Source organism: Aulonocara sp. 'chitande type north' Nkhata Bay, linkage group LG15 (genome assembly GCF_057382095.1).
Source record: "Aulonocara sp. 'chitande type north' Nkhata Bay isolate Kocher_YH1m ecotype deep benthic linkage group LG15, A_spYH_male_GT1.1, whole genome shotgun sequence".
NCBI lineage: Eukaryota > Metazoa > Chordata > Actinopteri > Cichliformes > Cichlidae > Aulonocara > Aulonocara sp. 'chitande type north' Nkhata Bay.
Genome location: NC_141358.1, coordinates 35556625 through 35659371, shown reverse-complemented (window position 1 = coordinate 35659371; position 102747 = coordinate 35556625). Strand labels below are relative to the sequence as shown.

The 102747-nt window shown below is 41.6% G+C and overlaps 6 protein-coding genes across 10 annotated transcripts; 4 read left to right on the top strand and 2 right to left on the bottom strand.

Annotated features, from left to right (window-relative positions):
- Positions 1-430: 430 nt before the first annotated feature.
- Positions 431-48019, top strand: arid3a (AT-rich interactive domain 3A). 3 transcript variants are annotated; one of them, XM_086263171.1, is made up of 9 exons: positions 431-451; positions 13444-14177; positions 14279-14570; positions 34259-34331; positions 36451-36634; positions 37392-37639; positions 39177-39467; positions 40548-40637; positions 41892-48019. In XM_086263171.1, the coding sequence occupies exons 2-9, from the start codon at positions 13843-13845 to the stop codon at positions 42056-42058; spliced, it is 1680 nt and encodes a 559-aa protein (XP_086119297.1). In that variant the 5' UTR covers positions 431-451; positions 13444-13842; the 3' UTR covers positions 42059-48019. The 3 variants fall into 3 exon arrangements, with proteins under 3 accessions (XP_086119297.1, XP_086119296.1, XP_086119298.1); XM_086263170.1 differs by lacking the exon at positions 431-451 and adding an exon at positions 476-772; XM_086263172.1 differs by lacking the exon at positions 431-451 and adding an exon at positions 477-772 and having other exon boundaries at positions 39180-39467.
- A 3659-nt stretch (positions 48020-51678) lies between these two features.
- On the top strand, positions 51679-70276 carry ctdspl3 (CTD (carboxy-terminal domain, RNA polymerase II, polypeptide A) small phosphatase like 3). Of its 3 annotated transcripts, none has more exons than XM_086263168.1 (11): positions 51679-51785; positions 51874-51965; positions 54185-54299; positions 54412-54555; positions 54784-54898; positions 55121-55232; positions 65408-65494; positions 67264-67326; positions 67473-67552; positions 67742-67868; positions 68296-69796. In XM_086263168.1, the coding sequence occupies exons 3-11, from the start codon at positions 54230-54232 to the stop codon at positions 68608-68610; spliced, it is 1113 nt and encodes a 370-aa protein (XP_086119294.1). In that variant the 5' UTR covers positions 51679-51785; positions 51874-51965; positions 54185-54229; the 3' UTR covers positions 68611-69796. The 3 variants fall into 3 exon arrangements, with proteins under 3 accessions (XP_086119294.1, XP_086119292.1, XP_086119293.1); XM_086263167.1 differs by adding an exon at positions 69821-70276 and having other exon boundaries at positions 51683-51965; positions 68296-68391; XM_086263166.1 differs by having other exon boundaries at positions 51681-51965; positions 68296-69783.
- LOC147313531 (homeodomain-interacting protein kinase 2-like) lies at positions 58516-60336 on the bottom strand. The gene has a single exon (XM_086263169.1). It carries the CDS (start codon positions 60247-60249, stop codon positions 58993-58995), a length of 1257 nt encoding a protein of 418 aa, XP_086119295.1. The 5' UTR covers positions 60250-60336; the 3' UTR covers positions 58516-58992.
- Positions 70277-71568: 1292 nt separating the features above from the next.
- LOC147313529 (uncharacterized) lies at positions 71569-81687 on the top strand. Its single transcript, XM_086263165.1, has 5 exons — positions 71569-71753; positions 74056-74401; positions 76393-76953; positions 77496-77709; positions 79439-81687. Exons 2-5 carry the CDS (start codon positions 74128-74130, stop codon positions 79668-79670), a joined length of 1281 nt encoding a protein of 426 aa, XP_086119291.1. The 5' UTR covers positions 71569-71753; positions 74056-74127; the 3' UTR covers positions 79671-81687.
- A 1447-nt stretch (positions 81688-83134) lies between these two features.
- Positions 83135-90476, top strand: ndufs7 (NADH:ubiquinone oxidoreductase core subunit S7). The gene is made up of 8 exons (XM_086263164.1): positions 83135-83233; positions 84091-84127; positions 86361-86432; positions 86531-86651; positions 87669-87848; positions 88159-88205; positions 88540-88628; positions 89302-90476. Exons 1-8 carry the CDS (start codon positions 83218-83220, stop codon positions 89397-89399), a joined length of 660 nt encoding a protein of 219 aa, XP_086119290.1. The 5' UTR covers positions 83135-83217; the 3' UTR covers positions 89400-90476.
- A 4379-nt stretch (positions 90477-94855) lies between these two features.
- Positions 94856-97899, bottom strand: gamt (guanidinoacetate N-methyltransferase). The gene is made up of 6 exons (XM_086263163.1): positions 97601-97899; positions 96179-96324; positions 95995-96058; positions 95804-95871; positions 95478-95588; positions 94856-95011 (listed from the first exon to the last, which is right to left on the bottom strand). Exons 1-6 carry the CDS (start codon positions 97776-97778, stop codon positions 94871-94873), a joined length of 708 nt encoding a protein of 235 aa, XP_086119289.1. The 5' UTR covers positions 97779-97899; the 3' UTR covers positions 94856-94870.
- Between the last annotated feature and the right edge of the window lie 4848 nt (positions 97900-102747).

The following is a 102747-nucleotide window of genomic DNA, read 5'->3' as shown; positions in this document are numbered from 1 at the left end:
TGTGTCCTTACGCAAGTGGCTGTTTCTGCTCTACGCTACGTTTTATTTTTATTTATTCACATTTTAAACCCCTGTAATAGGCCCACGAAATGCCGCACATTAAACCACACCTTTTCCCCCTTCTCTTTCTGCGCCGCTACTTCTGACGTCTGTTGACACTGCTACGTTTACTTTAATTCACCTGCTACTGTCCATCTGTTAAATACCGCAGGGACACCAAATGCAAAGTGTGCCTGAAGTTTGCATCATCTGCTCTAACGTCCCCAGCTTTCTGCCCCACTCCAACTTTATAGCCCTGCACTTACCCTGCCGCGGGGGTTGGGGGCGTCCGGGAGGAAGAGGAGGGGAGGTTGGGGGGAGGTAGGGGAGGTTGGGGGGAGGTGGGAGGGCTGGCCCCTGCTGATTCAGAGGTTAGGAATTTGCATCTGATTGCTGTTTGTCAACCAATGATGTGAGTGTGCAAACCGGAGAGTCTCTCCACGCCTCTCTCTCCCTCTCTCTCTCTCTGTCTCCGTGTCTGTCTAGCGCCACGCAAATTCTAAAAAACACAATTACATGCGCAAGCCGATCGAGTGGGTGTCATGCAGTCACATGAAGCCACTTCATTTCTAGTCGATATACATGCTAATCACCTCTCTTCGACCTCGTTCCGGGGCTTTTTCCTCTGCGCGTAACCGGTGAGAGCGAGAGCACTCGGGATTCAGAGTCGGAGAAAACAAGGAATGTTTCTTCCGGTTCTGAGGAGTGAGAATACCGAACGGAAGCCGATGTGGTAAGTTTATTTTCTCTCTGTGTCTCGCTCGCTTTATTTGTGCTCGAGCTACCCTTTAAACTCCGTTCACTTTTCCGTGGCTTCCTCCTTGTGTTTGTCTCGTCATTTATTAGAAAGGACGCAGTTTTTTTTATCGATACGCTTTCAAATGTCTGATTAATTGCCTATTGCAAAGGTAGCGGATGGACTCAAGGACCGTGAATCACTCACAACGGTTAGATATTAACCATACGCTGATTGAAAGGGCACTTTTTTGTAAACTATTCCCCCAACACCCCTCAAATATTTATTTATATATATATGTATATATATATATATGTATATATGTGTGTGTGTGTGTGTGTGTGTGTGTGTGTGTATATATTTATTAATACTATGAAGGGTAAAAATAGAAAAGGTTGTCATTTTAATAACTAGCAGAGTTAGTCTCTGGTGTTACCTGGTAACCGTGTCACCGTAGTAATAAGGGCTATCAGTCGATTTCTGACCGTTACGTTGTCACTTCAACCACGTCCCAAACGTAAAGCCGTAAGTTCACACTGCAGGAGGATTAGTCACACTACACACCGGCTTCGTTACGTGCCAATAACAGACAAAGCGCTTTTTTCTTGCTGTTAAATCTTCGCGGCTAAAAGTGCAAATTAAAGTATGTGTGTGGGGGTTTTAAATAAACGTATATAAATATATGCATATATACATTTTGAACGACGTCTGACGCCGCGTCCCGTAGAGCTCGAACCCACACCGCCATTACACATCCACTGTATGATTGTGTAACATAAGTACATCCCATTGCCCTTTAAGTTAGATATAAAAGCCAGCGCATGTAACTGCAAGTACAGCTGGGGCCTTCACTGGAGGTCTGGCTGCCATGTTCTGCATTAGCTGGGAGGGGACGAGAAGAGAGGTGGTGGTGGTGTTTTTGCAGGGGGGAGTCACCGGAGACCAAAAGGTGGCTTTATGGACTACTTTGAAGCAGGTTTTTAAGACTGCTTCATGCCACTCACTTTAGTAAGAGCAGGCAGCCCCAAAGGCCTGTGCTAAGAAGCAAGGTTAACATATGTAGCTCCATAAGACTCTAAACCACAGTCACGCGACAGTGGACGTAAAACCAGGTTTTCCTAATCTAGCTCTGTCCTTTCACATAAAAGAGGCGGAGCTGGAACCAGATGACCAATAGCAGACATGGACAGGGTCAGTGCTGCATTTTTCCTCCGAAGAAGGAAACCAAACCAACGTAATTTTAGCTCTAGCACAGAGCAAAAAGCATTAGTTTTACATATTAGAGCGGAAAAGAAGAGATGAATGTTGACTGTGTGAATTCCTGCGTTAATAAGCCTTTCAGTATCAATGCCAGCTTTTTTTCTTAAATTATCTGACTACCTGTAATCACAATGCTTCAGGCTAAAGAAGTCTTGGTAGTATAGGGAGCAAATAGATGAACAAATAAAGACCTATCAAAAAGTAAGTAGACTTTGCAAATCTTATCAACAAGTAAGTACATGGCATAAGTGCTCCCTCTCTCTGGATTATGTTTATATAAAGGCCTCTAGGACAATTTGATGGCTGTGAAATTGCCTACAGCCTGCACTAAAAAAAGGAAGAATGAATGAATGAATGAAGCCTCTCATCAAGGAAGTTCTATTCGTTCAGGGGTGACATGCTTTTCAAAGGCTTACACACATCTGTCAGTCAAAGCACAGACTGTCAGGTTTCCAGGTTAAGAATTGTACCTAGGAAAGAAGTTAAATACTTACACTGAAAATAAAACTGTTAAACCTGAAATTACTTCTGAAAACCTCAAATCTTTCTTGGGAGTATGGACTACTCTGATGTAAAAAAAACAAACCAACCAAAAACATAAAAATGTAAGAAAATAGATGTACTTAAAGATGTGAAAATAACCCTACACGAGATGTCTGAATGAGATGATCTTCACTAGAGTTCAAGGGTTTTTTCAGTTTCTTACACGTAAAAAAAAATAAAAATCCCGTAAGTTGCTGACATTTCTGTGTAAGTGCAACTCTGACGCAGCTAGATAAAATCAAGTCCAGTCAAAAATATTCCAAAGAAAAGTCGCGTCACAGTGGTGGCTTGGACACAATGTGCCATCTTGAGTGCTACAGCATGGTAGTGGGAAAGTCCACAGTATGAGCCCTGCAGACTGTTTTCATGTGACGTCCGCAGTTGTGAAAAAGGGGGACGGCTAACGTTTCATCCAAAAGAGTCGAGAGGCCCTCAAACTGTATTTCTCTCATAATAGCCTGTTTTGTCTCACGAGGAACCTCGCAGCCACAACCAAAACTGACTAACATTTGGTTTGTGGTTACTGTTAAAGTTTCTCCCCAAGTAAAGGGGACAGTGGAGTACAGGCACAGGAAATGCCCCGTAGAGTACATTTGTCTGGATGACATTAAACATTTATGACACGAAAAAACAGTCAAGTCTGGTTTCACTGTCTTATTTAAAGGTGGTTTTAGATGCTTTTCCCTTCCATCAGGATGAGTGATTCTTTGTAAAAGTTTTTTTTAAAAAAAGGCTAATATCTTTGTGCTATTAATCAAAGGATTAGATTCAGATTCATGATTCTCTGTTGCAAAAATGCAACAAAGTGGTCCATTGTGTGGTTTGAGGTCACAGGCACGGTTTTGAAATGTTCTTTGTGTGGTCATCAATTTTGCAAAAGTTTTCAGCACGCACACAAATTGATGGGAGGACGGGTGTTTTTGAAACCCAAAAAGGTGAACCAGGAGAAGACGCCGCCAGGAAGGTTGAGAGCCGTCCCGCATCTGAGTGGGCATAATTACTTCTTAAGTTGTTGCTGACAGACACAAAGAAAGTGTGAGCTGCTGAGTCGCAGAACTTGGCATCATCTTAACAGAGATTTCCAGGTCCTGATCATGGCACCCACGCCCCACCATTCCTCAATCACCTTAGAAAAACTGCACCGCTAATCTGTTTGGTCCCCTCTCCATATGGTATCCTTTGACAGCGGCATAGGGAAAGGCAGCTGAACCAAGCCAGGCTTTTATTTTACATTGTGATTGGCTCATTGTAGATTAGAAATGAAATGACTGGCATTCAAAGCAAAATGTAATGTGTTTCTCACTCATTGCTTGGTTTTTTTTGGGTTTTTTTTGTTCCATTTATTATCGTAGGCGATTGAGCCTGCTATCATCTAGATATCAGTCCTGCTGACACATGTATTGTGGGTTGGCCGATGGCCACGTCTGTCTTCTCATTGCATTGGCTTCTACTGATATGCCTGCTTTCTGTTGCTGGTTCCCGGAGTGTGTTTTCTGTTTTCTTTCTCCTGCTGTTTAACATAGTCCCTTCTGGCCTCTTCTTTAATCTGCTGTTTGGGATTCTCTGTATTGAAACCATCTCAGGTTCATGTAACACCTTATATATTAGTCATGTGTGTTCCATGTAGAGCCAGACTTCTGCTTTTCTTTTAATTCACGTTTTCTTCTTCTTTTTGTCTTAAGGAGTTTGTGCCGCTGGTAGGTTCACACCTCACTGTTTCTCACCTTGCCAAATGCACATATCAGCATGAGGCAGTGTCACGTTGTCATTTACAAGCAAAAATCCACATAGCTTCCTGTCGTCAGCGGTGCCTGATCTCAGCCCAAGTGTATTTGAAGATCATTTGGAAGTAGTAAGTGTCACATGCAAATAGCTTGTTCAGTTTGCCTCCGAGCATCACGGCTGAGTGAACGGCAGACACTGGCAGTTGGCCACTAAACTGGTTAGTGGCTGCGAGTTAATGACAGGAAGACATGCTCAGACAGGCCAGACAAGTCTACTTGTTTTCTTATCAAACTATAAACCTTTTACTGTGTTCAGGGCTATTTTCTTGCTTTAATTTGTCACCCTTCCTGCAACTCCCAAGGGGTGTGGGCTTTGGCTCAAGGACTGCATTGACTACTTGAACGCTTCTGTATCAGCAGAGACTGTATTACTGTGAATGTTGAGTGCTGTCTGCACACCACAAGCCTTCCTGCTATTAAAGTAGTGGGAGGCAGCGCGGCTTGGCTGCCTTTCAGCTGTTCTTGTGCCAAAAGCTGCTTTTCTGAAGGCACTGTTCAGCACGTGGACCTTTAACTGTAGCCAAAAAATGCAGGGGAAAAAAACCCATACAGTTACTTCATTACGTGGGCTCGAGTCATGAGGGAATCCCAGCAGGCCTGACAGTGATGTAGGCAAAAGGAAAGGACTAAGGCTTTGGGATGGCCCGCAGGTCCTGAACCAACCTGCTCAGACAGATGTAAGCTTTGTGAACGCAGTGGGTTCGGCGCCAGACAGGTGCCCCGTGCTCATCTGCCCGGATACCAGGCCACAGCTGCAACATGTTGACGTGTCCATCAGACCTGAAGCATTTCTGTTACATTTAGCATTACGTTTGTGTCAGCTGGCACTAACAACCCACCCGAGTAATCAAAAACTAATTTAATCAAATATAAATCCTTTGCTGGCAGATCAAGCTGCTGGTATTTATTAGGCAGAGATGTTTAATCCACATCTAATACAGAACTGACCACCAGCAGTGGTTTTTTTCCTTTTCACTGTGTGCAAAGAAGTCTTTATCTTAGGTTTCCAATCATCCATCAACCATGTACACACAAAAGGATGGATTGTAAAAGATCACAATGTAGTGACGTGACCATGTAGTCTCTATATAAACCGACAAGTTAATCCAGTTTTCATGCCATTCAATGAAAAATACCCCCCCTCCACCTTTCCCATGCTAGACGAAGCGGCGTCATATCATCACTCTGGAGCCACAATGGCAGTGCACTGAAACCTGCGAGCTGCAACACGCAGCCTGTCTCCTGAGCTTCTGTTTTTCATGGCAAAGTTCTGACCTGGTAACTGCCTTTATAGTAATCACTGGAGGTACTAAAGTAGTTAATATTAATATTAGCAGTACAGGTGGCTTGATTAAATGCACTAATTGTATTTAAAAAAGTAGTGGGGTTATTTTTGTTTTGTTTTTTTAAACCATAAAGGGAATAGACACTTAGTAAAGTACTGAAAGCTTAAGCAGAAATGAACATGGATCAGTGGACACAAAACAGCTGCCTAAAATGAAAGCACTGATCTGTTGATGTGACTTGTTTGTTCACTTTCTCTGGAAGTTGTTTCAGAAAACTGTTTCTTTTTTGTGTTTTTTTGTTTTGTTTTGTTTTGTTTTTTTCAGGATGCGGTTTAGCTGCACAAAAGAAAAATGAAAAAAAAAAGCAAAACAGAACAACAAAGAACTGGTACCAGCCGGTACAAATGAAACTGTCGAGCCATGAGAGAGTTAACCATAAAAATACTGATGTCATCTGTTGTTTTCACTGCAGCACAGACTGCGTTAGCCTCCTTAAGAATGGTCTGCGTCTCCCCACCAGAGCTGTCGTCACATGAGATTTATGTCTGCTCCTGTAATAATACAGTGTCTGCTCGAAGCTCTCGTAGGGTTGTAACATGGCAAAGTCAATATCCACCAGCGAGGCATTATCAGCAGCAAACGTTTCAGCTGAATCAGCAGAGACCTCTCTTTTTTTAATTTGAATGTTCAGCTGATAACTTTTCAGGCAGTTAGGGACGGTCTTCTGTCTAACAGAGAAACATTTTCCTTGTCAGTTGTTTGGCCTTGAAGTTACATGTGTCTGACGTGCAGAAATGCAAACCTTTCCACACACATGGTAACATGTTGTTCCTGTGGTTATTCTATGACCTCTTTTAAGCAGCTCGTATTGTTTTTTTTTTGTTTACCTGACTTACATATATCAGTATCCAGCCTTATAATTGAATCTTTTTATGATTTTTAGGATTTCCTTCCATTTTCCTAGAAGTATTGAACCTCAGCAGTTTTCCTTTCGCACTGCTTACAGTTGCTTATTAATAATAATACTACTCATATTGTTTCAGAGTGTTTCAGACATGTGAGCAAGGAGCAGTGACTTTCCTCTGTTTCCAATTGACATGCAGAGGCTTTTTACATTTCCTTCGAGTGAAATCAGAACACTGTAGATCATACGGTGGTTTTAGCATGCAAAACACTATTAGCCTCGCTTGCGTCCACAGCTTAATCCTGTTGCTTGATGGCCACAGATTTCACTGCTGAGAAGTGGATCGCTGGATTATTGCTGCTATATGCCCACTTAATTTATAGCATAGCTGGCGCTAATCAGATTTGGCCTAGACTTGCTGGTAGGGTTCAGTGGAAAATACGTGACCGGCCTGTGCGACACTTCCTCAATGATCTTGTTGTTGCTCCACTGGGGTTCAATGGAGCCTGTGTTATTGCCTTACGAGGTAATACTGCGAGGAATGCAAGAGTGAGGCATAATCAAGACCAGCACCACTAACCGACTTTTTGCTGTTATCCCCACCCCGTTCCTTTTTTTCCCTTTTTGTCTAGATTCAGAAGTAATCGGGAATCCTTTGCTGCAAACATCTGTCATTTTAAATTCTATCCTCAGTTAATATCCAAGCAGCATGTTAACTATTTGAATGCACACAGTGGACATAAATAAAGACTGAAAAGTACACTTTATTGTGACTAACTCAGTTGATTCTCTTTCTTTATTGCAATAGTTGTTGTGTTCCAACTAAAATATTTGCTTACCTGAAATTATAGGCGTGTTGTTCATTTCAGTTTCAGGTTAACAGCCTTTCCGGTTAATGTTTTGCCTCAGGAGGAGAACGCAACTTGTTAATTAAAGTAACGATTTCTGCCTATTTCTTAGTTGCTGCAAGTAATTGTGTGCGAGTATTTTGGCTGTTCAAGTATATGTTTATTTTATTTAAAAGGATCCTATGTAAATTAGTGTACACAGAAAGCAGCTTGTATACATAAACAGTTTGAAGTAGAATGGGTGTGGTTGCATTTTTTTCTTCTTCTTCTGTGACCTCCAGTGTGTAGTATTTAAATAATTTGTGTTACTTTATTTGTTGAGAAAAGTGTGTAAACTTTGCTGCAGAGAGCACCGTGGTGTAATAATCTGATAAATTCAGGTGTGATGATTGAGTCGACGAAGCGTTGATATTAAAAGTAAAGACAGACAGAAATATTCAGGAGGGGCAGGCAGACGTATGTTTGCCCGGGAATGTTGTTGATAATATCAGTACAAAGCCTGTTTCTCTACTAACGTAACAGTATGGTACAAACTATCAATGCATGACAGCACGCTGAATGATATAACAACTTGCAGGATTTCAGTTAACCCGCATCGCGTTAAAACATCGATGCCATTTAAGTCTGTCTAACGTCCATTTGGATTGAGCTTGTTTTTTTCTCTTTTGTTTTTTTTATTTAAACTAGATGTAAAGAAAGAACGTACACCACGAACCATCTACGGAAACTAAACCGAAACAACTTTTACAATGTCTCCCACCCACTCACGTCAGCGAGCAATACGCCGAGACGAGGCACAAAAAGCAGATTACAGCTTTAAAAAAATCGAATTCTCAGATTTTTAGTCAAGCAGAACAGACAGACATTCATTTTAATATCTAGTTTCAGGACCTGCAGAGACCTCACACGGCTCATCTCAAACCGCAGATGTTTTATCAGGAACAAGGTGGTTTGTTGTTTCAGTACATGAAAGGAAATTAACACTTTTATTCCAAATGTGAAATGCAAGATAAACAATCTGCAATCTTGCTGGCACATGAACGTACCCGCTGAGGAAAAACCCTTGGGTTTTAATACTCCTCTTTCTCTCTGAGAATTTCTTTCTTTCTTTCTTTCATTGCTCATTGTGGCACGCATGCCATCTTGGAAGAGAGTTCTCACATCAGCATAGAAATGTTTCATCTCAAGTTAAAGATGATCAATTGAACAGCTTTGTATGTATTTGCTGTGACACCCTCACCTTCCACGCTCCCCAAGAGGACAGATGTGGCCAAAACCTGGCAGGAAAATAGCCAGCATGGCATAACAGAGCCACCAGATCCTTCCTCTGTGTATGGGGTTAAGGGTTCAGGGTTTTCCTTTCATTTATCAAGAGTCTGTATGTGCTTGTATGTTGAGCCAGCCTGGGTCACTTTATCTTGTTGGAATTAGACCCTTAGCTCCCATTCTTATCACTCTGTCCTGTTTGCTCAGACCTTGCAGTCTTCCACTTCCCAAATGTGGGTTTAAAAAAACAGGGTTAACCCATTAGCTGCTAGTGTTCTTTTTTTTATACCCCATTCATCCAGCTGCTTACGTTTCTGTGCCAGTGGTTCCTCAATTTCTCTCACCCACTCATGGTTTCCTGCTATCTATCCCAGCAGGTAGTGTCTACTTAGACTTAGCTGTTAAATGAACCCAAGGAATATATCCACACAAATGCCAGAGTCTTTTTTTTTTTTTTAAATAAGTGGACTTTCTTCCAGAGGTTTTATCGGTGGTCCCTGTGAGATCTATTCTTCATAATTTGGTTGTACATATAAAGTGCTGTTCTATATAATTGATCCATTTGTTGTAAATACAGACTTGGAGGCAGACTGTTGCAGTTTAGTCCAAATGGAAGACTAAACCTGAGGGGTTAGCGGTGTGTAGCTCGTATGCCTTATAAATAAATATTGGAGCCATGTTTCTGGTTTTGAAGCACTGTGGGAGGCAGGTGACAGAGGTTGCTGGATGCGATAAATACTCATGACTACTTACACAGGAATGAATGGCCATTGTGCCTGTTCCCACCGGCTACAAAAGCCAGATGTTGGTGGGGTTGTTGTCCAGTAAGCCCTCGTAAAGGTGGCAGTAAAACTGCAGAGGAAGTTGTCTGCTGTTGTCAAGTTCTCAGAAACTCCTGAGTTAACCCCTTTTCCCGACATACTGAGATATGGAAATGTTTCCCAGAGAAGGAGCAACACCATGGTATAATTTGTTTGGTGTAAATGAGTTTGTAAAGCATTTTGACTGTCAAAAAAGGAAGACAGACAGGGCGTGAAACCTGTTTGTTTTCTTGCCACAGGATCTTGTACACACAGAATTTCTTAGTGGAGCAGCAGCTTCTAAATATTCTAAAAATTACTCATAACTAGTCGAAGACTGTGTGGAGACATTTCCCCCATGAACGCTGATTTCTCACGTGTAGTACAGTACAAAGAAGACCCAGAAGGGGGTTTTAAGGGAAATCACCCATTGCCACTCAGACAGCTTCACTGCAAATTTCACAGCAAGCTGTGGTCTAGATACTAAATGCTTTATCACTCACTCAAGAGTCAACCTCTGGCCATTTTGCTGCAGTTAAAAAGGAGTAGTGGCAGTGCATCAGTTCTTTTAAGCGCTCTTAACTCCCCGAATCCTGTTGTTAATAAGTACCCAGCTTTATGATTCCAATATAAACCAGAAGGTCCCCCCCCCACCCCTTCTGACCAGGATTTAAAAACTAGTCATCTAGCTACTCTTCACAAGTCAGAGCTCCAAAACAAATAAAGGTGTTCTTGAAATAATAGCATCTGAAATGATCCATGGAAGCATGAAAATGTTGTTGTTTTTTGCTGACAGACAGCAAAGACGATTTAAAAAAACATTTGGCGCACAGGCAAAAATATGTGATGCTCATGCAAAAAGTGAGAAACTTATATAGTTCTACTGCACAGATGTATAAGTGTTAACATCTTACTCGCTTATTACTTGGTTTTTTTTTTTAAGGTTTCCCACACATCTTTTTTTTTTTTTTTTTTTGAGCTTATGTGGTAATCAACAGCAAATATTTGAGGTTTTGGCAGATAGCAGGGAAACCAAGGAAAACTGAAGCTGATTTGTTGTTTCACATTAAAAAGAAACATCTTATCTCATAACTGAAAACCTAAAATCTGAAAAGCTGAATCTCTGGTTAGGACCAGACATAAAATGAGAAAAATTCGACAATATTCAGATTTTCTTTTAGTTCAGGCAGTATACAACAACAGCAATGTAGTCGTTTGCAATGCATATAGAAAGTCTTTAGAAGTAAGCGAACCTCCTCATTTGGGGAAGTGGAGAGAACATATGTAGTGGTGCAATATAATTTGCACCATCTAGTATGAAGGAAATCATGTTACTGATCATCAGTGGCATGAAACAAAGAGACCACTTCTGCTTCCCCCTGCACAGGAAGAGTCAACAGACGAGCTTTGTTGTAATCACTTCTGTCTTTGAAATTACATATATGACAAGATGACAGGGAGAGAGAGAGAGAGGGGCGCAGTATCCGGAGCTGTAATGCTCATGGCACAAACATGAAGTGAACACCAGAAATTGCGTGACTGTGATGTGTGACTTCTTAAAAAAAACACTTTAAGCAAAATGCGCTATCAAGATAACGTGTGCGAGTGCGTTGTTGAATTTGTTTGTCATTTAGTGCTTTATTGCTACTGGATAGTCGAGAGTTTGCTTCCTGTCATTCTCGGCGTCTTTCCCCTTGGATCCCTCTGTAAATACAACGTGCACAAGTTGTTTCAGTCGAACCAGATCCAGCTCATTGAGGCGCCGTAATCCTGCTTTATTTTCCATCTGACAACTGCAGGCGTTCAGTTGCGTCTCGATTGCCCCTAAAGAATGCACTGAATCAATATTGAATATCTGTCAGCTGCCTTACTACATCTGCTCCGTCAGTTGTCACTTCCTTCGCCCTATGTGGAAACAAAGTTTCACAGCTCTTGTTTCCTTGCGCAACATTTCTCTTAACACCATGGTATAGAGTGGCTGAAATATTTCTATTGTGGTTTTTATTGGTGCATGATAATGTCGGGGTGAGGGGATGTAACTTGCACTATATCAAACACCTCTGAAGCTTTTCGAGTCTTAGTAGTGGAAGAAGTTTGTGCTTCTGAAGTGCATTTTCTCAGAATGAGCTGCAAGGTTTCAGCTCTGCTGCTGAATTTGACTTCTTGCTGCATCTAACTCCAGACTGTGACTCTGTAATACTCGGTGTATAAGAAGTGTATACTTATTTTGGAGGTACAGGAACATAAACGGCACCTAAATTTATAGTGTCATGTGCAAATTTTCATTCATCGGTCTGGTGTGTCATTTGTGTCGTGCACAATTAATTCTCTGTAGATTACTAATGTTGTGCAAATGTAAGTTGATCTTTCGCATGAGTCACACAGGTATAATGTTGCAGAAGCTGTTGTTTTCCATTTGAATGTCTTGTTGAGAAACTGGCTGATTGGAAAAACACATCTCTTGGCAATTGCCAGGATTCTTGTATTCCTTTCAAGTATTCACAGCTATGTAAACACAAGATATGGAAAAAGGTTAATTTTCCTGTGAGTGGCACCATGGCTTTCAGTTGGAAGCCTCAAGAAACTGCGGGCCTGAAAAGTGGATACGCTGTTTACCCTCTTGTGCCTACATGTAATTATACTACCAAACCCGTGAAACTCTGGTGAGATTTCCTGTGTAATTCCAGTTAGCCGCACGCTGGAGAAAAACAACCTCTGTGCTCAAGAAAATACCTGTAATGATGAGGTATGCTGTGCCCAGGTTTGCTGTGCTGGTCACATTTTCAAAGGGGATTCATAGATGTTGTCATCTGTAAGAAAAGCAAATGCAAGCCTGAGATATCAGCTGAAAAAACAATTATAGAACTGTGTTTGTGTGCCGCTGCGTTGCATGTAGTTGTGATACAGATTGAGCTAACCTCGAAAAGACGATCATTCATGCTTTCATTTAAAGGATACTCAATGAGTAGACGCAACACAAAATCTGAAGTTTGTGAAAGACAAAGATCGTGCCAGATGGTGGTTATCGAGATCAGTTTCTTTCATATATTAGTCAGCATAGCCGAATGAGTACTGGCGTACAGTCACTGCTGCTTCTTGTCATGACTGGAGCTTGGCATGTCCAGCACCTGCACTTGAATTTCATTTCCCCTCGTGCTGTCGACTCTGCTCTTATCTGTATGTGACTGATCTAAACACAGCCTCCCCAAACCCACGCCTCTTAGCATTTTGACCAGATTCTAGGTTAGCGGGGTTTAGCAGGGGATCTTTGCGACGTCGTTACTGTCGATAGGTTGAAGGTCACTGCTTATAGTACAGCCTGCTTTGCATACCTGGGCACTTATGGAGCAGGTGTGTAGGAGAACAACGGCAACCTACGTGACTTTCAGAAAACTCCCCACTGTGTGTCTCACTCTTAAAGGGGAAAACACAGCAGTGAAGCCTCAGTGATGTGACACTTGTGTGAATATTAATTCAACCTGAGAGAGCGTTGTCTAAAATCTTTTGCCAGTAGGCTGAAATTCATCTTGACTCCTAGCCAATCAGGTAAAAAACGTGATGGTTCTTCCTGTGATTTCACTTCCTCTTGTTGTTGAGGTTGAAACAGTTTGTCCTGTTCCTCGCGTGTTTTGTTTTGTTTGACTAATCCTTCACAATGTACGTTGCCTTTAAAGACTGTGTATTTTGTGTTTCACAGGAATCTCGAATTACAATTTGCATTTTTGTTAGTAATATTAAACATTTTGTTCTCCTTTGTGTTTTCCTTTTTTGAGTAGACAGGGTAGCGCTGAGATTTTACAGAACTTTTGTTTATTCATAAATAGTGATAGTGAATAGTTTTCTTGCAGGATTATTGAAACCAGAAAATCAAAAATGGAGAAACTACTAGATGAGTATCACGGGTGATCTGAACAGGTAATGATCTTTACAGAGAGTGGGAAGTGGCAATCTGACGCTCTGTTCTTTCTCTTCCTCAGGTCTTTGTAGGCTGTCAGCAAAGACTTGTACTCCCTCCTTTACTTCCACGTCTTGTGCCTCTCTGAACCAGCCACCTCTGCTACCGGCTTCGGTTTCTCCCCAACTGTAGGAAAAACCACTGAGACAAGAGAGAGGCCTCTGTCTTCAGAACTGCAGCCAACCTCTGACTGCATGTCAGCGAGCTCCTCTTTTTTTCACCTTTCACTCCCCCTCAGAAACCCACATTTCATCATAACCGTAACCTCCAGACCTACAGCGAGCTGCTAGCTGCCTCCTCGCAGGTTCAGTTGGCTATTGCTCCCCTATTGTTGACCCCTGACTGGCCTTCGACTGGTGCTCCTTCAGCAGGGGAGGGAGGGGAAAGAAGGCCTCTGAACGCTTTGCCACTTTCCCTGGAGATGAAGTTGCAGGCCGTCATGGAAAATCTGCACAGGCAGCAGAGGGCCAAGCTACTGATGGAGCAGCAGCTACAGCAGCAAGCCGCCTCCCAACAGACTCAGGTCCGTATGGCCGGAGGGAATGAGCTGATAGGGAGCCCGGCACCTGAGACAGAGCAAACTCAGATAGCGGCTCTTGCAGCCATGCGTGCCGCGGCGGCCGGGCTACAGAGGGTGTCAGACAGCCCCATGTCGGAGCGCAGCAGTGGTGGTGACGAGGAAGGCGATAATGAGGACAACGATGAAGGAGAGGAGCAATACAAGGACATGATGGGGTCAGATGAAGAGGAACAGATGTAAGTGAATTTCTTTGCTGGACCTTTCTGAAAATTTTAGTGATTAGTTTCTGTGTGTAATGTAGTTTTTCAATATATAAATGTATTTGTGATGCACACAGCAAACAGAAATGGGACGAGGAGGACTTTGAAGGTGAGATGGAAGAAGACTTTGAGGATGACCTTGAAGAGGAAGGTCTGCCTACGGGTCATGATGCAGTGGCCCCTGGCAAGGGCATCCTCCTGCTGCCTCACCGTCAGCTTAACCCCCATTCCCAGCTCCTGAAGGTCCGTCCCAGTGTTGAGCAGGAGTCCCGCTCAGCAGTGGGAGCACATCTGCATTCACATACCACGCATAGCCATTTGAGTGGGCAGGACCACGGAGACTGGACCTACGAGGAGCAGTTCAGACAGGTACCATCACTTTCTGGTCCATTACTGTGTGGAGGTCTGCACCGACAATTAGAGGTTAAAGTGGGATTTGGCAGGTGGGGGAACCCTAAGGTCAGATGTGTGTGTGTGGGGAGGAACAGCTACGTTGTGCATTATATAATGCCGTGTTACATTTGCCATTGTGGCTTGCATTTTTCTCCAGCTTGGGGAGCAAAATGATCACACACTAACATATGTTTTTTTTCTGTCTTATTAATCGAGCTATTTGAATCACTCAGTCCACTTCTGTACCTCGAACACACCTTTATATCTACACCATGAACAAATCACAGAAATGAGACAAAAAAAGGAAGCGTGCAGGCAGGATCTTGGAGTGACCTCACTGACTCTGTGACACTGGCTAAAATGAGCCATTGCAGTTTGTGAAAATGGAAATGTGCCAATCAGATTTAATTGCTCATTAACCGAAAGTGTCTGAGCACCATTCTGGATCATTCTGGCCCACTTTAACCCCCCTGCTGACAACAATCTCCCAGATACCAGGCGATTATGTGAATGCAACTGGATGTATGTATTTCAGATTCAGTCCGAGCTGGGTAAAATGGTTAAACAAACTGGTGCGATATGATAAAAGTGAATCAGAGTAGAGGTTGTCTTACTATTAAGATGTGACCAATTCAGTAATAGCATTGTAAATTATAATACTCTGCCGTGCATAAACACTTATTTCTTATATCTTTGCCCCAGCTGTAGTTGCCATTTAAGTCTTTTGAAGGTCCGCAGCTTTAACTGTTGCTGTCATTACTGCTGATTGATGGTATTAAGGGCTGTAGACTGGAGGGACTCTGGCCAAAGAAGCAGATTAGTCTAAAATATTTGCTGTTTACCAGTGGGCCACATCTGGCCCTCAAGCCATTCACATTAAAACTCTGTTGCACTTTCTCAGCGGCATGTGATGTAATCTGACCAGGGTGGGAAATTAGCACTAGCCACCGGGCAAAATGTTGATAAAGGCTAAGGTGAGGGTTTTCAGTTTGCCTTTGCCACTTCACGGTCTGGTCAAGGCAGATGATTGAAGAGACAATTTCTTCTGGTGGCAGCTTGGTGCCTGGTGAGATTTTTGATTTTACAACTAATATGGACTAAGAATGAAAGAAAGTTGTTCCTTGGAACAATCTTGAAGGACTGGAAGCTGAGGAAGAGGAGCTCAGAGGGATCAGGAAGGGCTGTGGGTGGGTTAGAGTGCATGTTAACAGCTTTGCCATGCTGCCGTTTACTGTAAACATGCTAGTGGGCTGGATATTATGAGGGAGGCCCTGGTGGAATAAAGACGGGCTGTTTACGTGAAGAGATTTAAGACTGTCAACAGCTAAGTTTGGATAGAGGGCAGCTGTCGATAAAAGGGGAACGCAAGCGGGAAGACGGTTGGTTAAAAGTTTATTTCAGGTGATATAAAACTGAATTCTTTACTGTATTTACGGTATTTTTAAATTTGACACAAACAGGACACACAGATAATGCGGTTTTCCTACAAGAAAAGCAAAATACAAACCCTAATACTTAGATTAGTAGCAAAATAAGCTTTATTATTTCTAAAATGTGCAATTATGCAAATTGCAAAACTGCTCACAGAGAAGTATTTTTAGCCTCCTTAAATAAAAAAAAACAACAAAACTACTTCTGCATGGTGTGACAACTAAATGTTGTTTTGCCAGTTTAAAAATGTAATATACACTAAGCCGCCATCACATTCAGCAGTTTATTACATAATGAAAGCCACCATTAAAGTGCAACCTCACGTCCTGTCGCACAATTCTAACCATAAAACATATTTTATCAGGACAGATAACAGACAAGCTGCTAAACTGCTTCAGAGGAAAAGAGAAAAAGCTTTTAATACAATTAACTTTAGTTTTTATTTGTTTTTAAGTCAAACGTCTTTGCCACGTTGCTCCTAGCTGACATGTGCTCCAGTTTTAAACCAAACTATAGATTATGTCATTTAAGGCGCATTTCTTGTAATTACAGAGCATGTGGACTCAAACTCTCTAAAACCTATAGTCTGCTTCTCTAAATAGTCCACCCCTCCCTCTGTAAATGTTGTGTGAACGACTTGAATGGATACTTTTGGGTTTTTATTATTATTATTTTATTTTTATCATGGCACCTCAGTCAGCCGAGGATCAGACAGGGCTGTGTTAGTGCAGCAGACCGTTATATAATCAAGACAGTCAGCACCGTGACTGGTCAGATACCCAATAGATTGGGTAACACTGCGTCACGCCTACACAACTTAAAGCCTGAGAAGAGGGAACTCAGCATTGTGGCATGATATAGGGAATTGGGTAACAACAGTAAAATCTGTGCCGAGCTCACGGTGTTCCTCGACAGTCTTTAACGTTGTAAAACCAGGTTTTTCCAGTCTTGAACATCCACTTATTTTGCCCTCAGATGATTACAGTCGATGGAAATAATTGCAGCCGTGGCCTGGCACGACGAAGACAGTCTGTCCCCTGATAATTCTAACCTCAAGCAAATCAAAATTGTCTTCAAGCCTTAATTTGTATGTGGCGTGCACCAATTTTATTTTGCTTCTTCTTTTTTTGTTCGGAACCTAATGTTTGTGGTTTCTCCCCGTCATGTGGAAAACGGTAAAATCTGCAAACGGCTTCAGCGCAAACTTGACTTGACGCGCTCTGAGCGCATAGACATGCGCATAGCACAGTCATAGATGCCCCTGTGCAAAAAAAAAAACCCATTAAAACCTGCTTATTAAGGGCTTCATGGGATTATATGTACCGTTGAGTATTTGTGCAATCATCTGAAACATATAAAAATACTGTATGATGCAGCTATCAAGGCCAGGAAAGCTACACCCACAAAAAAATCCCTGTCACCACCTGTCCATACCACCAAGCCCTCGTGGCAATTAAAAGACACGTGAGGCTGTAATTTATGTTGGTTAAAATATTGCACTTGTCATCACTGCGCAAAACGGGCAACTAGTGCTGCATCAGAGCAACCCTGAGCTGATGGTCCGTTTTTATCAAGATATCATGAAAAGTTTTCGGTGTAGACTTAATATCTCTATCACAGAAGGGGGCGAAAAGAGGGTCTGATGGGTAGCACTAACCTCCTAGCTTACAATTACACGTGTTCAGACATGTCATATGCTGGTAGGGTGCTTTGGAGGGCACTGGGTGGCGAGGAAGGGGTTAAGAGTGTACAGTTTATTTTGGGCAGGTGGGTGGAGGCTGTTGGAATGTGCCTGATGGAGGGTGATAATGTGGCCACAAGGAAGCTCAGATCCTCAGCAGAAACTTTGCGTGCCTCTATCAGTGCAGAGCAGTTGGAGCACTTCCAAACTGAAAACTGCCCTTTTTTCTTCTTTATGTTTGTACAGCACAAATAATGTCTCAGTGTGGCACCACAGGTCCATAGTAGTGGTTACAAACACAGGGGACAGGAGAGAATGTATAAGAACATTGTACAGAAACAGTTACAAAAAAAATGCATCCTTAATCACTTTACAAGACAACAACAGGATCATAAAAGCTCTAGTGCACAATATAAATCCAATAAACGCAAGATGTGGATTCAGCGAACTAAAACCAGCCCACACCCAGCTTTTAGTCAAGGTTTGCCCCAGGCTGTGGTGGAAAGATATATCAGCAAACCTGCATTCCTGGTGGATCACCCAGCCACCTTCCCTCTATCTCGCCTCTTTCGCCTGAAAGGTCAGACTAAATGAAGCCGAGAGGTCTGCCCTGGTCGGATGTCTGATTACGCTGTGGTTTTAAATTAATTAATCAGACTATTCAAGGCATTTTGCCAGCTGCCTCATATCTGGCCGAGGCAGCGCGGTGCCAAATGAAATAAAAGAGCGAGGATTTACACAGATATCAAATAATGCCAGGGTTGTTGGATTATTTGATTTGTATGTCTGGTGAAGCTATTTCAGTGATACCACTGCAAACGGAACACATGTATGAGCGTCCCTGATATGTCTGACTCTTGGAATTATCTGTATCAGTATCACACTCCATTTTTATTCCCAGCAAGTTATTAAATTAAGCCTATAGCTAGGAGACCTGCATGCATTTGTTTCCATCAATCTCCACTGAAATACTGGGCGATTTGAGTGGAGGCTTTTTATGGCATAATTATTGATAAAAACTTGGAAAGCTTTGAGAGAGAGTTAAAAATCCAAATCAAATTAGGAATCGAAATTCTTACATAAAATGAAGGATAACTATTTATAGCAGCTTCATTTATTATTTCATGCATTCTGGTGTTGACCTGATCACCTTTTAGAAATACTGAGCTTTTCAAAACAAAGTTGATGTACAATAACAATCAGGTTTCAGTTATTATGTTGTCTCTTTGTGGTGCACATGCCAGCATAAAAGGCTACCTTTTTTATGAACACTATCCTCCTCGGGCCAGAGGCCATGCAAAGCCTTTGAAGTATCCCGTCCTGTGTCTCTGTCTGCTTTAAACACCAGCAGCTGGGCAGATGGAGCCCAGATGGACAGTAAAGAAGGGATGTCTTTAAAAATTCATGGCACTCACAGTGATCAGGGCAAATGGAGAGAGGGGGAAGGGGGACTGGCATTAAACATTAAATTGCTAACACACACATATATATTAGGAGGTATGGGGGCGAGGGGCTGTCTGTTAGTGACTACAGGAAGCGTAGCTCCAAAGAGAGCCAATTGGGAGCGACACTTATTGGGATTGCCCATCAGGTTTCTGCTGATACAGCTGCTGAAAGGTGCTCAGTGGGTTTATGTTCTACTTTAGCAAAGCCGTTTGTTCTGATTTGATGTAAGTGAGTTTCATTTATTTATCACAATTCTGTTTATTCCTTCTGCTTCTGTATAGCCCACAAGCTCCTGTTGAAGGGTTTGTAATAAAATGCAATGAAATGGAACTTAAACCACATCTTACTGCCCTTCTTGGATTCCATAATCAGCTGACCCTTTTACTGTTAATGACTGACTAATGTCAGACTATGCGTCTGTGTTTGATCAATATTTCACATGCTATTGAGCTTTTATCCGATCCATCTGCTTGGTTTTATTATTAAGAAGCACAGCGAGCGATTACTTTTATCAAGCGCATCGTTTGGATTTTCAGACCTAAGCCAGATATTCTGCAGACTCATTCCTACTCTAGTCTGCAGGGTTCAAAATGAATCAGCTCAGGCATGTTTCACTATGCTGTGAGACGCCTCTGTTTGCCATCTGTGTTTAACAAAGTGACAACACAGGGTTAATGGGCTCTGCTTATGTCATGAAAACAAAAGGCAAAGGAATAAGGCCACAGCAGCACGGGAAGACCTCTCAGTCTTCCTGTTGAAGGGAGGAGGTGGAGCAGCAAAGGGGGAAAAAGACCGTCAGTTGGCGCTGGTCTTTGAACCGCTGCCAAGTAGAGCATGTAGTAAATGCTCGTTTTGACTGCGAAGCCCTGCGGAGCATTTGAATTGTGTCCAACTCCTAGTGTGCTTCATGGAGCTGATGTCAGAAAGTGTACAGCCATGGGGATTCTGGAAATTGGCAGGAACTCAATATGGGGGAGGAGAGGTGGGGGCTGCAGCAGGAATGTAAACAAAGATCGTGTAAAGGCTGAGGCTAGCTCTTTCATCCCTTCTTTTTTCTCTGGTTGCTAAACGTTACTATTTTTGTGTAGGCAGCTTCCCTCACGACATGTATTGTCTTTCTCAAATGTATCAAACATGTAAGCCTTTGTCAAGAATGAGGAAATTGCTTTTCTAAGCTGGGAAGACCCAAGATGCTCCACATTCTTCATATTTGTAACTTTTTAGACCCTGTTTTTCCTTTAGAAAGGATTATATGGATGCTGCTTCATTCTTTCTTTCTTTGCTCTTTGTCCCTCCATTAGAAACTGTTTTTTTCCTGCATTCATACAGAAATAGATATGTGCTGAATATTTTGTGTCCTCGATAAGCACTCAACAAAACCAAAGTGGCTTCTTTACCTACAAGGACACTGATAGGCATTCATGTGAGAAAAAGCACTATGTGGATATTGAAAGCTTTCATTTGTAGAATACTCAATTAAGAAATAGGTCAAAGAGAAATAAGATGTGCGCAGCTGTACATTTTCAAGGTCTGAGATTGCTCTTTGTCTCAGTGTGAAATGAAACTGTACAGGAACGCACTGGAACAGAGATCTGCGTGCTTTGAAATGTGGCTTAAATGGTCTATGCAATCAATAGGCCAGGCATGCTGCAAAGCAGAACCCCCATCTCAGACATAGTTTCATAAAAGACTCTGTTAGTTCCTTGATCCGTCATCATCACATTAGGCTCAAGCAAGAGCACTCAAGCTGCCCTGTCTTGTCAGTATGATAATAGCTGACCTTTAATCATTATATGTGTATGAAAAGAAGCCGGGGTTGCCTGTTCATACCACAGATATAAATGGTCATTCACGATGTGTATTTTACACCACTACGACGTGATAATAAACCCTTTTCCACTGCGGATACTTTGACATGTCAAGGCAAGAAAATAAGTCATTTTCACACATGAACTTTGGACCGTTTTGGAAGAATGAGGTTTCTCCGGCTCACATGTAGCAGGAAATGGTCAGATTCATATTTAGATCACCTCTCAAATCAAGAAGGTCAAAGAGCAAATCTCAAGTTTTAGGCGATTGTGGTGCACATACACAGAACACTACACAGTTGTATTCATATTTAGTAATAAGGGGGAGGATGGATTTTCTCACTTGCCACTATTTGCAAGTGCTTGCTGAAAGGGGGCCGTCTGATCCTTGGGATTTCTCTTTAATATTGTATAATATACAATATAAAGCACAGCTATTGTGAATTGGCTCTTTATAGTTAAAATTGACTTTTTTTTTAAATCAGCAAAGACCAGCTGAGAGCTCATGAGCGCCTGTTATGCTTCACGGTCACCTTAGTCAGCAATCTTGGGCAGTAATTACAAGGCAGTGATGCTTTAGGTAGGCCATGTGACATAAATCTTACACGGTTTGGCCTTGTATTTAAGGCAGTCGTGATGCCACGTCAAATAAAAAAATATGATTTTTACCGTGGTGATAGAAGTGCCATTGAGGCTGTTAGTCTTTGTGTTTAACTTGCCATGACAAGATTTTTTTCTTTTTTTCATGTGATGATATCTTCACATGAAAACATGGATGCTTCAGATTTTTCCAAAAGTGACATCAGTCAGTGCCTAAAGAGAAAGAAAGAGAGGCTTGCTCCTGTTCAGGCCACAGCCCAGCCCCATGTTGACTGGAGTGGGTTTACTCCATCTCTTAAGAGCCACACGCACAGCTATCTGCTCTCCATGTGGGCACAGTGGCCCATATTAGTTTTTAAGGCCACTGTTGTTAACCATTAAACCCTTTGCCTTGCCTATCAATCATACTGATTGACAGCCCAAGCACCCAGCCAAGTGTCCATCCCCCCCCACAGCAAGGTGCTCCACACTGAGCTATTTTTAGTCCAGTTCTGTTTCCTGATGATGTCTTTATGTCTTTGTCTCAGTGTGTTGGAACAAAGGTATAAACCCTCCTCTGAGACATCCTGCTTACCATCTTTGTCCTTATCTTACTGCCTTCAGACGCGAGCATTATCATGGCATCTGCTCTGGCGCTGAATAAATACCTTCATCTTTCGTAAGGCACTCATTAGAAGACTATCTAGGTCACGCTTTTGCTATTTTTTTCTTTTCTTTTTTTTAAGGCAAGGCTGGTTTGCGTGTTCACTTATGGAGACTTAATAGGAAAATAATAGTTTGAGCCAAATTGAAAAGACCGAATGCTCTGTGTCAGTTACTTAGCTACTGTTTGCTAAGAAGTCAATTTATGAGCTTAAATTGCTGCTACACCCACTTCCCCTGCTTTTCCGCCCATGCAGCTTTGCCTTCCTCAGTTTCGAGCATCCATCAACGTAATGCTACTCATTAGCAGTGTGGTTACAAAGGATTGCTTACAGCTACCTACTACACATCAGGCTCTGGGGGGCCACCTGGCTGCTATTTCTGATTCTTATCCAAATCCCTAAGCCACGGCAGCTGACCCGATAGTAGCAGGAAGGAATTTAGTTTGTGTAATCGCGGGAGGGTGCTCATTCTGGTTTAATGTCTTGTCTTCATCAACTGCCTTTCACCTTTTTCTCATGTCAGCAGGGGATAGTGTGTCTCCAATAACGACCAACAGAAGCTGAGCATTAAATCCTTTGGCAAAGCCCTGAAGATGTGGTCTCGCTTACAGCCTTTCACACCATAAAGAAACTATGCCCTCACTGTTTGCTGAATTTCTACAGGTGTTTCCCAGCAAAAGGAAAGCTTGTGGTGGTTTCATGGAAATGAAGTGGAATCATTTTTATTTTGTAGTAAAACACCTTTACCTAGTTTTGCTTTTCAAGTATTTATTTAGTTGTTTACTGCATTTCCAAACTGATATAGTTCAGCCATGGAAAGCTTTGAAATATGCCCTTAATCTTAAATCATTCCCATGTATTAAGGGTCCAGAAGAAATAGGAGTTAAATATTAGTGGTGTTGTACCACAGTTGGCACATTCAAAAAAACATGGGTTTTATTCAGTAGCTATGCAAACTACTCATGTCCCATTCTTGGTTTCTTTTTCTAACTCTCTTATCGCTGTCTGCCATTTTTTGGGCCACATATGACTGTTGCAGATAAAGCAACAACAGTTACAGTCAGCCACAGCGCTGGTGTTTTCACGCAGGCTGTCAGCTCCTTGTCCTCAATCGATGGAGTTGAATTTATGAGGTCAGTTCGGATTATGATCTCCTTTGATCCAGTCTGTCAATAAAACAGCGTTGCGAGCATCAGCAGGGCGACAGCTCTATTGTTGCTGTAAATTGTGTGCTTGTGGGGGGGATGGCGAAAGGCAGGGCGGAGGGCAGAGCAGGCAAAGATGGATTCGTTTAAGATGTCAGTCCATGGGGGCATGTCAGTGCATACAGCACACTGTCTGTACGACTGTCACCTCAGTCGATTAAGTCATTTTTCAGATGAGGAGGCAATTGGATGTCAGACTGAGGAACAGTGTGGGGGGAAATAAGGAGTGGTGGTTAGAGCCCCCAAAGTAAGAGTCGCGACGGTGTCGTACTCAACTGAATATCTTAAAAGTGTAGGGCTGGAGCAAAGGACCAAGATCACTTTGATTATAGTTGTGCCATGGGGCATTGGCTTTGGCCTCTGCTGCACAAAATAATTGAACACTTCTAAAAGCAGTTTTATTTGCATCCATGTATTTGAGGAAACTACCCACTGATGGGCAGACAGCCAGTCTAAATAGGTTCCTGGAATTACTATGCAAAGAAGTTTTATACATTTACCTTGTTTTAAGCACATGTCGTCATCTGTTTTGCAATTTTGCTAGAATAGGTTGTGAAAGCCTTTTGAAAAAGGAATATCACATGTGTTCATTTTTGATAAAAGAAAGGTGTGTATGTATTACAGCAGTTGGTTTACTTTGTTTACCTGTTGTACGTTTTCAGCCACTGCAAAAGTATAAATATCTTTGCCTCTCTAGTATTGTTGAAAGGTCTTGAGCCACACCCCATTTCTTCATATCAACCTGGGAAAATGGAAAATAGGTGCAGCAATTTATCGAAACGTGCAAACACACATGGAAATATACTATATTGGTTTGTACAATTCTAATGGGTTTGAAAGTCAATATTTGGTATGATTACATTTATCCTTCAGCGCAGCCAGAAGCCAGTTGACTTGTAGTTTTTACATTTTCAGGACTAGTTTTCAAGCTACTCTTCTTTGGATGTTGGCTGCCTTTAGTCTTGTTCTCTGTCAAGATGATCCCACACTGCTTCAATAAAGGTATTCCTGTATGCTTTGTATGTAATGGTATGCCATATGGCATATCCCAGCCTTTTCTCCTTGTTTCCTATCCTTATGAATGGCTTCTCGAGCCCTCCACAGAGACCATTTCTGACGAGGCTCTGGTGCACAGTATATATAGTCCAACTAAAGGGTCAGTATTATTAAAGCCATGATTTTCAGATACTGCTGTATAGTTTTAGTCTCCGTATTCCTTTATCCTACACTTGTCCAGTTTCCTCTCTTTCTTAAGTACACAATGCACACCATGCTAAGATATGTTCAGTTTTCTGATAATAGCTCATTGGGAGTCACCTTGTTGGTGCCAAAATACCATTTTACATCTGTCAAACTGTGCTATCTTTGCCATTTTTGATTTAGATTCAACTAAAGAAACCAAAAAAAGGGGGGAGGCGGGGTTATATTTTCTGACAGGCTGCTAGTATCAAAGGGCCTAAAAATAATATACAGGGAGTGCAGAAGTATTAGGCAAATGAGTATTTTGTCCACATCATCCTCTTCATGCATGTTGTCTTACTCCAAGCTGTATAGGCTCGAAAGCCTACTACCAATTAAGCATATTAGGTGATGTGCATCTCTGTAATGAGAAGGGGTGTGGTCTAATGACATCAACACCCTATATCAGATGTGCATAATTATTAGGCAACGTCCTTTCCTTTGGCAAAATGGGTCAAAAGAAGGACTTGACAGGCTCAGAAAAGTCAAAAATAGTGAGATATCTTGCAGAGGGATGCAGCAGTCTCAAAATTGCAAAGCTTCTGAAGCGTGATCATCGAACAATCAAGCGTTTCATTCAAAATAGTCAACAGGGTCGCAAGAAGCGTGTGGAAAAACCAAGGCGCAAAATAACTGCCCATGAACTGAGAAAAGTCAAGCGTGTAGCTGCCAAGATGCCACTTGCCACCAGTTTGGCCATATTTCAGAGCTGCAACATCACTGGAGTGCCCAAAAGCACAAGGTGTGCAATACTCAGAGACATGGCCAAGGTAAGAAAGGCTGAAAGACGACCACCACTGAACAAGACACACAAGCTGAAACGTCAAGACTGGGCCAAGAAATATCTCAAGACTGGTTTTTCTAAGGTTTTATGGACTGATGAAATGAGAGTGAGTCTTGATGGGCCAGATGGATGGGCCCGTGGCTGGATTGGTAAAGGGCAGAGAGCTCCAGTCCGACTCAGACGCCAGCAAGGTGGAGTACTGGTTTGGGCTGGTATCATCAAAGATGAGCTTGTGGGGCCTTTTCGGGTTGAGGATGGAGTCAAGCTCAACTCCCAGTCCTACTGCCAGTTTCTGGAAGACACCTTCTTCAAGCAGTGGTACAGGAAGAAGTCTGCATCCTTCAAGAAAAACATGATTTTCATGCAGGACAATGCTCCATCACACGCGTCCAAGTACTCCACAGCGTGGCTGGCAAGAAAGGGTATAAAAGAAGAAAAACTAATGACATGGCCACCTTGTTCAGCTGATCTGAACCCCATTGAGAACCTGTGGTCCATCATCAAATGTGAGATTTACAAGGAGGGAAAACAGTACACCTCTCTGAACAGTGTCTGGGAGGCTGTGGTTGGTGCTGCACGCAATGTTGATGGTGAACAGATCAAAACACTGACAGAATCCATGGATGGCAGGCTTTTGAGTGTCCTTGCAAAGAAAGGTGGCTATATTGGTCGCTGATTTGTTTTTGTTTTGTTTTTGAATGTCAGAAATGTATATTTGTGAATGTGGAGATGTTATATTGGTTTCACTGGTAAAAATAAATAATTGAAATGGGTATATATTTGTTTTTTGTTAAGTTGCCTAATAATTATGCACAGTAATAGTCACCTGCACACACAGATATCCCCCTAAAATAGCTAAAACTAAAAACAAACTAAAAACTACTTCCAAAAACATTCAGCTTTGATATTAATGAGTTTTTTGGGTTCATTGAGAACATGGTTGTTGTTCAATAATAAAATTATTCCTCAAAAATACAACTTGCCTAATAATTCTGCACTCCCTGTAATTTAATAATAATATAATTTAATAATAATATAATTTAAGTACAAAAATTCCAAGATGGCATGAAATATGAAGTCAAAGTCAAATTATGAAGACACAAGGGGTGGCTCCCTCTATCCTAGACTAGGTCTGGGTGCTTTATGTCAAAATATATTAGATTTGCTAAATGCAGAGCACATACATTGCTTTTTTTTAATATTTGGAGTCAAGGTTTAAAGCAATAGTGTGAATGCACTTAAGTTTATTTATTTTTTTTAATCCTCCCTCTTCAAAAGTATTATATCATGATAAGCACTGACGGCCCACGTCTGTGAACTCTGCACACGGAAACTATAATTTCAGTTGTGCTGACATTGTTTGATTAGCAGATGAATGCTGGATGTGTCATCGTAAACAAGAACACGAATGGAATCTGATTCCTTTTCTTTCAAATGTCACACAGTAAAAACAGAGTTCCTTTCTTTTGTTTTGTGTTTTTTAACCAGCGTCAGTGAATATTAACATTACCGTAAAGGTGTTAGTGCTGATCAAATGCAATGCAGGGTATTGTGTTTTGTAGCAGTATTGTGCTTATTAAGTTGGACGATGCCTCAGTCTTCCAGCCTTGCTCTATAAGGAAATGAAGGCTGACTGTACATAGTGTTCTGACTTCTGCTCTAACACGTTTCAGCCTATAAAAATAGTGATCCACCTCCACCTCCATACCCCACTGAAACCTGTAAGCTGGCCATCTTAAAATAAAATTCCTGTCCAAGCTGAACACAGTGATACAGAAAATAACAAAGAGTATAATCCAAACGTAAGTAAATTATGTTGTGTTTTCTGAATTAGGCGTTAGGTGTTACTGCGTGTGCTTCTTTTGTTATGGGTGGTAGGGGGGAGGCATTTGGTCGCCTGTAATGGTGATGAAGACTCAGCAGTATCCTGAATGTGTGAATGTCTCAGGCCGCTCTTTTTTTTTTTTTAATGATCTTGCTGTGATGACAACTTTAGTACTCACGCATTGTCATCTTTGCAAGTGACAAACCAAAAACCAAGAGGAAACACTTCATCTCGTCTAAAGCCTTGTCAAATAACTGAAAACAGTTATTTTCAGTTCTAGTCATCTTGTTAAAAAATATCATCTGGTATAGCAAAGTAATTAAAGCAAAAACAGTGTATAGTTAATGTTGAACTCAGTTTTTCTGCCTTTCTCATTTAAGCATATTGTAAACTAGCTGCCGGGAACATCCCTAATTTGAGTATAGCACATCCTTTATTTTTGTTTTCTCTGTCAACCCAACTGCCAATTTTAGATACCAGCACCTAATGTTGTATAGGTCTTCCCTGTGCTGTCAAAACAGGACTTTTTAAGTGCTGTCCTGTGGTATCTGACACTGGGAGTCTGCAGTGGGTCCTTGGATTATTGTTGATTGCCGACAGGCTTATTCAGGGGCATCTTGCACACACTCATTAGATTTGGATTTAAGGAGTTTGAAGGCCAGGTTAGTGCCTTGTGCTCTAAATGCCTTATTCCGTTTCATGAGATTCTGTTGAACTTTTGGGCTTTTAGAGATGATAACCAGAGGTTGTGCTTCACAGAGGCAGTTTATCAATATAAAGGGAGCTAAATAAAGCAAACCAGTGTTAACACATGCATGCTGACTGAGCACTTCAACCAGGGTTACATATACAGTATACTCCTTTTAACACAGCCTTCTAGAAATTACGCCATACTAGACCTTCCATTCAGATTAGGTGGGGCAATGCAAAGACAAAGATTAATATGATGTTGTGAAACTGCTCCTTTGACACTGGCTGAAGGGGTTAGTACTGCCATCCATAGAAAAACAAAGATTGCTGTTGAATGAAATGCATACAAAGGGAACGTTATAACACACACAACGAGGTTATCACTGTGCATTTCAAGTGAATTATGAGCTGCTATAATGTCGTGCTGCACAAAACCAAACAAGCTCATTCACTTTATTAAGCTCCTTTGCATAATATAATGAGAACAATGCATTCAACCCTCAGCTGTCATGAAGTATACAATATATTTGTTAGTTTAAACAATATAATAGGTTATATCATGGCCTAAAGTTCAACCCTCACGTCGTCTCTGACCTATTGCACATGAAGTTAAGTTAAAGAAGGAAAATAAAATGTTTTATTGTGAGACTTAGTCAACACAGTAACGTTTGCATTTTTAACATGGAATGTTTTTTGTTTGGAAAGCTGAAGAATTTGATGATAACCTGTCTGTTATTTCTATCTTAAGTCAAATTTATGACTTTTATAGAGGCTCTTTGTTTTGGACCAATTAGCCTTTTACCTCTTTAATAACATTGTGATGCATTCAGCTAGGTTCAGACATTCACCCGCTGCCAATTTATTCCCTTCAACACTCAGCGCTCTCCTGCTGACACCTTTGGGAACATTTCCCAGACATTAGCTGAGAAGTGGGGTACACCCTGGACAGCATAGACCACTGCCTTCACACTAACAGCTACTTTAGAATTACCCCATGTAACTAATCTCACTGGGTATGAAAATTGTTACTTTTTTTCCATCCAAGTGTTCTACCTTTTTCTAGATCGTGTTTTTAATCTTACCTAGCACTTAAAGCATGTTTAGCACTCCAGTCTGCATCCGGAGACACACTTTAACATCGTCTCACACAGACTGATGGTAGGATTTATAGTGCCCAAGGACATTTCAGATATGTAAAGACAAGAACTGACAACAACCTTCTGAATAGTAAAGTGCTTTAACATATGCAACAAGTTTCTTGGTGGCTATACGTGATAACTGGGTAACCAGTGAGGACTGTATTGGGACCATACAGAAGATGTGACTGAAACAAATGGCCTTATGTACTACCACACCCCACCTTGTCCATTTCAAACATCAACATTTATCTTGTATGATTTGACAGTAGGATCATTCAAAAAAGGAAGATCAAATGGCTATTGGGCTTTATTTTTAAAAAAAGTGTATGTGCCCATTTTTGAATTATTTCAAAAATTATGTGAATTATTTCCTTGTATAGTTAAGTTACCTGCTGCACCCCTGGAAAAAAAATACTGTCAAAGTGATGCAATTTAGGTTAGATGAGAAGAATAGAAAGCCACCACGAGCACGAAACGTTACTACTTTTTTCTTCTGTCTTGCTCTGACCTACTGTGTGTTACAGGTGTGTAGGTTAGCGTGCATGTGTTTGTGTGTCAGCCTCACCCCAAGGTGATGAGCAGGTGTAAGGAAGCATGTAGGTGATACCCTTGACTTCTCTCAGTTTTTGGTTTTCAGTTGCAAGCCTCTATTATCTGCTATGTGACACTTGTGTGCCAGCACACCTGCCATTTGCATTAACAGTGGTGCGGCCAGCCCCTCTAAAAACACACACACATGCACTCCGACTGCACTGTTATTGTCACTTCAGCGAGGGCTGCAAAGGCTGCTCTTTGGTTACTGATTATTTGTAGTATAAAACCACTTTGTTTTTGTTCCGACCCTAGTTTCAATTCATATGTAGCCGGCTGTCACTGACCTACATACACAGGGTGTCAGGGTGGGAAACTATCAAGACAGCAGTAAAACAATAAATCACTGACAGAGTAGAGTACATTTGCTGACCTTTCTACTGTCGCAATTTACCCCCATAACACTCCTGTCTTTAGCTGTAATTATGAGTTTACTGCTATAAGTACAGTTATATGAATTCCCACTTAAAAGAGCTTCAAAGAGCTAGTGCAAGTTTCAAAACACAATAGTCATCTCTGCAATCCCAGTTGTCTTTTTTTGTTTTTTCTAGAGGATTGGAACAAGGGGCATGAACCCTGTGCTACCAGTTGGCCCAGTTTCTAGTCGTTTATCTAGTTTCTAGTAACAGCGCTTTAATCCAGGAGAGGCCCCTGCCCCGGTGTGCATACTATAGACATGAAAGTCTATACAAGCCTAAAACATCCACACCCAGCTCAGCCTGATAGATACTCTACATATGTAAGTAGGTAGGGTGGTAAATCTACACAAGGGTTATATATACATAAAACCGTGAGATGGCCAGAAACAGAAGAGTGTTAAGGAAGTAAGACACAGGCCAGCAAAAATGGAAAATTATACAGAAGCTGAATCAAAGTGGGAAAAAGCCAACAGAAAGAGTTAATGAGTTGCTTTGCAACCACATGTTTCACAGTAACTTCAGTGCAGCACAGAGTTGTTTTTTCAAGTCTGTGCAACTTTACTGCCGTTCTTTCATTTGGTGTTTAGATGTAGCACGGTGGAGCAAACCCTCCCATAGGTTTACTGTCAATCGCATTGTTTCCATACTCACTCATACCAAGTCAGTAGATAGAGTACAGCAAAACTACAATCATGATTTATGATGTGAGTGAACTAGAACTAAAAAATAACTCATATCTTAAAATGTGGATTGTTGCCTCTATTAGATTAAGAGTATTGCAGTCCAAGTAGACATTTATGCAGTTTTATACTAACTGGATTGGTTATTTGGCTTTAAAACAATATTGTTAAAGTATAGTTAAATTGTTCGTTGTTGCTAAGCAGGACAGACTACCTCACCCACATCTATCATCAGTGAAACCTGGATGAAACCTGAACCTGGATATGCACAAGCATACTTTGTTAACACGTTTCAGACTTCACTAAAGATTACTCACTTGATTAGTTTGCAGAAAGACCGCCAAAAATAAGCACGCCACGGTCTTTGAGTGCTGTAACACTAACACATGAAAATGTTACCTTTAACTATTACATCAGGTGAGACCTTTCAGTTTTTTCATTTATCATGTGTGGCGTATTTAAATCTACAGTAGCGATTTCCATTGTCCTGCTTTGTTACCACATCGTGAGCATTAAATGGGGAATGGAATCTGAATGCTTCCCTCTAGAGAAATATTTATTGGTGTGATTAGGCAGGAGAGAGCAAATAAAGCAACATGGGGAGGGGGTGGTAGCTGGGGAGAGGGTAATTTCTAAGATTTATGGCGCGGCACTTCACAAAATGCATGCATCCTGTAATTAAAACTCCCCCTTTGCCTCCAGCAGGCGTCTACATTAGTTGGCATCCCCCACAGCCCTCTCCGGCCCTCTGTTAACCCTTACCCACTAGATAATAAGATCTCACGACTGCTTGGCGTCACTAATTAGAGCTGAATGCCACAGAGAGGGGCAAATTTGGTAGCAAGATACAGGAACATTGTGCGATAAAGGCTTTCCTTTTATCCTTTCTTCTTCATGTAGCAAGCACAGGTTACAGGACAATATGGAGGATTATTTTACATCTTTTTACTAACTCGTTTGATAAATTCTTTGTTGCATATTACTCTTTGACCCGGAGCAGGAAGGTCATGAGAATTTCCTAAGTCAATCATGCGTTGCTTTCATTTTGTCTAATGGCACGTATCCTATTGTACACACCCTAGATGCTTTGTGTTGCATTCCTATGGGAATGCTGCTTTCATGACTTGTTACTTTTCTGCAATGGTGGGTTTTTTTGTTTTGTGTTTTTTTTGTTTTGCGTATTAACTATGTGGAGGCGTCTGCCGGCTGCTTGTTTTGTCCACCAACACACCAAAATCCAAAGAGCTGCAATTTGCTATCAGACAAAATGTTCACAATGGTTATTTGCGTCAGCTTTGTGCTGAGCCGAGTGATTTCCTGACGTGATATCAAACGCGCTTCACGGGCGTCTGCAACATCAGGGTTCGTGGCTTGGCTGCTATTTTGGTGGCTGTGTAGTAACAATACGCCTTGGTGCTATTTTCTGTGGTTTTGTTTGGTGGTGCTCAGTTGTACATTGTGTTTCACAACCTTCTATTTTCAATAACACATTATGAAACTCCGTGACCTCACTTATGCACGGTGTGATGTACAGTTGTCGATACTCTCGCGCTTTATCGAGCCTTGTAAATATAACTGCGGACGCCGCTGAAGTTTGAAGATGGCGAATGTGTGCCTGCTGCTTTCTCGCTTTCGAATAAATGCGAGCGTGTAGTAAACAGAACTCTAAGAGGATGTTTCACAGTCACGTTGAAGAAACTAGGCAGGAAAAAAAACATCCACAGGCTCGGTGGCCTCATTGTCACCCCCTCGAGTAACCCCCTTCACTTTTACTGCCAACTTTCACTGACGTTTCCGAGGCCCCAGGCCCCGCTAACAGCTGTACCTAATCAAGTCCTCATCAGGCCACAAGGTCTACTGTGTCTCTCAGATCTTCTTATTATCAGACGGAGACCCCCACCTCCCGTCTTGTTGTTGCATATTACAGCACTGACTAATCATTCTCCATATTTTAAAAATACTTTTATTGTAGTCTCAGAATTTAAAAACACCATTAGGGCTGAACGATTATGGAAAATAATCTAATTGCGATTTTTTTGCCCCAATATTGCGATTGCGATGCGATATGCGATTATTTTTTAAGGTCTTTGTCTTCTGTATTATTAAACAAAGACAAGCAATACAGTATGGCCAATACTATATTACATTAATTTTAAACTGTTCTTTCCTGGAAGACAGACCTCTGTTATGATAACATGAGGTGATGCATGAATTGATGACTGACATTTTTATTTAACTTCTTCAATCACAACAGTATATTTGAACATACACAATAGTTTATTTTTAGCTTACAAACATCTGAGCATAAAGTGCTGACAAGGAACCCTGGTGTAAACATTAAAATGAAAGTCAGTACAATGTGCAGATTGCAGAAATATACATAAAAAAAATCAGTGGCTTTACCACACAGTTTTTCGACATCTGTGAACTACTAGACAGTCATTCAATTAAAAAATAATATTAAATAAATAAAACTAATAAATAAAAAATACACACATCTTACTGATCTCTGCAGTCAGTAACATTACACATAAAGTGCAAACATAATAGCAATTGTATAAACACACACACAAACACGCCTTTAAAATTTAAAGGCGTGAAATTGGGACGGTCTAGCCTTCTGATTAGCGTCACCGCTGTCTCGGTGGAGTTTAATAAACTCGGCCGTCTGCTTCTTGCTATCTAAAATATAACCAGACACTGGCGTAAATTCTCGACTGTCTCATACTTCTGTTTAATAAGTTTTCTGTTTGACGTTTAGTCAGCTGTGTGAAAACCAAGGAGGAACCCACCCGGGGGATTAATAAAGTTTTATTTTATCTAATCTAATAACTTTAATCTCAGCCAAACCGATTTACTCACGAACAAACAAAACACTGAAAAAAGCCCAACAATAACATTTTTAGGTTGTCTAAGTGACTTATATATTACGTTTAACGCGAGCAGCGAAACTCCGCGGTGATCTGAAAATGATGTGCCGGGAGTTGTGCTGTTCTCGGCCGCATCAGTAACCCTCGAGCTCCCGGCTAGCTGTCGAGCTGGTGGGTAGCAGACGCCTCTGAAAACGTCGAAGCACTTTTGCAAATATGGGATATCTTGATAAACCGAGCAGATATTTGATGTTTACACAACTACTTTCTCGCCTGAAAATATGTTAAAAGTTTATTTTGTGACCCAGAAAGATTAGTATGAGTAATTTTAAAACTTAGTAGCGGCCGCCATTGCTGGAAACTGGAGTTTGGCTGGGCCGCGCTATGAATTCTGGGATATGGTAGTAATTTGGACAGCCTTCGGCACGTCGCTGTGACGTAATCGGTCTACAAATGCGGCCTCAGGAGGATGCAGCCCATGAATTTGGACATGTCCAGAGTATAATCGCAGCCTTTGCGGTTAGAAAATTGCACTTGATCATGTCGCGATATTATCGCAAATGCGATATATCGTTCAGCCCTAAACACCATCTATCCACTGTCTCTTCACAGCTCTATGAACTGGATGGAGACCCAAAGAGGAAAGAGTTTCTGGATGACCTCTTCAGCTTCATGCAAAAACGAGGTATGTTTTCATATCCTTGTCCCCCTGTGTCAAATTTGATTTCACTAACTATAGGACGTCCTATTTATTCCATTTCTTATCTTGCTGTATCACATATCCCCGCCTTATCTCCGGCCGCTGTCGTTGGCAGCTTCTTAATGTGATGAGGAGAGAGGATGATCACCCACCCCCTTCTTTCTCTGATATATGACACAGCACTGTCTACTCATCTTTCACTGGCATGGGTGGGGTCTTTATTCATTTCAGCGATGATTGCTTTATGGTCACACAGCAAGTCGGCGTTCCCAGGCTATAACTAGAAGGGACACACTGTATCGATGCTTGAGGATGGATTAGTTTACCTTCCCATCCTGCAGGCTGTCCGCATAGCTCGACCCCCACTTCTAACACTACACGCATAACCACTTTTCACTCTTCTTATCTAAACACCTAACAAGAAAAGTGAATAGTTTGTATTTTCTTGTGTTCAGTGTGCTAACGCCAGACTGCCAACTTGAGATAATTATTTTCTTGAAGCCGTGTTGATTTCACAGGATGCCAATGGCTGATATGATCAGATCAGTGGGCGGACGACTGACATGGGAGAAAAGAAAAGTTTGCTCATGACTGAAAAAACAAAAAGCCAAGCAGTAGTAGATGTTCACACAGCCTCTGGTAGTGTGCTCCTAGATTCTGAAAGCGCCATCTCTAGGCCATTATAAGAAATATGACGTGAGAATTATAATCACTGAGAAGACAAATTGATTAAAAAAATGCTTTGATTGGTTTGGTTTTTCAGCCAATATAATAATAGCAATTATACAGCATATTAGTAATGTAAATGAAAGCGTTTTATTCCGTACTTTGACCTTGAGCAATAACTAAATTCTAATAATCTTCTCAAATAAAATCAAAATAGCTGTCACAATTACTCTGCCTTTTTTTCCAGACATTTTTAGAGCAACTTCTTTCTCATCACAGTTTGTCTTAGGTTGTTTCCAATTATCTTTATTAGCCGTAAATGAGTCACACGTCTAAGTTTTGATAAACTGCCCTTTGGGTATAAAAACCTGTTTCTTTGGACATCCCCTGAACCCCCTTAACCCCGCCCTCTGGTTTAAAAGAAAAGTTATTTTAAAGAAGATTTCCAAGTAGTATTTTAAATGTGGATTTGGAAAAGACAAAGTTTATTGTGCAGTAGTAGAGTTTCTAATTCCCCTAATTAGATAAAGATCCCCTTTTCAGTTCTGAGAGGAACCACAAATCTCTCTGGGGTTGTGTCAGGGAGGGCAGAAAGTGTAAAAGCTAAACACGTGGAGTTGCCCACAGTGGCGTGCCCTTGTGAATAAGCTGAAAAGTATCTAATGATAATAACGTGTTGTTGTAATTGAAATATTAGATATTTAAGGTAAATACTTGTAAAAATGACAGTTTTCAGTGGAAAAATAGTTCCAGGTTTTGAAATATAAGAATTCAAAGTTAAAAAGTGAGGGCTGACCTCTGAACCCCATCAGGAGTGGACTGGAAAAAAGCGTGGTCATACAAGGACACAAACCACTGACGCTCACAGGAGTTTGATATATTTGATGCTTGTTCGTTTCTATGTAAAGCCGTTAATGTCATAAGTGGTCTTACTCTGCCCATTGTTTTGTATTTTAACATCTAGCCAAAAGACAGTAAATTGTTCTGAATCTGGTTGATTATTTGTGGGGTTGCCTGGATGCCAAGTTCGTTGGTTCAGCTCAAGGGTAAAAGCAAACCTAGTGTAGTTTCCTAGCACGGGCGAAGCATCTATTAGATCTGCGCGTTGGTGAGCTCCGCCACTCGACCGCAGCACCGTCACTCTGAGCACTTAAACAACACCTTGCACTGGCAAATTACTGTTTGCTAATACTGAATGGTAAAAGTGTGGTCTTTTAATCGTGACAAAAGAGCCAAAGAAGGTTTTGCTACAATTAAGTTGTGAGCTACAGCACTGTCTTAAACATGTAAAATGAATGGGTGTGACCGCGCACCACCTTTATTGGCTAAAGGGAGACAACTGTTATTTCAGGTACTGTTGTTTGTCTTTGATGTTATTTCATATGTATTTTATTGGTGGAGCATGACTGTATTTTTTTCCTGTTTCCTGTTGCTGCAGGAACCCCAGTGAATCGTATTCCCATCATGGCCAAACAGGTCCTGGATCTGTACATGCTGTACAAGCTGGTAACAGAGAAGGGTGGCCTGGTGGAGGTTATTAACAAGAAACTGTGGAGGGAGATCACCAAAGGACTCAACCTGCCTACCTCAATCACCAGTGCAGCCTTCACTCTTCGCACACAGTCAGTATAAAAACACTCGTTTAACTGGTGCTTAAAGGTTACTCAGGGCGTTTTCACACCTGTAGTTTGTTTACTCTGGCCCGACTTTGGTCATGAGTTTGTAAACTTGTAGTTTTTCCTTTGGTTTGGTTTGACTTCACATGCAGAAGTCCAAAATGCATCCGTTACTACAAAACATGTAAGAATGTTCAGTCCACTCATTTGCCGGATGTGTCTGAGGCGGGAGCAAGAAAAATAAATACAGGAAGAAGGTGCCGTGTTCTGGTCTACTGGAGAACATGGAGAATTTCTTTTCATTTCACGGTTAGTTGTTAGCACATCCATAGTACCTTTCCGCATTAAGAATACAAAGCATACATGGCTACGGGACTTTTTTTTTTAACCTGAAACGTTTAACGTACACCTGATAGTTGGTTCGCATCATTTTCACACCTTCTCCAAAGGGTCTCGGTGCTGTTGTTTTGGTCCACACCCAAGTGTGATTACTGTGTTCACAACCAGACACACCAAATGGGGAAACAGAACCAGTGTCCGATTTAAACTGACAAAATACCGTGTGAAAATACCCTTAATAGCACCCTTTTTCTTAATTAAGCAATTAAGCAAGAGTTAGCTAAAGTTAAATCGTTCCATACTTGTTGCTGTAGAAATTAATCCCTGTATTAAGACCGATCAGTCCTAGTTAGCTGAAGTTGGGCCAAACTTTGTCTTCGAAAACTCAGAAGGGCACACCTGTTGTCCACTTTGTTGATTTCAGATACATGAAGTACCTGTACCCATATGAATGTGAAAAGAGGGCACTGAGCAACCCCAACGAGCTTCAAGCAGCCATCGACAGCAATCGACGGGAGGGCCGGCGACAGAGCTTTGGCAGCTCTCTCTTCACCTACTCTCCCAATGGGACTCCCACCATGCTGTCCTCGCCGAAGCTCCCCACGCCCAGCATGGGCTTAACAGTGGGCACCAACGGGACCTCGCTGGGTCACATCCACAAGATCAAGAAAGGTGAGATTTGCTTATTGCGCTGCATGCACATCGAAGAAAATTTACTGTTTGAGGGACATGTTCTTTGATGTTGATTGTTTTGAACAGTGTTGGTCAAGTTACTTGAAAAACGTAATCAGTAACTAATTACTGATTACTTCCCCAAAAAAGTAATCCCGTTACTTTACTGATTACTTATTTTCAAAAGTAATTAATTACTTAGTTACTTAGCTACTTAGTTACTTTTTAAAAACATGATTTACAACCTGAAGAGGTGATAAAGCGATAGATCTGTCAACCCAATTCTACTTTTTCTGCATAATCCATCATACAAAATGTAATCAAATGGAAAAGTATCTTTTTTTTAACTTGTTTTATCAGTTTTAATCTTTTAACTTCATGCATATGCAAAAATAAAATTATATGCACCGTTCTCTGACTTGAATAAATTAGTTTAACATTTAAACCTATTTTCTACACATTCCAGCACATAAAAGAAAATATTTTTTGTGTTTACACTCAGTCTTTCAAATAGATGCAAGTGAAACACAGCAGAAAATAAATAAAGTCAAAGACTCAGCGGTCCTTTTGCTCTATTTTCACCTGTAAAGCAGGAGTAGGGTAGGCGGAGGTTTACCCTGGTGCAGGTGTGCCGAGGCGGTCAGTGGAAGAATCCGTGAGTTTCTCTGTGAATTACCCATTACGTCGTTGCGCACTCGGTGCTTGTTTAGGGGGGGGTTTTTCGCTGTAAAAAGAAGTTTTCTTCCCACGCACAACGGACACTAATGTTTTTGTAACTTTTTATGGAATCAAACTCAAAGTAAGGTCAGTACTTCCACGCTTTAAACGCTGCACGCTCATACTCTCTCCCACAATCGATATGTGATCCACTGTTGATCTGCACACAGCTGTTGTCACAAACGTTGCACTTGCTTACGTCACTGTCATGAGACATTCTCGCAAAAAAATCACGGTTTTAGTAACGCAGTAACGCAGTGTTCCTACGGGAAAGTAACGGTAATCTAATTACCGTTTTTGCAATAGTAATCCCTTACTTTACTCGTTACTTGAAAAAAGTAATCAGATTACTGGTTTTGAATCAGGTTAAAATACATGGATATGGCAGTAACTTTGTCTACTCGCAGGTCAAAATGACAAATTCAAGTCAAGTATACGGTTTGTCAGTATAACGTGACAGTATAACGATTTACTCTTGACTGTGTTGGATCAAAGTTTTGAAAATTTAAGTTAAAATGAGGATCCACTGTGAAATCTTGAGAATTTTACTGATAGCACATTTATGATCAGAGATCATTTCTGCCAAATTTATCTCTTAAACGGAAACTCCGATCTTCAAATAAAGAAATAGCATCAAATCTGATTTGCTGTCATCTCTCTCTTTAAAAGAGCTTAACCCTGGGACCTTCCCCTAACACACTGCATCTTATTTATTATCTGTTTTCTGTGGTCACGCTGAAATTTATGTCTGGGGACTATAATGCATCATATGAGTTTGCTTGACTTTGAGTTCCCCTTTCTCTTTGTGCTGCTGGGCCAGAAGAAGAGGGAGGCCAGCCTCTGGCAGGCGTCAGCATGGCTCGTTTGCCAGCGGGGGGCTTGGCAGGTCACTCAGTGGCTGCTGTGCAGGCAGCAGCAGCCCATGCCGCCATGGCTGCTCAGGTGGCCGCTCTGGAGCAGCTGAGGGACAAACTGGAAGCAGGCGAGCCGCCAGAGAAGAAGATGGCGCTGTCTGCCGAGGAACACCAGCGACTGCTGCAGAGAGCGCTGCAGCAGAACCTGCTAGCCATGACTGCTCAGATACCTATGAACATTCGCATCAACAACCAAGGTACTGAACAGTGGAGCTCTGACATATTCGGGTAGAGAGAGAGGAACAAAACAACCAGTCAGACATGACTTTCATGTTTTGCACAGTAGCTGCAGGCTGTTCTACACTCTCGTTTGAGGAAATTCCTCCTTTATCTAATCAACATGAGATAAAAGAGTACACCACCTTTTTTACATCTCCCTGGTTTCAAAAGCTCAAAGATGCAAGAACACTGATTTTGCTGATGTGAAATGAAACTGTAATTTCTCACTTATTCTCGATTGTCAAGAAAAAGCAAATGGCCAAGTCCAGATAAAAAAGCAATATTAAGGTTGCTGGGAAATATTAAGTCGATAATGTCAGCGTGAGCGCTAGCAGCAGTGATCTGTGTATGAAAACACCCACGTGAAAATGAAAATGTCACCTCTGGTAGTGGTTAACATGTAAATGAACAGTAAAAGAAGAAGATGAATTAATGTATTTCAAATGGTAACGGTCGGTTATTAGAGTGCATTTTTAGGGACATTCGTTTGTTTGTTTTTAACTATTCCAGAGTTGAAGTTTATTTTTGTCTTTACTGCAAATCAAAATGAACTAAAAATAAAAATCTGGAGTTATTACGACATCACAGTTACTCTTGGCATCACAGGTTTTTACATTTCATTGTTGCCAGTGCGAGCTAGGTTTGACACATTTCCCTTTTCATGACAGTTAGTATCTCAATGCATTCTTGTAATCTCACCACAAACCACAGCACCCAACTGCGAGAAAGTAACACCTAGCAGGGCTATAGGTTGACCTGCTTAGCTTATAGAAGCAGCGTGCGTGCATACATACATGCATGATTATCTGTGTGGGGATTCCCTTCTGTAAGCATGCACCTTGATCTTATAGAAGGATTTGTCTCGGTTACTGTCTATCTGATCGTGCACATGAACCATTTCTCGGTAAGTGACTTATGAGAAATGTTCATTGGGACATTTTTGAAAAATTCAGTTTTGCTCCTACTGTGGGACGGTTTTGTTTCTCCATTTGGTTTGAGTATTCTTAAGTCAAATCTGGATCCAAAAATGAATAAGGATGAAAACTGCTTTCTTCCAGATGGCAGACAAGACTCAGCTCTGAACCTCACCACCAACGGCACAGGGAGCATCAGCATGTCCGTGGAGCTCAATGGAGTGGTATACACTGGTGAGCAGCTCCTCTGTAACTTAAGGTGACACAACAAAATGTCAGATATGAGCTCGCTGCTTCGCAGTTAGTCATGAAACGTTAAGTATTTCCAGTAAGACTCTTGGCTGACTTACAGATCTGGAGAAGCATCAGATTGGTATAGAGACCAGCCCCCTTTCTTCCTCCGAATGTTCCTATCAGCACCTTTTTTGTTTCTGTTTCATATGTTGTTTCGTTGCTTATTTGATTTGTGAAGAAATGGAGAAATGATTATAGCTGTAAGAGATGTTACACAGAGCAGATTATTCCTGTTTTGTGGCAAAGCAGAGTTGTGCAGTAACATCGTAGAGTGTTGTTGTTGGGGGAAGATTACCAAGTTTGGTAAGACCTCAGTCTCGTGGGCCTAGACCCCTTGGATAATCTGGCTGTTGGAGATTGCTTAATGTCGTTAGGTGAAATTGGTCAGAAATAGGTGTACAGTTGTGCACCAAAGAGCTCTTTGGGACTGCTTTAGTCACTAGCAGAACGCTGCTGTCTCCTGTAGTTTAAATGGCAGGTGCCGGCTTGTCTGCACATTCTCACTGACTATTTGCAGAGCTGCAGTGAAACGTCAGTGTGACTCAAATGGGAAACTGAGCACGTTTACCTTGAAACTAAAAACTAAACTAAAAATTTGTACCTGAAGCTGTGTTCACACATGAAGTGATTCTCAGTAACCAGAGGCATTGAATTGCGTTAAGAGAATAAAAACGGGGCGAAGACAAAGTTGGCAATGTGATTGAAGTATCTATCAAGCGTTGCTAGCCAAACAATCCGGTAGTAAATAGAATAGAGGGTTACCTAGGTAACTAGAGCCTGAATGTTGTTAGTGACCAGCTGTCAGCTTCAGATTGATGCGTGAAGAGCAAGTCTCTTCTGGTGCAGCTTAAACAATGCGTTTCAAATGGCACAACTTTTTCTTTGAAAGTGAATGTTCGCTTTTCACCGTTTGACTACTAACAGGTGAGCAGTTGGCACCTGTGTCTGCAGACAAGTCAGCTTCTTCCACACAAACTACATGCGACTATAGCAGTTGCAAGGAGGTTTTTGTTGAAGCACCTTCCCCCTCGAGCAACCACTCGCCAGTTGGTCAGGAAAGGCAGTTTTTTTCCTAGCAAAAAGTGGTCGCCAAGCGGTTGCAGATCAGTATATACAGACTGTAATTCAAAGCATTTGACAGATGTTTTGTACTCTGACTCCTTTTTGTTTTCCCTCTTGTCGTTTTCTATCCAGGCGTTCTTTTTGCTCAGGCAGCACCAGGGTCAGCCTCGTCTGGTGCATCTGCATCGTCCGTCACCAACAAGGCTCCCAGCAGTCGCGTCGCTCCGCAGCAGCAGCAGCAGCAGCAGCAGCAGCTGCAGAACACACCTACCTCAAACTCCAGCAACTCATTGTCTTAACAAACTCCCAGCCTTTCCTTCATTCATTTTTTTATTTTATTTACCACGCTAAGTGAAGCCAAAAAGCAACCTCATTTTCTATCTCACCAATGCCAAAAATAGAAAAGAAAAGAAAAGAGAAGAACCATAAACCATACAGAAAGACACAAACTGGAACTCTTTTCACTTGAAGTACACTATCTCAGGTTTCCTCTCACAAACTCTTTTGTTCTTCATCGCCAAAATGATCTTGAAAAAGCAAAATCTCCCAACTGAGAGCCAGTATATGCTAAACAAAGACATATGCACAGCCTGTGAATTATTTATTTCTGCATCAATGTACAGATTATTTGGAGAACAAAAGAGAAGATAAAAACTAGGAAAGCATTGTTTACACACACAAACACAGCTACTGACTGACAATGATGTTTTATCCTTCAGGGGAGAGATTTTATTTTAAGTTTTCATTGTCATTATTGTCATTATTTTATTCTCTTTATTGTTTTTTTTTTTATCATTTAAATCTTTAACAATCTTTTCACTGCAGGAAAAAAAATCTATATTAAGAATTCTATACCAAAAAAAAGAATATCATCTATTTTTAATCAGAATAACTTTAAGGATAAGTGTTGTTTCTTCAGGGCATATATAAATATATATAAATATATATAAATTGTACCATTGTGACCTCATTTTGGGTAAAACCTTATACACACGGCAGCCGTTTTGAGTGTCTGTGTGAGATAACAACGCAGGTCTGTGCTCCTGTCGTGTGGGGACGTATGCATTACATCACAGATTCTCCTGTGAATAGACAGAGTGACGTCGGCGTCCCGACTCAGACTAATGCAAAGGAGCACGCATTGGAGGCGGGCATAGTTGTTCTTCCTGTGACGCTCGGCTAATTTAGCTAGAAAATCCACTCCTGTTTGTTGACACGAGGCTTGTTAAATACACCTTTTACCTTTTTTTTTTTTCTCTCTCTCCATTATGCTGGTAGAGTTTTCAAAATGGCTGTTTTTGTAAGAGTAAGGTCAGTTTGTACAGGCGGTAAAATTAAGTTGTTTCTTTTTGTTTTGTTTTTTTTCCCACCTGCCTGCACCTCATCACAGGATGGACTTTCTCAATGCTGTCCACACCAAGTGTTCCTTTTCCTGTTTAGGGTTCAGATTTATGTGGGAAAACACAGGTTTTAGGTGAATGTTCTCACGTGTTTCTCGCTCTTAAACAAATATCCCACTTGACAGAGCACTGCTTTTCCACGTGTTGAAATCTGCTTTATCTTCTTTCTAACTTGGCCTTTAGTGGAGTGATTGTCTTTCAAAAAAAGAAAAGATGCATGCATGTATTTGTAGATAAAAAGCCCCCTTAATGAGATATGAAGTGATTTCCCATCTTAGGTTCGCAGGAGTCGAGCATATACTGAATCTTTATTATTGCAGAGCTGCTCAAATGGACAATCAGGTGTCAGGAGATGCTTATCTGGGCTTCGGACGAGTGCTTTTTTCAGCTCGTATGTGACATTGTGTTGTGTTTTCTTTTTTGGCTTTGTATTATAGATTTCAGATGCTTTTTATTTTTATTTTAGCGTTTTCAGCTTTGTTTTTGATGAATTTGTGTGTCTTCTGATCCAAGTGCTTCTTATCCCGCGCCTTGAGACGAACAGGGTCTCATTAAGGTTAGCTTGCAACCTGTCCGGGATCCTGCGATGGCTGAGAGGTGATCGCAGCTGCGGCGTTTGCTTGTGGCCTCGCGTCTTTGTACAAACTCTGTTAGCTTTACAAAACACAGAGGAGAATCTGTGTCATTTGTGTCCGTGCTTTTTGAAGTCAGTCAATCAATTCAGCTTTTTGAACTTTAACCTGTTACCTCTCTGAACTGTTAACCGTTAAAGATTGTTCCCCACAGCCCCGACACACGCGCACACACACACACACACACACAGTCACCCCACTTCACAAAGCAGCTTCATTCCTACTGATGTTGGAAGTAAATCAGGCTTTGTACGTGGGTTCTGTTCAGAGACCTTAACACAGCATGAGCTGACCAGAGAGCGCGCGGTACCTCAGTTTAATCAGTTTTTACCGTTCAAGTCAAATATCACCAGATGGCTGTCGTGGCTTTGATTCTGGACTCACTTCTCAGTGGGAAATTACCACCAGCTGCTACAGAGCAACTGGTCATTACTTTTATGTTTTTTGTAACGGACCTCACAGTCATCACAGTGGCGTTCTTGAATTTCAGTGCAATGTCCACAAAGGATTGAACTGTCCATCCTCAGGCACAGGAAAGCAAAGGCGGACTTCAGGTTTATGTAAAACCCTGCTCGAGACTTCAGAAACCATTTGATTTGCAAATCGAATAACTAAATTCGTTTCTCTCCGCAAAACACTTAAGCGCCTTTTAGATGCGGAATACAAAACATTGTTTTATCTGTTTACCGTAAAGTTCCTCCTCCTTCTCAAAGATGAGCCCATGGCTGAGGCAGCGACAGCCACACTAACCTTGCAATAATTGCCAGACACATGCAAGAAGTGTTGCATTTGTGGCATCGATTGCCAATGTCAACTATGATGAGGTTAAACCACACTTTTGAACATTTAGAGTTGCGAGTGTGTGTCTGCGTTTGGTGCATGGTGCAACATCAAGCAGTAGCTGCTTCTGGTTCTCAGACGGGGGCTCGAGGAGGCCGTTCCACACAGACGCCGTAAACCGAACACACGGTTGCTGAGACACGATGATAAAACATTCAGCTGTTTGGCGAATTCTCCAGTGAACCCATGAGCACGTGCAGGACACCTTTCTGAAAAAAGTGACTGAAATTACGTAGTCAGACATGAGGCTGATGTGTTAGGACGCCGTCAGGCTCAGAGAGTGTCTACGTGTAGAATGTGTTGCTCTTCATTAACTCAGGCGTACAGCTGATTTAAATGTTTGATAAGTGCATCTCTTAGAAACACAGTAAACACTTTGTGAATGTGAGATTCAAAGGCTCAGCTCCATGAATGTCATCTGTCTTTTTTTCATGCCCTTACAGTAATGGGTTGGTATGTTGGAGTACTGCGTAGGCCCTAACCAAAACAAAACAAAAGGGGAAAATGACAGCCCTCACGTATTCCTGCTTCCTTGTATCTGCAGTATGAGTGGATACGAGGGCTGTTTTTCTTTGTATCAGGAGTAGCAGGTGTCACAGTTGCCAGTAATGGCTGACAATCAAATAGAGACGTACTGCGGCTGGAAGCATGTTGGGGGAGGATGGCTGGAGAGAAGCTAAATTCAATCAATCCCAATCTAAAGGATCAACACTGCTTTTTCACATTTGACCCTGTGACCTTTTGGCCCCCAAGGCAGCTTTTAAAGCACCCTCCCCCCCTTCGGTGAATCCATATTTATCGTATAACTATCGACTGCTTGTGTGTGATATTTGCACATGAACAACAAAGGTACCGCCACTCGACTGTACTCGCTCTCTCTGTGGACGGCAGCATTTTCAAGGAACATGTTCTTAACATGCGCGGTAGCAACAATCATGAGACGTAAAGACAATGCCGTATACCTCCAAACACTCTCGACATCCCTTCAACCACAATCAAACCCCGTTTCTACCTCAAGGACTAAAAGCTTTGGCAGATTTCTCCTGCAGGGCCACACCTGGGAGAATCCTGCTGGAGGCTGCGCTCAGGCCAAAAAACCCCACTCAAGTGATGGTGGTGCCGGTTCATAAGGATTTTAAAAGAGATTGTAGTGACCACAGACAATCAGCTGAAAATGCAATTCTCACCTTTAATGATGACCATTTTAGAGGCAGCTCTTTGGCAAGAGCTCCCCTCAGTGGAAGGTTTTTGTTACAGCGCACAATCAGTCAAAGTTTCCTGTATGGGGGGGAAAAAAACATGGAAGGATATGAAGGCTTCAACTATTCCATTTACTTTCTTTTCCTTTCTTTACTTCCTTGTGGTGTTTCCAGAGTTTAATGTTTGTGGGGGATGTAAAAGCTTCAGAATCAGCATTCAGATCACGGAACACTAAAACCAAACTTCACAGGCTTTTAGAATCAGTAGCTCTGCAAGGCACTCAAACAGGGAAGTGGTTCAGACAGGGAAAATGCAGTCTGGCCTGTATCAGTGCAATCATGTAGGATCCTCTGGTCAGAGGTAGTTCATCTCTGATATTTTAAGGCACAGTGTAGCTAAGAAAACTGCATCAGTCTTAACTCTGTAGCCTGTAGAGTTGTGAAAAACAGATTTTTGTTCAGGCTGGAGCTTTCGTTTTTTATTGTATGGTAGGAAGTTTGACTCCTATAGCTTACAGATGTTTTCCATCATTAGATTAGACAATGCCTGCGCAACATGTTTGGCTTTTTTATTATTTTATTCGTCTTTAATGGCCCTGGACTGTTTTCAGAAGCCTGCTTCGTTTGACACTGTTGTACAGACTTGAACAGCAACATAACTCATCTATTTTGCCTGTCTTGGAGTCCAATTTTGATAACAGTATGTTAATATCAGCACAAACCCTCAGAGTCTATGGCGATCGGCTCACTTGCTCTCTGTCTCATTCGTAACTTTTAAGTGTCTGAATCTCAGCTGTTTTTGATCCCAACCAGAGCTGTAGATAAAATAACTGCTTGAAAAACATGGTTCTGAGGGTCTTGCTTGGAGCGTGACTCCTGCTCCCACCTGCTGCCGACATGGACACTTTGCTAGAACATTTACGGGTTAAGGCGCATGTGGGGCTCGAGGACTTTTGACTGGACTTCACCACTCACCTTACCTCAATCAGGGGGACTGTGGATAGGGAAGATGATGATGATGATGATGATGATGATGATAAAATAACAAGATGCCTTCTGCTGTGACAATTGTATGAATTAACATGTATTACTAAGACTCATTAAGTAGATTATTTCTGAAAATGGCTTTTAGGGCTATGGATATATAAAAATTTTTTTTATTGTTTTTTGTTTTTTTGGCTATTTCCCTGCTTCTTTTTCCCTTGTTTTAGACATGCTGTAGCAACGGAGACACAGAGATTACTTATAGAGCAGATTTTTGAATACAGTGATGATACTTATAATGGTAATGTGATTATTATAGGGAAGCGTGTGTGTGTGTCTGTGTGTGTGTGTGTGTGTGTGTGTGTGTGTGTGTGTGTGTGTGTGTGTGTGTGTGTGTGTGTGTGTGTGTGTGTGTGTGTGCGTGAGCAAGTGAGAGCGTGTGTGTGTGAGAGAGAGCTTCACGTGTATCCTCAGAACAGAAACAGGACTCTGTCTCTTGTCTCTTACAACCTCTCAGGAAAATCTACCTCTACCTCCAGTTTGATGCATTTAACCCGGTGAGGGCTCAAGTTACAGTTTGGCAGGAAGAGGACACGAGAACGGGCGCCGGCGTTTGAAGTGAACTTCAGCCGACCTCGATTGATATGAACGCCGTGCTTGTGTTAGATACAAACAAGACATTCTTGGTTGAGAGGTTCATTTCTGACGCCGGGGCGTCCGCCGCCCTCTTGTTTGTCGTTACACTTTCGTAACACTTCTGCTGTTTAGCTTATTTGAGTACCAACAACAGGGAACCTCCAGCTCAACAGCTAACTACTACCAGTACTCTGACAAGTACTGCTTCTCGCACCACTGTCAGTTCAGAGTTTTGCAGTCTGCTCTATTAATGTGTGCTTATTCCTTCTTTTTTTTTTTTTCTATCAATGATCACATTTTTTCACAAGTGGGATGTTTCCCCAATGGCCACCACATCAGTGATGTGGCAGCGGGGCAATGCAACTGTTTATTTTGAAGGGTGAAGATCTGTTCTTGCCTATTTACTCAATATATGTTAGTGTGAATACTTTTATTTTGAATCTGAAATTAATAAAATATCACCTTTGTTAAATGTCAGACGTGTTTTGGATGTTATTTTAAGTATTTGGGACTAAGATTTAACAGCCAGTTATCCTGAATTATACAGCCTCAGGGGAAATATTAGACTATGTCAGTATTTATTTAACAAAAATTAGACCACTAAGTACTAATGGTTTCACAGGAATTAAGAGATAGCAGAGCCAGTTGCTGCCAACCAGATTAATTGATCATCTTCAGGTGTGAGGAGCTCAGTAAAAGCAGAAGTTTAGACCCAGGCATCTTGCAATCACTTAGTCAACCATGAACTACTCAGTAGTAGATTTGAGCCCTATGGGAGTGTCCACCAAGAGGGACATGGACCCCCTATTGATCCTCTACTTAATCATACGAGCCAAGGTGTGGAAACGGGTGTGGGTCACAAACAGCTGAGGTTCTGGGCAAACCCACCGTGTACTCTGTAGACCAATGGATTCTAGAGTTAAAGATGAGGCCATCTGTCCAGCAAATGCTTGGCTGAAATGAAACAGGACAATGATCGCAAGCACTGCAGCAAAATCTGCAACAAAAAGGCAAAAAAAACAGGAAGCATCAAGGTGATGCAATGGCCCAGTCAGAGTCCAGACCTCAACCAGAGTGAAATGCTGTGGTCAGACCTTAAGATATCTGTGCATAAACGAAATCCCACAAACCTCTGTGGACTGAAGCAATGTTGCAAAGAAGAGTGAGACAAAATTCCTCCACAATGATGTGAAATACTGAAATCTATGGTAAATGATTACTTCAGGTTATTGCTGCTAAAGGTGGTTTTACAAGCTAAAGAGTTGTGGGGTGTACTTTAGTTTTCCACACACCGCTTCTGCATTTAGTCTAATTTCACGTTAACTAAATAATGACAGAGTGTAATATGTGTTAGAAATCAGCCAAGGTGCCATTGTGTAGCCTGTAGGCCGTTTGTCTGTCCGTCTATGGATATGCCTCACCAGACCATCACTGACACACCACCAAACGGTTCATGCTAAACAATGTTACAGGATGCATAATGTTCTCCACAGCTTCTTCAAACCCTTTCACGTCTGTCACATGTACTCAGGGTGAACCTGCTCTCATCTGTGAAAAGCACAGGGTGCCTGTAGTGGACCTGCCAATTCTGGTATTCTTGGGCTCTGTGGTGCCAGTCAGTGAGGGCAGAGCCCACTAAAGGACATGGAGCCCTCAGGCCACCGTCATGAAAGTCTGTTTCTGATTGGGTATTCACACCAGTGGCCTGTTAGAGGTCATTTTGTAGCTCTGGCAGTGCCCATCCTGTTCTTTGCACAAAAGAGCAGATTCTGGTCCTGCTCGTGGATTAGGGTCCTTCTGCAGCCCTGCCCAGCTCTCCTGGACTAACTGCATGTCTGCTGGAATTGCCCCATGCTCTTGAGACTGGGTTGGCAGACACCTGAAGGAGTTGGAAAGAATGTCAGTGGCCTCCACCTGTAAAGCCTTTTCTGTTTTGTGTTTTCATTGTTGTCTAGTGTACTTGTTGTTAATTTCATTAACACCAAAACAGCTGGAACTGATTAACAACCCCCTCTGCTGTCCCAGATGTTTAACTGATGATGTTATCCTCTAATTAGAAAAGGTTAAAAGGTTTTCCTTTATTTTTTAGATTAATTTTACTCAAGAAACTGTTGCAAACTATCTAACAGAATATAAAGACTGTAAAAGCAACACCAGGGTTATTACTTGAAATCTTAAGATACTGCTTAAAATGAGTAGATCAATAATAATGTTCCTCTTGTACCTTTCCCATTGTAGTGTACATTTCAGTGTTTTTTCTGTAATGCAACCGTACTCTGACTTGTATCCCCATGTGATGTCTGTGTTGTATGTGTAAGGTCGGGGGCGGGTTCATTCCACTGCAGGGCAACCTGCCACTGCATGTGTCAAATAAACTTTGAACTTGAACTTGATTGTCTCATTCTGAGTTGTCTTTGTACATTTACGCTGCTGCAGCACTTGTGTCTTTGACCTTGACTGCATCGAGTTGTTAAAATCCATTTACTGAAGCTTCTCATTTTACACATCTTATGGAAACTTGCAACCTAAAATAAACAAATACTAATGGTTATGAGCCTACCACCTGTTCACAGTATAGTCTTTGGAAATTATTTCTACATTAGTGAAAACAATTTAGCATAAAAAAAAGTTTTTTTATTTTTTCATTTAATTGTTATATTTTTTTATTATTTGAAATATCTTGATAAGCAACAAGATTTGTATTAACAAAGGTGGTTGTGGGAGTATTTTAAAGTGCCATGCTGACGGCCAGATCCACAAGAATTTGAAAAGCTTTTTCTCCTCTGTACACAAATTCAGTGGATCTTTAAAAAAAAAAAAGCTAAGAGGTTTTTCTGCAAGAATGATGGATAGGTATGTAAAAAGGATTCAAATATCCTCTCCCAGAGATGCTGGACATGGAATGGCTTTACCATGTGCTATTTCTTGTGACTGAAGATGCAGCAGAATGAATTACAACTACAGTATGCTTAAACTGCATTGGATGCAGCCAAACCGATAGGATGATGTCTTGCAGTACTGATAGGCAAATGCTTTGTCTCCTGAAGTCAGCTGGTCTGAGGGTGTGAGGAGAAAAGTCCTACAAACAAGCAGCAACTGAAGGCAGCTGTAGGAAAAGCCTGGCCAAGCATCCCAAGGGAGGAAAGTCAGAATGGTCTGATGTGCATGGATGCACAAGATTTGCATCCAAATTTAAAATAATCATTGCAGTTACTTATCAAAAGTAACAGACTCAAGCACATAGGAAATGAAGGGGAGAGTGCAGGCAGGGTGGAGACGGGTGTAAGGGGTGATTTCTGACAGAAGAGCAGTAAAAGTGAAAGGGGAGGTACAAGGTTTGGAGATGATGGCACTGTCAAAAAGCACAGACAGCAGAGATGGAGATGTTCAGATTTTCATGTGGAGTGTCAGATTGGACACAGTTAGAAATGAGTAGCTCAGGAAGACAGATTGAACAAGCAGTTTGGAAATAAAGTTAGAGAGGCTGAGATGGTTTGGATATGTCCAGAGGAGGGATAGTGGATATACTGTACAATGGATGTTGAAGATGGCACAGCAAGGAAGAAAAGAGGAAGAACATAGAGAAGATTAATGGATGTAGTGAAGGAGGAGATGTTGATGTGGCATAGAATAGGTGGCAGAGAATCTTGCAATAGGACTTAAAGGTACTGTGCTGCAGGGGTTGTAACAGACTCCACTTTGTTTGTGTGAATGGAGAGTCTGCCTAACACTAAGTTTCATCATGGAGTTCCACAGGGTTCTGTGCTAGAACCATTTATATTCACATTACACATGCTTCCCATTGACTGTATCATTGTGGCCTTTAATTTCTTACTGGGCCCTAAGAGTCTTAGAAACATGGGGTATGGTTGTTGGGGTTTTCTTTTGTAGGGTCTTTGCCCTAAAGCATCTTGAGGCCACTGTTGTTGCCATTTATGTAAATAAAATTGAATTAAAGTCTGAATTCTACACCTTAAATGCCTCATTTTAAGTTCACCGTGTATATTAAATTATGCAGTTTTTTAAAAAAGTAAGGTATGCTGTTGCAGAAATTGCCTCTTTGCTCTTTAATAATCGTGCTCACCCAGAGGTTCTTTGCATATAAAATTCAAAGGGGGGTGGGAGTGAGGGCAACGTGACGGGCGTATCACGTTGACGCTGGCTTTTTTACAAAGCACCGCCCAATAAGCGTCTCCGCGGTGCTAAACCTATCGGAGCCCGGTAGATTCAAACGAACGCGCTGATTCAGCGAGTGGGGGCGGAGCTACTTCTAGGTTCTGTTTGGTGCTTGAACAGCGAAGCGTCGGATTGAGAGCGATTATCTTCGTTACGGTGGCAAGTGTTACGTTTAGATGATAACAAACCCCCACGTAAAGAAAAAAAATGAGACTTAGGTCTCAGAAAACTGTTGCTGTTTGTCCAGAGACACCGAGGCGCTCCCGTCGACGGTCTAACGGAAAAAGGAGTCGATCGCGCCTGTCGGGGTCGGAGATTGAAAGTCCGCTTCAAAGCAAGGTAATTTATTGTTTGTCGGGTTATTTCTCTATGGTGATAGTGCTGTTATTAATGTTGGTGGAACAGGTAAACATTATGGTAGCATACAGAGCTGGATGTTGAATATCGTCCCTTTGTTAGGATGCTAGGCTAGTTAGCTAGCTACTAGCGTTCTCATAACAAAACAGCTAACAGAGTTGCTAACATTAGCACCTTCTCGATGGTAGGTGGCATTTGCCACAGTTCTCTAGTTCTATCTGGATCTGTCTGGACCTATTTAAGTAATTTTTTTTGGTTAATTTTAATTGGTAGGTTAAATACAGCAAGGAGGGTTGGTAGGGATATAGTTTCCAATTTAGACCTGAAAATAAACCGTCGTGGTTGTAAATATAAGCTACTGTTAAAACCTCGAGCTACTGATTAAGCTTTATGACTTCAAGTTTAGATTTTAAAACGTGTTGGATTGGCAGACATGACTGTGACTAACCACTGTTTGCATTGTAGATTTAAACTGTAGATCATTCACTGGGTGTCGAAAAGAACAAAGGAAAACAATGTTGTTCATACAGATCCAATTCATTCTTAGTAGCTGCTGTCTTTAAGTAAATCAATCAATCAATGAAACTATCATTAGTATTATTTTTTTGTATTCTTTTCTTTTAACCTCTACACCGAGTCGTATTGTTGTGTGTTGCTTTAAATTACTAAAATGAAACAGTGAGTTAACTTTGGTTTCAAGTTTAATCCTTTACCTTAAAATTGAGGGTCTTTTCACCCATAAGAGAAACTTGAGAACATCTCAAAGAAGAAGCATACATACTAGGCAGCGTTAATCACATCACAACACTGGATTCCAAGAGGATTGATGCCAACAAGGATTAAAGATCCCAGTTGCATGTGGAAGAGGGTCGCAGTAAAGTAGGTCACCAGGACACGTCTTCCTGTTTAGACCCATTAGACTAGTGTGGATAGAGGCCATGCAGAACAGAATCCTATTCAGGGCAACATATGTGGTGACTTTGGTTGTTGGTTAAATCAACTTGATACTCAGGTTGAAATATGGGGCAAACTGCTGCTTGAAGAAAGGTTTATAACCATATTACAATTGTACTGTAAATAGCTGTGAAACTGTGTGGTCACCAAAATACAAGCTGACTTACCTTTAATGACGGCGTTTGAATGACGGCGTATTCACTACGTGAAGGCTTAAAAATAGCCAAATCTTGTATCCATCCTAGGTGAATTGGGTGTGTGCCTCCAGAGATTTATAATTGCGAAATTGGTTCGCCCTATATGTGCTGACTCCTCAGACAAGGTACGAGAATAAATAGCGGTTGGTCTTCAGGGTTTCTACTCCACTGCCGTATTTCATACGGGTCCACATTTCCAATGCGCGCAATTGTTTGCAAGTACCGTCTCTTTGCATCTGGACACAATCTGTCTCTATAACGTCCTCTTTCTTTTGAGCTGCTTTTAAGTATGGTTCATAGCAATCTTCCTTCCAACACAGTGTGTTTGTTTTGATTCGTGGCCTACTAAAATGGTGCCGCGCTCCCACAATGCATTGCGGCGTGAACTCCAAAGCCCCATTGTCCTTGGTGATGTAAGACTTGGATGCAGCTGCTGGCCATGGAAACCCATTCTATGGAGCTCTCTACACGCTGTTTTTGAACTAATGTAAATTCCACAGTTTGGAGGTCTGTAATAATTGACACACACACACACACACACACACACACACACACACACACACACAAGCTAGAGGCATGTCAGCAAAACAAGAGAAGGGGACACATTGAAGAACAAAGTGCTTGGAAGCAGTGCAAAGGGGTTGGTCTGAGTATATCCGTATGTGAGGCCTGAGTGATGGGGATTACTCAGACCGTGGCACAGATTGGTGGGGGGATGGTGTTTGTGAGGTGTAGGACCTGATTGACCTGAAGTGCTGACCAGAGGTCAGCAGGCCTTCCTGTTCTCAGTCGTGGCCCCTGCGTACCAAACACCCAGGCAGTAGGAAAGCTTGCTCTCCATCGAGGAGCGGTAGAAGGTCAGGAGCATCTTCTGGTCCAGGTTATTCTGGAAGTGCAGCTGCTTTTGGGTCTTCTCTAACAGAATTTTTTTATAAACGTGGAATACTGATTGAGACATTCTGAAGTAATGCACTATTACGCTGTTTTAAATGGACCTTAGGGGTAATAATGAAGGTGGGTTTTTTTCTTCTTCTTGTTTTTATTGTGTAGGATGAAGAGACTGTGAATAAAGACTCAGAGGATGAAGTTCCCACTATGGTGAGGCGACCGCTGCCTCGTGGCCGGGCGAGAAAGAGGGCTATTGCTGTGAATGACCAAGAATCAGGTATTTTAGCGCCATCGGCTGATTCTGCTTTAAAGCACAGTTACACTACCTGTTAGTTGAAAAGCTCATCGTTTTCTGTTGTGTTTTCTGAATGACTCATTTTACTGTCTAGATTTGACCTTCAAGACTCCAGTCCGTCCCATCATGCACCACGAGCGCATACTGTCAGAGATCGACCCTGTGACTCCGCGTAACGCGACAACAGCTAGAAACATCTACTCACCCATTGTGCGTTTCCTCACACCCAGCAAAGAAAGTGAGTACCAGTCATCCATTTGAAACTTGTTTACATGTAACAAAAGTCTCTCATTGAGAGACATCACCATACAACTGAATGCAGATTTGTGATCCATGTGATAAACTCCACCTTGAACAAGCTGACCTGCTTAAACTACTTGGTCGGGAGTCAACTATATAAGTCTTATGTGATGTCATAAAGTCAGACTTGGTACTTACAGTCTGTGTGTGTGTGTTTTCTATTCAGATTTGAAGTACGCAGGAACGGGGACCAGTGTACTGATGAGCCCAGAACACGGTGTGTTCGGTTGTGGCTCCATTGACCTTCTGGGTGGAGACGAGGACGATGACATCTTTGATCCGTAAGTTGTTTTTCTACATACAGTCACAGGAGAAGACCATGATGTAACTTCATCTCATAGATTATTTTAAAGGAAGTATTCAAAATCAGTTTACAAAATCCAAAAATATCTTTTTCTAGTTCTTCAGTAACATGGATATGGGTTTGGTAACTTAGCTATTTGAGAAACGACACAAAGTTTTGTTTGAAAGTTTCTGTTGCTGAGCATCATTTTCATCTGCAGCTTTACGTTCATCAAGAACATGCCGTCGCGGTCCCAGCATTCTAGACCTGCTCTTCTAGATATTCCCCCGAAGACCAGAAGCACCCCAGAGGGAACGCTGGTGGTCGATCTGGTGAGTTTTATCCTCCCTGGCCTCCTGCTCGCTGCACACATATGTAGGGATGGGTACCGGTTCTGACATAAACGGTAGTAACCAGACCGAAAAGCAGCGCACATTTCGGTGCTTTATTTCGGTGCTTTTTTTCCCTGAGCTGTGATACACTTTAGATTCTAGCCAATCATTTTACGTTTCCGAGGATAGTAGGCGGGTCCAGGTACGTACGTTCTTTTAGAGCAGAGCTACAGATTAAAAATGCCCAGGGCGAAGCGGTCAAAAGTCTGGCTGTACTTCACAGCAAAATATGCAAACTCAGCAGCAACAAGTGCTTTAAGGTGATACTGTGCAAAGGATGTAATACCTCAAATCCGATGAAACACCTGGCGACGCATAGCGTTTTTTTAAAAGCCGAAAAATGCGCCGTATTTGATAGCTTGCTGCGAGACCTCACACCGAGCACATCTACTGCGGGTGTGGCGCCTGTTATCGGACCCGGAGTTAGCAATATCCCCCAAAAACCCGAAGAGGAGAGTCCTGGCCCCTAGCCCTGCCAGTGTAGCAGAAATGATGAGGATGATGATGCAGCAGCAGCCGTTCTTCTCTGCGTGAGTAGCTTAATGTTGTTCGTGTGTAATTTACGTTGAGTAGGCTAACCACGTTATTACATTAATGCATGTAAGGTGAACTAGCAAACATCATCATAGCTACATCCGGCTGTCTTCTTGTTTGATGGCAGATACTCCCTTCACCCTGGCCAAAAAGGCTAAAATGACCAAAGAAAAAGTGGAAAACAGTTAAACATGAGAGGTTTTGGACAAAGTTTGTGTTTGTTCCATTGATTAAGCACTGCTTCCAGCCAAGAGTGATACCATATATGCCCTGTAGCTGCAGAAAAGGCTAACATTGTTATCTTTTTACAAAAAAACAGCTGAACATGAGAAGTTTTTGGACCAATTTTGTGTTCTCCATTCTTTAAGCACCGGTTCGAGCACCGTTTAAGCACCGGCACTGTTTCAAAAGTACCGGTTTGGCACCGGTATCGGATAAAACCTAAACGATACCCATCCCTACACATATGCAGCTCGGACACATGGGCTGTATCCCAATTCAGGGTCTGCAGCCTTAAAGGCCGCATTTTAATGTCGATTATGTCACAGCGACGAAGGCTGTCCAAATTCAAAGGCTGCTTGAAATGCGGCCGTCAAATGTGTCCTTCATTTCCCTGAATTTTAAGGATGTGGCGGTGTAGACTTTGTGGCCCAAAATATCCCAGAATGCATAGCGAGGCGGTGGGTGTGGATAATTTTGCCGAAAAAAGACGGTGGAAGAGGGGGGGCCGAAGAGTAAACTTTTAAAAGTACTGAATATTATGTCACTTATTTATGTGCAAACGTTTAATGACGAAGAACATTAAAACATTACTGTTGGCCACATGTCGGCAAAGTTATGTGACATTACTGATGTTTGTACTAACGTGGTTTTAAAGACTTTACTTTAAAATATACGCTGTTCAATAGTTGACGTTAATCTTACAGAGAATGTGATAATTTCATGGATATTTAAAGTAAGCACTGAGACAAATTTAGTAATGCCAACATATTGAAAGAACATATATTTGTCTCTTATATATAATACATTTATATGTACAGTGTCAAAGGAACCTGTCTTTAAATGAAGATTTAAGGTGACAGGAAATATAAATAAATGCAGCTTGAATCTCAGTATTTGAAACAGAGTTCATTCACTGCTATAATAACTAATAATGATTGAAATAATAACTTTAATATTGGCCATATTATATTTACATTACCAACATGAGATGACTTTAGTCTCATGAACAACATTAGCTAATTGTTATTTACTAGCTAATCTTAAAATGACTGTTCAGTACAGAAATGAAGCCCAACAGTCATGTTTTACAGTCCTGTGGTCTCAGCCTCAGATACTTATCAAATCAAAGCTCATGTAGAAAAAAACAAACAAATGAACAAAAGATTTTCTCCTTCATTTCTGTCAAACAATCCTGTATGAAACGTTTCCAGTATCATGGTTGCTAGGCAACCTGGGCAGCGCGACGGAGGCTAGACCGTCCCATTTCACAAGCCTCGCACTTAAGGCCTTAGCAGTCTTTGAGTACGCGACCGTTGTGGACCGTCAAAACTGCGTACTTTAAGGCTGCAGACCCTGAATTGGGATACAGCCATGGATGTCAACTGTGGAACACGAACTGAGGACATCTTAAAGAAAAATCACAAACAATATTTACTGAGTTTTTTTGTGTGTTAATTATATTTTCAAGGTCAGGAATAGTTTGCTTATTTTGCTTATTAGTGTGAATGCTGGTAAGCATATATATATATATATGTGTGTGTGTGTGTGTGTGTGTGTGTGTGTGTGTGTGTGTATATATATATATATATATATATATATATATATATATATATATATATATATATATATATATATATATACACACATATATATATACACACACACATATATATATATATATGTAATTAAGCATTGCATGGCACATCCAACATACTGTTTTACTTTAGTCCATGACTCGCTTACCTTCAGGGTCATACGTCACATGAAAACCAAAATAATTCCAAACGCCAGATCTGAATGAGGGTGGGGGAGGTCCATCTTGCAAGGAGAGCTTAACTTCTGTCTCGCTAGCTTGCCCTGCGCTCTTCCTCCTGACTATGCTGTCTGTGTTGAGCGCTCAGTGGATCTGCGCTCGACAGTGCAGCCTAGGCGGAGTAGTCGAACGCAGATTCACTTAGCGCTCAACACAGACAGCATCGTCAGAAGGAAAGTTGATAAAATAAATTACAAATGTTGTATTGTTCGATACATATGCTTACCGAACCGAAAGCACTGTATCGAACGGTTCAATATTGATACGAATATCGTTGCACCCCTAGTATATATATATGTATGTAATATATATTTATTTTATTTATTCGCTTTTTTTCACTACATTAGACAACATCAAAATAGCGTTGTCAAAAATGACAATAGCGTTGGCATTTTTTGTTATTTGTATGTTGTAATCTTTACAAAAAACCTTAAAAAAAACCACCTCTTAATCTTTGGTATATGGCGAGGCGCTGTGGACACCCAAGTTTGTGATTGTGTCGAATTTTCAAATCAATACCATGGTTGCATCTGCTGAAAATCTCTGTGAAGCTCAAATCTCAGTGACCTTGACTTCAAGGTCAGAGGCCAACTTTTTTGAAAATCAGAGGAGTTTCACATTTATAACACAGGTATGTCTACTAGGAGGCTGAAGGGTAGCACTATATATTTATAAACAATCAAAAACAACAATTATTAGGCAATTTATTTATTTCCAATTTTTATTGAATTTATTTCTGTTAACATGGTGTTTTTGGTCTGATTGAAGGACTGATGTGATGGTAAGGTGTCCGCTGCTCTGCTTTGAATATTGGTAGGCTTTTCTTTTCTTTTTTTTAAATTTTCACAAGAATTGCTAGTTCCCCTAGAGTTTTGGCCACCCCAACAATCAGACGATTCCCTATGAGCAAGCATTTAGCAACAGTGGGAAGGAAAAACTCCCCTCTAAAAGGAAGAAACCTTCGACAGAACCAGGCTCAGGAAGGGACAGCCATCTGCCGCGACTGGTTGGGGTGGGGGGAGTGAAAATTAAAAAAAAAAAAAAAAAAACCAAAGTGATCATTATTGGAGCAGCTTAATGAATTTTTCCAGTGCTGTTAATATCCTTTTCCAACCCCAGTTTGTGTTTTTGTCACTTTTGTCCAAGGTGGAGGAAGCCATGCTGTAGATTGATTCTGTATGGTCTTTCAATGTCAATACATGGGAACCTCTTAGAGAGGCCAGGGTTGAAAAAGGGATGCCGGAGAACCTCCGAGGGTGTTATCCGCTGGTGTGCATCCAAGGCCAACATTCCTTTAATTAAGCTGACAAATAAACGTTGGCCATTTTCAGGTCCTCGTCCAAACACCATTACTTGTTCAAGGTCATCAAGACGCGCAAGTTTTATGTATCGAGTCTCCAGGGACTCATATCCTGTCTCGCACTGAAATTGTTTGTCAGTCTTAAATGTCCAGCGCTGTTGGTTATAGTTGTCTTCAATGAAATAGTCTTCAGTGTACACGCCAGAGTCCAGAACATGATCTGGTGGCTGTCCCTGGGTCTGTATGATGAATTTCAAAACATCATATTCTCCATTTCCAGGGTAGAGTGGCACCCCTGTACCAAGCTCCACAGCTACCAGCCCCAAAGACCACATGTCAGCTGCTTCATTATAAGGAATGCCAAGCATAACCTCAGGTGCACTATAACCAACCGTCCCCACACAATCACTAGGATTCACTGCAGACACAGGACATGCGAGGCCAAAGTCTATAAGTCTGACTTTGACTGGAGACTCATGGCGGTTAACAACCATGATGTTTCCAGGTTTGAGGTCAGCGTGCACTATTCCCACAGAACCTAGGTGTGACAGGGCATTTGTGAGTTGATGTAAAATTGGCCTGACTTCGCTTATGGGGAGACCCTGGTTTTTCCGGTCCCGTATGTAGTCCCACAGGCATTGATCAAGGAGTTCAAAGTTTAAGCAGACCCGCTCTCCGTCATGGAAAAAGCCGTTCCATTTAACTATGTTGGCGGCATCTGGATCCAACCTTCTCAGCTGCTCCAGGATGAAAATTTCCAGTTTTGCCTGTTGCAGAATATCAGGCCGGTTCCTGTTGACTTTAATAGCCACAGCACGGTTGGTTTTGGTATCGCGACATTTGGCTACAATACCAAAGCCCCCTTCTCCGAGGAAAGCCTCTACCTTGTAGCGGTTTCCCAAAATGCTCCCTTCAACTATTTCAAGCTCACCTGAGTTGAAGGATGAGCTGGCTGATGTGTGGACGCATACTTGCTGAGAAAATTCAACCGAGTTTCGGAAACTGCAGTTGATTTTCTGTGATCTCTTGCTTTCCAAGTTTGAAGGGTGCTGAAAGACCACAGGGTTTTGTGGTCGTTCAACACTCATGTTAGTGCAAGGGGAACTCTTACGGTTGAAAAAGGGATGCCGGAGAACCTCCAAGGGTGTTATCCGTTGGTTTGCATCCAAGGCCAACATCCCTTTAATTAAGCTGACAAATAAACGTTGGCCATTTTCAGGTCCTCGTCCAAACACCATTACTTGTTCGAGGTCATCAAGACGCGTAAGTTTCATGTATCGAGTCTCCAGGGACTCATATCCTGTCTCGCACTGAAATTGTTTGTCAGTCTTAAATGTCCAGCGCTGTTGGTTGTAGTTGTCTTCAATGAAATAGTCTTCAGTGTACACGCCAGAGTCCAGAACATGATCTGGTGGCTGTCCCTGGGTCTGTATGATGAATTTCAAAACATCATAATAATTTCTCCCAGGGTAGAGTGGCACCCCTGTACCAAGCTCCACAGCTACCAGCCCCAAAGACCACATGTCAGCTGCTTCATTATAAGGAATGCCAAGCATAACCTCAGGTGCACTATAACCAACCGTCCCCACACGGTCACCAGGCATTACTGCAGACGCAGGACATGCGAGGCCAAAGTCTATAAGTTTGACTTTGATGGGAGACTCATGGCGGTTAACAACCATGATGTTTCTAGATTTGAGGTCAGCGTGCACTATTCCCACAGAGCCCAGGTGTGACAGGGCATTTGTGAGTTGATGTAAAATTGGCCTGACTTCGCTTATGGGGAGACCCTGGTTTTTCCGGTCCCGTATGTAGTCCCACAGGCATTGATCAAGGATTTCAAAGTTTAAGCAGACCCGCTCTCCGTCATGGAAAAAGCCATTCCATTTAACTATGTTGGCGGCATCTGGATCCAACCTTCTCAGCTGCTCCAGGATGAAAATTTCCAGTTTTGCCTGTTGCAGAGTATCAGGGTGGTTCCTGTTGACTTTAATAGCCACAGCTCTGTTGGTTTTGGTATCGCGGCATTTGGCTACAATACCAAAGCCCCCTTCTCCGAGGAAACCCTCTACCTTGTAGTGGTTTCCCAAAATGCTCCCTTTAACTATTTCAAGCTCATCTGAGCTGAAGGATGGGTTAGCTGACATGGTGGAATGTGTCGGCTTGATCGGTGAATTGCTGAGAAACGTGAAATTCTCTCAAAACTTTCCAAAAGGTTTTTGGTTGCTGTCAGGTCTACGTCCGTTAAGCACTGAAGTTTAACAGAGCAAAGCCCCTATTTGTAGGCTTTGCCTCTCAGCAAGATTATGACATAACAAAGGATCAACGGCATTCTATTTTGGATCAAAGGCATTCTATTTTTTTCAGTTGAAACACTGAAAAAAAAATAGTGTTTCAACAGGGCAGGCTGGCGCCCTATGGGACACAGAGGTGATAGGGTAAGGATGCAGAGGATAAGATCCAGGATAAGATTTACTTATCGGTCAGCTCATCATCAGTGAGCAGCCGCAGAATCACAGGTGCAGCTTGGCAGGAGATGGACTCAGGGTGAAGACACAAAATCAACAATGACAACACTGTTATTCTTTATTAGTGTGAATGCTGGTAAGCGTGTGTGTGTGTATGTGTTTCGACTGCTGCTGTGTGCACAGTGTTTGCTCTACAGCCATCATTTTATCCTCACGTAGCCATCGTTGTTGTCTTTCCAACAGCATGTCTTTCAAAGCTCACAGATGTAAACGTTTTTAAACTGTGTGGATCCAAGTGGAGGGATAATCCTCTAACCGATACATTATATTTTCAGACAGGAGTTTGTCTCAACAGCAGGAAAGACCCCACTTTTTAAATTGCTCCTGCGGCCAAAGTTTTGACAGCAGGAACATGAAGAACACACTGTTGTATAGAACAGGTCCTCGGGATCGTCACCATTTGAAAATGATTTTGATGGGAGTTAGGGTCTTGGATTTAGAAGCAGTTGTTCAACAGGTGCACCGAGGCAGATTTGACAGGGTTTTGCCACAGAGTAATAGTGTGTCAGTAGTTAGTCCTGGACAACTAGATCAAGCATTCCGATTGGCCCATGAAATTCAGGATTCTGTTTGATTGGTGCATTTGTTTTCAGCAGACAGGTGGTTCAGATCTGGGCTTTTGGAGTCAGTTGATGACTTTTAGAATCATCTTTTCTGACTGGATCATTAAAACTTAAAGCATTGATCTTTCTGCAGTGGATTCTCCCACATTTCAGTGATATGGTGAATAAATGAATATTGTAAAGTCAAAATACACAACGTCGTAGTCTCACTTCAAGCACTTTATTCCTTACGTCTTGTTTTTCCGCTCACCCACAATAAGAACAACCCACCGCAGGCAACAGTACTCTCGCGATATAACAGAAAATGACAAGTTAACAATCTCCCTCTTTCTTTTTTAAAAATAAAAGTATAAATATCCCTTTTAAACATTTGTATACATATATATGTAAACAAAACAAAAAAACATTGTCAACATTATAGAACATTCAGGAAACATTTCAATGTGCTTTGCTTTACTCAAAGCGTACTATCACTGCACACAATAAACAAGAGTGCATTTTAATGCAAAGAAAACTTCGTAAACAAAGGATCACAGTATCCAGAGTCCTTCATCTAGTGCTTTTAGAAGGGTTCTGGATAAAACTCCCTTTTTTTTTTTTTTCAGACAATCAGCAAGTTGGGATTTGAAATCTGACCAACCAATCTGTCTGATTTTAATGGATTGTATGAGCTCTTTAATGCTGCTCATTTCCAGCCCCAGTCTCTTCTCTGTAACCTGCTTAGTGGACTTGAGTGCATCAAACAAGGAATGATTGTCAGGCACACAGATCAACAGAAGAGCATTCAGACCAGTGTTACCAGTTTTAAGCTCAGAAAAAGGTGTTGCCAGGAAGACAGCACTGTCTATTCCAGGGGTGTCAAACTCAAATACACAGTGGGCCAAAATTCAAAACTGGAACAAAGTCGCGGGCTAACGTTAATATTTACTGAAATACATTTATTCCTCCAGATATAAGAATGAATCTTTTCTTATGGACTCAAACACATTTTGCTGAAAAACTGAATATGGAACAAGCAAAGCTTAATACTAAACAATATATATATTAGCTGTATAATACCAGTAGGCCAGCTCTAATAGTAATTTGGTATGGCTTCGGGCCAGAGTTTGACACCTATGGTCTATTCCATCTGACATGGCAAGAGTTTCTCCTGCCAGTGTACTTCTGACCACACGTCTGATATTTTTTTTATTTTTTAGACTGCCAAAAGAGAGGACAAAACTTTCCTCCTTTACCCATAAGGATGATTAATGCCCCTCCTTGAGTACCGCCAGCGGGAAGGTTGCCAAATGAAGCGTCACTGAAAACAACCAATGCCAAATCCTCACTGTTACCCAAGTGTTGAAACTTAAGAGTCACTTTCTCTACTTTAAGTTTATGGATAACTTTGTTCACTTCATGAATGGACTGCAAAATTGCACCTTTGATATTAGATCCCAGGCTGCATGTGTCAAACGTAACATCTGGTCTCGTTTGTTTGGCAACCCACAAAATCTGTCCTATTTTTGACCCGAGTTGCTCCCGTTCTGTTTCACTTAAGGAAGCATCCCTCTGTACAGCCCGTGCTGCTTGTAACTGAACCGGTTGTAGGTTGTCAATGCAAAGTTATTGATGCACCTCTATTACATCATTAACTGTACAAATGTCCATACCAACATAAAAAAACTGTCATGTTCTTCACGGCCCACAATTAAGGTAGATTTCAGTACAGGAATGATGAGTTGCAAAGTGACTTGAACCAGCCCAAAGGAAATCATCAACGTGACATGCAAGCACTCCTGTAATCTCAGATTGTTCATTCTGCCAATAGAACACTGTGGGATCAACCTGTGATATTTTACCACCAGTTTTGAGCATAATGTCTTTGACCTTATTGTACCAATAAAGTGAAGCAATTATTTCATTTCAGCTCAAAACATTCAGCTATCAGCATTCACACAGCAATTTCTTCAGAAAATGCATTTTCTAGTTGATTTTTAAGTATCTGCAATTCCTTTTGGATGTTGTATTTAGCAAGAATAGAGTATGGTCTACATTTTATTGTTAAAGATTCACTTTCTGTGGCTTTAACATGGTTAAAATCATAAACTGGACACTTTCACCTTGCTCCCTTGTGAAAGCAGTCAGTTATATATTTAAAATATTACAGTTTTTTCTGATTGCTTAAGCACATTTTTTGTAACTATTGGCTAATTTTGCAAAACTCTTCACACAAATAAGAAAACCTGTCACCCAATAATCAAAACATTGTAGTTCTCTTGCAAAAGCGAACACAGCTAGATTAACTCTTCACACCTTCGTAAAAATGGTGTTTCCGTATCAAACAGTACACACAAGCCATCATCTACTAAGCACACAATGCGCCAACTGCACACTGATGGTATGAATGCAAAACACATCTGGCTTTTGCTTTCTCTGTGCACAAGGTAGGCTATGTCAGTTTGAGCTCGTACTTTTGGCATAGGTCCATAAACATAGACAGATGCAAACTTCAAGTACTGGTGTTTATTCAAACACATCAAAACAAACACAAGTGTTTATTTCCAAGTCAAAACGAAATAGTAATTTCACTGAGGAAAAAAAAGAAATCAGTCTACATCGCGTCGTCTCTCTGGATCTGGCCACAAAATTTTGTCTACATCACATGCAATGTGCAATCCTCCTTGTCCTTGTCGTCCTCTTCGTCCTACTTCTTCACCTCCACGTCCTCTTCCTCGGCCTCCTCTACTTCTCACTCTTTCTGCTCCCTCCATTGTACTCCGCACACACAGCTTACCTGTATTATAGTGCTTAGGCTGATTGCAAAGTGAACTAATTATCTAAAAAAGTTTTCACATGTGAAAGTGTGCCAGACAGTTGGCAAATTAGTGTTAATGATAGCCATACATGTGTATACTTTTGCTAGGAGTGTGTTGGAAATTTGGTAATTGAGTGTTGTGCAGTGAATTGTGCCTAAAGTTTTGCAAAGTGTGTGTTACAAAATTGCAAACTGAGTGCAAAGCAGTTTTTGTGCTTCTAGTTTTGCAAACTCAGTGAGTGGTTTTGCTATAAGTCTGAATAGTTTTAGAGATTGTGCTACAGGAATCACAGTTAGGGTTTAAGCATTCAGAAAAAACTGTAAGTAATCTGAGGCATGTGGTCGTGTTTATTTCCAGGAGGAGACCCTGATGTTGAGCTCTCTGAATGTGATCGAAGACGCAGAGTACACCTTCCATGCAGCTTTCCAGGACCATCAGTACAAGGTGACCACTCACTGAAAGCCACTCTTCACAACCCTCTGTACTCTCTTCTGCAGACCAGATGTTTACCACAGCAACTTATTTAACAACAAACAAGATCTTTCATTTTGATTCACTGTTGAGAACTTAACATGTGCCTCACATGTTGGTGCATTATATCACAGAGCTGGTGATGATGTTACTGATATATCAGCAGGTTTATTTTTCTTTCAGAGACATGAAACAGAAGCTTCCCTAATATTTGTTACCCCTGCTTATTGGAGTCCTTATTAACATGATGTGGCAATAATAAAAAAAATATTGATCTTTTTTTTTTAACTGCATTGTCACAAGTCATGGATAATTTCTCGTGTCTTTACTCTTTAATCTGCTTTTATAAATGCTGATACCAGCAGATCGTCAAACAGCCAATATTTTCAGGGGACCTCTACATTATGTTATCTTTCCTAACGTCGTTAAAAACAAAAGGAAATGTATATTTCAGTTGAAAGTCACATAACCTATTGGATTTTGTTTTTAATAACTTGATGCGGTTGGGTTTCTGTATTTGGAAATTGTGCACTTCTCTATTTCATACTTCCTTCGTGGTTCATTTACGTACAAGATACATGAATTAGGAAACTAGTAGAAAGTGTGGCATGCAAGCATCTGTGAAACCATTTTTCACTCACTCTAAAAATTAAAAACTGCAGTTGATGAAGTGCAAAAACCCATTTTGGAAAACTGAAAAGACACACACACACACACACACACACACACACACACACACACACACACACACACACACACACACACACACACACACACACACACACACACACACACATATTTTTATGAATTTTGAAATATGCATTTGATTTCTTTGACCTCTCTTCTGTTTTGTGAGCAACTGGGGAGCTTCCATCGAGGGCTAAAATGGTCTAAATTCTTTCTGTTCCCACAAAGAAATTATTCTGCAAAGTGTTGTAATCGAGTGCAGCATCAAGGCATCTTTGTGGATAAAAGGATTCACGAGGTTGAGCAGACTTAAAAATTGTCTGTAAGCTTGTTATCTAGCTGGGATCTGAAGATGATATGCTGCGGAGGGTCAGTGAAGTCACCCTAGTTATAAATAATGATATGTCATTCCAAGGCAGGCTACACAGCTGTCATTACACGAACATAACACTGGCAGAGGTTTAAAGGTGAGGGTGAAATGGGTTTTAATAAGCACCCAGTGGGGCGCAGATAACGTAGGAGCCAAGAGCGTCTGAGACAACACATTTCACAACGCTGTGCAGTTAGTTGAAATGTTTGGTGGTTTTGAGTTAATTGCCAAAAGTTATGATCCTAACCTTAATCATCTGACTAGACCAGGCAGTTGGATCTTTACTGAAACTACAAATTTTGGTATCTGGGACGCTGTGAGTCCAGGAGCTGACTCTACAACTGCACTTGACTCTTTACCCCTTAAAGCCTACTACGTGTAACCTTCAAAGCTCTTTTATGAACTGAGTGGCTTCTGTCATTTCTCAGGCTTATAGAACAAAATGACTGAGTGTGCATCAGCAGTTGGTGAGGGTGGCCTCTGTTGATGCAGACAAACCATTCTAGAGGTGGTCAAACCGTTTTTATTGGTGTGTATATACCAAGGTGTCAAAGCTCGTCATAAAGGGTACCTGGAAGGTTGTCAGATGTCTTGATGGGGAACAGAGTTAAAAGATGAGCTTCAGTCAGCAGAGCAGATCTGAGGTTACTGACTTGACCACTTATTCTTCCCCTGTTCTCAACAGGTATACATGGTGCTGCGACCACATGTGAAGGAGTTCCTGCAGGCCATGGCAAAAATCTACGAGGTGTGTGTCAGTGTGTAGATTAGCAAATAGTTTGGTTATTTTGAGCCTCATTCACACGTTAAACAAATTATTTTTCTGTCACTGCTTTAACGTGGAGCAGTTAAAAGTGTGGAATTGTACCAACTGCTGTGCGTGCTCTGTTCCAGCTGTTCGTTTACACGTGTGCGAAGAAGGAATATGCCGAGAAGATCCTGGACATCCTGGACCCGCAGAGAAAGCTGTTTCGGTATGAGCTGCTTCCACTTGTGTTTTGTAAACTCGGTGCTTGAGTGCAGAGACGTGCGGATTCGCACTGCTGCTGTGTTGCGTGCTCAGAAATTCGACATGGCCTGCTTCAAACGTTCCCTTTAACATTCTGCCCGTGCCATACAATGAGGACGGTAAATGTGAGTTTCACTTGTGATTTCTCTGGTAGACACCGGCTGTATCAGGACGACTGTGCCTGTGTTCTTGGCCACTACATCAAAGATCTCAGCATCCTCGGGAGGGATCTGAAGAAGACGGTGGTTCTGGATAATGCACCCCACACATATCCATATAATGTAAGTTTAAAGGCTGTGTTCTTTGATTTTCTCTGAGCCCCACTTGAATGACTGAACTTCTCACCCTGTGCTAACCCGTCCACCCTTCGGAGAAAGCTCATTGCACCGATTGTATCCACTATCTCATTCTTCGAGCTAACAGTAACAGTATAAAGAATGAGACCAGGCTTAGATACTGGGACTTTAGCTCCATCTGGTGGAAGATGGCTGCATAACATTTATGGCACAACAACTTATGGTAACTGGGCATCAATTAAAATGTTAATAATTAGACTAAACGACTACGTCTGGCATCGACTGACAGTAGTGGCGATTATTCATCTTGTTGACTATTCGCACACATCCTTAATTAATTACTTTGTTTTGCTCTGTCAGCACTTTGTTGCTGTTACTAACTTTTAATAACATGTTTGTTTGTTTTTTGTAGTTGTTGAACACGATTCCCATCAAGAGCTGGTCTGGGGAGTCTGATGACAGAGAGTTGCAGAAGCTCATCCCCTACATGGAGAAACTGTCTGCAGCTGTAAGTCTGCTTACATCTTCTGTGTTTACTGTGCGCTTGTTTAAAATGGATTCAGAGGCAACAACATGTGCTTCCTCCTTCACTGCACCAGCATCATTGTTTTTGGTCCCGGCAGGCGGCTGTTTTCAGAGAAAAACCCCGCTGCTCTGCAGGTGCTGCTCTGCACCAGACAGCAAACCCATACAGATGGCATTTATCAGTGCCTCACGTTTACTTTAGAGATTATGAGAGAACGAGAGCAGATCTTTGAGAGTAAAAGTGTGAGTTACAGTAGTCAGCTGGACACAAGCGCCAACCAAATTAAAGGATTGAGCTTTAAGGTCCGCATCAAGTCGAACTGTATGCTAGCGTTGTTTCGGCTGCCGCCAAGTGGCCACTCACCTTGTTACGTGAGTTACAGTTAACAAAAAAGATTTTAAAATGAATATAAAATTCAGATAAGTAGCTTTGATCGTCAGCTTTAGTGAATGCCTCTCGTCCGTGAGCCTGCTTCCTGCGATCTATACAGACGTTTAGATGTGTGGCAGGTGGACACTTAATCGACTCAGAGCTCATTTGCATCGGTTTTGTTAAACAAATGTTTAATCGTGTCTATGTGTGATGGTGCCTGTGATAAGATGCAAGCGTTTGTCTGTCTTTAATCTCACGAGATTCAAACATGCTAGTGTGTTTTTTCTGTCTGTTATGTAGCTGCAGTTAATAATGGTCATAAACTATTAATCTATCATGTACAACAAAGAGTTCTCACATGCTCGCATTCGATAAACTAGAAAATCTTCACCATTTAATACAATGATTGATTTATATTAATAGTTGAGGCTGTAAGAATGCACGGTAACTGGTGTGGTTCTCTTACAGCACATTTCTACTTAGCCCTAGTACAAGTCTCATTTATGCTTCGCATTCATTTGTGCCTCACAGACTGGACACGTGAATATGGTGGGATACATGTTGTAATATTGGGCGGATCCATTCTGGGTTTAGTTTTTTTTATTGTCAACGTTATAATTTGGCCCCTTGTTTGAAAACTTTGCTGCATAAACCTGTCCGTGTTTGGGATGAGTCGCATGCTGCGCTCGCGTCCTGTTTTATGTGAACATGCTGATGGCTGGAGCGGGGAGGCCCGGGCTGGCTCGCTGAGTTGATAACCTTGTCGTGTAGCTGCTCAGCGTCACCGTGCTTGTGGTTTGGTGAGGACAGATAGTGAAAAGATATTCTGGGCATGCCGGGCAGGCTAAGTGCTACAGACTCAGATTGTCATAGAGAAAATGGATTTTCCTTTTCTTTTAGGGTTGTTGCTGATTCCCCGGTCAGTGAGCTGTGAGTGAAACAGCTGGTTATCTGCAGAAGCATCTGCCTGATGTCTTTCCTCTCCCGGTTTCATGATTGACTCTGAATATCTGAATATCTCTCGCTGGTGTTTTTTCAGGAGGATTTTCGGGAGGTGCTGAAGAAGAGGAAGGATCACGTCCACAGGCTGCTGTCAGAGGACTGACAAACCCCCCACTTTGACTGCTTAATGTGACTTTCACAGCCCATGTTTGCTTTGGCGAAAAGGCAGAAGCCAGTTGGACCTAGGTAACCTGCAGACTGTTGGTTCGTGGTGGACCTGTGCGCCCTCCCCCGTCCTCCCGTTGGCTTGAAATGACAGCAGAGCGGTGTTTCAGACATGCTGCTGGTCGCTCAACAGATTACACAAGCAATAAACTCATATCTGTGTATATATATATATTTACAGCTCAGAATCCAAAATATGTTGTTTATAGTCCTGATTTTTTTTTGTATTTATTAACTATATTGCAAATCTACAGCTGTTATCTGTATATTTTAAAATGTTTTCTTATACAATAAAATATCCCTGATAATAACTGGGGAAAATAAAGCATTCGTGCCTAGGTGTCATTTGATTTTCATATTTAGATTATGTTATTTTATATGATCACCTTATCTTCAGTTGTTGAAATTTTTCATTGAGCATACAGACGACTGTGAGGAAGAGGAGGAAGCTACATGTTTGGAGAACACATGGGCTCAAGGAGGCTGAACTAAAAGAGAGTCAGACAAAAAGAAATATTAATAAAGTTGAGGTGATTGAATGGAAATTGAATTCCAATCATTCCACGTTCAGGTTTCCCTATTTTTCAAGGGTGAAAGTCTTATGTTTCCAGGAAACGCTCCTCAACATAGCGAAAAGCAGCGATGTGAGAATTTCCTCTAAGGAAACATCCTGTAATAGGATTTTCAAAAGATTTGTTTCTCAGGCATGAAATAAATAGATTTTCAAAAATCTCAGCTGCTCTCTGCACTGCCTCTGCAGGTATCTGTAACCCTTTGAACATCTGCACCGCTGCAGCAGAGCTTTAAACTTGTTTCTATTCACAATAACTTAATGCGCAAACCCTGCTCATCACTTCCTGTTAAGGAGGAAATGGAAGTATCACAAGGGCAAGTGGAAAGATGGTAACGCATGCGCACACCTTTCCTAGATCACTCCTTTATTACCATTGGTAATCTGATATTCACTGACAGCACATTAAGCATCCCAGGATCCATGTGTGAGTCACAGACTTCATTCACCAGTGGCTTTTATGTATTGTTTGTGGGCAAAGATGTTAAACGCTTTTCTTTATCTATTTGGTGAGAAATTCCAGGAATCAGATGTTTAGAGAAAATGGGGCATGCGCAGTAAAGTTACACACAATCCGAAAATGTTTGGCGTCTGTTCGTCGCGCCCGAGGCCACCGAGGAGTTATCAGTGGACTGTTGGAAGTTGGAGTGACTGATAATGAAAAGCCCAACAAAATCAGCAAAAACACAATGACGTCTCTATAACCTTAATTTTGAAAAGTTCATCACTTATTATTGAGTGAAAAGACTTTCTATAAACGGGTTGTCTGTAGTAGCTGATGCTGTCTGAGTGAGCATTAATATACTTGGAGTTCACGCGCTCATCCTGTATATGAATATCAGAGGCGCGCCGAGGTTTGGTTTCATTGTAAATATTTACTGCCCTGTTTAGATGCACTCGTGTTCGTGATGGATGTGATTGTTCATGTTGAATTTGAAGGTAAACTAAAAGTAAGTGCCTCCTCCTCCTCCTCCTCCTGCTGCTGCCGCTCCTCTGCCTTTATTTGCTCCATATGGTGTTTGACATGGTACCCAGGAAGGAAAAAAAAAACTTGTGTGGGCGGAGGAAAAAGCCTAGTATTTTGTCCGTCCTGAAATTTGATTCAGAAGTTCGGGATCCTGGAAGACAAAAAGCAAACGGAGGGGGAGGGAAGAAAGGCAGACGAGGACGGAGGGTTTTTTTTAAACTGCGAGGAGAGTAAACTCACCCAAATACTCCGCAACCTCCGACTAAAGTAAGTTCATTTATAAGAGTAACGCTTCTTGTTCCGCTCATCAGCACATTTGGGCATTTCGTTTCGCCAAAGTGAGGCAGGTTTGTCTGTGAAATGAAATGAATCGCTTTAATTGCTGCTGGATGCCACAAAATACACGATTCGTGATTTGTGAATGACCCGTCCTTTACGCGTAGCTTTCACGCGTGCGTTTTCCCCTCATTTGATTTATTTATCTATCAATAAATGAGGTGTTTCCTGCAGCTGCTACACTGAGCCCGAGAAGCTTCGTGGAGGAGGCATCGTATAAAGTTTTTGTTTTCAGAGAGTGGCTCAACACTGAAGGGAAAGTTATTTTTCAGCGGGTTTTAAAGCCACATACCCCTCTCCGCCCCCTACGCGCCACATCCAGGCCAGCTCCGATAACCGCCACCGACATTTATTCCTCCAGACCTTCAAGCCCCGTGGCTCCTAATTGATCTCTATACATGGTAAGGTCCTCGCTTGTTTGGAGAAACGTCGCCGTGCGCGCCCGCTCTGCGCCACAGTTGGTTGTGCGCCAAGAAAACCCAGAGAAAAATGCTCCAGATTCAATCTGCAGATGTTAATGAAGCCTTTGAAGACAAAGGCGCGTGACTGGTGTTATTTTACGCACACCTGGCAGACGCTTTTGTCCAGTAAGTGCATTTTATGTGCTTTAGAGTTCATAAGTGCTGGAAACATTCGTCCGTGTGTATGCATATGTGTAGAAAACAGTCATAAATGAATATGTATTTATAGATTGTATTTACTGTTGTAATACAGGAAAAGGTACAGTGTTACAATAACTGCTTAGGATTATTTGTGATATCAATAGTGGAGTTGAAGTAGTCCATGAAGAGCCATAAAGGAAATGTTCCAGTAAGCTGCTTCTGTGCTTTTTTAGACCTTTTTAACTAACTTGAACACCTCTGGTTCAGTTTCACATCATGAGATGGGAACAGGTGAAACGTTGCCCTGTTTCATCCTCCAGAGTTCTCTTAGAAGAAAGCTAAAGTCTGACCTCACAGTAGCAATGTAACACAAGATTTTCCATGAATCCACGAGTTTCTGAATTGAAATCTCATCAGTGTTATAATCCTGTGTTTTTTGGATTTGAAATATGTGTTTTTAAAATTTGTAGCTTCTAAAACTTTGGTCAAAGCTGCCAGGACAGGAAATACTTTTCACAAGATGCCGAGAACTGATTATCAGTACTGAAGGGACGTGTAGTGACATCCACACTTCAAAATATAACTTTAGAGATCCCTGATGGTGACACACTGAGCAGTCGGAGCACTTTGCTCAAGAAAGATTAGAAACAGGGGGGACGTTATGTGAATACTTCCAGTGCCTTTAAATCTTGTTAATAAACACATTATGTCTCATTTGTTTAATCAGTATGTGAGTAAATACACATTTAACATTTCTCCCTGTTTCAGTTTTGCTCGGCAGGTCAGCTGTTTGCTGTAGCTTCATGGTTTTGGACTTCTTATCTCCCAAAATATCGATTTGCTCCTTTTAGGTGAAAACGGTCAAAGCATATTTATTACACCTCTGCAGTGCTTTCCATTTTACTACATAGATATTTGAGTCATCCTGCTGCGAAATACGAGCCAAAAGGAAGATTTTAACTAACAATAAGCTTCCTCCAAAGTGTTGAAACCTGCAGATTCACACAGTCTCATGTGTGATACGTTTAAAGGATGCAGGGCAACAGCACGGTGCACGCCAGCCACCTTCTGGACTTCCCGCTGTAGATCATAAAGCTGGAGTCTGTGATTATTGTGACGTGCTTCGGTGTGCACGAGAGTGTGACGCATTCGTGTGCTGATTTGCTGAGTTTCTCTACTGACAGGGATTCAAAACTGATGAGAAAGTGTTCCCAACAGAAACAGGGGAAGATAAACTTTGACATCCTGTCAGTGATGATTATTGTATAACCATGTGCATAAACCCATAATTTCCTCTATCCTCCCCCCCAAAAAAGCCCGCATAAAGCCCCAGTGAAGTTTTTGAGTGTTAGCGTCTCCCTGAGCGCTGACCTTTCCCCTGAGGTCAGGGCTGTTCTGGTCAAGACAAACAGATTCCTGAAGCAGGATATAAATTGGGCCTTACAGGTAGAAGAAAAGCGCAAAGACAGCAGAGGCTTGAAAGAAAGCGGATTACTGACGATATTTAAGGGAAAATAAAGATGAATCACTGTGTTTTCTCGGGGATATTTTTTCAGACGTGTGTATTAATCAAGCTTTTCTGACACTTTGGGGAATTAAGGTGATTTTCTCCCTCTTGTCTCTTTCTGCAGTCTGATGTTTTAAACTGATCTTGGCCTGATTTCCACCTGGACCTCTTCCTGCTCCTCTCAGGCTCTGTGACTATGAGCACCTCGGGGCTTCAGGCCACTAACCGGCAGAATGCAAAGGAGCTCGACAGCATGAAGGAATCCATCAGCGATATCATCAACCAGCTCCAGGACATCGACCCGGCCAGGCTCTCCTTCTCCCCCTTCCTGGATCTGGACACTCAGATCTCTTTGGCTCCGGTGTCAGACAGCCCCGAGTCTTCGGTGGAGGAGCTGCACTCGTCCTCCCACTCTGTCTCCGGCTCCCAGCGCTCGCTGGAACCGCCACCAGCGACGGATCAGCCAAGGAGTGAGTTATTACCGTTGCTTTTTACTGTCTCCTCGTCTGAGCTGTAGGATTTGAAGGGAGGCCAGAGCAAATTAGCAAAAGCTAAAGTCGGATTGAGTACAGGCTGGATCCAAATAGAGTTAGGACAGAGTCTGCAGAGGAAAAAAAGCATTGTTTGTGTTGAATGGAATAAGCTAAGAGCAATTATATCACAAAAACATTAAGAAAAAACAAGTTAAGTCATTTTCCAGAAGAGAAAAAACTTTTAAAATCCTTGACTTTAGTCAGATTTTGGAAAAATCAGCTTTGAATTCTGGGTAAAATATCATAAAAACTTGAGTTGTGTTTTAGGAAAAGGAGCTTTTTTTTGTAAACAAGACAAACATTCTTATAGTTAGATTTAATATTTGTGTGAGAGAACCCAGTCCAAGCTGTGAGGGAAACAGTTAAAGTTGGTGTTGGTGGGTGACTCCCATCTGTAATGTGAAGTGTCCAGATGTTTGTAACCCTTCTCAACAGCTTCTGGTGTTTAATGTGTGCTGTTTTGTGTCCTTGCAGCAGCGGCGGTCTGGATGTTTTTACGTTTCGGTCCAAACCATTTTTCTAGAGCTTTAATTTGTGTCTGAGGGCTTCTGTTGGTCTTTGGGCTCTCTTCTGCATATCGCACCCGTCAGATGCTTAATTAGAAGTGAATGAAATGTAATGAAAATTAAAGATGACACGTGGTTTTTGTGGCAGTCGGGATGCACCTCATGATGTACGACTTTACTTTTTATAAACAAATCCCATTTAAAGACCAAAACCAACAGCGAGTTGGTGCGACCGTCTACACTTTAGATAGATTTTTAAAGAAGCATCTGTACAGGACTATTTTCTGTGTATTAAAACACAACCCTTTGGTTAAACTATGTCACACTTTTAGTATACAGAAAATTTAATTCCTTTCACTGGTTGTTGGTTGTTTTGGTCCTTTTCATTAGATTATTTGACAGTAATGCAAATACACTCACATCGACCCGTCCAGGCTCTCCTTCTCCTCCTTCCTGGATCTGGACCTTCAGATCTCTTTGGCTCCGGTGTCAGACAGGCCAGTTCATTAGGGACACTTGCTAGTACCAGGTTGGGGCCCTTTTTTGTCTTCTGGTTGTTTTAGGGCATTGATTTAACAAGGTGCTGAAGTTTGATTGAGATTTGTTGGCTGCATATCCATGACATCAATTTCCCGTGCTCTATTGGATTGAGATCTGGTGACTCTGGAGGCTGTTTGAGTGCAGTGAACTGATTATCTATCAGCTCGGAGCGCTCTAAAAGGTCACCTCTGACATCAACAAGGCATTTCCATCCAGAGTGCTGCTGCTCACTGGATTGCTTCCCTTCGTCAAACCATTGTGTTGTGCAAGAAAATCCCAGCAGATGAGCAGTTTCTGAAATATTCAGATCAGCCTGTCTGACACCGACGATCCTGCCACATGCAACGTCACTTAAATCACCTTTTCTTCATCCTAGTGTTCAGTTTGAACCTCAGCAGGTGGTTTTGATCATGTCTTCACACCTAAATGCACACCTAAATGTTTTGATATATCTTTTTTTCCACACATATTTTCAGTAGCATTGAAATGACTAGAGAAATAAATAAAACATAATAACAAACCTTTCAAATATAGATTTCACAAATGTGTACACAAAGCCAGCCTGTTAAGGACACTGTGTATTAGGCTAATATTACCTACTGTTTACATGCTTCGAATACTAAACTATGAACAGTCATTTATGAGCAGGCCAACAGCCTGCAGAAATCCAGCCTTATAGTAAATGTAATTAGTGTGTAAGCACCGCAGTTCAACCACGTAAACTAGAGGTGCCACTAATTGCTAATCTTGTAAGAACAGTTTATATGAGTATTTCGACTCTGCTTTGTATTTTGAAAGTAAGAAAGTGAATGATTGATTGGAGTAAGTCTGCAGCTGATTGCTTTTGATGTTTTTTTTTTAAATGTGCTCTGATTCGAACAGGCTCTGCTCCTTGCCACCAGCAGTCTGGCGTCAGTCTCCCACAAGAGCCTCGAGCGCATCGTGGGGAGGAGGGGGAGCTGGATCAAACTCTTTCCAGTCCTATCATCACGGCGCGCAATTTGGACGCCGCCACGGAAAACTGCGTCGGCCCTCCAACCCCGGCCTCTCAGGGAGACATTCCCAACGGCACAGACGCACCGAGATGGAGTCCAGAATCCACCAATCTGGACTGCACTGTGGACGAGGGTCGGCCTCTGATAGGGCCGCCGCCGGAGAGCGTGGAGCTGGCTGTGTGGAGCTCCGAGGGCCGGGGAGAGACTTGCGTGGCTGCGCGGGAGGCTTCGGATCGGGGGCAATGCCGCTGCTGCCAGTGCACATGCTGTCAGAGCAGCCGAGTCCCCGCTTTCTTCTCGGTGCTGGCCTCGCTTCTGTGTGCGTCCGGGATCCTCTATGCACTCTATTTCTACGTGCCCATCAAACCCCCTGACTTCCCTGACGTAACCAGCCGCATCGTTTTCACCTTGTGCTGCTGTGTGGTGGCCGCTGTCCCCATCCTGCTCGGTATGCGTCTCACAAACACACACACCTGCACGCTGACATTCAAAAACAGCCATGTGAGAGCCTTGAATGAAAGATAATGATTAAGAAAGGATTTGGTTTGTCTGGCTGCTTTGTCTTGGAATGCTTCAGTGTCTCCTGTCCTCTTTAATTTCATGCGCTTTCAGCCTCAGTAGCAGCAGACGTCTCCCAGGCCTCTGGGGAGAAGCATAATTTCCTTCTCCTTCACATAGCTTTAAATGGAAACTACAATAAGAGGCTGGCTGTGTCCTTCATCTCCCAGGCTGTGGCCTAATTGTTCGAGAACATTTTAATCACTTCCCAACCGAGAGTGACTCGGAATAAGAGGGCAGGTGGTAAAAAAAAAGGTCAGGCTGGTAGCTGTGAGGAGCATTTGCATGTGGGCCAGTCTACTGGCGTTTGCTTCACATTCAAATGATGGAATTGCAAAAACAAAGTGTGCTGTCAGGATGAGCGCGCTGTTTGCGGAAAGATGGCCCAGATTCAAGATGCTAACTGACTTATTGCTCCTTTATCCCTTGCAGCGATGCTCATGGGTGCAGCCTGCCAGTTCTGCAACGGCTCCTTCGATCTGCAGGAGTCGTTTCCCAGAAGAGGTGCGGTTCAGCAGCTTTTCGTCACCACATCCCTGGAGCAGTTACTCCTCTATGTCCTGAACCTTGTTGTTATGGCTGCGTTACTGCCTCAAGACCAGCTGAAGTTGGTGCCTATCCTGGTCATAATGTTCATCTTTGGAAGGTGAGGCTCAAAAGCGAGAAAGGTGGAAAGCTCCTGTGAGCCAGTGGGGTTGGTCCGACCTTACCGGATGCACGATTTGTTTTTCCTTTCTTCCCCTTCTGTGGTCACTCTCTTCCCCATTCTAGCCATTTGAATTACCCACTGTGGATGGGCCTGCTAGCTGCTGGCTTGTTGGAGGACTTTACATAAACGTCTCAGCAGCCTCCACGTCAGCTGAATTTCCATAATCCTTCTATCTGCGTAGCCGGAGTGCTACACAAATAAGGACCAATAAATCCGCCTAAAAGTCAGGTCTAGAATAACTCCAAACTGTTACACACAGATCACTTTGTTCCCAGCAAAGAACTCTGACATTTTAAGATGAGACCGTGATGTCCCCACGGAGAGTTAACCCTGTAACGCCACGTGTATCATATTTGACTTTTTGAGACCTCTACATCACCAGTAACACATTTTTAAGTAATAAATAGTGGATTTGGCAAATACGATATAAATTAAAACCCATATATGGAGATTAATATTTAATATCTTATTTTTTTATTTAGCAGAAAAGTCGATAAAGACAGGCTTTATTGAATATTACACCTGCAACAACCTAAGAGTTTCTAGCCATGCTGGCAGCCAGGCTTTCCTGTGAGCCCAGTGTTGTCATCAGTGTGCAAACGTGCTAATTAGTGACACTTTTTTCTGCTTCACAGACCAGAATTGAGAAAAGTCCAGAGTTAGTACACTGAATAGGAAGAGTGCAAAATGCCAACCCCATGTTGAAACTAGACAGAGGTAAAGGGGACCAAGACCAAAAGGTTAATGACTTTTTGTTACAGTTGCAAAAATAAAAAGGAAACCCATTTTGAGCCAGCACTTTAAGGAAAGGTTATTGAAAGATGTTTCAGTGATCAGTAGTTCACGCAAAAGTGTGACAACCACACACGTTTTCTCCAAAAGGAGTTTATCCTCTGTGCACCATAAATGACGGCGATGGCGTTGAGATAGTTATTTTAGTCCAAAGCGATGCACTGACAGGCTGACACTGCCGTTTGTAGAGCCACGCCACTGACAGGGCTAAAAATGAACACAACCACTGTCATTAACAAACCCAAAGAGAAGCTCTGGCTCTGCGTCACAGAGCGGTGCAGAGCTCAGACTGCGAGCCTCAAAATTTGCCAGTTTTACAAAGTGAAGTTGGTTTGTGCATCTGATTTATCAACCCTCTTATTAGATATTAGTTAGGCCTCATTTGTGACCTCCTGAAGTTTTGTCTCCTTTACTTTGGTCTCTAAGATCTGAGTGAAATGCAGCATCTGTCTCTTAACCTGCTCATTTAAACAGCCCGTCGCTGACTGCGTCTGCACTGCTGTTTGATGCTGGACGGGTATTACTCAGTTAGTTCTTAAAGCTGAGCAGCTGTCTGCTGTGGCCAGTAAAAAACGAGAGTACAAAAAACCCCAGTAAAACTGTGGTTTCGAAAGTTGCTATAAACTGCTGAGAGCTGTTTGTGTTATTGCACCCACTCCCAAAAAAAGGTCAATTTATGAGCCTACAAATCGATTGTAGCAACATTTATTGCAGTGCAGTGAAAGGCGTATATGTATTTTGGGAGACTTTATTTAAAAATATGGAGTTATTAAACATGTCTGGCAGACTGAGCTTAGCCGATTGGAGGTAACGCTGGTGGGGAAGCTGTGAGTGTCTGATTTCCTGTTTGATGTTTTCTTTTCGTGCTCCTCAGGCTTGTTTACTGGGTCGCCCTGAACACGTGCGTCTCCTGGCGAGGCTTCGGCTCCGGCCTGAGCGTCTTCCCACTCCTCGCCATGGTGGTTCTTAATCTGTTCCTTGTGTACATGCTCCATCTCAGAGAGCCACTTTTTGGCTCTCAGGACGTCCTCTATAATCAGGTCACCCCCTCTTCCTGGTCATCACAGAGCCCGAGTGCCACACCAGACATCCTGGACGCTCAGTGAAGAGGCGAGCTGCCTGCTTCCTTCTCCGAGAGGAGGAGATCTTTCCAAAAATAGCCCATTCCTGTGGTCTGCAGTTCAGCACAGCTACCCGTGCTGCCACTGCAACCTCCAACTCTGTGACGGCTTGACTTGTGTTTTCTTGCTCCTCCCTATACACAACCTTTTATGTGGATTCATGCTTATTATCTGAAATGCAAGAGCTCCGCCTGCTAGTGGCTGGGGACGCCTTTGAACAATGCTGTAGTCATAAAACATTTGTCCTTTTAAGCTATTCCTGTGCCTACATTTAATGTTTTGAACTCTAAATACTTAAAAGCTATATATACATACATATATATGGCTGGATTTGGTTTGACCGAAACACGAGCAAAGCAGCTGCAGTTGTCAGACTTTATTATTATTTGACAAAGTTTGTACATGATGAAGACAGAATAAAAGCCATTTTGTAAAAAACAAACAAAAAAAAAAAAACCAAATGAAAAAATGTCTTCCCGTTGTTGGTTTTCCATTGACCGCTCTTTGCTTTTGCCTTGGCTGGGCGTCTATTCCTGGAGAGACGGCGGCGCGCGTTTTCAGAGCTGGGACTGTCATTATGTGATAATAACGTGCTCCATCTCCACCCTGCTGGCGTCCTCGCTGCTGCTGATGAACTTGCTCGGTTTGTGGCACCAAAACGGGGCCAAAACAAAAACGAGATGAGACGCAGTGCGTTTCGTCTGACAACTGACACTCAACTGAAGAATACCCAGGGATCCAGATTACTATAATTACAGCAGTGTTGACCCGAGGTATTCACTGAATCTGAATGCATATTTTTCACCGTCAAATCCAGAGATTTATTTGAGTTTTCCAAATAGCAGTAAAGATTGAACCACACTCACGCACGTTACAAACAACCAGCACACAGGTTTGTCAGCGTCAGACTAAATAACCGGCTCTAAAGGTATCTGAGCACGGAGCACGGTGAGAGGGGAACACAGACGTTTTGATGCGTTTCAGAGTGAATGCCTGAAATTACTTTACAAATGACTGTTTATTAAAAGACCTTTAATTTCCTTTCTTATAAATTAATGTGCAAACGTCTTGAGCCACCACTCTTTTGTTTTTCTTCAAAATATTTTGCTTCCAAGCAGCCAGACTGTCTGGTCATTTTTCAAAGTGATAAAAAGGCACCTAACTCAGCAGATGAACCTGCATTGTTTAAATGTAACACTTGGCAAATAAATTGTATCTTAGTAGCAGAATGTTACAATAACTCATAATTTGTTCCAGTTTCTTTAGTTGAATCCACAAAAAAAATCCAAAGAAAGTAACATTTTTGCCATAACAAAGTGAATCCCAAAGAGCCATGAGCCAGAAACTGGGCATGGTGAGCAGAAACAGGACAAATGGGGGACTAAAGAAGAAGTCATGTCCATCTACTGACCATCAGACGTGGTCTCAGTGGGAGGATGGACCATTCTTAAGAAAGGGAAACGGGAAGAAAAGGCAGTGGTATGTCAAAGTATGTCAACTCTATGGAATCAGAAAACAGAACGAAAGAAAGTCGACATCCAAAGAAGAGCTTTGAGAAGTCTGGAGAAATATTCCAGAAGAAAGAAAGTTTGCCTGAGAGTTCGGACTGTGTTGAAGAATAAGTCAAATCAACCATGTACAGTGGTACAGTACAGAGTGAAATGAGACAACACCAAATAGAATTGTACAAACTGTTTTCTGTCTTCTGTATTTCCATGCATGTTTGCAGATGTTTCACCTATTTCCCATTTTCCGAGCAAAATACAAAGAAATTAGCTCAAGACTTTTGCACAGGACTGTATATAACATCAAATTTGGGGATTTCCTCAACATGTTTCCAAACAACTTTGAATAAACTTCATCTGTTACAAACTTCCTGCAAGCTGCTTTGAGAGTCAGCTGAAGTTCTGGATTTTTTTGGCAAGCAAAGTAATTCAAGTTTGAGCTTCTTTTTTCACACTCATAGTAAAATAAATTGGAGATTAATCGACGATCTGCTTGCTGCGCTGCTTCTCGTCTGTTCTGCTTTCATTTCATTTGAGATAAATTATTTTAAATCTGCACATAAAGATGTTAGATTAGCTTCCCATTCATCATCTCCATCCTCCTCCTGATGGAACCAAGAGGAAACAAACCATCACTCTAGGTCAGCAAATGAACAGAATATTAACCATTTAAACACTTTTAGACATTTAAATCTGTTTACAGAGATGGATCAGGAGATTAATGAAACACAGGTTAGACCGTGCAGGACCTCTCGCTCTCTGCTATCAAACTGAAACCACAGACTGCTGCTTTCAGCCGTTGAGCAGCTCCAATAATAAGTCAGGCGCTCCTGCAGTGTTTGATGTTATTGTGCTCTCATGCTGGTGCGAACCTTTGGCGTGGCTGTGCTCTGTTTTCATGGTGCAACACTCACATGAATGGAGACAATAAGTTCAACTTCATCTGTGATCGTAAAGTAATAAAAAAAAGAGTCAACACGGACATATTTTAAATATGATCAAGCACACACACGATCATATGTGTTAGTGCAGCAGATATAAATCAGCCCTGGTAACATGACAGCGTTATTCGAGTGTGATAAATTTGATTTAATAAATGTATTTGTTATGACAACATGCTCCTGAATGCAGCTCAACCAGTAGAGCCAGGCTGTTCCTGCTGCTGCTCTGATTACCTGACATGTAAGTGAAAGTCAAAGCTCTGTTAATGCACTCTAATAATCTCCAAAGTAAGAGTAGCCACAACCCCACTGGTGTTTTTCACGATTTCTGAAGTACAGTGTAGTTGGCCAGTAATGAAACAGAAATGTGTTGTGTGGTTTTGCTCTAAAAAATAGATAAAATAATAAATAAATTAAATAAAATGGAAATGTTTTATTGACTAATGACATAAATTATGTCCCTCAAACGGTTTACTTTTTGTTTCCTCTGCACAGAAACTTAAGTTGCACCTCAAACTGTGGGGTGGGCCCCAGTGATGGGACATGGAGCCACTGTGGGTGGGATGTAACTGATAAAATCCTGCATCAAATGTGGGGCATTTCAGAAAACGTGTGAGGCTCAGTGAGTTAACCTCAGTCTGAATGTGTCACGGTGACAGTATCTGTGGATACTCTTTAGCATCGCAGAGGTTTTTACAAATGCATACATACACATATACATGAGAAACCACAGTCATAAATCACCCTTGGAGACGTTCAAGTCTGTCAGTAGCAATGTGCCTCCACTGGAGGCGCCAAACAGCTACCTAAAGACTCAATAACTGTGATCAGTCTATTTAATAATATATAGACATCTAGACACGAAAATTCAGTATTTCTAAAAGTCAAAGTCCAAAAATGTTCCCCCAGTATTGTATTAGTACTTTTAGGGATTATTGTTTGTCTGTTATTTTGGTTTTTGATTATGATTCTCTGAGGATTTGAGCTGGTTTAAAGTGCGCAGCTCGAATATGTAGCAGTAGCGCCCTCAGCAGCTCGCGCTCTGACACGACAAGAGCCCGTTTGACGTAACCAGAACCTCCAAAGATGGCGGCGTTGGTTGGTGAGTGATGTTTTGACTGAAACTACACGCTTTTCTGTAGTCGTTGGTGTCTTTTTATACTCATGCTGCTCTGAGTATTTTAAAAATGAGCCCAGGGGAGTGAACTGCACAGCGACTTGGCTGCGTTTGACGGCCGGTTTGTAACTTTTAAGGAAAGCGCCGCTGACCTTGCTCTGTCTGTGTTAGCATAACGGCTAGCCATGTTAGCGTGCAGCAGTCACATTAAACAGGTATTAAAACAGGCTTTGACAAATGTCGTGTTTAAACCACCCAGACTGCTGTTATTTTAGTTTACTAACGACTGCTTCCATACTGGATTAAAGCTGGTGCCTCCCAGTGCAAGACGACAGGTTCGAAGTGCTGATCATGGAACCAAACTTGGTGTAAAAACTTTACAATTTTAGGATTGTCACCCGAGTTTGCGATCACCACAGCTTGAGAAGCACAAGTTAAAGACTTTTTGAAAAGAGGCAGAAATTTACTACTTTTCGGCTTTGATTTGATATGTTACAGACAGCAAGAAAACTAATACATTTCTATTCCTAGATCCCCCCCCCCCCCCCCCCCCCGAAACCATAAAGTTATAATAACCTTTAAGTGTTACACTTTGTTTCTGGTGGATTGTCAACAGCTGGGTGCTGACATTACTTTAAGTGAACAGATGTTGCAGTGTAGTTTGGCATGCAGAGAAAGTGTTTTTCGTGTGCAGACATGGTGCTGCTCCTATAGCTTGCAAAAATCCTTCTTTGCATAGTTTGAGCAAAGGCCCCATTTATACACCTCTAGCTCTTGCACTCTCTCTAGTTGTTAAAGTTTCTTCACCTTGTGTAATAATGCGTTCTGTATTTATTTTGCAGCACCTCGCCTGGCCATATTTGGCTCTTTTTCAACAAGGTAAGAACCTTCTAATCTGGTTCCTTGTATTGAAACCGATGCTAATCTGGCCTTGTCCTGCTTACAGCTGTTACAGCATCACACTTCATAAGAGGTTCTCTTTATACTTGTGTACAAATGCATTCTGTATGCGGTCATCTTAAAAACAAATAACAAAAGGTAGTCACACACATAGAGTAGACCAGGGCTGTGCAGAGAGGTTTAAAGGGGCGGGTGCTCAAAGTTAAAAAGGGGCACATTGAACCAGGCTGAATAACAACACACATTCATCAAGAATCTAATATGGGAGGGCAGGGCTGTGTTGATCTGAGAATGTAGACATTAAAAAGTCCATAGGAGAGATGGTAGCTGATTAAACAAGTGTCATGAGATAATAACAAAATGCAAAGATTGGTGACAGCACTTGGAACCATAAGGCAACAAAAAAACTGTGAGAAATAATTTAGGCTCTGCCTGTGAATCACTCTTTGCTTCTCTTCTTCCTTCCATCCCATCATTTCATATATCACTCTCCACTTGCTGTCTATCTGAGAACAAGGCACAACTTGCTATTGCAATAAACTATAATTTAATTATCCACACCTAACAACTCTTGCACTTAATCTATAATAAAATGATGACAGAAAAATGTTATAGCCCTGCCTTTAGTAGCCTCACACAGCTCCTGCTGTTTCCTCCTCATGTCCTTACCAGGCATGTCTGGACAATGTTATATCATGAGTAATAATTTAAAATAATCCATATACATAAAACACACACATGCACGCACACACAGTGACATTTTAGACCTTCTTCAGAATACTGTATATACTATGGGCATCACGGTGCTGATCCAGAATCCTTACATTATTATTTATTACTAGAGCTACAATAATAAAGCAATGAGGAGGGGGAAGTAATAAATATGAAGTAATGTATTTATGACGATTCCATTTGTTTCACTATCCACTCTGTGCAGGGCAAAGCTTATTACATTTTTAAACTGTAAAGATACAATAATTTTACTGCTGTAAAATCCAAATTTTGTCTTATTTAAAATATAAATCTAATATAATCTGCTTCTTAATGTATGTTTTTTAAAATACAGCGTGTGTTTTTTAATATATTATAATTATAATAATGCATAATTATGTGGACATGCATATTAGATCGTTTTTTAGTGAAATATAATCCCTCCAGAAAGGCAGGAAAAGCCCGGAAACTTACTTTAAAACTAAATATGTTCCCTAAAACGGTGACAGAGCTACAGACCCATGACAGCCTTACACGGGTAGCCAGCAGCTATGACCAGCACTACTTGTGCAGTTAATAAAAGGACAGGTAATGTTTGTCGCGCTGTTGCACACACAGCACGCTCGTTTGTTTCAGTTCGTCAGTTGCAACAAGACAGCTTACCAACGTGTACGTAATAAGCTGATACTCCTGGGTGCTACACACTACAGTGTACGCTGTACACCTACTTACTGGTTTTGTTGCATCAGTCTGTGTCTCTGAGTAAACTTGTGTTTCTCCTACAGCTCCGGACAACAAAAAATGCGCGTGTTCTTTATGAGCTCGTTCCCGGCTCATAACCAGCGCGTTCTGCCGTCAAGGGCGATCATTGGTTAAATGTGATCATGTGACTGATGCAAGCCAGATCCTTTTACGTATTTAGCAAAACTGTGATTAATAGTTAAATATTATTGTTGAGGGGCACAGACAGGAGTCTGCACGCACACACACATTAAAAATAAATAAATAAAATTTTAGTTGCCTCAACAAAAGGGCACTTTGGGCACCCATCAGGAAAGGGGCGGGTGCTCAAGCCCCTCTAGCCCCCCCCCCCCCCCCCCCCCTCTGCGCGTGCCTGGAGTAGACCCGATTTTACTTCTCAACGTTCTGAATTTGTTATTGGAGAAAATAACAAGATGAAGCAACCTCCAGAAAAAAACAAAGACTGAAACATTTGCTGTTAGGTTTTATTCCTCCACACTGGCAAGCAGCAGCAGCCAGCCTGCGAGTTAATCCTTTAAAGCACCACCAGGTTTTGAAGGCTCAGGCAAAATTGCCATCGCATCGCCCTCAAAGAAATCCCCCCCATCTGTCCGTCACCCGGTACCATCAAATGATGATAGCATTTCAAATGTTGTCTTTTTGTGAAGCTGAGAGCTTTTGTGGTGCATTATTTTATTGTTAGGAGTGGCTTTAACATTTAACATCCCGCTATGTCTAACTGTTACTTCTGTCCCCGCAGGCCCATTTCAGTTTTTGCTCTTCAGCACAAGAGCCTGCACAGCACTGCTAAAAATGATAACAACAGCACAAGGTGAGTTTATGAGAGAGATTCTGTGGTAACAGATACATTCAAACTAATGCGCATGGTAAAACTCTACTCTCTCTCATTCCCTCCTCCTGCTGCTGCAGCGTGGTGCCGGCTAGAGAGAAAAGCACGGCGGTGGCTGCAGCCAAACCGACGTCTGCAGCCAGCAGCAAGGGCGAGTATGTGATCACCAAGCTGGACGACCTGGTTAACTGGGCTCGCAGGGTGAGTAGATGAGAAACCGTGAGCTGTGTTAACATGCTCATGAGTATGTGCGCTGTGTTTTCATTACATGCCAAATGGAGAACAAAGCAGTCTGATATAAAGTACACATCTAGAAATAAAACCAAGTTCTCTGTCAGCATGTGATGTGACCCCACCATCAGCTGAAGAACGTTGTAAATGTGACACTGTAACTGGGGTATTATGGATCTTAACCCCCTGGGGTCGACTACTTCTGATTTTCTGTTTATATTTCACCTTTAAAAACTATTGAGCTTGTCTTGTTTGATATCATTCGTCTCAGTACAACCTCGGTTTTCTCTGTTCAGTTATTTTCTTATTTTCAGTGACCTTATTGTTTTGCCACACAAAATCAAACAAATGACTAGAATACTACACACTAACCATTCACTCCAAACACACTCAAAACTCACTATCAATATTGCTCTTGCTTTCTGCTGTCACTCCCCAAACTTTCCCCTCTTTCTAAGCAACCGAATGCCACGTGTTGTCATATAATTTAGTTTGGTTGATGTGGTGCATTTTCCCACCAATAGGAAAGGGGGTGTCCTTTTTTTTTTTTTTCTTTTGTCTTTGTTCGAGGGCTGTCCTTTTTTCTTGATGCAACATCTGTTACAACAGTATTCAGGAGAAAGTATGGTGCAAGTTGTTTATCATAACTCTGTTGTTTTTTTTCTGGCTTATCAACAGAGTTTAAAAACTAGTATACAGTTTGAAGTCCAGGCTTTCAAAACGAGTTGAAACAGAGACTCAGCGAGGCTGCATCTTGCTGCTATTTCATCTTAAATCAGTTACGTGATTTAGACACTACAGCGTGACTATGGGGGTTAAAGGGCCAAAAGTAACTTGCAGACTTGTTGCTGTCACGTTAACATAATGCACATACAGAGCTAAGTACAGATTGAGACAGTAAACGTCCTCAAAAACTTGATAACCCTGTGAACGTTGCAGCCTATTGCCCAGAAACTGCACAAACGATAACTGCTGTTTCCTCCTCAGAGCTCTCTGTGGCCCATGACCTTTGGCCTGGCTTGCTGTGCGGTGGAAATGATGCACATGGCGGCTCCCCGTTACGACATGGACCGTTTTGGAGTCGTATTCAGAGCCAGTCCCCGGCAGGCAGATGTCATGATCGTGGCAGGAACGTTGACCAATAAGATGGCTCCAGCCCTGCGCAAGGTGAGAAAAGGGCCTCCACTAATCATCATCATCACTTTCACCTAACTGCAGTTTAACTGTTTAGCTGAAGTGTGAGGTTTGACTTGGGTTTGGGAATTGAAGGAGAAACAAAAAATGTGTTTTCACTCACAGCTTGTAGACATAGTCAGTGCTGTCTGTCTGCAGGATAGCTGAGCAAACGCTGGCTGGATTATGAGCAGCCTGCCGGTGGATTGAGTGACTGGCATGAAGCCGCCTCCAGCTGAATCTACAGATTAGACTTAGTTAGACATTATATAAGAGTGTCTGAACCGCTTCTTCTTCCCAACAGGTGTATGACCAGATGCCTGAGCCCAGATATGTCATTTCCATGGGAAGGTAAGTCCTGAAGAGATCTCCTCTAATCTTTTTATTCCAACCACTGATCAAGTCGTTCCTTTTTTTTTTTTTTTTTTTGGTGGGGGGTGGGGTGGGGTGGGGGGTGGGGGGGCAGTTAAAGAAATATTAGGCTTCTGTGATAAAGAGACAGGATCAAAGTGCTGAAGCGCTGGGTTTTAGGACACAACACATCTGTGTCATTAGGAACCCATAATTTGGCTGAACGTGAAACTCGGCAGTGTCTTTATTACTGCTGTGACGTTGACGTGAAATGTTGCTGCTGTGGTGTAACGTTTAAAGAGAGCTGATTGGATTTTTTTCTTTTCTTTTCCAGCTGTGCTAACGGAGGAGGCTACTACCACTATTCTTACGCTGTCGTCAGAGGCTGTGACCGAATCGTACCGGTGGACATTTATGTTCCAGGTAGAGTTTATTACAGAGAAAGGATAAAATTTGCACATTTTCTTATTAATGAAAGTGGAAAATGTAGTCTAGACACCCAGTTAGTGGAGAGATATTTGTGGATTGCCATTTCTGTAGTCTGGTTATTAAGAATTACCAAATTAAGGGTTTCTGCTACCATATTGCAAGCCTCTTCAATCTGTGACCTTTTCCATCTTCATATATTTTCTGCTGGAGTGGAGCTGAACTGGCAATCAGTTAGATTTGAGCCAATAAACCAAGTCAACCTTTATGAAAACGCCTGTAGGCCTCCAGTGGCTGACCTCACTCGTGCTTCTGCTGCTGAATGATAGATTAAGATTTTGCAAAGAGATGTTGTTCTCACATTTGTTGGTGTGTTCAGTCTGTGGTCTTGTGTTCCCCATCCACACTAGTCCAGATCAACATCTTTTTCATAGTAATAATTTATAAACACGGCAGCCTGGAGTCTGCTGGCTGGGGAAGGGGAGAGAAGCACTCGTACTTGATCTGTAGCTGCAGTATGAAAACTAGTAATTGTGTCATCAGCAGTAATCAAATATAGATGTTTGATTGTTTTAAATAGGAGATGACTGCGCAGTGCTAATGTCATTGTGCAGTAATGTGGCCTCGTGTTTCTGTTGAAATATGCATTATCAGTACCTTTGCCTTGCAGGTTGCCCGCCCACTGCAGAGGCTCTTCTCTACGGGACTTTACAGCTGCAGAAGAAAATCAAGCGTGAGAAGAAATTAAAGATCTGGTACAGGAAGTGAACAATCTGTATATGTGTGTGCGTCTGTTTGTAAACACTGTATTCTGGTTGCATTTGGAGCGCTGCTCCTCCTCAATGTAGAGCTGCAGGAACGAACTTCATTAAAGTCTTTGTTGTAATTTACAGACGGCACACGCTGTGTATTTAAATTACAGCTTTAAATTGAATTCATGTCTTCAAGTAGCCATCAGAAAAACTGTATATCTCATCAGTCATTCATGAAAATAGAATATGAGTGGCATATTTCAGAATCTTAAGTGTTATTTTCAATAAACTGAGCTTACGTGAAGTCCCATGCCAGCTGTTGTCATTTCTGATGCTGTGAACGCCAGAGCCGAGTCTCGGCCACCAGGGGGCTCCTGTGATCGCCAGCCCTGACCTTCACTGGTGTTTGTGGACGTTCTGCAGTGGTTGGAATCAAAATGCACTTTTATTGTGTGCTGATTGTTTCGCTCTGAGTTTGGTCTTTTAAAACACACACAAAGGAGTAAAAAGGTTAGTGTATGTTTGCATGTACTGCTAAAATGGAATAGGCTGACATTAACGCTAGAGCACTAATTTGCAGTTTTGTAACACTATCACTAATATCAGGTATATTTGAACCCTTATAACCCTTTTAACCCTTATGTGCATTAAATATTTTAATGTATATATTAAAATACATGTCTAGCTGAATTACTCTTATTTTATTTTGCCTCTACAACATCTCATAAACTGAAGAAAGGTAACCTATAAAATGGCTCTAAAGCTAAAACAAAGAGAATTACGTGGGTGAAAATCGCCTATCATAGGTGTCCTAAATTTTTTCCTAAAAATTCAAACATGAATTCACTTTATGGTTATCTACCGTGCAGCCATGACAGCCAAGTGTGAGTCACAATATAACCTGAAATGCATGTTTTTAAACTCTGGGAGGAAACCCAACAACCTGGTTGTTGAGACCGCTCTACCACTGTGCAATCAAAACACAAGTATGCAGACATTCTTTACTGTGACTTCAGGATCTTTGTTTTATGTTCTTCTGTTAATCTGATTGTTTCAATTCCACAAAAGTAAAATAAAACAGGTTACATGTTTATGAGCAGTGTTTTTTGTTTTTTTTTGTGTGTGTGTATCTATATAACGTATACCAAAATAATGAAGCTCAATAAAAGGCAGCAGGATGCTAGAGGAATCAACCATTTAAAAACATTTCTGCAGGTTGTGTTGTTTAGTCTCACTGAGCTGAAACACGTTGTAGTCCACGGGTTCATCTGATATTTAGTTATTAAGTCATCAACAGTTACAGCAGCACAAAACTAAAATTTCAGGAAGCTCTGAAATAAATATCCTCAACAGTTGAATTGCTATACTAGCCTTGATATATTACAGGGGGTGATCATGTGTAAAGCTCTTGAGCAGGTTACTTATTTTGCTGCCAGGGAGCCAGACTTTTTGTCATTTTTAAAGTGGTCTTGAGCAATAGCTCTCCAAAGGTTTCCAAAGGTCTTTTAAAGATTTTCTTTGGACTTTGGCTTTTTTATTCATCTCCAGTTCAGTCCTTGTAGACAACTCTTTTTTGAGGAATGTTTTTTGTTATCGATTAAGCCTCTTAACACTGACCTATGAATCATTCAAACATAAAAAAGGCACCTAACTCGAGGGATGAACCCACATTGTGTCTAAACAAAACAGCAAAGAAATGATTTTAAATTAAATTGTGTTTTTGTAAGGTGACCTTGAGGGTCTGAAAGGCGCCTATAAATAAAATGTATTATTATTATTATTAAATCTTGAAACACCTATCCTACAGATTTTGCAAAAATGCATAGACTCCATTAGATGTTGGATGGCTGGAAACTTTCATCAACTAAATGAGGAGAAGACTGAAGTTCTTGTTTGTGCTCCTAAAAATGTTGTTATGGAAAACTTGGGTCCACTTGCTACATTTGCAAAACCGTCTATCAGGAGCCTTGGTGTTAGTATTGACTCAGCTCTGACTTTGGATGCCCATGTAAAATCTCTGGTTCGCTCCTGTTTTTATCACTTGAGAAACATTGCTAAGCTGAGTCCCATTGTGTCGCGCTCCGAATTAGAAATTGTCATTCATGCATTTGCTTCATCTCGTCTGGACTATTGTAATTCTTTGTTTACTTGTTTATGTAAAGCCTCTTTGGAGAGTCTGCAAGTTGTTCAGAACGCTGCTGCAAAGCTTCTGACCAAGTCCTCCAAGTTTTCCCATGTCACACCCCTGCTGATTCAGCTGCACTGGCTCCCCGTTAAATTCAGAATCCAGTTTAAGGTTTTGACCTTGACTTTCAGGGCTCTGCATGGACAAGCACCAACATATATAAGTGAACTTTTACATCCATACATTCCCAGCAGGTCCCTGAAGTCATGTGACCAGGGCTTGCTTGCTGTCCAACACACGAGGCTGAAAACAAAAGGCGACAAAGCTTTTGGAACTGTGGCCCCCAGATTGTGGAACTCTCTCCCCTTGAGCCTGAGATCTGTGGACTCAGTGGTCGCTTTTAAAAAAACAGCTAAAAACTCATCTTTTTAAACTTGCTTTTGGTTGATTTTGATTTTTAGGTTTTAGCTTCTGTGAAGCACTTTGTGATTTTTATCTTGAAAGGTGCTATATAAATAAAGTTTTACTTACTTACTTGAATACTTTGAGGAAACTGGACGAGTGGAAAATGAAAGAAGTGACGGGCCGAAAAAACTGCATCTGAAAGTCATCTTCTTAAGAAATGGGGTAAAAAATCCAGAAAAGACCTGACACAAGAGCTGAGGGATGCATCTGGACCTTCAGTTGATCCAGCTACTGTTCAATCAAGTCTCTTCAGAAATGGTCTCAGTGGGAGGGTGGCTGTCAGGAAGCTGTTTTTAAGGAAGGGGAAAGGGAGAAAAGGCTGAGACCTGCCGAGTTACACAAGAGTGAAGATCAGTGTCAACACGGCTGATGGAGTGATTAATGTACATTTCAAATATCTGGTTCAATTCCTTCTCACTGCGAGAGGTTAGTTTGGACAGGGTTTTAACCATTTTTATTTTGAATGCAATACCATCTGAAAAGTATCTGATTAGCTACAGCTTCAGTTTTCAACATGCCAAAGATCCCAAACACACTGCCAATGCAATAAAAGCATGCCTGGATAGAAAAATGCACGAAGAACCCAATCAGTCATGGATTGGCTTAAACCTAACCCTGGCCTGGACCTCATCATTACTGAAGCATTGTTGGATCATCTTGACAGAGAACAGAACTACGAGCCGCTAACATCCAGAGAAGAGCTTTGAATGTCCTTTGGACTATGGCACATATTTCCCATTTTCCAAACAAAATATAAAGAAAGAAGAGGTGGCTCGAGACTTTTGCACAGCATTGTACCACAAATGCATGCATGTAACTAGCATTTGTTTGCTCCCCTTTAACTACTGGCAACTATAATAAGCAGATTTACTTTAGTGCATGTGCACTGATTCATTTCTTATATATCACTTAAGTTTCAGTCCTCATGTGTAGTTTGTGCCCTCTTGGGTGTAAGGTCTGGTTTTTTTGCTTCTTCATTTTGCACACGAGCACACTTGCAAAAATACAAGTCCTGATTCAGATCTGCCAGCTGCTGTAGTTTCCCACCTGACTGCCGCTTGGTGTTGCATCATCACATCCGTCTAATGATTAATGAGTCTGCGCCAGGTGGTAACTTATTTCCACATGTTCAGATAACGTGCACAGTTATCTGAGACCATAAATGAAAACATAGTGTGCAGTGTACTCTGTGGTAACCTCGATGAACTTTTTGACAGCTGATACCTTGTTTTAAACAATTGTCTTTCATTATGTAGACGGATGTTAACACGTGCAGTTACTAGAAATATGTCACTTTTAAGCAGGTGATTTTTATGGGATTGTCGTTGTTTCAGTCTTTTTGCCTTTTCTTGTGAACATGCATGATATTCAACAACGGGTCGTTTTATTGCTTACATGTTGTTAGTGTCTGGTTGGACTCCTTTTTTGCTTGCAGAACTGCTTTTATTCTTCGTGGCATAGATTAAACAAGGTCCTGGAAACATCCCTCAGAGATTCTGGTCCATAATGACAAACCAGCATCGCACGGGTGCTGCAGGTGAATCTCCTGTTCTACCACATCCCAAAGGTGCTCTGTTTATTGAGATCTGGTGACTGTGGAAGCCACTTGATTACAGTGAACTTATGTTCAAGAAAGCAGTTTGAGATGATCTGAGTTTGTGACACGGTGTGTTATCTTACTGCAAGCAGCCATCAGACGATTAGTACACTGTGCTAACTGACACAGTCAGCAACAATACTCAGGCAGGCTGTGTTTAAACAATGCTAAGTTGGTACTATGGTGCCCAAAGCGTGCCAAGAACATATCCCCCTCACACCAAAACACCACCAGCAGGCTGAACTGTGGATACGAGGCAAGATGGATTCATGGTTTCATGGACCGTTTACGCCAGGGTCTCACCCTACCATCCAAAAGTCTCAGAGGTGGTCTTGCATATCTTAGTTTGTAACTCATGGTTACTTGATTTACTGTTGTCTTCCTATCAGCTCAAAGCAGTCTGACCTTTCTCCTTTGAGCGCTCACTTCAACAAGGCAACCATAGAGATGGCTGCGTGGGGAAAATCTCAGCAGTTCCTGAAACACTCTGAAACGTTCAGTCAGCTTTCTCCCTCATTCTGATGCTCAGTTTGAACTTCAGCATGTTGTCTTGACCATGTCTATATGTCTAAGTGCACCAGAGCAGCTGCCATGTCAGTAGTGATTAGATATCAGCATTTAACGAGCAAGTGACCAGGTGTTCCTAACAAAGTGGCCAATGAGTGCATACATACAGTATAACTTCTGAAATACTACTGGAAACTTTTGCACCGATTTGGCATTATAAAGACAGATTTCACATAAATATAAGTTTACAGACTTTTCATGGTGGACACTTTTGTGAAACTCATTACAAAGCATGTCTTTGAACATGCAGTGATATATTCGCTGGTCTGAAACTGGGCTACGCATGGTGTGAGATGCTGTGTGATTAAAGACCTGAAACAGGTGAGTCTCAGTGGGGTGTAAATGCAACTCTGCCGTTGTCTCACGTTTGTTACGGAAATATATTTGTAGCTAGGTGATTGTGCAGACCCCCAAAACTGGAGCTAAAAACGACGCTGTGCTCCAGAAGTTGTTTGAAATGTTATATTAAAACCAACCAGGGAGACAAACTCATGACAAAGTAATTACAAGGATGTGTAAAGGAGTGGAGTTGGATGGAGTTTATTGAATAAATATATATATATATATATATATATATATATATATATATATATATATATATATATATATATATATATATATATATATATATATATATATATATATATATATATATATGGCAGAGGTCAGAGGAAAAGGCACGTTAGAGAAAAAAAAAAAAAAAAAAAAAAAGCTACACTGGTGTCTTTATACTTTATTCTTTTACAACAGTGGGAGTGATCATCTTGCGGAAGGAATAGTATTTGCATTCACTGGGTGGTTCAATGTCCATGGTGGTGGTGCTAATCTTCTCCTTCTTGAAGCCTGCTTCGACCAGATGAGGCACCTGGGTCTTCTGGAAATCATTAACGGGAGGGGAGAGAGACGGTCAGCGTGAGGCGTCTCACGGCGTTATCGGCCTCTAAAGAACGCTCCTGTTTATCATTAACCTTCCAGAGATTGCCTCAACCAATCCAGGTGCTGTGCTACACTGACGAATTAATCGAGTCCTAGACTCACAGGCCTGAGACGTGTTTATGAGTGGACCAACCGGTTCAATCTTCAGCTGATGTGCATTTAAAATTAAAATCACATTTTATGAATCAATAATTTATCATTTGTAAATCGTGTTGAAATTACACGCATCTGTTTTTTTTATGTGCTCGTCCTCCTTTTGCAACATAGCGCTTGCAGATACTTTGACAGCAACAACGTTCCCGGTTCTGCACTGCTCGTTTTAAGCATATAATGCATTAGAAACTGATAGGCAACGCAATTATATCTCATTAAATGTCAGTATGTCTATTAGCAACTGCACCAACCTCAAACATTTTCTCAATGTTGTCGTATTTAGTCTTGAGCAGCTCGCCCCAGGAGGTCAGGTTGCAGTAGGTGAGGACACCACCGGGTTTCAGCAGCCTGTGAGCATGACCCTATAGAAGACACACACACACAAAAAAAAAACCCCTCAGCCCTTCCTTGTGTGTAAGCATACAAGGCTATATGACCAAAGGCCTCTCCACACTACAGATGAACTGATCTCTTCAAACACAGGTCATTCAAATTGTTCTACTTTCTTTACTTTATTCCTTGTGTGTAACTTACTGTAAGTATTTACAAGTACACACAGGTAGGTTCAACTACCTACCTTGATGAAATCAAACTGGTGAGTGTGCCACGTCTCCTCTGACAGAGGGTATGTGTCATACAGGATACCTGAGAGAGGAGGACAGTGTGTTAGCAGCAGGTCAATCACACTTTTTAATGCATTTTTATCCTTTAACAAAAACAAAATATAACTCTTAAATATGAAAACAGCTTAAGCTTCATCTGTCTCACCATCAAAGTGGTTATCTGGCAGAGTGGGGACAACATTTTCCCAGAGGCCCTTCAGAGGGACGACCTGCAGCAACATTAATCAGCATGTAAGGCCAGGAACAGTAAAATTTACTATAAGCTAGTCCTGCATGCAGGTAGATCAGCTGATGTCTTAGTGTCCTATCGATTCATCAGACCTACTGACCTTGTGTGGCTGAGCCTTTGCCCAGTTCTCCAGGCGGCCAAAGACTCCATCGTTGCACTCGATGATCCAGTGCTCCTCAATGGGGAAAGACTCGAGTTTGGTGGCAGCGATGGCCATGCCGAAACCAATCTCCAGCACCCGACCGCCTACCAAAACATTCAAAACAGAAACAAAAGATGTTGCTAAAGATTCAGCAACTTGGCTGTCAAAGTATTTCTGCATAACTGCACAGATGTGCTGTCAAAATGTCTTTTCCAGCTAAGCTAGGTTAGGGGGAAGCCATTATCATATTACCGTTTTTCTTACATGTGGTATCTTTACAGGACACGTCTGTGATAATTCTAGTACTGAAGTTGATTTTCATGATAGCACTCAGACTTGTGGCTGAACAGAAAGGCCAAAGGGTTTAATTTCCTTTCAGAGTGGAATATAAATAGATGTGGGCTGAAGCCTTTTAGTTATTGCCTGACCCTTTCATAGGAGATTTTTTTTTGTATTTTTGAAGATCTATCAGAGGAGCTGAGTGTTATTTTCACACTTTTCAATGTATTCGTTTTTGTGTGGTCCCAGAACAATGTGTGCAGATGAGGTAGAAATATCTAAAAAAATATTAATAAAACTTAGTGAAAGTGAATGAAAAGTATCTGGGCTGTGCAAAATAAGATTTTTACTTGTATTGACAGGTGAAAACATAAGAAGCGCTACTGTTCCACGTACAGGTAAAGTCATTTTGTAAAACAAGTGGTAAAGTTACAGTGTAAATGTAAAACAACCCCAGTCTAACAACGCTGTGCAATGTGCAATGGAAGTCACACTGATTAAAGCATGCATTCGTTAGAAGAACAATTTGAATCACCTAAACAAATAATAACACTTTCAAGTGTGAGAAAGTTGTGCAATTTTGCAAAATTCTGCAGACTGCTGTGTGCACATGTTGTCTGTGAGGTCATGTGGATCAGTCTATTTTCACATATAGCTAAAAGCGGATGACCCCCCCAGACTGATTTCTTGGCTCTGTCCCTGGAGTGAAGTAACAGCTGTTGTAGTACTCACCAGTACTGACCACACTGCCACATGTGCTCACAAGATCAGTAACCGTAAATGAAGAGAAAAGCTCTAATATGTGTGAAAACTCCATTCAAACTAAGTAACATGTATGTATAGTTGAAAAATAATATCAACATACATTTCCCCCTGTTTGGTTTTCTCCCACGTGATGTCATGATTTTTCATTCATCTGACCACAGTTTGTTTTCATATAGTATCCTTTGGATGGCATCTAAGTGTGTACAAATAGTACGTGTGTGCCTGCTGCGCCGACTCCATACGGTGCCTTCTGACTCCATTATCGGACAAACCGCATGACGCAGAGTACAGTGTCCGACAAAGGACAAGCCACTTCATACAAGTAACCGCTTTTACCTTTTGAGGCAGCAACAGTGGCCAGGGAGTGCATATACGGCGTCTCCCAGCGCTCCATTACAGGCTTTCCCATGATCTCCAGGTGCGTGTCGGCTTCATTGTAGCCCGCGCTAGCGTCGTGCCAGGTGGCCTTGCAGTCCTCTCCCTTTGAGAATATGGGCTGAGCAGAGGTGGTCATTTTGTTTTGATGCAGTTCGGCTCTGGTGAACGGTTTGACAGGCCGGGTCTCCACACAGAAGGAGGGGAAGGCGGGAGGTCGCGGTTTATATCTGGGTTAAAGTGCTGACTCGACGGGAGTTTGAGAGTTTGGAGTGCGCACACACAAGAGCTCCCAAGATCCTCTGACAACAAGATATTTCACTCACTGGGAAATAAACCTAAGGCCTGGGGGCCAGAATCGGTCCAACAGGGACTCCCTTTGGCCACCGGCTTTGGAAACTGCAAATGAGGACATATATTTTGGACTTCTTTTTTTTCTTATAACGTTTACAGCTTTTTCTGCTGATCAAGATCCACCAAGGTAGGGGTGTCCAACTCCAGGCCTCCAGGGCCGGTGTCCTGCAGGTTTTAGATCTCACCCTGGGTCTACACCTGAATCATTACCAGGCCTCTGGAGAACTGCAAGACATGTTGAGGAGGTAATTTAGCCATTTGAATCAGCTGTGTTGGATCAAGGACGCATCTAAAAACTGCAGGACACTTGCCCTCGAGGCCTGCAGTTGGGGACACCTGCACCAGGGTATCCATACCACACCAAAGTAATTAAGTCGTAGATAAACAAATGATAGAGATATTTTTTGTTTTTCTTTATCATTTTAGAAATGCATGTTTTTCACAGTGGATCCAAAATGGAAAAAATAGCACTTTATCTTCAAATTAAGAAAACCCTTCTGTTTTACAATTACAGTCAGGACCAAGGGTGTCCAACTCGAGGGCCGGTGTCCTGCAGGTTTTAGATGTCACCCTGGGTCAACACACCTGAATCAAATGGTTAGTTTATTACCAGGCCTCTGTAGAACGCCAAGACATGTTGAGGAGGTTATTTGGCCATTTAAATCAGCTCTGTTGGATCAAGGATGCATCAAAAACCTGCAGGACACCGGCCTTTGAGGCCTTGAGTTGGACATCCTGGTCTAGACAATAAGCTAGCAGAAGTTTTTCTGTAATTTGACACATGAATTTCTTAGAATTTAAGTTCAAAGAGCCATGCTGATGGATTTATTTTTTATTTACTACAGCAGCATTGTAGAAAAACTGAGACGTACTACTGAAACTCATCTTTGTTTTCTCATATTAACATGTCTATCTAAATGTGTAGTTAAACTAACCCCTAGAACCGGATTTCCTTTTCTGAAACCTCAGCATGTCTCAGTTTGAATATACAGATTTATTTACACATACTGGAAGCTTTTTGGTTTCAGTTTGTAATTCAAGTAGTACTGAGTAGTGTTTGGGGTTGAACAGGCTTTGTTTGAATGCAAGTTAACAGTCCATGCTGAGGGGAAAAGCACTTGTAGAAATACAATCTCGAAACCTTCCCCCATAATCTGGGGATTATTTAGTTTGTAGTCACAGTTTTTTTTTTCTGTACATGTAAATAATGACTAATACATGAAAGTGCAATCCCTACTCTAAACAGGTTACTATAAATTTTATAGTAATGTAAGTTACCAGAAATTACAGTACGATTGGTTTTTTTTTTGTTTACAATAAAATTGACAGCAGCATTGACACGCACCATTTGAGCAAAGGAAATAGAAATAATAAATGTCATAAAACAAGGTTTTGATGCAGCGCTTTTCCACCACACTCAGCCAGGCAGATATTGTGATATTGTTATTCAGCAGCACACACTTAACATTAAATCTAATTTCCAAAAGCAGCGATAAACCTGTGGGATCCCTTGGATCTAGAATTATCAGCAGAGTGAGAGGTGTTTGTTTTGCTCTGCTCTCTAAATGGACATGCTGAAGTTAACCATTGCCATTTGCTCTTAATCACAAATGCTGCACATTGGCTCCTGTTGCACAACATTGGAACAGTTCAGTCAAAGGGATAAGCAGATTAAAAGCCACTACTCTAAGAAGTAGTTAGGCCTTTACTCCTGCATTGCAAACAGTGTACTATTATAAATGTGAGCTTAATATTTGTTTCGCATCCTTCAAATGATCAAGTAAATACACTTCCCCAGATGTTTTGCCAGCTCTGCTCACAAACTCAAACACTGCAGGAGCTCTTTTTCAAATAGTACTCACATGTTGCCGTTGTGGGGCGATCATGGCTCAAGAGTTGGGAGTTCGCCTTGACCGTTATACATTTGATTGATTTGATTTTTATTGATTAGCATTCAAATATCTCAGTGAAAACAGAACAAAGATCTACCACAAAGCAAGAAAGCATGAGACAAGGCTAATCAAAAGGTATTGGCTGAAGCATTTGCTTATTACGCCAACCATAACACCACCAGTCAGTGCACCACCCTGAGGTGCACTGACAGAGGCGAGGCTGCCGGACACTGGTGCCACCAGGCCCTCTGACCACCACCACCAGTAGGCAACGGGTGAAGTGTCTTGCCCAAGGACACAACGACCAAGACTGTCCAAGTAGGGTCAGTGCACCCCAGGGTGGCTGTGTAGCTTGCCATCACCAGTGTGTGAATGTGTGTGTGAATGTGTGTGTGAATGGGTGGATGACTGAATGTGTAAAGTGCTTTGGGGTCCTTAGGGACTAGTAAAGCGCTATACAAATACAGACCATTTACCATTCCACTGGAGCTTTGATGTTATGACTGACAGAATATTGTGTCCAAAACACAACTCCATATACGTTATGTATGTGTTATATACATTGTAAATTATATTATAGGAGTACGATGGTGTTATTGAGCTAACTAACAGTGACACATCATGCTGTGAAGGAGTATTACAGTAACAACAATAATAACAGTAATAACAATTTTATTGATAAATGTGGCAATTCAGCAGCTTCATGCAGTTCCTGTAATGTGAGTGTTTTCCAATCTGAGTGAGTCTTAATCTTTGGATTTTGCACCTTTGGTCAAACAAAGATGTTTTTGGGGAGTGTGAAGAGCAGAGCAATCGACTGAAGATAGGTTGCAGCTGTAATAGCAATGGATTTATCATAAAACCCCTGATTAGCACAATGGGAATAACTTCAGGATCTTCATTCATTTGTTTCCCACCAAGGACTTCCATTTAACTTCAAGCTTATAAACCCTGTGTTAGCCAGCGTCACTACAGGCAGATGGTCTTCTTTTGGTCAGGCCCCTCTGCCCAGGTTGCTCATCATCCACTTCACTCCCATTAGGTGAGGCAGAGAGGGGCTGGCTCCTCGGTGAGAGTCATCACCACAGCATGTTTTCATCCACCTACCTCTCTTTCTCACACGAGGCACTTGATTTGTTCAGCCTTTGATATGTGAAACAATACAACATTACTCTTATTCTGCAGCACTAAAATGCAGTCATGTCATGGACCCACCAGAGAACTTTTCAGGAGATTTACCTCCAAAATGTCCCACTCTGGTTGGGTGGTGTAGGTACTGAATTGCAGTGAAGAGCGGATGTCAGTTAAGGTTGTTTTAAAACGTCATATTTTCACAGTCAATACAAACACGTTCATATCTTCAGATGAGAAATTTCTAACTGGTCCAGCGTTTTAAAATAGAACCTAAAGGGGAAGGTAGCTCTGATGCTAGGTCAGATTAAATCACAGCTGAAAGTTTAAAAAGCATCTCAAGAATCAGGCTGGTGTTGCTCTTTGTGTAACAAACGTTTATTAACACGTTTCTGTCTTACATCCTTTATTATTCATTAATAAAAACAGAAATCTTATGAAATCTAATCTTATAGGTCTTACTTATAAGATTAAACTTACGTTTTAAACTTTTCTATTAAATCTATTGTTGCTTTAAAAATTGTGCTATAAATTTAAAATCGACATGGACATAAATTACAGTTTTTCCAACCAAACATATGAAAGCAAAAAGTAGAAATTAACTACAAGATAATATTATTTAAAATGATTATGTGCATTTTAATACTTTTCCAGCTGTAACAAACTGTGGAAACCGCCCCTCTAGTGGCAGTGACAGTTACTGACAGGTATTTGACTATTGGCAGCAGGACTGATCAGAATGTGCCTTATTTTAATAAATGCAAAAATGAATAAATACATTAATTAACAAAATCCTACAAGCTTTGTATTATACTGCTATAGGCTTGGTGTGCTGGGGGACTTTGCATGATGCACTGAGCGTTTCTTATAAACTCACCTGTTTTCTCTCGCCATGTTTTCCAGTGTCACTACAGCGTGCCGTTGAAGTTTTTCTACTCTGTCAAGCAGTTTGTGGTTTGTTCCTGTCGAAATAGGGAGATGCTCTGTAAGTTAAAGACTCTACAATATCACAGAGAGAACCCAAACAATCAGGCGACCTCCTGTGAGCAAAATACTTGGAAACAGAGGGAAGGAGAATCTCCCTTTTAACAGGAAGAAACCTGCACCAAAACCAGGCCCAGGGAGGGGCCTGGTTTTGGCCCCCGACTGGTCCTGATCCTGCCCCTCCCTGGGCAGGATCAGGACCAGTTGGAGGTGAGGGGAAGGCGACAGGACAAAAAATAAATAAATAAATGAACATATATATATATATATATATATATATATATATATATATATATATATATATATATATGCTTGCATCTATCATGATAGTATCTCATAAATAATATCTCCATAGCAACGCTGTAATAACTCATGGTCAACCAGTGTCCCAGTGGCAGCAGTCAAAAGCAGGTTAGAGGCACAACTTCACAGCCAGTGGTAACCAACAAAAGCATTTACCCCTTCTTGCTTTTGCAGCACACAGCAGGAATGACTGTGAATCTTTTGCTTTGTTTTGTCTTGTTTTTTATTGTGAGAAAGAGGCAACAGCAGTGCAGGGCTTTACGGTATTATGGCAACTGTCAGAAATGAATGATGCAAGACTGACTTTCATGACAGCCTTTCCACAAAGACTGCAGTGCTGCAAAGCTGGTTATAGCTACTACTACAGATCAGTATTAACAAAAATGTAGCCACACTACAGACCAGGAAATATTGGACCTTTTAGGATTGAAAGATAAGGGCTGC

Coding starts and splice junctions, on each gene's coding strand:
- LOC147313531 (XM_086263169.1), bottom strand. CDS start 60,249: ATGAGTGTTGAACGACCACAAAACCCTGTGGTCTTTCAGCACCCTTCA.
- ndufs7 (XM_086263164.1), top strand. Junction 84,128..86,360: donor TTTGGCTCTTTTTCAACAAG/GTAAGAACCTTC, acceptor CTGTCCCCGCAG/GCCCATTTCAGTTTTTGCTC. Junction 86,433..86,530: donor AATGATAACAACAGCACAAG/GTGAGTTTATGA, acceptor CTGCTGCTGCAG/CGTGGTGCCGGCTAGAGAGA.
- arid3a (XM_086263171.1), top strand. CDS start 13,843: ATGAAGTTGCAGGCCGTCATGGAAAATCTGCACAGGCAGCAGAGGGCC. Junction 14,178..14,278: donor TCAGATGAAGAGGAACAGAT/GTAAGTGAATTT, acceptor TGATGCACACAG/CAAACAGAAATGGGACGAGG. Junction 40,638..41,891: donor CAATGGAGTGGTATACACTG/GTGAGCAGCTCC, acceptor TTTTCTATCCAG/GCGTTCTTTTTGCTCAGGCA.
- ctdspl3 (XM_086263166.1), top strand. CDS start 51,834: ATGAGACTTAGGTCTCAGAAAACTGTTGCTGTTTGTCCAGAGACACCG. Junction 65,495..67,263: donor TCCAGGACCATCAGTACAAG/GTGACCACTCAC, acceptor TGTTCTCAACAG/GTATACATGGTGCTGCGACC. Junction 67,869..68,295: donor CCCACACATATCCATATAAT/GTAAGTTTAAAG, acceptor TGTTTTTTGTAG/TTGTTGAACACGATTCCCAT.
- LOC147313529 (XM_086263165.1), top strand. CDS start 74,128: ATGAGCACCTCGGGGCTTCAGGCCACTAACCGGCAGAATGCAAAGGAG. Junction 76,954..77,495: donor CGCTGTCCCCATCCTGCTCG/GTATGCGTCTCA, acceptor TATCCCTTGCAG/CGATGCTCATGGGTGCAGCC. Junction 77,710..79,438: donor ATAATGTTCATCTTTGGAAG/GTGAGGCTCAAA, acceptor CGTGCTCCTCAG/GCTTGTTTACTGGGTCGCCC.
- gamt (XM_086263163.1), bottom strand. CDS start 97,778: ATGACCACCTCTGCTCAGCCCATATTCTCAAAGGGAGAGGACTGCAAG. Junction 96,059..96,178: donor CAAAGGCTCAGCCACACAAG/GTCAGTAGGTCT, acceptor ATGTTGCTGCAG/GTCGTCCCTCTGAAGGGCCT. Junction 95,872..95,994: donor GCCAGATAACCACTTTGATG/GTGAGACAGATG, acceptor CTCCTCTCTCAG/GTATCCTGTATGACACATAC.